The 144,179-nt window shown below is 38.7% G+C and overlaps 3 protein-coding genes and 3 pseudogenes across 8 annotated transcripts in view; 3 read left to right on the top strand and 3 right to left on the bottom strand.

Annotated features, from left to right (window-relative positions):
* The window catches only part of SLC38A9 (solute carrier family 38 member 9), a 79,139-nt gene extending 70,862 nt beyond the window's left edge, over positions 1 to 8,277 (bottom strand). Inside the window, exons 1-2 of one of the 6 annotated variants that reach the window (XR_004269698.1) lie at positions 8,092 to 8,277; positions 7,353 to 7,399 (exon numbers count right to left, since the gene is read on the bottom strand). The gene's annotated coding sequence lies outside the window, so the exon portion shown is untranslated. The remainder of the gene's footprint in view (positions 1 to 7,352; positions 7,400 to 8,091) is intronic. The other 5 variants (XM_032280667.1, XM_032280677.1, XM_032280697.1 and 2 more) reach the window with 5 other exon arrangements.
* Positions 8,278 to 26,656: 18,379 nt separating this feature from the next.
* LOC116563884 lies at positions 26,657 to 26,993 on the bottom strand (annotated as a pseudogene).
* A 24,590-nt stretch (positions 26,994 to 51,583) lies between these two features.
* DDX4 (DEAD-box helicase 4) lies at positions 51,584 to 120,807 on the top strand. Its single transcript, XM_032280654.1, has 21 exons — positions 51,584 to 51,662; positions 58,944 to 59,001; positions 70,667 to 70,741; positions 73,622 to 73,699; positions 77,728 to 77,778; positions 81,517 to 81,576; positions 93,039 to 93,140; positions 94,077 to 94,157; positions 94,947 to 94,994; positions 97,971 to 98,018; positions 98,135 to 98,182; positions 98,419 to 98,561; positions 99,180 to 99,332; positions 100,505 to 100,659; positions 103,223 to 103,352; positions 105,047 to 105,213; positions 107,648 to 107,793; positions 117,291 to 117,390; positions 118,540 to 118,810; positions 118,964 to 119,074; positions 120,110 to 120,807. The coding sequence occupies exons 1-21, from the start codon at positions 51,594 to 51,596 to the stop codon at positions 120,194 to 120,196; spliced, it is 2,181 nt and encodes a 726-aa protein (XP_032136545.1). The 5' UTR covers positions 51,584 to 51,593; the 3' UTR covers positions 120,197 to 120,807.
* Positions 62,639 to 66,418, bottom strand: LOC116553984 (annotated as a pseudogene).
* Positions 74,035 to 77,251, top strand: LOC116553281 (phosphatidylinositol N-acetylglucosaminyltransferase subunit A-like). The gene is made up of 2 exons (XM_032280641.1): positions 74,035 to 74,126; positions 74,449 to 77,251. Exons 1-2 carry the CDS (start codon positions 74,108 to 74,110, stop codon positions 75,186 to 75,188), a joined length of 759 nt encoding a protein of 252 aa, XP_032136532.1. The 5' UTR covers positions 74,035 to 74,107; the 3' UTR covers positions 75,189 to 77,251.
* On the top strand, positions 90,553 to 90,671 carry LOC116554676 (annotated as a pseudogene).
* Positions 120,808 to 144,179: the final 23,372 nt, after the last annotated feature.

The raw sequence follows: 144,179 nt of genomic DNA, 5'->3' as shown, positions 1-144,179 counted from the left end.
AGTGCAGTATTTATTCTTTTAAGGTAAAAAGAATAAATATGCTGACTCTTTGAGACATAGATTCCTATAATGTATCATACTATATTCAAAAATCTATAGCATAAAAATGTTCTTGAATATAAAGTATATTATTCAATAATTGTTACGAAAATCCAAGATGGGACCAACTGAGATAAAGTTACTCATTACTGTTAATTTCATTAAAATAATTGAGAAGCAAAAAAGAAAAGCCTACTCTTTCTCTTCCTTCCTTTACATAATAAAACTGATTAACAATTCAGTTGACTTGTTGTTCTTAAGTTTCAAAACTAAAGGGAGAATTTTCATAATTAACCTACTAATTGATGAAAATAAGATGGAATGAAGTTAGAATTGATGGAGTCTGTTAAATTTTCTTAGTTTAAAACTGTCAAATTGACTAATTAACTTGAAAAGATGATCTCCCAAATGTAATAAATGACAATATTTTATATAAATGGGCCTGGGATGGGGGCTCATGCCTGTAATCCCAGCACTTTGGGAGATGCTGAGGCAGGAGGATCTTTTAAGGCCAGGAGATCCAGAGTCAAGACCAACTTTGGCAACATAGAAAGACCCTGTCTCTACAAAAGATATATGTATATTAGCCAGGCATGGTGGTGCACACCTATAGCCCCAGCTACTCAGGAGGCTGAGATGGCAGGACAGTTGGAGCAAGAGGGTTTGAGGTCTCAGTGAGCTATGATCACAGCACTGGACTCCAACCTGGGCAAAAGAATGAAACCCTATCTAAAAAAATACAATACAATACAATACTAACAAAAAAATACATTTTAAATTAAACTGGGTGTAGCACAAGAATTAAAAGCTTTGGAAAGAAACATATTATAGAGAAGTTCTATTTAGAATTGTATTATAGCTTTATAGATTTTTAAAGTATTTTCTCAATTTAAAAAATTAAATGTTTTAGAAGTTAAAAAGATGACTGTAGGGAAGCCAATATCCTTTCATCAAAAAGAATGACACAGAACTTAGGAAAAACTTATTCAGGAAACTCTAAAACACATGAAATTTTTTAAAACCAATAAATTAGTAAGTACAAAAGAACAATGTCAAACACTTACCAAACTCTGTATAAGAGTTTGCTATTATTATTTCTGAACTTAATGAAAGTTAATAGAACTTTTATATTATACAGAAGAACAGCAATCTATAGCATTGTTAAGAAATGCTAGATAAAAATTTTAATATTGATAAGTAGCCAGAATCTTATCAGTCCTAAATCTCCGACAATAGATAAAAACACCTTCAGAAAGAACTGCAAGGCATTACTTTGTTTGAGTTATACACATTGGGTAATTTGAGATTTGGGCTATTCTGGTGCTATCAAGTAGTGTGTGGTGGTTGATAGTTCACATGTAAGATTGCCTGGATGTGAATCTTGGCTCTGCCATTTATTAACTGTGCAACTTCGGGCAACTTACTTAAATTCTCTAAGATTCACTGGTTTTGGTGATAATAAAAATACTAGTCTTATAGGGTTTTGGATTAAAATGAGTTAATACATATAATATACCTGGCACACAGTGAATATTCAATAAATATAGCTATCACTTTTATTATGAATTTGGCTGTTCAAAACTAGAAAAATTATTCATTGGAAGGACATACAAGAAAAAAGTTTTTTAAAGAAAAAGAAAAAATATGGATTGGCTTAACTTAGCAGCCTGAATAAAATCAGCTGGTATATCTACATGCCTTTGGCATAAAGTGAGCAAACTCAGTGAGGTAAGAAAAGTGAATAGGTTAGCGGGGCATGGTGACTCACACCTGTAATCCCAGCACTTTGTGAGGCCAAGGCGGGCAGATCACCTGAGGTCAGGAGTTCAAGACCAGCCTGGCAAACATGGTGAAATCCCATCTCTACTAAAAATACAAAAATTAGCCGGACATGGTGGTGCATGCCTGTAGTCCGAGCTATTCTGGAGGCTGAGGCAGGAAAATTGCTTGAACCTGGGAGGCGGAGGTGGCAGTGAGCTGAGATCCCGCCACTGCACTCCAGCCTAGGCAACAGAGCAAGACTCTCAAAAAAGAAAAATAAAAAGGTTGACCTTCATATATAGAATTATTGAACTGCCACAAACAGAATAGCACTAAAGGGTGTCTAGCTGGGCACAGTGGCCCACGCCTGTAATCCCACACTTTGAGAAGCCAAGGTGGGCGGATCACAAGGTAAAGAGATAGAGACCATCCTGGCCAACATGACGAAACCCCATCTCTACTAAAAATACAAAAATTAGCAGGGTGTAGTGGTACGCGCCTGTAGTCCCAGCTACTTGGGAGTCTGAGGCGGGAGAAGTGCTTGAACCCAGGAGGCAAGGTTGCAGTGAGCCAAGATGGTGCCACTGCACTCCAGCCTGGGAGACAGAGCAAGACTCCATGTTAAAAAAGAAAAGAAAAGAAAAAGGATATCTAAAGGACAAAACTAGATGTCATTTTTGAAGGAAAATTGAGACAAAAAGACAAGTTAATAGAAGATAGTGGGAGATGGAGTTAACATTTATTTATTGAATGCCTACTACTGGCCTAATGCTTTTCATGTTATTGTTTAAATCCAATTCTTAGAATTTGGGAAATGGGTATTACCTGCATATTGCTAAAAAAAAAAAAAAAAAAAAAAAAAAAGAGAGAGAGAGAAAGAGAGAGAAAGAAAGAAAGAAAATTGAAGCTCAGAGAAGTAATGTACTAAATCACTAAGCTAATAAAGTCACATTTGGGATTGAAACCAGGACACTTTGATTCTAAATCTTATTTCAGTATATACTCTGATGTCTGCCTTAAAGAAGTAGTTAGGCTGGAAGACAAAAGAAGCTTTTAAAAAACAGGTCTTCTTTGTTTAGGTTTGCAAATATAAAATAATAGCTGTAATAGCAAATGGCCTTAAACTCTTTAAAACATAATTGGACGAGAATGAGTGAAACTTCATGCTGGGTATCCAGGTTACAAATTAAACACCATGAATCTGTTTTTCTTGAAGCAAGCTAGTTTAGGTAAATTTCTTTTGTTGCAAACTTTTTTGTCTCAAGGTTCAATATTTCCTTAGCCAGCAACAAACCTTCCAGTGGCAGTGAAACAAGGAAAGGGCAGTAGTCAAGTCAGAGTAGCAAAAACATATCTGCTTAAACAACGGCAGAAATATATAACTATACTTTCGAATTTACTTTGTAAATCAATATACTCTGTATTATTGGTTCCTAAACTAAACTGAGAATGTGGGTGAATTTACAGAGAGAAGATCCTTTCACTTTCTGGAAATTAATACTTTACTTAAAGATTGAAAGTGAAGAAATTGGGCCGGGTATGGTGGCTTACACCTGTAATTCCAGCACTTTGGGAGGCCAAGGAGGTTGGATCACAAGGTCAGGAGTTTGAGACCAGCCTGACCAATATGGTGAAACCCCATCTCTACTAAAAATACACAAAATGGGCTGGGCGTGGTGGCATGCACCCAGCTGCCGGGGAGGCTGGGGCAGGGAATCACTTGAACCTAGGAGGCGAAGGTTGCAGTGAGTCAAGATTGCGCCACTGCACTCTAGCCAGGGCAACAGAGCAAGACTCTGTCTAAAAAAAAAAAAAAGAGAAAGTTAAAAAACCAGGAAAGAGGAGAAATCTAGAAAGATCCTTGGATTTCAGTGAACCTGAACAAAAAGTGAAATCAAGGTTGGGAAAAAATGTGAGGGACAGTGAGGAATTAAAATAAAATTTCCAGTTTAGTCACATATATGTATTTGTTCTGAACAAATCCAAAGTTCTACGGCATAGTAAAATTAGCTATTTTATTCTAAATAAGCAGAAAACTGATGAATTCAAATAACAAATAATAAATGAGGAGTTCAAAGTCCCTGGTGCCTTTCAGTCAAAGATTTACAATATTCAAGCAAAGAAGAAGAACTGTAAGGAAATTGGTAATTTGCAGTTGTCTCAATTAGTCAATTAGCATGATCTCAAATTTTCAACAGAAATTTAATGCCCCCCTTTTTCCCCCACACAGAGCCATGATGAAATTTTTTTATTTCAATATTTAAATTTTTTTGTATGTGGTACAAGTTTTGTCACAACAGAAACAACTATACTTGTTGCTCCTGAGAATTTTAGGTGATAACAGATAGGCTTTGTTTCTTTTTTTTTTTTTTTTTTTTGAGACAGGGTCTCACTCTGTCACCCAGGCTGGAGTGCAGTGGTGCGATCTGGGCTTGCTGCGACCTCCTCCCCGCAGGCTCAAGCTATCCTCCCACCTCAGTCTCCCAAGTAGCTGGGACCCCAGGTGTGTACCACTGTGTTGCCCAACCTGGCCCCAAGTAATCTTCTTGCCTCAGCCTCCCAAAGTCCTAAGTGCTGGGATTATAGGCATGACCACCATGCCCAGCCTTAAAGCTTTTCTGAATGTCTCAATAAGTAGAAGTATAAAAGTTTGATGAATGAGGTTGAGAGGTGAATTAGAGTTCCATCCCTTCCCCCATGTGAGGACAGAGCAACAAGGCACCATCTTGGAAGCAGAGGCCAGGTCCTTACCAAATATCAAATCTGCGAGTGGCTTGATCTTGGACTTCCCAGCCTCCACAACTGCTAGAAATTAATTTATATTGTTTATAAATTACCTAGCCTCAAGTATTTCATTAGAGCAGCACCAAGAGACTAAGATAGGTCCCAACAGGGAATCAACAGCTTAGATGATTGCTTGGTACTTTCAACTTTTATTTAAAATGTTGATGACTGAGCCAGGCATGGTAGCTCGTGCCTGTAATCTCAGCTGCTGGAGAGGCTGAGGGGAGAGAGCTGCACGAGCCCAGGGCAGCAAGCTACAATGGCACCACTGCATTCCAGCCTGGGTGACACAGTAAGACTCTGTCTCTAAAAGAACAAAAAATGTTAGTGCCTGTACTGAAGCACTTCTCTCCATAAAAAAGGACACAGAGAACAACCAAAGAAAACTGGTATGACATTATTATAAAAAGGTATTGACTGTGATTATTGGTGTATCTCAAAGAATATCAGCCCTTTCTATACTAGGCTTAGAAATGTCTTTTCGCAATTCTTTGCAAAAGCAAATCTATAGTATCTATGCCAAGATGCTAGCATCAAACTGCAATAGAATACACTAGCTTGTACCCAAATAAATGTGACTATGGACCCATATAAAACCATATATATGCTCTCAGAGACTAAAAATGAGTATTACTGAATACTTCTGTGTATGTTATAGAGTTTCAGATACTACATTTATACTCAGTGTACTAGGCTAGGGATTGACATATAGTTTCTGTGGCTACTCAACTCTACTTGTTAGCATGAAAGGCAAAATATAAATGAGTGTGCATGGCTGTGTTCCAATAGAAGTTTATGAAAAAAGAATCTGTCAGCAGGCCAAATTTGGTCATAGTTTACCCAACTCTGTAGTATACCAATATAAAAGCAAATGGAACCACACCATAAAAAAGGCACCCTGGTGGAAGCAGTTATGCTATGTATCTATGTTTTCTTCTATGTTAGTCTGTAACAGCTATAAACTCCAATAGCAAATTTATCTAAATCACTTCCTGATGAATCATTTACTGGTTAGCCAATAGGGGCTACAATGCTCCAATTCTGATGTGACAGTTGGAACGTGCTTCCAATCTGATCAATAAATGCTTCAAACGGCGCTACATTTGACAGTGCTGGAGGATAGTGTGGTCTCACAAAGAAATTACCAGTCAAAGCAATGCTATGGTACCAAAGAATCTCTCCTTCTATACTGGGAACACTAAATGCTCTCAAGTTATATTTAAGTAAGAAAGAATCCTAGCAAAGAACAGAAATTTAACTATGTTATAAAATGCTGGCCTGGTGGACATTTTTAACCTCTCATTGATTTTTTTTTTTTTTTTGGTGTTTTACTCTTATGACCATATATACTTTTTAAAAAACACCATACAGGCCCAGTGTGGTGGCTCATGCCTGTAATCCCAATGCTTTGGGAGGCTGAAGCAGGACTGCTTGAACCCAGGAGTTCAAGGTTAAAGTGAGCTATCATAGTGTCACTGCACTCCAGCCTGAGTGTCAGAGCAAAACTCTACCCCCAACCCCAAAAAGAAAAAACAATACTAAGCAGTGCTATTTTAATTTGTAGTTAAGGTTGGTATTTCATCCTCCTATGCTGAGTTTACCCTTTATTGTAAATATTTAGGGTATTATAAAATCACAATTAAAAGCATATTATTTTATGTATGTAACTGAAATATATAGTATTTAAGATTGTGATTAAAAAGTTAAGCCTAACTGTTTTCAGAGGTCTAGAGGGCATAAGTTAGGGAAAGAAAGGTAAATTTTATTTTCTTAGAGACAAAAAACCTATAGGTGACAACTTTTTTTTTTTTTTTTTTTTTTTTTTTTTTTTTTGAGATAGGGTGTGGCTCTGTGGCTCAGGCTGGAGTACAGTGAGTGGTGCGATCTCGGCTCACTGCAGTTTCCGCCTCCCGAGCTCAAGTGATTCTCCTGCTTCAGCCTCCCAAGTAGCTGGGATTACAGACGAGAGGCAGCTACCACGCCCGGCTGATTTTTGTATTTTTAGTAAAGACGGAGTTTCACTGTGTTAACCAGGCTGGTCGCGAACTCCTGACCCCAAATGACCCACCCACTTCGGCTTCCCAAAGTGTTGGGATTACAGGCGTTAGCCACCGCAACCGGCCAACCTTCTATCTTAACACCAAGTTTGTAGTTGTTTATGAGGCAGAGAGATTTTTAAGTTAGGACATGGGTTATTTTGATCTATTGAAACGTTTCTAAAAAGCCTTTCTCCTCAGCAGCTGCAGGCTATTCTACATATGTCCGATCTTTGTCATGTGTTAAGGTATTAAAAAGAAAACAAGGAGCTGGGCGCCGTGGCTCACGCCTGTAATTCCAGCACTTTAGGAGGCCAAAGCGAGCGGATCACTTGAGGTTAGGAATTCAAGACCAGCCTGGCCAACATAGTGAAACCCCATCTCTCCTAAAAATGCAAAAATTAGCGGGGTGTGGTGGCAGGCACCTGTAATCCCAGCTACTTTGGAGGCTGAGGCACGAGAATCGCTTGAACCCGGGAGGCGGAGGTTGCAGTGAGCCAAGATCGCGCCACTGCCCTCCAGCCTGGGCGATGGAGACTCCGAAGAAAAGAAAGAAATAAAGAAAAGAAAAGAAAAGAAAAGAAAAGAAAAGAAAAGAAAAGAAAAGAAAAAAGAAAACCAGGTGGAGGTACAATTTACGGTGTGCTGATCTACAGGGCTAGGCAATGGATAAGACACTGCCTGGGAATCATGACAATCAGGTTTTAGTCAAGTTTGCCATTAAATGGTTACCTGGTGTTGAGCGGGGTTTCTCCAACTCGATGGACCTGTTTCCTTCTCTGTAAAACGAGGAGAATGCGCTTGACTAGCTGCTCTTAAACCCCTCTTCCAGGTCTACTATTCTAAGGGGAAAAGACGTCAAGCTACCCACTTATCAACACACTCACTCTCACAATTGAGTCATGTAGAAAGCGTGGCGAGGGCTTACCAGTCATGGCCCTCAACCCATCTGTGGTCCTAGCTCAGGACCCAAAGGGGGTTCCTCCCTATGTTCCCCCTTTAGATCTCCCCAACTCGGGATGGAGAAGGTTGCCCAGCCGCGATCGCGCCACCTCACTCCAGCCCAAGCGATGGAGTGAGACAGAAGGGTGCTCCCATTCCTGCAAGTCCCCCAGTTCTCCTGCTCCCTCCTTTCTCTCACCGAGGGTCAGGGTGTTCATCTACACTTAACCGTACCTTTTCTCTAAGGCTCTAGCTGACACCGACTCCCATAGACACTCGGATTTCCTCAGATCTCGAGGGACTCCTGACTTCTTCGCACAGAGCCCCTGAGGAGCGCGCGCCGTCCCCCCCGAAGCGGCCTCCCCAGCTCCCGGCTTTGGCCTCCCGGATCACCACAAGAAACTACGGTTCCGACGCGCTGCACTGAAGAACTATAGCAGGTGACAACCAGCTTCGCCGTAAGCTCAACCCTTCCAGCAGCCTTCCCTCGGATACCTTACCACCTCCCCGAAGGGTAAGTTTGCTAGACCTGGGAGCGTGATCTACCTGAGCAGGCCGAGCTTTCAATCTCGGAGAACTAGGCGAGAAGACAAGGACTCCCTTCCCAAATCCTCGCAATTTGCGACCGCGGGGTTCCCAGTCCAAACAGGAAGCGGCAACGGCCTGGGCCGCGGGGACTGGCGGGGGTTGGAGTTCTGAGAGCGCCAAGCTGGCGGTCGCTGTAAAACCTTTCGGCGCCGCAGACTACAACTCCCAGAGGGCTCTGCGACGGCCAGCACGCCCATCACCGTAGGGCCCAGCCCCAAGGCTTCAGGAGACTGGGCAGCCGGCGCGCCCAGGTGGGCAAGAGTAGTCGGAACTGCAGCCGGGGGTTTGCTCCAGTCCCTTGTCCCCCTGGAGGCCGTGAGGGATATTAGAAGGAATGCGATCTCTTGCCATTCTTAGAGCCCCGGAGGCCACGTGAGAAAACGCTGATGCGGCATCTCCATCAAGGGATCACCCCTTTTTTGGGCTTTCCTGGCGGGTGTTCTATGATCTGGTTACGTGCTTGGACCCTTACCAAGGGAAGCTGGTTTGAAAAAATTGTTGAGTTGGCATGCTCCCTCCGTCGTCTAGATAGTTCGGTGTGTTTTTAAAAAATGTGTTTGCAAATTACTTTCTAGGCTAAAGAGGGGCTTTAGAAGGATTTTAGAGGCCCACCCCCCATACTCAGCAATTTTCCCCAAAGCCTCCCCAAGTAGACATACAATCTAAGTAAAATTAATGTGTTTGTTATCAGTTCAAGGTCAGTTCCTGAAAACCATATGGCAACCCTAAGCTCTTTTTACTAAGGAAGCCAGTGGCTCTTTTTGTTTCTTTTTCTTTTTTCTTTTTAATTAAACCAGAAAAAACCGTGTCTGTAATGCCACAAAAAACTCAAATTTAGGCCGACTCTGTGGCTTATGCCTGTAATCTCAGCATTCTGGGAGGCTGAGGTGGGAGACTCTCTTGAGGCCAGGAGTTGGAGACCAACCTGGGCAACATAGGGAGACCCCATCTCTACAAAAGAATTTAAAAAATTAGTTGGGCAGGTTGGCACCTGCCTGTAGTCAAGCTTACTTGAGAGGCGGAGGCAGGAGGATCATTTGAGCCAAGTGAGCTATGATGGTGCCACTGCACCACAGCCTGAGTGACAGAGCGAGACCCTGCCTCAAAAACAAATGAAACAAAACAAAAAACCTAAACTGAAAAATTCAAATTTAGGCCAGGCACAGTGACTCATGCCTATAATCACAACACTTTGGGAGGCTGAGGTGGGTGGATCACAAGGTCAGGAGTTCAAGACCAGCATGACCAACATGGTGAAACCCTGTCTCTACTAAAAATACAAAAATTAGCTGGGCATGGTGGCACAGGCCTGTAATCCCAGCTACTCAGGAGGCTGAGGCAGGAGAATCACTTGAACCCGGGAGGTGGAGGTTGCAGTGAGCCGAGATTGTGCCACTGCATTCCAGCCTGGGCGACAGAGCAAGACTTAGTCTCAAAAATAAAATAAAATAAAAAAAAATTTAAATTTAACAAAGAGCTAACATTGAATGCCAAGAATTTTACGTGTATATCTATTTAAATCTTTATCACAGTTCTGGAAATGATAATATCTCTTTAAATCTTTATCAAAGCTCTAGAAATGTTTATTTTTCCTGTCTTACAGATAAGGAAATAGTCCCAGAGAACTTGTACAAGGCCAAAAAACTACAAAGTGGCAGAAGATCTGGAATTCAAACTAAGATCTTATCCCAAAGCCTGAGTGCTCTCAAATACTGCATCTATTATGAAGAACTTGACAAATGCAAGGCAAACAATTTAATGAATGTTGTATTTAAGGGAGATGAAAGTTATTTTGCTGATGGTATCCTTCTTCAAAAACTTTTGGAACTGCTCATTGGCCCTGCCGTCATATCAGGGCCAGTCAAATGACACAAGTCAGTAATACATTCTTTTGATAGCTTCAGTGATAGTAACCTTTCTTTTTTCTCTGCATTCCAGGCTGAGAAAATTTCAAGCAAGGCTGGGAAACACAAAAGTAAATAGTATGAAATGATGTAACCCAAACATGTCGAAGTAGGGAACTCAAAAACCATTCCTTCACAAAAGCAATGAATAAGCTGGCAAAACTGTCAGGAGCACCTTTTTTGGAAACTCTGAAACTAATTAAAAAAAAAAAACAAAAGCCAGGGGAACATGTAATGAAGAAAAAACTGCTGCATTTTGGTAAGAGAGTTCTGTGGTCATTTTCTAATCTCCAAGTTGGCAGCGGCCTTGAAGATGGCAGCCACATTCCTGGTGTGGGTTGCTGGCACGAGAGGGAACACTACAGACCTTATTCTAAAGGAATTATAGGTGTGTTTTGGCCTCTCTGATGGTTACCGGAAGGTTCAACTCAAGGGCTTGCCTTTGTTTCACCTGCCTCAGAGCTTCCTCAGGGCTCAGGAAGCTTCCCAGGCAGTGTTTGTCAAAAGTATTAAAGGCAAACAGCCACTTCCATAGAAAGCAAGGTATGAAAGCCAGGGAAAGCAATAAACAGACCAAAACTCCTGGGAAGGAAGAGTCTGAAGAAAGAGATAAGTGGAGGAATAAAGACTTTGGAAAGCCTCATTTTATTCTGAGGAATCTAGAAGGCCATGGGCATGCCCTGGTCTGGATGTATACTCAGAAAAGACCTAAAAGTACCCTAAATGCAAACCTCTGACTGACCTTCAGGCTCCATGCAAGCAGGAAGTGAAGGCTAAGGCGGTGTTGTAAACTACCTAGTTAAGCATTGAAGGGGTGCCGCAACACATAGCTAATTGGCAAAGACTGGGAGTGTTTTCTAGAATTTTGGCCTTTTATCTTTTTATTGGTTGGTTCCAGACATTTAATAAAAGAAATCAACAACAACAACAAACTCTGGTGGGGTGTGGGAGAAGCAGATATCCAGAATTACCATATTATATACAAAATGTCCAGTTTTCAACAACAAAAATTATGAGGCATGCAAAGAAACAAGACAGTATGGTTTATTTACAAGGAAAAAAAATTTAGAGAACATTCCTTTGGGAAGACCAGACATTGTCAATTGTCTTTAATATGCTCAAAGGGCAAAGAAAATAATAGACAATAACTGGAGGAAACCAGGAAAGCCGAATTGTTCAATAAATAGAGGATATTATTTAAGAGGTAGAAATTATAAAAAGCAATCAATACAGTTGCTGGAGTTGAAAAGCACAATAATTGAAATATAATGTTCACTGGAGGGGTTCAACAGCAGATTTGAGCAGGCAGTAAAAAGATTGGGGAATTTGAAGATATATCAATTAAGAGTATACAGTCTGAGGAACAAAAAGAAAAAATAATGAGGAAAAATGAACAAGACCTATAAGGATTGTGGAACATCATCAAGCAAATATGTGCATAGTGGGAATTACAAAAGGAAAGGAAAAAAGAAAGGAGTGTAAAGAATATTAGAAGAAATAATAGCTGAAAAGTTTACAAATTTAGTGAAAGACAGGAATCTACACATCTAAGAAGCTCAATTAACTTCATGAAGGATTAACCGAAAGGGATCTACACCAAGACAAATTGTAATTAAATTGTTAAAAGACAAAAACAGAGAGAATTTCGACAATAGCAAGAGAGAAATGACTGGTTGTGTATAAGGAATCTTCAGTAAGAATAACAGGAGACTTATCAGAAACCATGGATCTCAGACAGCAGTAGAATGACATAAGTGCTGTGAAAAAAAAGCCAAAAAAGGATCCTGAATCTGGCAAAAGTATCCTTAAAAAATGAAGGAGAAATAAATAAGTTCCTAGAACAACAAAAATGGAGGGAGTTCATAACTATGAGGAATACTAAAGGAAATCCTTCAGCCTGAAAAGAGGCTAAGATACAGTAACTCAAAGCCATATGAAGAAATAAAGAACATCAGTAAAGGTAACTACACAGGTGAAATTAAAAGTGAGTCATTTTCTATTTTTGGGTTTGTAACACCTCTTTTTTAAAGAAAAAGGATTAAAAAATAAATGCATAAAAGAAGAATTATAAATCTATGTTAACGAGCACACAATGTATAAAGATGTACTTTTAGACATTGCTACTCTAATGGTTGGAGAATTCAACACCTTGCTTTCTATAAAGGCCCAAATAGAAGATCAACAAAAAAGTTGAAGACTTGAACAACACATAAACCAACTAGATCTAACAGACATTTATAGGATACCACCCCCTCCCAGGAACAGCAAAGTGTATGATAAAGTTTGGCTGTGTCCCCACCCATATCTCATCTTGAATTTTACTCCTATAATTCCCACATGTTGTGGGAGGGGCTGGTAGGAGATAATTGAATCATGGGGATGGTTTTCCCCATACTGTTCTTGTAGTATCACAAGATCTGATGGTTTTATAAGGGGTTTCTGCTGTCACTTCTCTCTCATTCTCTCTGCCTGCCACCATCCACATAAGATGTGACTTGCTCCTCCTTGCCTTCTGCCATGATTATGAGGCCTCCCCAGCGATGTGGAACCATAAGTTCAGTTAAACCTCTTTATTTTGTAAATTGCCCAGTCACAGGTATGTCTTTATCAGCAGCGTGAAAATGAACTAATACAGTAAATTGGTACCAGTAAAGCTGGGCACTGCTGAAAAGATACCTGAAAATGTCAAAGCGACTTTAGAACTAAGTAACAGGCAGAGGTTGGAACAGTTTGGAGGGCTCAGAAGACAGGAAAATGTGGGAAAGTTTGGAATGTCCTAGAGACTTGTTGAATGGCTTTGACCAAAAGCCTGATAGCAATATGGACAATAAGGCCCCCCTGAGGTGGTCTCAGTTGGAGATGAGGAACTTGTTGGGAACTGGAGCAAAGGTGACTCTTGTTATGTTTTAGCAAATAGACTGGTGGCATTTTGACCCTGCTCTAGAGATTTGTGGAACTTTGAATTTGAGAGAGATGATTTAGGGTATCTGGCACAAGAAATTTCTAAGCAGCAAAGCCTTCAAGATGTGACTTGGGTGCTGTTAAAAGCATTCAGTTTTATAAAGGAAGCAAAGCATAAAATTTGTAGCCTGACAATGTAATGGAAAAGGAAATTCCATTTCTGAGGAGAAACTCAAGCCAGCTGCAGAAATTTGCATAAGGAACAAGGAGCAGAATGTTAATCCCCAAGACGATGGGGAAAATGTGTCCAGGGCATGTCAGAGGTCTTCATGGCAGTCCCTCCCATCACGGGCTTAAGGCCTAGGAGAAAATGGTTTTGTGGGCCTGGCCAGGGTCCCCATGTTGTGTGCAGTCTAGTGACTTGGTACCCTGCATCACAGCTGCTCTTACTAGAGCCATGACTAAAAGGGGCCAAGGTACAACTCAGGGTGTGACTTCAAAGGGTGGAAGCCCCAAGCGTTGGCAGCTTCCATGTAGTATTGAGCCTGTGGGTGCACAGTAGTCAAGAACTGAGGTTTGGGAACCTCTGCCTATGTTTCAGAGGATGTATAGAAATGCCTGGATGCCCAGGCAAAAGTTTGCTGCAGGGGTAGGGTGCTCATGGAGAACCTCTGCTAGGGCAATGTGGAAGGGAAATGTTGGCTGAGAGCGCCCACACAGAGTCCCTAATGGGTCACTGCCTAGTGGAGCTGTGAGAAGAGGGCCACCATCTTCCAGATCCCAGAATGGTAGATCCACCGACAGCTTGCACCTTGCACCTGGAAAAGCCACAGACACTCAACACCAGCCCATGAAAGCAGCCAGGAGGAAGTCTGTACCCTGCAAAGCCACAGGGTGGAGCTGCCCAAGAGTATGGAAACCTACCTCTTGCATCAGCATGACCTAAATGTGGAGACATGGAGTCAAAGGAGATCATTTTAGAGGTTTAAGATTTGACTGCTCCACTGGCTTTTGGATTTGCATGCGGCCTGTAGCCCCTTTGTTTTGGCCAATTTCTTCCATTTGGAATGGTTGTATTTACCCAATGCTTGTACTCCCATTGTATGTGGAAGTAACAAACTTGCTTTTGATTTTACAGGCTCATAGGTTGAAGGGTTTAAAGGACTTGCCTTATCTCAGATGAGACTTTTTTTTTTTTTTTTTTAAGGCAGAGTCTCACTCTGTCACCCAGGCTGGAGTGTGATAGCACGATCTCAGCTCACTGCTGCAACCTCCACCTCTGTGTCCAAGTGATTCTCCTGCCTCAGCCTCCAAGTAGCTGGGAATATAGGCACCCACCACCACATCTGGTTAATTTTTTTATTTTTAGTAAAGACAGGGTTTAACCATGTTATTCAGGCTGGTCTTGAACTCCTGACCTCAGGTGATCTTCCCACCTTGGCCTCCCAAATGTCTGGGATTACACTGTGCCTAGCCTCAGATGAGACTTTGGACTATGGAGTTTTGAGTTAATGCTAAAATGAGTTAAGACTTTGGGGGACTGTTGGGAAGGCATTATTGGTTTTGAAATGTGAGGACATGAGATTTGGCAAGGGCCAGAGGCAGGGGCTAAATCTCATCTTGAGTTGTAGTCTCATAATTACCGGGTGTAGTGAGAGGGACCTAGCTAGAGATAATTGAATCATGGGGGCGGTTTTCCCCATACTATTTTGTGGTAGTAAGTCTCATGAGATCTGATGGCTTTATAAGGGGTTTCTGCTTTCACTTCTCTCTCATTATCTCTTTGCCTGCTGTCATCCGTGTAAGATGTGACTTGCTCCTCCTTGCCTTCTGCTGTGATCATGAGGCCTCCCCAGCCATGTGGAACTGTAAGTCCAATTAAACCTCTTTCTTTTATATATTGCCCAGTCATGGGTGTGTGTGGGTAATACCCCCCATGGGCACCGAGGAAGGAGAACTGACCAGACCCCAGGCACAACTAGTGCCTGAACAATATCTAGTTTATAATGTTATTGCTCAGCTGTTTCCTTTATATAATCCTTCATATATAATCATATATTAGTTTATAGAATTAGTGCTTGAAGTGTAACTTACTGCTTACATATATCTAGCATACTTAGTTCTATATAATCTTTCTATATAATCATATAGGTATTGTAGTTGGAGCTGTACTGGCACATTTAGTGCTGATTTATATAATCCTTCTAGATAACCATATAGTAGTTTGTAGTAGGAGGAATGCCTAGAGCAGTCACAGAACAGAAGTGGGAAAACAGCCAGACATGACAAGAACCAAAGATCCAGGCGGTGTCGTCCCTGCCTGAAAGGGCATACACTGTATGGCAGGCTTGGAGCAAGTGTCTCTCCACCTGATAAAGGAGTTATAGTTCCTTGCATCCAGTTCCTGTGGAAAGTAGACCTCAGGCCTGAGATCCTGGAAGTAACCGAAGGAGAACTCCTCTGGTGTGACCAGTCATGGTGGGTGTACACCCTGTCAGTCTTTTCTCGCTTCTGTGCTAGCTCAAAGAATCCTCCCATAAATATCTTAAGAGAAGAGCACAAGTCTGTCAGCTCCCACTACATTAAGCTTACAGTATCCTTCTATCAGAAATCCTTTGAAGTCTCTAGCTCCCAGATAAGAAGTGTTGCACATGACACCTGCTGCACATAGCCCACCTCCTTGCCTTGGTGACCTAATGGGGGTGGACCTCTTTTCTGTACACAACCCTCTACTACTGCATACCGCACAGCCCCCTGCTGTGCATGGCCCACCTCTCTGCCCAGGCGACATAATGGGGTGGTCCCCTCACTTTTAACTCACATGATTATGTATGCCCTATTACTAAGCCTATAGATGATGACCTCACTCATGACCCTGCCCCTGCTTGTACCTAATAAGTACGGATGCTCTTGGGCATTTGGGGGCCACTGCTTATCTCCACTCATAGGTGGTGTAGCCCCCTGAGTCCAGATGCTCTTCACTGGTTCTTCAGTGTCCTGTCTCTTTACCTCTTGGATCCTGCACCTCAACACGGCAAAAGGGATACCCCACGACTCTGTGGGGCCTCCACAGCCCTACAAGTATGTCTTTATCAGCAGCGTGAAAAAGGACTAATAGAGTGTATGTTTTTCTCAAGTGAATATGGAACATTTACCAAGATAGACTATATATTAGGCTACAAAACAAGGTTTAACAAGTTGTTTTTTGTTTGTTTGTTTTTTCTTGTTTTTCTTGAGATAGGGTCTCACAGTGTCACTCAGGGTGGAGTGTAGTGGCATGCTCATGGCTTACTGCAGCCTCAAAGTCTCAGGCTCAAGTGATACCCCACTTCAGCTTCTACAGTAACTGGGACCACAGGTTTATACCACCATGCCCAGCTAGTTTTTGTATTTTTTCTTTTTTTAGAGATGGAAAATACAGAAATATTTTGTATGATTTTAGTCTTTTAAAACTTACTGAACAGGGGCACAGTGGTTCATGCCTATAATCCCAACACTTTGGGAGGCTGAGGTGGGAGGACTGTTTGAGCCCTGGAGTTCAAGATCAGCCTGGGCAACATGGTGAAACCCCATCTCTACTAAAAATACAAAAATTAGCCAGGCATGGTGGTGCCTGCCTGCAATCTCCACTACTTGGAGAGGGGGGCTGAGGCAGGAGAATTGCTTGAGCCTGGGAGGCAGAGGTTGCAGGGAGCCAAGATTGTACCACTGCACTCCAGCTTGGTGACAGAGTGAGAGCCTGTCTCAAAGAAAAGAAAAGAAAGATCTGAAATCAACAATCAAACTTTCCATTGTAAGGAACTTGGAAAATAAGGGCAAAGTAAACCCAAAGCTAGCAGAAGAAAGGAAATAATTAGGATTTTAGATGAGATTAATGAATTTTTTTAAATGAGCCTGTCGAACATGGTGAGATCCTGTCTCTACAAAAGAATAGAGAAACAGCTGGGTATGGTGGCATGTGCCTGTAGTCTGTCACTTGGGCAGCTGAGGTGGGAGGATTGCTTGAACCCAGGAGTTCAAGGATGCAGTGAGCTGTGTGATTGTGCCGCCACACTCCAGCCTGGGTGACAGAGCAAGACCTTGTCTCTCTTTAAAGAAAAAAGGAATAGCGGATAGAAACCAAGGAGAGAATCTACAAAACCAATAGTTGGTTCTTCCAAAAGATCAACAACATCATCAAACCTTTAGCTAGACTGGTAAGAAAAAAAAGAAGAAAATTACTAAAAGAAGAAATAGAAGTGTGCTTATTACTGTCAAACTTACAGAAATAAAAAGGATTATGAGAGAATAATATTGTTGGAAACAAGAGCTTGGGATTGCAAAGAAAATGAGCACTTAAAGGATTTCTCAGCAAGGCAAATTTACTTCTGTAGAAGGGTGCTGCTCATAAGCCTGGCTGCCATGAGAGCACACCAAATAAAGGAGGAAAGAGGTTTTTATTTTTAACTGAGTTTGTCCCTGCTACTGTATCCTGCCTCTATTGGCTGGAGTTGGGCCACACAATCTAAGCTGAGCCTGATTGGCTAACTTGAAGAGTGCAGGGTTGTCCGTAATGAGGAAGGATGGGCAGTTTTGGCAGGAAGAGCCACTGCAGTGGGAGAGGTAATTTACAGAGTGAGTAGCAGATGTTGCTTTGCAGATTAGGACCAGTGGGAAAATTGTTTACTGAAACCAGGGCAGGGAGTCACAAAGGATAAGGAAGTCTGGCCTTGAAACCCTTAGAAGAGGAACTTCTTGTATTAGACAAATCCCCTCTTTTAATTTTTATAAATTTTCTCTTTAAATTTTTTAACATGTTTTCACTTTGTTGCTTTGCTTGTTTTTTTTTTTTTTTTTTTGTTTTTGTTTTTTTTCCAAAAGAAAAAGCCCGTTTGAATAAGGAAGGGGAGAATTGAGGAGGTTTTTGGTGAGGGACATTTTTTTTTTTTTTTGAGACAGAATCTCATTCTGTCGCCCAGGCTAGAGTGCAGTGGTGCAATCTCGACTTACTACAATCTCTGCCACCTGGGTTCAAGTGATTCTCCTGCCTCAGCCTCCCGAGTAGCTGGGGATTACAGGCACCCATCACCACATCCAGCTAATTTTTTTGTATTTTTAATAGAGATGGTGTTTCACCATCTTGGCCAGGCTGATCTTGAACTCCTGACCTCATGATCCACCCACCTCGGCCTCCCAAAGTGCTGAGATTACAAGCATGAGTCGCTGTACCCGGCCTGGTGAAGGCCATTTTTATAAGTCTCTGCACTAATTCATGAATATAGGGTATGATGCAGCATCCTACAATAATGAGTACACCTATAACAATTGCAAGAGAAGTAAATATTGAAGTTATAAGTCCTTTCCACTTACCAAACTACTTTTTATGAGACCTGCAAAGGGGTCATCTATTTTAGAATTTTTTGGCTAGTTCATTTGATAATGAGGTGAGACCTTGTAAGGCTCTGGTGATTGTTCCACCGGGGGCTGTGCTGTTGGGGATAAATGTATAACATTGGATTCCAATTATAACACAGACTCCATTTTATTTCTGCTAGCATCATGTCCAATGCTGTTCTATTTTCCCAAGCCATTTGACTGGTGAGTCCTAATTGGTTAGCTATTCCCTTAATAGCATTCCTAATATAATTAACAAATCATTGTTGGTTATAGTAGATGTAACTTATTTAATTTACATTTGTATTTATTGTTGATCACCAGAACCACATGGACTCAAACCCTGCAGCTGTTTGATTTCAAGCTTTAAATTTATTTGGTACCCCCCGTGGGACTCCAATAGCATTTATATAAATGTGAGTGTGAAAAGATCTGGGTGGGACACTTCTTTTTACCTGATTTTGATTTTCCTGCTTACTGTGTTGACGAAATGCCAGGGTGAAGGGGATGGCCAATTGGACTAGAGCACAAGTGCCGCTCCAATTACTTGGCAAAGAACTAAATAGTGGCTTTCCACAGTATCGCCATGTGTTTGCTCAAGAGTGAGCAAGGGCAGCTTGACTGGTATGTTTTTGGAAAGACTTGGTTTTACTATACCATTTTAGATCTCCGTGAGGCGTCAGTTTCTCCCCGTCCCGAGAGACACTAGGTAAAATTAACATGTGAGGCTGGAGGCCAGATGGCTCTTGGGGGCTGACTGCAGAGCCTTTGACTTCAGGAAATTGCAGTGAGAGAGTCTTATAAGCCTTACTGCCCCAGGGTGTAGGGTTTTGCCGGAGACTTACAATGTGTTTATGCTCAATCAGAAGAACATTTTCATGGGAAGGGGACTATTTGAGCCTCTGGCCTGCCTGCTACACAAGCATAACAGTTGCTTTTATTTAATGTGCGAACAGAATATTTAATCTATATCAACCAGGCATTTGTATTTTGGTATCCTATCTCAACTGCTCAAGTTTGTTCCAAATCTGTAATTTCTACAATGTTGACTATTGCTTTATTACCGGAAAGAATAACAGTTGAGTTGAAAGAAAGTTCAGGAGAATGAGAAAGGGAAGGAGGTGGAGGATTAATTAAGGGCATTAAAACCCTATTGAGTTTGTCCCAGAATGAAACTGAGCTCCTATGCCATAGAAGTGACAGAGTGGGGTTAGTGTCAGTGGAGGTGGAGACAGTGATGGAAATTTGCATAGGGTGACACTGTTGAAGTTAGCAATTAGAGGGAGTTCCTTCTTTGGTAAAGTAGATGTAGGGTATTAGATCAATAGAGCCTCCTCCTGGGGAGGCCCTGTCTTGATACTTGGTGGTCCAAATTAATTTCCTCAATCATAATAGAATTTCCACCTAGCACTTTGTGCACTGTAGGTACAAGTGTTACTATTATAGGCAGCTTTATTTATTCTAGAGGGACAGAGATACTTGTTGGTAGAGGCTGTCCTCCTCTGGTTTTGGAGATCCTCACAGAGTATAGCGAGACAAGCATTAAAAGTGACAACTTGGGGTAGGCTTGATTTAGTTACATTAATAATAATGTGGCTAGCTACAAAGTGAGGAAAGGTGACAGAATAATATAGCAGATATAAAAGGGTTAGGTCTTTTTTAGCTTTAGTTTGGTAGGGCTTTCCCCCAGAACAATGGCCCATGACTCTGGAGGTGGTGGTGCTTTTTTTGACTTGGGTATTGTTGAGTAACATTAAGTTTACCCTGCCCCCATGGCTCCTTTGTGGAAGATACTTTTAGTTTGTAATTAGTGGTAGGCGGGTAACAGCTGCCTACCTGGTATAGTCCTGAATTATGTGTATATGTAGAACATCTGTGTATTAATAAGAATCACCTGTCAAAGAGCAAATAAATGCATGGATGAATCTCTGCTTGGGGCCTTCGGTCCCGGAGAGCTTTAAGCCCTGCAGGATCTCAGGCTGTTGTTTCCCCAGGATAAATCTACTGTGTTGGCCATCTGGGTGTGCACCTGGATGGGAGTCTCCTGACCAAACTGGTTTTCAGTAAGTGGTTCCCAAGTGTGGGGACTCAAACCCAGGACGAAGAGTTGCCGAAGCAACAAAGGAGAGGCTAAACTGAAGGTATCCTGAGTACATTTGGAAAGAATCCCCAGGGCAAACTGGGGAACTCGGAAGGTATCCCAGGAATGTTTGACAAAATCCCCCAGGTGAGTTGGGGGAGCCCGGAGGACCTGGGGAAGATTCCCAGGTGAGTTAGGGAATATTCAGGGTTAAGCCAAGAATGTTAGAGAAAAATCTCCCAGGATGAGCTGGGGGAGCTCAGGATTAGCCCAAGAACATTTGAAAAAATCTCCCAGGATGGCAGCTGGGGGAGCTGGGTCATATTGGGGCAACATGGGACAAAAATCAAGCAAACACCAGGCTTATTTGGTGTGGTCTGTTTGGGTTTTGGTGTGTTTTGCTCTGGAGCTGTTTCAGACCAACTAGGCGGAAGATGATTCAGGAGAAGTTTCAGGAGGAGTATGATAAAGTATGTAAAGAAATTATAGAGCAAAAAGATGAAAAGTCAAATGAGGAAAAGGTGTGCCTGTCAGCACCCGCCCCCCCACCCCGCCTCAGTGTCTTGTCCAGGGATGGCCAGGTCCTCCCGATATTTCTACCTCTGCTTCTGTTCTGTTGGTGTTTGTATTCCTAGAGCTACGGTAACCACTTCAGGAGTTTGCATTCCTAGAATTAAGGTAACTGGTTTTACCCAAGCCAGAATTCAACAAGTGAGAAAAGAGGGAGATTTGGAGGCATGGCAATTTCCAGTTGTTGTACACCCTCAAGATCAAGGACAAGTACGGGTTGCTTTTGAACCCCTTCCCTTCAATCTCCTGAAGTTCAGACAGGCCATCAGCCAGTAAGGGCCTAATAATCCTCTGCCTGTGCTAGGATTATTAAAGAACGTAGTATTTCTTACCGGCTGATTCCAATAGATCTGATTTCAGGAAATGGTTTGAGGGTCCCTTCTCAGGCCCCTATCCAAACCAGGGCCTATCCAGTATGAACTGTTCCCTCATCCCTATACAACATTTGCTTCCTGCCACAGCTGGGAGCGCAGCAGTAGATTTGTGCAGCTCCCAGAGGGTAAGCATTTTACTGGGAGAGCCACCTCAAAAAATATCTACAGGAGTTTGTGGCCCTTTATCCCCCAGGAACCATAGTTTTACTTCTAGAAAGATCTAGCCTTAATGCTCAAGGAGTTGGAATTCATACCAGAGTTATTGATGCTGACTTTATAGGGGAATTAAAATTGTAATGTATTCTTCTGTTACCTCGAGTGCTGAGCCTGGGGAATGCATAGCACAGCTTTTAGTTATGCCACATGAAAAAACAGAACAAGAGGATTTGGAGGTACAAACAAGACAGAGCAGAAATAAAGGATAAAATTCTTGCCAGGACTTGGGATACTCTTTGATGGCAGCCATTAATAAGCCTCCAGAGCCTATTGCCTTAAAATGGATAAGAAACAAACCTATATGGATAGAGCAATGGCCACTAACAAAAGAAAAACTGGAGACCTTAGAAAATTTAGTTACTGAACAACACCTGAATAAACAAATCAAGGAAGAAACTGTAAGGCAATTAACCTGGTGAGACCCACTCACAAAGAATTGGAAAAAGGCAATATAATAACCTGGGGGTGAGTATGTGCTTGTATTTCTGCAGGTCCAAATCAACAACCGGCATGGGTACTATCCAGATATTTAAAGCTGTATTATGACCTAGATACCAAAAAAGAGACTTCCAGAGGACCCCCCAGTCGCAGAGATAGCGAGACTAACATCAAGGCAGAGTCCTGTTCTCAGAAAGGGAAGACAACAAACATCACCACCGACTTGGGGTCAAATTAAAGAAGCTTTCACAAATAGCAGAGGAAAACCTGAAAAAAGGAGGACAGCTTATTATGGTAATCATGATGATGGTTATCACAACTAAAGTGAGTATTTCTGGACTTAGGATAGAAGTAAAAAAAGTTTTACACATTGGGCATATATTCTTTAATGATCTCTGGTCTTAGTATTTTCTGTAGTAATTTAGGAAATAACAATGTTTTGGCCATCAAAACCTAAATGCAAATAAAGTAAAGAATGGTCCCCTAAGTCAAGAACGTTAATCTGGAGAGATTGTGTTGTGATAGAGGCTGAGATGCTGTGCAACAATTCCTACGGAATTGTTGATTATTGGTCCCTCTGGATACTTAGCATTGATTGCGTCGGTCAGTCCTCTTATAACATGGAATTCAGGTGGCAGATAAAGAATTACAATTACTTAGAATTTATACATACTGAGATCAACAACTCTATTATCTGGAGAAATGGGGAGCTAGTAGGACCATGAGCAAAAACAGTATGGCCAATGATAAGAGTTGAATAAAAAGAATTATGAAAAATACCTATACCCCTAAAACCAGTAAAAGTCTGGGAAGGAAAATATAATAGCAAATCAGGCCCTAATTCTTACTTATTAGAAGTTTACAAGAAATAAAAACTTTTTAGATTCAGAGCTGTATTAAACCCTCATATCTTTTGGTGGTGGGAGAGTTAAAGATTAACTTTAACTCTAAAAAATGAGACAAAACATAATTGGGAGAGAATAAAACAGCACCTGGAAAGGCCTTTGGACAACAAGCAAGGAGGAGGGACCCAGAGGGCTCTCAACACCCCTTTTCAGCAGGAAGTAGTTACAGAAGAATGACTTCCGCCCTATTTCCCAAAAGATTTCTGGGTCCCAGCTCCTTAAGAAGTGCAAGCGTAAGCTGTTAGTCAGGTTCCTTGGTGTTAAGGAGACTGCTGATGGATTGGCAGCCCTAAAATTTGGATGAAAATAATTGGAGGATCTATGATTGCTGTTATGATTATGTTATTAATCTGTTTTGTTTCTCTTTGTGTAGTTAGCAAGTACGGATCCAGAAGCCTCCAAGAAATAGCTCACCATGATGGAGCTGTACTTGCTTACCTAGCTTTGTGAAACAAAAGGGGGAAGATGTTGAGTAACATTAAGTTTACCCTGACCCCATGGCTCCTTTGTGGAAGATATTTTTAGTTTGTAATTAGCGGTAGGCGGGTAACAGCTGCCTACCTGGTATATTCCTGAGTTATGTGTATATGTAGAACACCTGTGTATTAATAAGAATCACCTGTCAAAGGGCAACTAAATGCGTGGATGAATCTCTGCTTGGGGCATTCAGTCCTGTAGAGCTGTCAGCCCTGCAGGCTCTCAGGCTATATTGATCCCCAGGATAAACCCATTCTGTTGGCTATCTGGGTATTTGCCTCTCAAATTCACACCTTCAGGAGATTCTTCACAACTTCAGCCCGCCTGAAGGGGTGAAGAATCTCCCGACCAAGCTGGTTCTCGGTATGATGAGTTCATCCTCTTTCTATTTGAACTGTGGTCCCTGTAGTTAAGAGTACCAGGTAGGGTTTTTCACAAGGTGGTTTAAGTCTTGCTTCCTCCTACCCTTTCAGGACATGATCTCCAGGCTGATGTTGACGTTCTGGGAACTCCAGGGACAGCACCTGTGCTAGGAGACCTTTGATTTTAAGGGAAGAGAAAGTGGAAGATAGACTAAATATATAATTTTTGAGGAACTGATCTTTTGTTTTAAATGTAGGAACTTCAGTAGTGGAATGTAAATAAAGCAGCCCATATAGCGTCTCATAAAGGGATAAGGCGACATCTTTCCAAGGGGCTGTTCTGATTCTTAACAAGGTGATGGGAAGACATTTAGTTTAGGGTAATCAGGTCTCCAAAACTAATTTGGTGAGGTCACTTCTTAGTGTTCTTAGAGTTTGGTTCCGTTTTTTTCTACTCTTCCTGAGGAAGGGGGATGCCAAGTGATATGATATTCCTATTTTGTATCTAGCACCTGGGCTAACTTTTTAATGACATGTGCAGTGAAATGGTTTCCATTGTCTGATTTGATATTTTCTGCCTTAGTCCAAACTTGGGTATGTTTTTCTCAAATAATGCCTTAACTACATTACTGGTGGTTGTTCTTGAGAAGGGGATACCCTCTACCCATTGAGTAAAGTGATTTATTATTACAAACAAGTACTTCAGGTAACTGATTGGGGGACATTTTAGTGTAGTCAATTTGAACACTTTGGTATGGTCTTAGCCTTGGATCCCTTCTTCGAGGGGTAATTTTTTTTAGAGTTTGCTCATTAGTTTTTTGTGGTTTTTTGTTTGTTTGTTTGTTTTATATATTAAGTAATTATCTGTAACCTTTCTGGCTAGGGCATAAATATCTATATACCCATAAACTCTGAGAACTGCATCACACATAGCTTGGGGTCCCCAGTGAATTCCTTGATGCAGCTGAGACAAGACCTCCTCCTGAGGGGCTTGGATAACATTTCTCTTTGGTCTGGTAATAACCATTTTCCTTCTGAGTTTTCTTTGGCTCCTACTTTTTTCCTTTTCAGCAGAAGAGAAAGTGGGGATTGCAGTAGAGGGAAGAAGACAAGGAGTTAAGTGAAAGATGGGTGTCTTGGAGGCAATGACAGCTTGTTTGGCTATTTGATCTGCAAGGTTATTTCCTCAGCTTTTAAAAGAAAGATATTGTAATAAAAGATTTACCAGTTTTTTTAATCTTATGAATAAATTCACTAAATTGATATAGTCAATTTTTCGAGATATTTCATTGTTTTTTTCAAAAAATGGTATTGCAAACCAAGACAAATAAGCCCACATCCTCTTGAACTTTTTATAACTTACTACACACCCTCAAGCTGAGCTTCTGTTATCTCCTTTCACACTTGTAAAATGTCTGGCACAACCAGACATTTTACTTGAATTTTTTTTCCCTCTTTTTCTCAACTTTTTACTAATAATTGGCTGAAAACATTATGGCTTGGTTTTACTTGGTAAAGTTAAAATACGTGTATGTACACACACACACACACACACACACACACTCACAAATTAGGAAGAAATACTTTACAGACCTAATTTGAAAAGCCATCATAGAAAGAAAAAAACTACAATAAAAAATTAATCAGCAGGTTAAATTAATATAAAATGAGGAATTTACAGTGAAAAACTAAAGCATTCCAGTTGCTAAAATTAAAAACCTACTCAGGCTTATAGTTTGTTTTCTAAGGAAGTTATATTTTAGAGTAAATTTTGAAATATTCCAAACATATATTCTATGTAGATTTTGAGTGCTAAAGTTAAAATTATAAATTTTGCATGCAAGGTTTATTAAAAACACTGGTAGAATTATAGTATTTGCAAAATTTTAAGTTTTGGTGAATATTGTAAATATTGTAATTGATATTAGAAAGCCATGATGAATTTAAAATTAAGAGAAAACCCATCTTATATTTTGTTTGATTAAAAATATTAGGCTTGCATGTTTTAAATCAAAATATTTTTTTAAAAAAGGACTGCAATTTAATAGTAATTTGTATAGTTTTAGCTGCTAGTAAAAAAGAACAACTGAAAATAATGAAAATATTACAACTGGTGTAAAGTAACTCTATGATGCTTCTATTACAAGAAAACAAAACTGTACACTTTTATGAACAAATAGTCTTTTTACCAGTTAACGCACAGCTTTTTTTCTTTTTTTACACCAAAGTGTTTTTTGTTTGCTACCAGACTGGGCTTTGTTCCTTGCTCTCTGCTTGTCGGGCTGTGTCTGGTATGTTTTTAAACCCTTGCTGTCTTTTGCCATCTGTATGCCAGAGCCACATTTGTAAGCCTTATTAACTTACCTGAGTAATACTTGGCTGGATGCCCTCCTCTGGGCTGGGAGTTTTCTAGCAGAGGGGCGGTTTCCTTTATACTTTTTGTACAGCTCTGGCAGGTTCTGCAGCTTGGGCTTGAGAAGGAGGGAGGTTAGGGTCAGGGGTGACTACCTTGGCTTTAGAGGGAGGGAGGTTAGGGTCAGGGGTGTTAGGCGGGGGAAGATGGTTTAGGGGGTCCCATATGTTGGTAGACTGTTTGGGGGTAGGGACCTTTTTTTTAAATGAGGAAACATCAATTTTAATTTAAAGAAAAATCAGAAAAGTATCTGTGAGAATAATGGAACAAAACAAGTCCTGAAAAAGAATTTTGCATCTTGGTGGTTGTATTTATTGGAAGAGCTTGAGAAAAATGAAAATACCATTTAGCTTAAGAAGTTGTGAGTTATCTGCAAATGAGCTCATTTCAGGAGTGGAATAACCCCCGGAATTATTTCTTAATATCAAAATATATGCAGGTTTCTCTTTTGAATATCTCGTACATTTAGAGAGGCCAGTGTACAAAGTCTCCTGTTTTCATACAGGAAAAATAATTCTTTGTTTCAGCCAGTTCTCAGGGGAGGGGCAACCAGGACAACACCATCTTCCCAGACAAAGAGCACTGGAATATTCCTTTTCATTGATTTATATATCTCTTCATATATTTCTTCATCAATTTCTATAGTAGTCAGTTTCTTCCACATCTCTCGAGATCATATTTAAATGTGGATCATAAGCATGTAATCTGCCTCAAAGCTCTTGGTCATTTCTCATTTTCACATAAATTTGCTCATTTAGACTGAGCCTGATAAGATCCAGGGAGTCCTCTACAGTGTTGGTAATTTGTTACTGGTCTATGTTGTCTGCCATGTTTCAACACTTGGGACTTTATTTTTCTTAAAGGAGTTGGCTTTTGGCTTATTTACTACAGTCTTTAGGTGGTTCATTATCTGTCCAATATTTTAACATGAGACCTGAGGGAATATTATTGCTATTAGCTTTATCCTTCCCATTTTTTGCTTTACGTGGAGTATTTTCCATTTTGAGTGTTGGTCAGGCATAATCCCTCATAGTAGGGATTTCTTGTTCTCCCTTCTCTAGGGGCTTGCTGAGGCTAATCCCTTGTATTAGGGATTTTTTTGCCTTCCCCTTTCCTAGAGGCTCAACCCCTCTTACTGGAGATTTCTTTCTTTTTATTTTAGAGGTTTGGTATGAGGCTCACTCCCTCATATTAGAGATTTCTTTCCTTTAATTGCACGTCTCACTCACACACTGTTAACCTTCAACATATCTCGACCACTAAGGAAATATTTGTTGTCCCTGCAATGTTTTTTACCTTGGTCTGTGCACAGAGTTACCTGGTTGCTGTGATATGTAAGGATCCTTTCTGCCTGCATTACTGAGAGTCTGGGTTTATTTACCACATGACGTGGGTTTCACCCTAATCCTGAGGGCACCACAATGAGGCAGCAGGATGCATTCCCCATGAGAGATGATTGATTGGAAACCCCTCCCTGGAGGATAATTGGATCCCAGATGAGCCCCCAAATTTGTTGGAAACAACAACTTGGGACCACAAAGAAAATGAGCACTTAAACGATTTCTCAGCAAGACAAATTTACTTCTGCAAAAGAGTGCTGCTTATAAACTTGGCCTCCAGGAGAGCACACCAAACAAAAGAGGGAAGAGGTTTTTATTTTTAATGCAGTTTGTCCCTGCTACTGTGTCCTGCCTCTATTGGCTGGAGTTGGACCACACAATTTAAGCAGAACCCAATTGGCTAACTTGAAGAGCACAGGGGTGTGCCTAATGAGAAGAGAAGGGAAGTTTTGGTGGGAAGAGCCTTTGAGGTGGGAGGGGTAATTTACAGAGTGAGTAGCAGATGTGGCTTTGTAGATTAGGACTGGTGGGAAAGCTGTTTACTGAAACCAGGGCAGGGAGGCACAAAGGATAAGGAAGTCTGGCCTTGAAAGCTGGAAATAAAGAACAATGGAACCAACTAAACCCTTTAAAAAGAAACTTCTTGTGTTTAACACTATGAACAATTGTATGTTAACAAATTCAATAAGCTGGAAGAAGTGGACAGATTCTTAGAAAAGAGGCTGATATGTGATGAAAAAAGTGAGAGTTGATTGGGAAGAGTCTGGATAAACCACCAAAAGTGTGTGGTTAATTGAAAATAGATTGACACTGTAAGTTGGAAAGAAGTAGGATTGATCTAAATTCTTCTAAATTCTCTAATACAGAATCTATAGCTCCTGCACACTACAATCCTCAATTCTCATTCAATTCTTATACAAACATTTAAACCTCATCCCAAGTGTTTGAGTGCAGTTTTTTCTTGTAAGAGCTGCATAAGCTCCAAGCACACTAAACCTTCTATTGTATTTGACCTTTGCACAAAATACAATAAATACCGCCTGTGGCACTAAAAAGTAAGCAAAAGCAGGAGGGGAGTTAAGATTTGAAAGAAGGGAACATCCCTGGGTGAGTTTCACTTGTTTTTGCAGATTCTTGTGTGAGAGTAGGCTCCAGTCTGCACCATGAGAAGTGGCTGGAATTCTGGTAGATCACAGCTTTTCTGGTCTAAAAAACTAGAGGACAGAAGTTGAGACAATCAGCTGCTGGAAAGCAAAGAGGAATACCATAAGTAAAAGAGAGGTAGAACCCCAGATTTTATGTATAAACTCTACCCAATCTTTCACTGGCCACTAAATCATGCATATAGAATAAATTCTAAGTAGTCCAATTAAAAATGAAAGACCCAAACTGCTTTTTGAGTTGCTTCCCATAAGTCAGATTTTGCAGTTTGAGTCCAAATAAGTGACTCCTAAAACAAAGAAAATTAATGATTTTTGAGGGAACATAAAATAATCCAGTTTCTACCAAATATCACAGTTAAAAAATTACATTAAAGGATCAGTCATATTCTAAGCTCTTAATAAATTAGAAAATGCTGGGATTGTGTTTTATGCATGGCTACAGACAGTTGATCATATAGTACACATGAATCATATGCATCATGTAGCAGTTAATCATATTCAATATGAATATTCATTTGAATCCTACTTTCATTTTTTTGTGTGCCATTTTTAGTAGCAATAAAAATTTAAAGATTTTTAAAAATCACGTCTAGGATACAATGCAAAGTGACTCAACACATGAGAAAAAAAACAGGAAAACACACCCAATTTTCAAGAAAAAAGACAACTAACGGAGAGACCAGTTCTAAGATCCCCAGATGCTTGAGTTAGTAGACAGAGGTTTTAAAGCAGCTATTAAACTGTTGTATCCGAGCGAGTCATTAGGAAAGCGCCACCCTCTGACATCTGATTGTGAGTCCTTTATTGCCGGCAACCGAGAGTCAGCTCATGCTCAAAATCTCTTGGCCCCGAGGAAGGGATGTGATTTCCTTTTATATGTTGCTCAGGATAAGGGGGCAAAGCGGAATTTTACAGAAGCAGAATGAGCAAATTAGGGGAGGAGGCTGGTAACTAGGAAGCAGGAGTCTCTCATGATTGTTGATTAACTAAGGAGGGTATACAAGCGGTTTCCATGATTGCTGGTTACCAAGGGGGGCATTTCGGTACTTTCCATATGATCAATCAAGGGGATAGTCACAATAGCAAGCGGGCTTGTCAAACAGGGTGTGGTTACAACAGTTATATGTTTCTATGGTTCTAACCACAACATGACCCAGCACTGTGTAACCCAGGTATGCACTCAAGGGAGGAATGGCAGGGGGAGGGGAGCAAGCCAAGATGGAGTCAGTCAGGCTCACTTCTAAGATGGAGGTAGTTTGGTTCACCTCATTCTCAACTTGTGTTTTTGGGGAGTCAAAGTGTTGACTCTAGTTATAACAAGAGGGTTATACTGGGTCCTGAGATACCAAAGTTTGACAGACACTATGCACTGTCTTATGAAATTTAGGAACCAATTAAGGATGCAGGGCCCAAAGATTAAGCTTAACAGGAGGAGGAGAAGGTGTCCTGCTACCCCAGTTATTAGGGTAGTTAGCCATGAACTCTAGGTGAACATATTTTGATACCATGGGGTGTTATTTTCTCGCTTCTGTTGGCATCTAAGTTTTCTCACACTCTTTGAAAAGTGTCTTTAATGATTCCAGACTGATTAGCATAAAAACAACAGCTTTCTCCTAAAGCAGCACATAAGCCTCCTTGGGAAAGAAACAGCAAATCTAAGCCTTGGCTAGGGATTCTACCTGGGTATGCAACCTATTTATGGCGGACTGGAGATTTCCTATTTCAGCATTGACTTGTTGGAGCAAAGATACTAGTCCAGTCTCTCCTCAGACTAGGGCTGCAGTGCCGATAGCAGCCTACCCACAAGTAGGTAAGGTCACAAGGGGTGGGGGCACCTCGGCAAACTCTGGAGTATACTTCAGGAGACGTGATGAGATGTTGTCCTTCTGGTCCACTGTACGCGTAAACCTGGGGGAGCATGTGAACTAACATGCACAGTCTGAGTTCAGTCCCATTGATGCAGCAGGTGAGACCTGTGGTGCAGGCCAACCATGTGTTGTTGGGTGCTCTATAAGAAACTGAAGGTTTTAGGGAAATTAATAAGGACTGGTTACAAGTAACCTGGAAAGGAGAGGCAGATAGATTATATCCGTTGCTAATTAGGCAGGTGGCACTTCCAGTAACATCCCCTAGTGTAAGGGAGCAAGGGAGTACCTGACAGGAGAGAGGATCAGTCTTAAGAGTGACTTCAACTCCTAGACCAATGTAGCAGAGGGGTTTTGCCCTTAGGCATAGCCAGCAATCTTGGGCTATTTTGGGTTGTGTAGTATTAAGAAGGTAATGTACCCATCCAATATGGACATTAGGCTAGGCTGGTGGAGGTAGTGTTGAAGCCGAGATGGAGGGGCAGGGACTGGTGAAGGGACAGTTGAGCTAACTTTCTCTGGGTGTGGGCATGGGGTCACCCAAGTCAGTTAAAGCCCCAATCCGTTTAGGGGGACTCCATGGAACTGAAATTTTCTTTTGAATGGTAAACATAGTTCCAAAGTCATATCCTGTAATATAGTCTAAATCCCCATGTCATGCCATAGCACCAATGAGCTGCGTTAGGATCATAAACAATTATGGTAAGGGGATTGCAAACTTTTATAGTACACGTATTAGGATGGGATGTGTGAGCTATGGAAAGAGTTGAGGACCGAGTTGGTCCTTCGGAATAAGTGGCCAGAGTTACGCAAGTCCAGTAGGGGCAGAAGAACTTAGAGGTATCCTGGCAGTTAGTGTCAGCGTGAATTTCGGAACAGAGGTAAAAATCAATAGCCTGGAGTTTCTTCTCTGCATGCGTGGATTCTCCACATCCGGTTTGGCCAGGTCCGGAGGCAGCAGCGAAGTTGAGGGCACCTACTCCGGCAACAACTTTCCTAGTAGCGACGTTCCATTGTGAGGAACGGTGTTCAGAGCTGGTTCCTAGGAACCATGCATATAAATCAACTGCAAGAGAGACCTGATTGGAAGAGTCCTGCTACCAAGTGGTGTTAGCAAGCACACGTCCTGTTTTGAAGGAAGTGAGGAGAAAAGAGTAGGTAGGAGTGGAGGGCATGGCAAGTGGAAACAGGTGGAAAAGATGAATTAGAAGAGTGAGTTTGATGACTTCACCCTGCTTAAGTGCAGTTTCAAGGGACCTGATCCAGGCTGTGAGACTCATGTCTCTTCTTGGGGTTTATTGGCTCTCTTGATGCGGGAGTGATGAATCCAAGCAGGAATGCCGACCACTTTTAGGGCCATTGGTGTGGTGAGGATGACGATGTGGGGTCCTTTCCAGGCAGGAATAAGTCCATCTTTTTGGAACTTTATAACATACACCAGGTCACCAGGATGGAAAGAATGGCAGGGCTTGGTCTGGTCAGGAGCTGGATTAGGGTGTGTTTTCCAGATGAGTGGCTGGATGATGTCTTGAATCTGTTGGAAAGACTGCAGATACTGTAACAGATTTCCTTGGGAAATTTCTGCTAAATGAGTATCTTTTAACTTAGGCAGAATAGGCGGAAATTTTTCATATATAATTTCAAAGGAAGAGAACCCCGCCTTGTAAGGAGTGTACCTAACTCCACAGAGGGCTAAAGGAAGGAGGTCTGTTCAATTTACACCAGTTTCCAAGATCAGTTTTGTAAGAATATTTTTTAAGCTACGATTTATGCCTTCTACCTGTCCAGAGCTCTGAGGCCAATAGGCACAATGAAGTTTCTATTGAATGTTTAATGCCTTACCGACTGACTGAGCTATGGACGAGGTGAAGGCTGGTTCATTATCAGATCCTATGGCAAATGGCAGTTTAGTTCAAGGGATGATTTCATTGAGTCAAATTTAACTACTGTGGATGCAGTTTCATTTCTAGTGGCAAATGCCTCAGTCCATCTAGAGAAAGTGTCTGCCATCACCAGGAGATACTTATCCCGCCTGGTGTGGCTTTACTTCTGTAAAGTCTATTTTTCATCTTGGTTTTTACTGGCCTGAAGATCTGATACTTGCTTTTCTTCTTCTGGAGAGTAGGCTGGGTGATCGGGTAAATCAAGCTGTGGGAAAGATACAGCAGATAATCGGGTTAAAGGTGTGACCAGGAGCCGGGCTGCCTCTTGGGCAGTGGGGTCTGCCCTTTGATCTTCCTCGGGCAACAGCTGTGTTTTCTTTTTAATGTACAGTAGCAAAAGCATACTGGCTGTCGGTGTAGATGTTGATGCATCTGTTCTTACCCCACCAGAGGGCTTGAGTAAGGGCAATTAATTCAGCCTTTCATGCTGAAGTTCCAACTGGCTGTGCCTGGGCCCACAGAATGTCTGTTTTTGTGGTGACAGCCACACCAGTCTTTTGCACTCCTTGCTTAAGGAGGCTGTTACCGTTGTGAATACGGTAGCATTCACCCTTTCCAATGGAACATTCTGGAGATCAGGTCAGCCAGTTTCTGCAGCCTCTAGCAGTTCTTGGCAGTCATGGACTGGTATGGTGTAGTCTGGATCAGGAAGTAGAGTAGCTGGATTTAAACACCTTGTGGCAGAGAAACTTAAACGAGGCTGATCTAACAGCACTCTGGTACTGTAATATGTGGGCATTTGACATCCTTTTACCAGAAGCACTGCGCAGTAATGTTTCAACAGTGTGGGGAGCCATGAGGGTTAAGTTTTGGCCCAGGGTTGGTTTATCAGTCTCCTGGACCAGACTTGCGGTTGCTGTCACGGCTTGTAGACAACTTAGAATGCTCGTGTTTAACTTCTTGGAGTATGGCCACTAAGATTTTTGCCTGCCTTTCTGAAGCCTTTTCAGCGGCCAGAGCAGCCTGTTTCTGTTTCTCATGGTCTCGATTGTCAAAAACCTTCTGAGCTATTTCTAGGAGATGGGTGATATTTATTCTGGCAAATCCTTCAAGTTTTTATAACTTTCTCCAAATATCCGGAGCTGCCTGGGCCACAAATGCCAAATTAATCGTGTAGTTATTTTTGGGAGCCACAGGATCAGATGGGGTGCAAATGCAATAGGCCTCCTGGAGGGGTTCCAGAAACACTCCAGGTGACTCATCAGGCCCCTGGACAACTTCAGTTGTCTTAGACAGATTTATGGGTTTTTGAGTGGCTCCTTTAATACCCGCAAGGAGATACTGGTGGAAATTGTTCAAAGCTCTCCTCTCCCCACCCTCTGAGGTCTCTGGGCCCCAGTCAGGCGTAGAAGGAAAAAAAACTTCCTCTAGGAGGTTTCAGGATCCCTTCTCCTGCATACTGGCTGAACTAAGGAAAAAACTTCCTGGCCTCTCTTCAAACACGGTCTCTTTTCTCAGATGTAAAAAGGGTCAGGAGAAGCTGCTGACAGTCATCTGAGGTGGGCCGGTGAGTCTGGAGTTGGACTCAACCAGTGAGGTTAGGACTTGAGGTTTCTTAGAGAAAAGTGGGTTTTTCAGCCTTCCAGTTGTACAGGTTAGAAGTAGAAAAAGGGACATAGAACAAAAACAGGGCAGAAAGCTGCCTGGTGGAGGTGGTACCTCCCTTAAGGGGAGGAGTGGGGAGCCTCCTCCAGCTGAAGCCACAGTGTGGAGGTGATAGGTGGAGACACCACAGGAGATGAGGATGAGGAGACCAAGGGGAATCCCAGGGGAGCAGGAGGCTGAGGGTCAGAGCAAAGGAGAAGTCCGGCTCAGCCAAGGAGGGGTTAGACCAGTCGTTGGGGTGTGGGGTATGATAGTCTAGGTGCCAACAACCTCTATGGTGCCAGAAATTCCAGACTGGTGGATGTTTAGCACAATTTTCCCCGTAACAACACCTGATCTGTTTTTGACAGAAAAGACACACGACTGAGATGGCCAGCCCAAACTGCTAATGAGAAATTTGACTTCCTGAGATAGGAAGACTGCACTAAGGACCTTGAAAAAGTGTTTTACCCAATCGTCTTCGGCAATAAGGATGATGGGACATACAAATTCAAATGCTAAAGACAAGCAGGACAACAGACACAAGACATACAAACTCAAATGTTGGGGACAAAACAGAACAACTGACATTGAGGTAGGTAAGACACTGAGGGAGATAAATGATTATGGCAGTTTTTCAGGGACAAACAAGGGAAAGGGGGTCCCTTATTGGGATCACTCAGATGCCTGCCTGGATGCTCCCCTTACAGGGACTTAGGTGCCTCTTGACATAGATAGACCAGTATAAACCCCTGACTCGGATTGGAACTAGTCCGATGCTGTGGAACTAGTCTGATACTGTCGTTAAGCTGTATGAGGTCACCACAGAACCACAGGTTAGGGCCCACTCGGACTCCATAGCTTTTGCCGGGGAGCCACAAACTGGGTCCTTAGACACAAGCATCTAAGGTCCCCACGCACTCACACATACATGCACATAGGCACTCAGAGATTATCACAGTTTTGCACTTTTTTGTAAACCAGTCAGGATCCTGGAGAAATTTTCTTTCCCACTCACTCACACATGTGTGTACACAAGGATTCAGGCAAATCCAAGGCTCGAGTCACTCAGTAAACTAGTGACAGCCCAAAGAGCCCAACAAGACTGGGACTCAGAAAACCGGTGACAGCTCTAGGAGCCAAATAAGACCGGGACTCTGAAGAGTCTGCAATCCCAAGTCTCTGTCCTCCAGCATCCTGGAGTTATGACAGAGTCTTGGGTGAAGGCCCTTGTCAGGGTTAATTCCCTTCCAGACACACAAAATCAGATCTGACTCACCTTCCCTGGGGCTGAAGCTGAGGACTCAGGATTTGAATTTGGAGAGCACTCTGGCAGTCAATACATTCTCCTGCGGAAGACAGTGGCCTGTGGGTCCCTGGAACGTCTCAGGGGGTGCCTCCCCTATAGTCTGCCATTCGTCCAGGGGAGCTCGGAACGAGTCTGGTTCATGCCCAGTGGCGAAATCTCGCTGGGGCCTCCAACTATTGTATCCAAGCGAGTTGTTAGGAAAGTGCCACTCTCTGAGATCTGATTGTTAGTCCTTTATTGCCAGCAACCGAGAGTCAGCTCATGCTCAAAATCTCTCCTCTCCGTGGAAGCAGTGTGATTTCCTTTTATATGTTGCTCAGGATAAGGGGGCAAAGTGGAATTTTACAGAAGCAGAATGAGCAAGTTAGGGGAAAAGGCTGGTAACTAGAGGGCAGGAATCTCTCATGATTGTTGATTAACTAAGGAGGGTATACAAGCGGTTTCCATGATTGCTGGTTACCAAGGGGGGCATTTCGGTACTTTCCATATGATCAATCAAAGGGATATTCACAGTAGCAAGTGGGCTTGTCAAACAGGGTATGGTTACAACAGCTATGTGTTTCTATGGTTCTAAGCACAACATGACCCAGCACTGTGTGACCCAGGTATGTACTCAAGGGAGGAATGGTGGTGAGTAGGGGCAAACCAAGATGGAGTCAGTCAGGCTCACTTCTAAGATGGAGGTAGTTTGGTTCACCTCAAAATTAAGTCAAGGATATGAAGGTGAATAAGATCACAATGACAAAAAAGTAGGAAATATTAGCAGATAATTAAAAACCACAGACAAATATACACATACAAAAAAATCCCTGAAAATTTCAATATCTGAAATTTAAAATTCACCTTTTTAGTGAATAGGCTTAACAGCAGAATGGACGTGACAGAAAAGGGACAATAAACTTGCAGATAGAATCAACAAAAATTGTATAAACTGAACAACAGAGAAGTAAATGGTTGAAAAAATAGTCTCAGGGACCCTTTTGATATGGGACAATTCAAAAGTTCTAACATAAATGAAACTGTTTTCTGAGAAAATGAGGAGAGGGAATGTTTGAAGAAACAAAAGCTGGAAAATTGTGAAAAATTAAACATCAGATTCAAGAAAGTTCATGAAACACAGTAAGATTAATTGAGGGAACAGCTGGGTCCTGTGGCTCATGCCTGTAATCTCAGCACTTTGGGAGGCCCAGGTGGGTGGATCACCTGAAGTCAGGAGTTCAAAACCAGCCTGGCCAACATGGCAAAACCCTGTCTTTACTAAAAATATAAAAAATTAGCCAGGTATGGTGGCACATTGCCAGTAATCCTAGCTACTTGGGAGGCTGAGACAGGAGACTTGCTGAACCTGGGAGGCAAAGGTTGCAGTGAGCCAAGATCGTGCCATTGCACTACAGCCTGGGTGCCTGGGTGACAGAGTAAGACTCTGTCTCAAAAAGTAAAAATAAAAGCTGGAAAATTCCCCTAATGTTGTGAAAAATAAAACTTCAGATTCAAGAAGGTTAATGAAACACAGTAAGATTAACTGGGGGGACAGGTGGGCCCTGTGTCTCTCACCTGTAATCCAGCACATTGGGAGGCCAAGGTAGGTGGATCACTTGAGGCCAGCAGTTTGAGACCAGCTGGCCAACAGAGTGAAACCCCATATCTACTAAAAATACAAAAATTAGCCAGGCATGGTGGCACACACCTGTAGTCTCAGCTACTTGGGAGGCTGAGGCAGGAGAATCTCTTGAACCCAGGAGGCAGAGGTTGCAGTGAGCCAAGATTGCACCATTGCATTCCAGCCTAGGTGACAGAGCAAGACTCTGTCTCAAAAAATAAAATAAAATGAAAAAGGTTAATAGTGGGAAAAAATTGAGTGCCACACTTTTTCTCCACTCATTTCCTTCCTCTAACAAAATCTACCTGTTTAATGGTAATTTTTGTCTAACTAAGAAGGCATAGAGTTTTTTTTATAACTTATATTTATTTAGCAATATAAGTTGTAAAAATATAAAAGTATAAAATATAAGTTGTAAAAAACTATGTCTGCTTGTTAGGACAAAAATTCATATTTAGCAATAAATGAAAGTCATAAAAAACTCCGTGTGTTGTAAAACACCCTGTGCCTGCTAAGTTGGACAAAACTCAGTGCCCAAGTTTGCACCTCACCTCACCACACCAGTTTGAGTTAATTTAGACACCCTAATCTTCTAGAAGTGAACAGGAATGACATGGTCTCTGCCAAGGGGGAACTTATATTCAAGTCAAGGAGAAAAGCAATAATAATAACAATTAAAAGTAAGCGTTTTATTTGATAAATATATGCTATAGCAAGTTTTATTACATAAATAAACTTGGTGCCATTGTACAGTATAATGCTTTAAGGGTATTACTTTAAATTGAAAAGTCAGAAAAGGATACTAGTTTAGATGAGAGATGATAACCACTAAACTACATTAGTGACAGTGGGGAATGGATAAGTGAGCATATTCAACATATAAGATATGAGCATATTCAAGATAGGGAAAAAAGAGGTAGAATTGACAGAGTTTACTACCTGAATGTGGGGAGTGATGAATATTGAAGAGTAAAGAATAGGGTTCCCAGGTTTGAGACTTGCACAAATCTATGAATGGTAGTGTCATTCCTTGAGATTGAGAATAGAGGGAAAACAGAATGGGAGGAGAGGTTGGGAGGATGAATTCCGCATTGGAAATGCTGAGTAAAGAGTAGCTGTAAAACATCTGATTGAAGGTATCAAGTGGGCTGCTGGATGGAAAGATGTGGAACTCTACATTTGAGAGTTATCAACATGCAAGTGATTGTAGCTTTCTTTAGGGAACTGAGGTAGCTACTTTTATTTGCCCAGTAAGATTTCCCTTTCTTCTGATAGTAGACCCTACTCCCTTGGTCTTACCTAGGCCTTGTCATTCTACATCATCCCCCCATATGGGGAAGATGACTTAATAGGCAAATCGGAGTCTTTCCCTAGAGTTGGTCTGTAGACAGGAGGAGAAAGAAACTCTCTTCCTGGAGTTACTTATTTGTTCACTGGACGGCTAAACTAGATGAATGTGATTCTGGGGCTGACAGTAGTCATCATTTTCCATGCAAGCATAAAGAGAACCTATCTTTAGAACAAAGATGTCTCTGTTTGATGCATGGAGATGGAGAGCCTAGACTAGTGGCACTAAGTCTAGAACTGAGATCTTGGTTCCTATAGCGGAGATCTTCATTCTGTATTCTTTCCAGATACACGAATCAATAAATCTCTCCTTCACTGTTCTTTTTTTTGAAAGTGAGTTGAATAAGATTTGTCACTGTTTGGAAAAAAATCTCAAAGCATGTTTTTCCTCTGCCCTCATGCTACCACAACAACAATCATCAACACAGAAAAAGTCTTCTGTGACCAAGTGTGTGTGGGTTTCTCCCCACCACCAAGCAAGCAATGAATTCTGTAGCAGACACCAACTGGGAGTCCTCCAATCAATTCTGATACTAGAGAGAGAAACGGATTCCACAGGTTGAGGACTCAGTGCCCAAAATTGCCACCAACCTCACCACACTAGTTGTAAGTCCAGGCCTCTGGAACTTCTGGTGGACTAGCTTCAAGTTGGGATTCCCATGACCCCATCTCTGCGTTCAATTAATTTGCTGGAGTGGCTCACAGAACTCAAAGAAACACCTACTTATATGTACTGTTTCATCATGAAGGATATTACAAAGGATACAAATGAAGACATGTATAGGACAAGATATGGGGGAAGGGGCACAGAGATTCAATGTGCCCCCTGGGTGCACTACCCTGCAGGAACCTCCACATGTACAAGCATCCAGGAGCTTTTTGATCCCTGTCATTTTGAGCTTTTATGGAGGCTTCATTGCATAGGCATGATTGACAACTGTGCAGAAAGTGGTTGGACAAAAAAACATGATTTAAACCCAGCAAGGTTTGTCTTTTCAGACTTTTCTTGCCCTCTCTGTGTCGTATTCCTTCCTCTAAGGTATGGGGTAGGGTGCTTTCTGGAATAAGGGTCTTTTGACCCACAATCAGATTACAGTCGTGCCTTGGGCAGGTAAAAGGAGGACAGGAGAAAGAAAGAGATTCTGTTTCCTAAGGCCTTAAGTGCCCCAACGTTATAACAAGAACTATGAGAGATAGGAGTCAGGAACCATGGACAAAAAAACAATATATATCATAACATCATAGCCACTAAAACATTTTTATTTGTTTGATTGAAACAGGTTCTCACTCTATTGCCCAGGCTGGAGTGCAGTGGCACAATTATGGCTCACTGCAGCCTCTACCTTCCAAGCTCAAAAGATCCTCCCTACTCAGCTTCCTAAGTAGCTGGGACTACAGATGTGTACCACCACACCTGGCTAATTTTTAAATTTTTTGTGGAGCTGAAGTTTCCCTATGTTGCTAAGGCTGGTCTCCAACTCCTAGCCTCAAGTGACCCTCTCATCTTAGCCTATGAAAGTGCTGGGATTACTGGCACATGCCATTGTAGCCAGAAGGCCTAAAACATTTTTTGATTAATACACGTGTGCTATGAGAGAAGATAAAATCACTCAAGACAAAGAAAGGATGGGGCCAGGAATTGAGAACAAATACCAAGAAACCCCAACATTTAAGGACTAATCTTGTTTCATCTTTATGCACATCCCAGTATGTTTTCCTCCCTCTTTCCCTCCCTCTCTCCCTTCCTCCCTTCCTTCCTTCCTTCTCCTTTCCTCCCTTCCCTCCTTCCCTTCTTTCTCTTTCTTTCCTTCCTCCTTGTCTCCTTGTTTTCCCTCTTTCTTCCTTCCTTCCTGTAGTAGGGTATCATAAAAGGGCTTGAGAGAGTAGGCTTGCTCTCTTTACTCTTCTGCTATGTGAGGACACAGTGTTTTTCCCCTCCAGAGGATGTAGCAATGAGGTGCCATCTTGGAACTGGAGACTGGGCCCTCACCAGACACGGATCCTGCTGGCACCTTGATCTTGGACTCCCAGCCTCTAGAATTGTGAGAAATAAGCTTGTAGAGTTATTTATAAATTGCCCACTCTTAGGTACTTTTGTTATAACAAGCACAAACGGACCAAGACAACTGTATTTCACAGGTGTTGGGCTGGGTTTGTCGTGAGGGCCTTAATTTCCTGATTCTTGGCCTAGAAAATAGAGAAGAAATTTTCGTTTATTAGCTTGAATTCTTCTAAGGAGAAGACTTTTCCCTCAACAATTTGGTTACCCCAAGATAAAGCGTGCTTAAGAAATGTGTTATAAACATTTGTTGCCTTTTTTTTTTTTTTTTTTACTAGTTTTCAAAGTTAGTTGGTTCCATAGCATCCAGCAAAGGTGGCCTATAAGGTTTTTGAGTTTTGACATTTTTTTTTTTGCATTATTATGATGAAGTCATGAAATTTAAAAATATATTTGATGTGTTTCAGTCTTTTGAAGACATTTTCTTTAATTTGAAATAATTTCAAACTTGTAAAAATGTTGTAAAGATAGCACAAAAAATTCCCATATACTTTTCACCCAGGGTTACCAATTGTTAACATTTTGCCATATTTGCTTTATTATTTTCTCCCTTCTTGCCCCCTCTTGGCTTTCTCTCCCTCTCTCATGTGATTTTTCCTAAACCACTTGGGGTTAAGTTGCAGACAATATGCCTCTGTCCTTGAATTTTTCAGAGTATATTTCCTAAAAACAAGGATGTTCACAGTATAGTTATTACAATTAGATTATTCTTTATTGATACAGTGCTCTTATTTAATCTATAAACCTTACTCAAATTTTGCCAATTGTTCCAATAGTGGCCTTTATAGCATTTTTTTCTCATCCAGCATCCAATCCAGGATTAATCATGCATTTAGTCTTCATGTCTCTTTAAGCTCCTTTAATCTGAATTAATTCCCTGGCCTTTCTTTGTCTTTTATGACATTGACATTTTTGAAGAGTATAGGCTATTTAGTAGAATGTCCCTTAATTTGAATCTATCCCAAGTTTCCTCATGACGAGGTTCAAATTAAACATTTTTGGCAGAAATGGCACATGAGTATTATAGTGTCTTTCTTACTGCATTACATCTGGAGGCACATGATGCATATTGATCATCATTGATAGCTAATTTCCAAGTTCTTCAGTGGACTATATCTCTAGTTTTCATGGCCTTATGTTGTTCCCTCTCCTTGAATCTGGACTGGTGCTATGACTTTCTTTTAACCAGCAGAATGTAGCAGATGCAATTAATTTCTTCTTCTACTAGATCCGAAGGAGCCTTGCAGCTTCTGCCTTGATCTCTTGGAATTTTGTCCTTAGAATGTTTGCTTGGTTGGAAAATGCTCACTCTGCGGGTAACCAACCAACATACAAAGTCTGAGACCACCAACTGTGAAAAAGCCCAAGCTAGCCACTTGGAAAGAGAGATGCCTGGCCATCACCCAAGTGTTCCAGGTATCCCAGCTACCAGATGTCTGAATAAATAAGCCATCTTGAATGTTAAACAAATTGATATTGAACCTTAAGGTGAATCAAGTCCCAGACAACATCTGAACATAACTGCATGAGAGATCCCAACTGAGCCTCTTCAGTCAACAGAACTATGAAAGATAATAATAAATTGTTTTAAGCTACCAAATTTTGGAGTAGTTTGTTATGCAGTAATAGAACAGTACTGTTAACTTTGATCACTTGGTTAAGATAGTGTCTTCCAGGTTTCTCCATTCTACATTATTATTTTTCTTTATAATTGATAAATAATTCATGCATGGGGAGACACTATAAGACCTTATTAATGTCCTTTTTTCATCAAACTTTCAGCTGCTAGTTTTAGTAAGCCAGAATCAAATATTAGTATGATAGCTGCAAAGTGACAACTAAAAAACTCCTCTATTAGTTCTTCTACACTTATTAGCTAGCATTCTGCTGTAAGAAAGAGATTTGCCTTCTTTCTTATTTACTTATTTATTATCAGTATATATCATGAGTCTGTCCAGGTGCAGTGGCTCATGCCTGTAATCCCAGCACTTTGGGAGGCTGAGGTGGGTGGATCATTTGAGGTCAGGAATTCGTGACCAGCCTGGCCAACATGGTGAAACTCCATCTCTACTAAAAATACAAAAATTAGCCAGGTGTGGCGGCGAGGGCCTGTAATACCATCTACTTGGGAGGCTGAGGCAGAAGAATCGCTTGAACCTGGGAGGCGGAGGTTGCAGTAAGCCAAGATCATGCCACTGCACTCCAGCCTGGGTGAAGGAGCAAAGCTCTGTCCACCCTCCCCCGCCAAATATATTTACATAAAATATATATATGTATGTATATAAAATGAGTTCTTATTTTATTCAGTGAGTTTTAATTTGTTACTACACTGTTTACTTTGATGATCAAATTTTCCCAGATTTGGCTTGTGGAAGCCCATTTCAGTTGACTCCTTGTGCTCTGGTAGGTTTTGAAAGATTACTTGTCTTTTGCCAGGAGTTTAATTTCTTATTGTGGGAAATGATATTTAGCGACCACAATCTGTGTGCTAGCATGATTACTGCTAATGAGTTGGTCATTGTTTCTAGGCTTTTTCCATGGATAATTAGGAAATCTTTTGCTTTTTTTTTAAAGAAGATAATTATTATGAGTTCAGACTGATATTTCCAATTCAAATTTAGGAGTACAGGGTTATTAACTATTTGATTTTATATTTGAATCTCTTATCTCTCATATTGCAAATCTTAGTTCTTAACATTAATTTAATTACATTGTATCTTATTACCAACAATATAATTATAGAAATAGGTTTTTATGGCTGGACCCGGTGGCTCACGCCTGTAATCCCAGCACTTTGGGAGGCCTAGGCGGGCGGATCACAAAGTCAGAAGATCAAGACCATCCTGGCCAACATGGTGAAACCCTGTCTCTACTAAAATACAAAAAATAAGCTGGGTGTGTTGGCACACCCCTGTAGTCCCAGCTACTCAGAAGGCTGAGGCAGGGGAATTGCTTGAACCTGGGAGGTGGAGGTTTCAGTGAGTTGAGATAGCACTACTTCACTCCAGCCTGGTGACACAGCAGGACATCGTCTCAAAAAACAAAAACAAAACAAAAGAAAAAGGCTGGGCACGATGGCTCATGCCTGTAATCCCAGCACTTTGGGAGGCACAGGCAGGCGGATCACCTGAGGTTGGGAGATCATAGACCAGCCTGACCAACATGGAGAAACCCCATCTCTACTAAAAATACAAAATTCAGCTGGGCATGGTGGTATATGCCTGTAATCTTAGTTACTTGGGAGGCTGAGGCAGGGGAATCACTTGAACCTGGGAGGCGGAGGTTGCAGTGAGCCAAGATCACACCATTGTACTCCAGCCTGGGCAAAAAGAGCGAAACTCCATCTCAAAAAAAAAAAAAAGAAAAGAAAAGAAATAGGCTTTGTTTGTTTGCTTTTTAGTTCTTTTTGCCTTAGTATATATCACTAGGGACATATGGTCAAATTAGTGTGTATTTAATCACCTGAAATAATTTCTGTGTGGTTAAGCTACGTATTTACTGAAGCCACATATTAAGTGTATTTGTTTCCTTTTGCTTTAAATTTTAGGTTGCTTTTAAAATTTTGATTTAATTTTGTTTTATAATTCTGTGTAACAGTGATATGGCTTTCTAAACACATTAACTCAGAGAAATCTGGCACACATTTTTTTTGAGATGGAGTCTCACCCTTGTTGCCCAGGCTGGAGTGCAGTGGTACCATCTCAGCTCATTGCATCCTCTGCCTCCCAGACTCAAGCGATTCTCCTGCCTCAGCCTTCTGACTAGCTGGGATTACAGGCATGTGCCACCACACCTGGCTATTTTTTGTATTTTTAGTAGAGATGGGGTTTCACTATATTGGCCAGGCTGATCTCACACTCCTGACCTCAGGTGTTCTGCCCACCTCGGCCTCCCAAAGTGCTGGGATAATAGGCATGAGCCACTGCGCCCAGCCTAGCACATATTTTTATCCTTTGCTGGTTCCCTCTTTTCTTTCTCAGTCATTTTATTATTTTTAATTTATCCTTCCATTAAAAATGAGCAAATATATCTTTTTAGATATAAGCTAGCATACTGGACACACTATTCTGGCTTTTTTCCAATAATACATCCTGGTGATCGCTCCATGGCAGTGTATAGAGATAATTGCCTTTTCTTTTCATGGCTGCAGAGTACTCCATTGGTAGATGTTTTGGTCTGCTATTGAGGAAGTTTTCAGTCTTTAGCTTTTGGTTCTGCAGTGAATAACTTTGTGTAAAACCGTTTTGTATTTTTTGCCAGTGTCTCTGAGATAACTTCCAGAAGGAAGGTTGCTGGATCAAAGGGTAAATGCATGGGTAATTTTGCTGTATATTGTAAATTCCCTTCCCTCAGGATTATGCCATGGTACATCCCCAAAAGCAATATATGAATGCCTATTACTTTACAGCTTTCTAACAGAGTACATCGTTCTAACAGAGTACATTATCAAATATTTCCCATTCTAATAGGTGAAAAATTATTTCTCATTGTAGTTTTCATTTGCATTGCGCTTAAAACAAAGTTGAGATTCTCTTCATTTATTTAAGGACTATTTGCTTTTCTTTTTCTGTGAACTCTTTGTTTGTATCTCTTGCCCATTTTTCTTGAGATTTGTTAATCTTTTTCTTTTTTACTTTTAGATGCTCTCTTCATATTACAGATCTTAATATTTTTACTGGATGTATGTTGGAAATATATTTCTCCAGTTTATCATTTTTCTTTTGGCTTTATTATCGTTATTTTTTGCTATGAAGTTTTATTTTTTAATCTTTACTTAGTCACATTACATAAAATTATTCTTTCTGGATTTTAAATCATAGGTAGAAAAGTTTTTGCAAATACAGAAGAATTCATCAGTGTTTTCTTCTAGTACTTGCATAGTATTATTGTTTTTATATTTGAATTTCTTATTCTGTATAGTGTGAGAAACAGGTCAGATTTTGTCTTTTTCCATATGGCAATCTAGCTACATATATTTTCTTAAAGAAGTGGTCAACAGTGTCACTGATTGCTAAGATGTCCCCTAGGTTAAAAACTGAAAACTGCCAGTAGGGTTTAGCACTAAGGAAGTCAATGTGATCTTGCCAGTAGCAATTTCAATGAAGCAATGAGGCAGAAGTCAGATTGCAGTGGGTTGAGGATTTAAAGGTGAGGACGTAGAAGGAACAAGTGTAGATAATTCCTTGTGAGATCCTAAATTGGTAGCCTTTTTATTAGGCACCATATAAAAGTTTCAGAATTCTAAAAGACAGATTTCAGGCAAAGAAGTTTTCCAGTGAAACCCCTGTATCAGTCAGGGACCACTCAGGCAAATAGAAACAATTCTAAGTATTAAAATAGAGAGAATTTTAACCTTTGTGAGAATGAGAATGGTGCCTCATATGGGTAGATGCAGCTGTGCAGGTGCCTGGCTTATTCAGTAGAGAGCAGGCAGGGAGGGTTCAGCTATCTCTTGCCTTTTGGTTTGGTGCCTTTGTGCAGGGCACAGCCTCCATATCTGTATCTGATGGTCCTGGTTATCCCCATTTTACAGAGAGAGATTAAATAACTTGAACAATAGGTATGCAGTATAAGAGGAAAAAAGAAAAAAATAACTTGAACAATCAGAGATTACCAATGTTGAATTCACAGCCAGTTGCTGGTGCTTTCCCCCGATTTGAAAGCTGTAATCCTCCAGACTTGGGAGAGGTAGACAAAAAGAGATTCATTCCTGGCCATGGTTCATGGATAGGTTCTGGTCACTACTTCTCCTCAGGTGAAATGCTTCCTTTTTTTTTCTTTCTGTCCTCAGTGATCCTGACTGATAGTGATGACATTCACAAATTGCTTATCCCTTGCCATTTGGGACACAGAGGAGTTAGCTTACTTTGTTCTTAGATGTTGGTAACATCTAAGGGGAATAGTACCCTACCGTACTATGCTTTCCTAGTGACTCTTCACCAAATTCTATAGTTCAGTAGTAAACCATTGTTCTGTGACAAAGGCCAAGAAGACCCCTTAATCTAAGGAAGTACTGTCCAAGGTACCCTACCACAGTGTTTGACTTTTATCCTTCACTTACTTTAAGCTCTTGTTAAACACACTTATAACAGAGTTTAGGGGCCACTGAATGTGTTATGTCATATAGGAAGGCTGGTTGATTGCAAACAGGACCTCTCAGGAACACTAGTTAAGTTCAATCAAAACTGAATTCTAAACCAGAATTTCAATGTATTAATTCATGGTAAGGAGCAAGTAAAGCTTTTATGTCTTATTTATGGCACCTCCTTTCCCAGTATCCAAGTACTTGGGAAGTTGAATGATTAATCAAGAAGTTGCTAAGTAAGCATGGAATCAGAACAGGTGTTGATGAAATATCTTTACTCATAATAGAGAGAATACTTCTCTAGTGGCCAGCCCCCAGACTCAGAGTCTTTTACGCTTGCACCAGTGTTTCCCAAACTTCAGTTATTTGAATACCACCTTCATGATTTTGCCATTCCTGCATAACAATACACATATGCTTAGTTTTTTAAATTAAATAAATTTTTAAAACAAAACAAAACATTTACTTTAGCTTCATTCTAAGCAGTTATATTTCTGAAATCGTGTTTGGTGTGCTAGTTTTCTAACACATATTAAAATAAATATAAACATTAACTATCAAAATGAAAATGTCCATGAACAGCCTTTTTAAAAAATTAAATTCAATTTCTCTTTTTCCCTTATCTCAAAGGTATCAAGAACTGCTTAAACTCAGTAGTGTAGTGTGTATACCATATCTTAGTAAATATTGCCCTAGCCATTACTGGAAAAATAAAATACAGAAGTTTCTCTGAATCCTGCTTGGTATGCTGAACACCTCTCTCTATTGAATTTCTTCCTCAGGTGTGTACTAGCATCATGGTATCTTGTACCATCATTGTACCCAACCCCTCCATTTTGTGTTGATTTTTATACGGCTCCAACCTACAGTATTTTATTCTATTTTATTTGTTTTGAGATGGGGTCTTGCCCTGTCACCCAGGCTGGAGGACAGTGGCATGATCTCAGCTCACTGGAACCCATGCCTCCCGGGTTCAAATGATTCTCATGCCTCAGCCTCCTGAGTAGCTGGGATTACAGGTGCCCGCCAGCATGCCCAGCTAATTTTTGTATTTTTAGTAGAGGCAGCGTTTCACCATGTTGGCCAGGCTGGTCTCAATCTCCTGACTTCAAGTGATCCACCCACCTTAGCCTCCCAAAGTGCTGGGATTACTGGTGTGAGCCACCATGCCGGCCTCCAACTTATAGTATTTCATATTTTATCTTTAGTATTTATGATTTTGTGCAGAGTAGGAGACTCTCAAATATTTGTGTACCTAATATTCTTGAATATTTTCTAAATATTCTCAAATATAGTACCTAAGAATGAACATATACTCTACCATTTGAGGTGATTAATTTTGGCCTACTGGTAGATTGAAAGAATTTTCAATAGTGTTGACATGGTGCCAGGCCCAGTCTACATCAATAAAAAAATAATTATTCAAATAAGATGAAGATAATGCTGAAAAGATAAAAAGACTAAAATATCAGTTCTCTTTATTTGTATTAACTTTTAGAATTTAGTGTCTCTAAAGTGTGAAGGGTCTTAACTACAAACTTTGATTTAAAACTGAGACTTCTTAGAGAAAATTGTCTTGCTTTAATCAATCCCTCTAAATATGGGATTTAGAGAATTTGGAGGAACTGTAGACAATAAAGGTCTTTTTTAACCTAAGCTTTTTAGTGAATCTTTTGACACAGGAGTCTTAAGATTTTAAATTCCAGTTGCCACTGCCATTCTTTCCACTAGAATGTTCCTTGAAATATGGGCTAAGTTTACTTAGCGCCTAGCCTGGTATCTGGTATATAGTAGGTGCTCATGTGAGGCTTATTTTATAATTAAGTGAATTCCTACCTTTTCTCTATGTTACAGAACATCACTAACACTGTTAAGATCTGTAAGAGGGAATCAGAAAATAGAATATTAGCTTCACTTTCTTGGAACACATGTTATGGAGCAAATCTTTACAAAACTTTTTTTTTTGTTATTCATGTTCAATTTTTGAATTATATTATTTTCATCCACTGCTTGATTATCCTTTCCTCAATATTGAACTTCAGTTCTCATCAGAATTCACTTTTTCTTTACCAAAGATTCCTCTCATACATTATACATACAGACTATTTCATTAAGAGTCATTTTATTGCAATACCTGAAAGAAACAAGAATCTGTATTCTCCAAGTGAGTGAATAGCAGAGAATGTTTGCTAAGTGTTTTTAAAAAATTTGCCCAAGTTTTCCATACTTGAAAAAAAACCTAGTTATCATTCTCTCTACATGATTTTATATCTTGCTTTTTCTGCTTAGAAAATGTTTTCCCATAGAATTAAAAATTTTGCAAGAACAATCTCTAATTTGAATTAAATTAAAATATCTCAGAGGACCTGAATACAAATTCAGAATCTTGAAGATTGATTGCTTCACTCTACCATGCCATGAAGGTATGATGTGAAAATTTGGTTTAAAAATGGCAATTATTTAAAATGAATTATATAGAAATTTGTTTTGGTTTAGCCTTTGTTAAGTATAGTCTTTTAAGGTTGGGTGTGGTGGCTCATGGCAGTAATCCCAGCACTTTCAGAGGCTGAGGCAGGAGGATCACTTGAGGCCACAAATTGGAGACCAGCCTAGGCAACACAGGGAGAGTCTCTGAAAAAAAAAAAAATTACTTTTTAAAAATTAACTGGGCATGGTGGCTCCTGCCTGTAGTCCCAGCTATTCAGGAGGCTGACATGGGAGGATCACTTGAGCACAGGAGGTTGAGGCTGCAGTAAGCTATAATCATGCCAGTGCTCTCCCCTCTGGGTGACAGAATGGGACCTTGTCTCAAAATAAATAAATTCATTTTGATCGCCTTCAGAATAGTCTAACAAAGTTTACTGCTAACTAGATAAATCCTGACATTCTTGTGATGATGGTTCTAGAGATATAAAGTGTGAAGCAAGCCTGAGCCTATTAAGTGCTTCATCCTTTATGTCCCAGTATCCAATTGTGTTGCTATTTACGTTCCTGAATGAGATAGGAATTCCTTCAAAGATTCAGAGAAGGAAAAATGACAGCAATATAACAATAGGAACAAAAATAAGAACTACACTTATTAACCAGCCCCTGGTCATGCTTTTTGAAGGGCTGGGGAAAATACTGAGGGACTTTACCTGCTTTGGGGGTGGGGGCAGAACAAGAAAATCTGTTGGAAGTTAGCATGAAGTATCAAAATAACCCTTGGCCAATTTGGCTAGTGCCGGTAGAAATGTAAACAGGTGGACCACAAATCCAAGCCTTGATGAATGACCTATGCCAGCACCAATTTCCTCCTTCCTTCTGGATCAGAGCCTGTTTCCTTCCCAAAGTGACGGACGCCCCCCCACCCCGCCCCCGGCACCCAACTCTTCTTACAAGCTTGCTTTCTTTTTCTTTTTTCATGGAGTCTGGCTCTGTGCTCTGTCGCCCAGGCAGAGATTGTGTAATGGCACGATCTCGGTTCACTGCAACCTCTTGCCTGTCGGTTCAAGCGATTCTCCTGCCTCAGCCTCCTGAGTAGCTGGAATTACAGGCACTGCCACCGCACCTGGCTAATTTTTGTAGTTTTAGTAGAGACGGTGTTTTGCCATGTCGGCCAGTCTGGTCTCGAACCCCTAATCTCATGTGATCGTCCGCTTCGGCCTCCCAAAGTGCTAGGATTACAGGCGTGAGGCACCACACCCAGCCGAGGCTAACTTTCTTTACAACTTTCCGGGGTACCAGCTGGACAGAGTCTTATACCTGCCCCTCTTACTGGGAGGAAAATGGAATGCACCTCCTCCATGGGCCTCAGCTGCACGTTGAGGCGCCTGCAATCCCCGGATGTGAAGCGAGCCTCCGAAATGCAGAACCGGAAGGGCCAACCACCAGGGACTGCGTTGAGTAAAAGGGGAGTGAGCGCTAAGGAGGCAGAGTAGGGAGGGCATTATCCCTTTTCCCTTTTATTATTATTTTTTGTTAAAGGCAGTTGGACATCTTTGGCTTGCAGAGCTTGCACAGGGAAAATCCAGAAAGTCTTTAGAATAAGGATCCCACCAGAGAATGTGACCGCGAGTGGGCCCTCAGCCAGCCTTTTACCCGCAGGTCCAACGGACCACTTGATGAGAAGGCCAAAGCGTTGCCATGGAAGCCCGAACGCGAGCGCTTAGGGAATGCGTAGTCTAGAGGTGGAGGCGGGATGCCACTGGCCATCTAAGTGCTGATTGGCTGCTGGCGCCAGTCACCAGCCAATCGTCAACAAATGGCCTGACCAGGCCATTTGTTGTTGGAGTCACGTACCTGACGCAGAGGGCGTCTTGCACGTGCAGCCGTTTAAGCCGCGTGGGCGCCTCCTAGGACTGGGGAGAGCAAGCAGCGGAGAGGTGAGTGGGCCGATTTTGTATGGAAACTGGCCTGAACTCGGCCCGGACTCCCGGGTAATCTGCCTTTGGCCGAAAAGTGGATGGGGTAGGCAGCGTTTTGAAGTCGTCCTTTGGAGCCTTTCTGCCTCGGAGTCGCAAAGTCCCATTGGTGCCCAAAATCTGGGCTTGAGGCCTGCAGAGGAGGCGAAGGCCCGGCCTCTACACCGTCTTTTCTGTGAACAGAGATGGTCATAGTACCATTTGTGTACAAACGCTTCTTCATAACGCTGGTCATCCTTTGTTGGAGGGATTTGGGCAACCCAACCCTTCTTCCCTTCCCCGCTAAAATCCAGGGACTCCCTCTTCACCCATCGCTGCCCCCGCCCCGGCGCACGTCAGAAACACCCCAAAGCAAGCATCCTATCCATCTTAGACGTTAATCATGCCGAGGGAGAAATCTTAAGTAGTTTCTGAAAAAATTTTCTTCCAATTTGATATTCAGCAAGTCGTCTGGGGACCCTTTGAGGGAGGAGATAAATTCTATAAACAGATTTTGGGGAAAAGCCTAAACCTCACTGGGGACGTGGCGATTTCTACAATGATTAGGTAAGAGGTTCAACTAGTTTTTAAAGATAAAAAGGATGGAGATAAATGCCACCTTTAGATAGGAAGAGACCTAATTCTTTCTTTGGAAAAAACTTATGGGTAGTTTACTTTTAAAGCAATGATTCTGATGACATTGAGTCCAAATGTGCATTTTTTTTTTTTTTCTGACTAGAACTTGAAGCCACCATGGGAGATGAAGATTGGGAAGCAGAGATCAACCCTCATATGTCTTCCTATGTTCCCATATTTGAGAAGGTAATAGCGCTTAAAGTTTAGTTATTAAATGCTACGGATTTTATCAAAATTGAAAATCACTGTGGTGAGAGTTCTAAATTATACAGCCTGTGTCAGTGTTTATCTCCATGTGATTGTTATTAACTTTTATGAGGAGTAAGAGGCAAGCTAAGCCTCAAATAGAATACAATAGCTTGAGGCAATTTGATAATTAAAAGCTAAAATAGATGTAAAATATTAATGACCTAATTTAAATCTCAGTGATTTAGGACTTCTACAGGTGAAAGCAAACTTGTATGGAAAATCAAAAACAACTATTACGTTTTGGGTATATTTTGAATTCTGAAAATTGATTTTGTGCAAGGAGGGTTCTCAAGATAAATTATACTAGGCTGATTGAGTTGGTAATGTCAGTTTGTATGAATCCTCAGATCTTTTTTCTTAATGGCATTTGGGGAATTACATTGTCATTTAGGAAGATGGTTAGTGGGGTAAGTGTTTTGGATTTCAATTCTGACTTGGAAATTGGCTTTAAAAAGATTAATAGAAGGTACTTTAAAAGATAATATATTTTAAGAGATTATTTTTGCGTGTTATTTACTTGATAGTGTCTCTACAAGTTGATTTTTTCCCCCTTCAGAATTTCCAATTTGAGTGTATGTCAGTTCCGACGCTTTCTGATTTCAAGTTTTGCCTTAGTGGAAGTTCTTATTTTAGACAAAAATATAAAATATGCAATATTTGATCCTAGTTGAATTTGATCAATATGTGAAGTTTACATTGAAATACCCCAAATACAAATCTAAATTTATTATGTTTCTTCTCTTGGAACATTTTTTAAAGAAATAACATGTTACCTTTAAAAAAATTTTTTTTTAGTTTTTGTAGAGATGAAGTCTCACTCTGTTGCCCAGCCTGGCCTCAAACTCCTGAGTTCAGGAGACATTCTCAAAGTGTTGAGATTACGGTTGCGAGCCATTGCACCTGGCCTGTTATCTTTTTTTTTTGAGGCGGAGTTTCACTCTTGTTACCCAGGCTGGAGTGCAATGGCGTGATCTCGGCTCACCGAGATCCTCCTGGGTTCAGGCAATTCTTCTGCCTCAGCCTCCTGAGTAGCTGGGATTACAGGCACGCACCACCATGCCCAGCTAATTTTTTGTATTTTTAGTAGAGACGGGGTTTCACCATGTTGACCAGGATGGTCTCGATCTCTTGACCTTGTGATCCACCCGCCTCGGCCTCCCAAAGTGCTGGGATTACAGGCTTGAGCCACCGCGCCCGGCCCCTGTTATCTTTTTATAGTTCTCTTATCATAAAAAATATTATAGCTTTTTTGGTAAAAGAGGAGAAAGTCACCTACAAATCTTGCCCAATAGACAAGCTCTCCTGTTAAATTTATTTAGTAAATTTTCTTGTTTTTTTCCAGACATTTCTGTTGTTGTTTTTTGAGACAGAGTCTTGCTCTGTCACCTAGGCTGGAGTGCAGTCTTACCATCTGGGCTCACTGCAGCCTCTGCCTTCTGGGATCAAGCGATTCTCTTGCCTCAGCCTCCTGAGTAGCTGGGACTAGGGGGCGTGCCAGCACGCACAGCTAATTTTGGCCAGGCTGGCCTTGAACTCCTGCCCTTAGGTGATCCAGTCACCTCGGCCTTCCAAAGTATAGGGATTACAGATGTGAGCCACTGTGCCTGGCCCAAACATATTTTATGTAGTTTTAATGATAGTATATAACAGTAATTTTTTTTTGAGATGGAGTCTCACTCTTGCCCAGGCTGGAGTGCAGTGGTGTAGTCTCGGCTCACCGTGACCTCTGTCTCCCAGGTTCATGCAATTCTCCTGCCTCAGCCTCCCAAGTAGCTGGGACTATAGGCCACCACACCCAAGTAATTTTTTTTTTTTTTTTTTTTTTTTTTTTAGTGGAGACAGGGTTTCACTCTGTTGGCCAGGCTGGTCTTGAACTCCTGACCTCAGATGATCCTCCCACTTTGGCCTCCCAAGTGCTGGGATTATAGGCATGGGCCACCATGCCCGGCCATATAACAGTAACTTTTGAATCCATCTTTTTTCCACGCTTCATCACTATCTATTCCATGTTACAACTTTTGTAGGAATTTTAGTGGTGTTAGTAACTTACTCTGTTATTGTCATTAATGTTTATGTCTTGTTTTAATTTGGGAATATTTTTTCAGAAATGGAATTACTTGTTCCCAGGGCATTTTTTATAGTTCTTTTTCCCCCTTGTTCTCAATAGATTTGTTATAATACAAAGTTTAATTCACAGATACATACTTTATTCCCTCTGGTCTTAATAGCCATCTGTCCAATTTATTTTTTTAGTCTGAGATTTTTGTCTTCATGAAGTGTTTAAACAGCATACTGTGCTGTAGGGTGTTGTGAAAATTTATTGCATTGGGTTTCTGAGGATGACTGTCAGATCTTTCAGATTTACCTTTTTGGAATTTTTATGCTGTTCAATAACGTAGCTTCTTGAAACTGGGAATACTAAATTGAGTATGTTGACAAGTCTACCTTATGATGCTTAGTACATTTATTTATGTTTGGTGAATTTGTAGTATGCCTTTTGCATTTGTCTGCAGACTTAACACCTGGTGCTGTGCTGATTGTGCCATTATTCTTTGGCTTAGTTGACGTGAAGGAACATGGTGCAATCAGGATCTTTGCCTTCCTAGGCTGAATAAAAAGTGCAGAGATGGCCAGTGCAGTGGCTCACACTTGACATCCCAGCATTTTGGGAGGCCAAGGCAGCCAGATCATTTGAGGCCAGGAGTTCCAGACCAGCCTGGTCAACATAGCAAAACCCCTTCTCTACTAAAAATACAAAAAATTAGCTGGGCACAGTGGCACACACCAGTAGCCTCAGCTGCCCGGGTGGCTGAGGCAGGAGACTTGCTTGAAATCTGGAGGTGGAGATTGCAGTGAGCTGAGACCCAGCAACTGCACCCCAGCCTAGGCAACGGAGCAAGACTCTGTCTCAGAAAATAAAGTACAGAAACTAGAGATGAATACATTACAATTTTATATAGAAGAAATCTGAAGTCTTTTATTCCATTTCTTTTAAAGACACCATTTTGATTTGTTCTGAGTTTGCTTTTCAAGAGAAAGCTGGGCTTTTGAATTTATAGCAGCTCTCTCTGTGATCATCCTTTTCTGAGTGCATCTCAGGAGCTTTATTTGGAGACTAAATGTTGACCTATGCTTATATAATTTTGAAATAATAGGCCATTGTTCTAGTAGAACTGGTAGAATTTTGGGTAGAACTTCTCAATTCTAGATTTTGAAGTGAGTATACCACCTGGGGATGGAACAGTGAAAGATGTGAAGTTAAGAAAGAGTTGATAATCTAGCAATTATATAGTCCAGAAATCTTGATAATTAGGCATTTGCACATTTCTTGGAGGCTTATTGGGATGAGTATTAGAACGGATGGGTATGGTGAGTGTATTAGATAACTCCATTGCTTACTTACTAGCTGTAAGGCTTCTTGTTAACTGACCATGAAAGTAAGCCTGGTCACTTCTGTCTGATCACTTCTGTCTGATCTACTTCCAGTTTTTGTGGCACATTTCAAAAGCCAAAATCTCTTGTGGTTAAAGTGGAAACAGTAACTGAATAATTAGACCATCCACAATTACAGTTTTATTAAGCAGCAGTAGCAATGTTAGTAGTAATCGTTGAGATAAGAAAATAAATGTATATGTGATATTCCAACATTGAAAATAATAAGAATACAGGTGAAAAAAAAGTGTTCATCAGAATGCAAAAGGATTATTTGTAGCTGCATATGAGAACCCTTAAGTGTTAAATATTTGAAATTTCTGAATTGGTTCATTTGGGTGGTTTGAGAGATTATAAATGGTTTACAGCTAAGTATGTTAAATGGTAAGCTAATGACAAGACCTGTGATTCATTCAACATATCTTTGAGTCCTAGTAGGTGCTGGAGATAGTGGTGAACATAAGGTGCTTGCTGTTACAGATGTTGTATTTTACTGGAGAAGACAGAATAAATGCATTTGAGAACCAAATAATTATAGTGAAAAGTACTATAAAAAATTAGGGAAATGTGTGTGTGAAACTGATGTGGGATGCATTTAGTTGGAGAGGGAAGGCTTCTCTGAGACAGTGACTCATGAGCCTGAAACTTAAGAGAGTCCCAACAGGACATCATGTGCAGAGGTTCTCAAGGAACCTTTGAGAAGGAGGAGGGGTATTAGGGCAACAGGAAGAAGGCTAATGTATTAATTTTCTGTGGCTGCTATAACAGATTACCACAAACTGGGTAACTTAAAGCAACATTACTTATTCTCATAGTTCTGGAAGCCGGAAGTAAAAAATCAAGATGTCAGCTGGGCTGCCCTTCCTCTGGAGGTTCTAGGACAGAATCTTTGCTCCATCTAGCTTCTAGTGGCTGTAGGCATTCCTCAGCTTGTGGCTACATATCTCTTGGCTCCCACATTGCCACCTCCTTTGTCGGTCTTTGTGTTATCTCCCTCTCTCTCTATTATAAGGACATTTGTGATGGCAATTAGGACTCATGCAGATAATCCAGGGTAATCCCATCTCAAAATCTTTAACTGAATTTCATTTGCTCTGACCCTTTTATTTTTTTGCGACAGTGTCTTGCTCTGTCACCCAGACTGGAGTGCAGTGGCGAGTTCTCAGCTCACTGCCACCTCCACCTCCCAGGTTCAAGCGATTCCTTGCCTCAGCCTCCCAAGTAGCTGGGATTACAAGTGCCTGCTACCAGGCCTAGCTAATTTTTGTATTTTTAGTAGAAATGGGGTTACACCATATTGGACAGGCTGGTCTTGAACTTCAGATCTCAGGTGATCTGCCTGTCTCAGCCTCCCAAAGTGTTGGAATTACAGGCATGAGCTACCACACCTGGCCGTTTGAGCTTTTTTATGATAAAATTCTGTTGCAAATTATTTTTGATGTCTTGTTCAGAATTCACGCTTGGAATTTGTAAGTTGGATATATGTGGGATATTAAGTTCCATAGCTTGAAGATGATCTAATAAGTTTTTCGGTTCTTCAGTGCAGCAGTGTTTTATAACACTTGTAAAACCATCCTTTTTTTTCTTTTTTGGCTCTATTTACTCTATACTACTTTGAGCATTATAAACAAGAAAAATGTCTTCAGATTTTAAATAGAAAAGATTGGATAATTGTTCTTGTTTGTTTTAATGTCTGTGATAGTAATAAACTGAAACTTTTTTTTTTTTTAAGCTGTAGCATTACCGAAACCCCAAGGCATTTCAAGTATGCTGTTGTTTTTGTGCTCTTAATGATAACTCAGAAAAATGTTTGGATGACTCCTAAGCTTTATAAAAGTAGTTTTAAAAGTCAGTGGCTTTGTGAAAGAAGTTTTAGCAAATAGATGTTACCTAAAGATGCCTTCTTTGGTGCACTCTCTATAGGGTTGGGACTTAGTTAAATGAACTTCTTTGAAGGAACACTGTGACTATTCTAATGTAGTCAGTTGATTAAGATATCATCTGTGGATTTCCTTTCATTCTTAAATTATTAAATTCTGATTGTCATGTGCAAGATTTCTCTATTCTGAACTTTAGCTGTAATTAAAGAAAGCTTATGTGAGAAATAAAGGTGTAGATTAATGATAATAAGGACACCCTTAGAGTTAGAAGTAAGAAAAAAATTACTCAAATTGTCGTTAATCTAGAGCTGTCCGTAGAAAATGTTGGAAGGTTCCAAATATTAACTTGGCATTCAGCTTTTGATTTTATAACAAGATGAATTTTCTAAATCCAACAGTCATTCTACCATTGCTTATGTAATGCATGTGTGCTAATAGTAAATAATTTTCTTTAGCCTAAAGTAGGGAGAGTGGAATAATTCGTATTTGAGAGCAAAGACAGTCTTCAGCTACTGCTGTGACAAATTTGATTAAAATTAACTGTGAATATTCTAATGCTATAGCTGAGGATACACATTTTCATTGTAATTGTAATGCAGTGGCAGGTTGCATATATAGATAAATTGTTTTCAGTGCATAAGTGAATTTACAATGAATTCCTTTTTTTTTTTTTTTCTTTGAGACGAAATTTAGCTCTTGCCCAGGCTGGAATGCAATGGCGGGAACTTGGCTCACCGCAACCTTTGCCTCCTGGGTGCAAGCTATTCTCCTGCCTCAGCCTCCCAAGTAGCAGGGATTATAGGCATGCGCCACCACACCCAGCTAATTTTGTATTTTTAGTATAGATGGTCTTTCTCCATATTGGTCAGGCTGGTCTCGAACTTGCAACCTCAGGTGATCTGCCCGCCTCGGCCTCCCAAAGTGCTGGGATTACAGGCATAAGCCACCATGCCCAGCCAGTGAATTCCTTTTTAAAATATGAGAGTACCATTAATTGGTTTCATTATGAACATAGTAGAGGTTTTAAAATTTTCTGTAGTACTTTTCTAGAGCAAAGATAAGTGTTAAATCACTAATACTCTACTATTGTAGTATATGGAACTCTGCAAACAATAATGTATATTGACCAGCATTGATTTATTCATGTATTATTTTGTCTGATTTTATAATATTATATTTTCTATTTTTATATTTTGAGACAGGGTCTCATTCTGTTACCCAGGTGGGAGTGAAATGGTTTGATCTTCGCCCCCTTCAACCCCTGCCTCCCATGCACAAGTCAGCCTCCTGAGTAGCTGGGACTACAGGCTCATGCCACCACACCTGGATAACTTTTTGTATTTTTAGTAGAGTCAGGGTTTTGCCATGTTGCCCAGGCTGGTCTTGAATTCCTGGGCTCAAGTGATCCTCCTGCCCCAGCCTCCCACAGTGCTGGGATTACATGTGTGAGCTACCACACCAAGCCTGATTGTACTTTTCAGGAGTATGGGTGATTTAAATGACTGAACTTTTATTTTAAGTCAGGTGTCAGGAAACCCTTTCTATAAAGGGCCAGTTAGTAAATAATTTAGACTTTAAAGGCCTTACCTGTCTGTCACAACTTTGCTGTCGTAGTGCACCAATACAACTGTTTACAAAATCAGGTGGCCTACCAGATTTGGCCTGTGGCTGTAGCTTTCTGACTACTGTTCTAGTGATATATATTAGTGTTATATATACAATGTTAAAGTGAAGATGCCTTAGAATAATTAGTAAAGGAACATCCAGTGATCCAGAAAACCTTACAGTCTATCATTATTTTGTTCTGCACAAAGCTCAATTGTTGTAATTTTCTAGTATTTGTGAAATAAATGACAAATTTTTATTCAAAGTAGGAAACTAGTCTTTTCTTTCTTCCTTCTCACAGGATAGGTATTCTGGAGAAAATGGAGACAATTTTAACAGGGCTGCCGCTTCATCCTCAGGTATGTGTGGGGGGAAAAGGTAAAGCCCTTTTTAGTTTAAGGGTTTCAACTAGTGAATGAAGAACAAACTAGTAGGCATATTACAGAGGGTATTTAAAATAAATTTCTTAGTGAAAGTTCCTTCTGATTTGGATATTGTGGAATGGGGGTACTTCTAGTTAGAGGAAGAGAGAGAGGCGAGAGTATAGACTGTTACAGACTGTACTATTTGATTTAATGGGTTACTGTAAAACCTTTGCCCAACTCAGCTTCCAGGCTGCTAGGACATCATCAGGGTTCCTGACATAAGGGAGTGGGACGTAGGACTATAAGGTTGAAGCAGGTTACAATGCTGGTGACCTGACAGGATACTAACTGTTTAAGCCAAATCTGCCATACCCTCAGGATATTGTGAGTTTCTTTAGGATTAGAAAACTGATTTGGGAAGGGTCACAAGTGAACAATAGAAACAAGTGTCAAGGTAAAGGAACCCATATCCGTCCTGCTGCACTCTCCTTCCAACCTCACTCTGAACTTGTTTTCACTTGGGTTGCCCCTCCCACCATCATTTTTGTCCCTGGGTTGTCCAACTCAGGGTGGTTGTAGATTGGAAGACAGGTGGAAGTGGTAGAACTAGGCTGGGAAATTGAATTCATGGCAGTAGTTTTTCACATTGTTGAAGTCTAAAGCAGGATGGAATGCATTTGTTACTACATTAAAATTATTTTGGCCAGGCTCAGCGACTCTTGCCTGTAATCCCAGCACTTTGGGAGGCTGAAGTAGGAAGACCATTTGACGTCAGGAGATCAAATGTTCATTTGAGATCAGCCTGGGCAACATAGTTAGAGTCTATATCTATAAAAAATTTAAAAATTAGCTGGTCATGGTGGCCTGTGCCTGTAGTCCTAATACTTGGCATGTTGAGCATCACTTGAGCCCAGGAGTTCAAGGCTACAGTGAACTAAGATCATGCCACTGCACTCCTGCCTAAGCAATGGAGTGAGACACTGTCTCTTTTTTAAAAAAATTAAACTATGATGTATACATAACATAAAATTTACCATTTTAATGTGTACATTTCAACAGCATTAGGTTGTTAGGTACAGCCACATTACTCTGTAACCATCATCCACCATCAACTCCCAGAACTTTCTTGTCCCCAAACTGGAACTCTGTACCCATTCAACAATAACTCCCCATTTCCTCCTCTCCCCTGATCCTGGCAACCATCATCTACTTTCAGTGAATTCAAGTTACTAAGGCTTTACTGTGAGTCTCTGAATTGAGTTACTACTACTTTTAAGGCTGACTGGCATAAGGAAGAGGGCCTGGTGGCATCAGGTAGTAGTATTATCATTTCTCTTATCAAAAATTAGTAGATGAGGTAAAGCATTTTATAGTCAAAGGAGCTGCAGCATCAATGAAACCTGGCCCACGGTGGAAAATGCCCGTGGTGAGGTAGTTTCCAAAATGTGAGGGTAGTTTGAGAATAAATTTATCAGGTTAAAGCAAATCTATTTTCATGAACATCTTTCTTAAGGTCAAGGTAAATCTCTTGACAAAAGTTAAGCTTAAAAGCGGTGCCTTTACTATTTTCAAGATACGTTTATCTTTTATAAACATTTAAAATCAGTGGTTTAATATAGAAATATTCAGATTCTCAAAAGTTCTTGTAATCCTCCCTGCTGAAACCCCAGCAGAGGGCTAATTTTGCTTCTACCATATAAACTCTGTATGTACTTACGGTATTCCGGAAAGACAAATGAATAAATGTAACAGATACCTCTTAATATGTCTATATGCATAGAAGATTGTGTAATCAGAAACATGGTTTTTTTGAGGTTTAAACAGAAGCCAATTTTTGTAAAGGAGTGAAAGTTTAGGTCTGTAGTATATTAAAGCATAACACTGTTTTGTGTTGGAATTTTCAAGAAACTAGACTGAAATAACCACCAACTAAAAGCTAAGTTTTTTTTAGCATTAGACCTATGAATGTTTAGGCTGATGAAATGAAATATTAATGAAAATCACTAATAAAAATTTTGATTGCCTGCTTACCTTCTTCTAGATAGCACGTACTTTTGTAGTTCTTCATAATTTTTTATTTTTTTTCATGAAAATTTTCTTATTACGGAAATATAAACCAGGCCAGTGAATGTATGCCAAGCCAATACCTAAATATGCTTACTGTTTTAAAACAATGTAAAAAGGGAGAAATAAAATCTGAAACTTTAGCCCCTAAATTTAGCCACCATTGATGTTTGTTGACTCTGATTTTTTAGATTTCTGTGTATATTCTCACATACATGATTGTATACCACTGGTAAAATACATTAATACGTATATTCCTTTTATTATAAATACCTTTCTTGCTTTTCTTTTGCTTACTATGCTTACCTTCTATACCTTTTTCGTGCTCTTAAAATTGTATGTAGACATGCTTTTCTTTTCATTCTTTATTTTACAGAAATGGGATTCCATTATATCACATCTTGCTTTTACGTAATAGTCATGAAGCCCTTCTAAACAACTGGTATTATCTGATTATTTTCAAAATTAAGTGAAAAAAATTTCACATTACTTGGCTTTAAAATTTCAAATAGGAGCTGGGTGTGGTGGCTTATGCCTATAATCCCTCTGCTTTGGGAGGCTGAGGTGGGAGAATTTTTTGAAGCCGGGAGTTTAGGACCAGCCTGGGAAGCAAAGTGAGACACTGGCTGTACAAATAATTTTTTAAAATTAATTGGGCATGGTGACTTGCACCTGTAATCCCAGCTACTCACGAGGCCGAAGTAAGAGGATTGCTGGAGCCTCGAATTTTGAGGTTACAGTGAGCATTGATCGTACCACTGCCCTCCAGCCAGGCCTATGGAGTGAGACACTGTCTCTTAAAAAAAAATTTCTGCTGAGCCTTGCCTGCCTTGTATCTGGGGGTGGATCATTAAAATGACGACTCGAAACTCAGCCCTATGTGGAGGCACACTGATGGGCTCTACTGTCAAGTGATTGGGTCAGGGCCAGCCTATTTTGTTTGGGAGAGCAGGATCCTCTAGTCTCTGAGATTTAAGTTTTTATAGCTGTATATGCTAGTTTCAGCCTTCCCTTCCTCCCTCTCTGTCCTCACTGTATTGTGCAGCTCCTATGTTGCTTTTGCTGATTTGTTATTACTCATTTTTTATTTGAATTTTTTTTCTAGACAAACTGTGAGAGGAAGTTTTAGGGATTTCTTGCCCTCCACTTCCCCAAAGGAGCAATTCTTTTGTATGTATGTATCTTCTTCCTTTTTTTTTTTTTTTTTAAGAAAACTTTTTGCAAGTTGTTTTATTTGCAATGTTAACTTTTAAAAGGCCAATAAAGTTAACTGGATAACAAACTAGGCAGAAATTGCTTTACAAAAGGAGGGAAATGCCAAAATGCCAGTTTCTGTAGAGAACCCACAGTTCAGTTTTTTTCAGAGTAAAGAAAAAAAACTTCAGTCACACTGAAAGAAACTCAGCAATAGGTTTGGAATCTGTACTCAGACTACACATGCAATGACAGTATTCTGCTAATACAGTCGATTTGCTGTTGGATTTGTCTACTATTTAATATTAATAATTAGAAACTCTAGAGCACTGCAACTAGTATTTGGAAGAATCTTTACAATGTCAGGCACATTTCACTTTTCTTCATACCACTGGTTCTGTGTACCTGGGCTTACGCCCATTCAGTAAAGTCATTTTGATATTGAAGGGCTTGGGAATGTCCACAGGTGTTTTATCCTTGATCATATTATCAGCAGTCTTTCATGTAACAAACTTTTGATAGTAGCTTGCAGCCAGAGTAAGTTCAAAGAGTTCCTTGGTAAATTTTCAGGAATTCTTGGTCCCAAACAGGATTTTTATCTGTTCACTTTTCTTCTCATTATTCTCAGGAAGAGGAGGGTCGTCTTTATGGTGGGTGTACCACTGAATGATCTTTTAAAATACTGCATCATTAACATTTCATAAAGGAACTGGGTCATCATCTCCTTCAGTCACTTATTCCCAAATCTTTCAACATGATCTTGATAGTACAGATTGTTTGGTAATTTCCACATCAACCGCAAATATTTCTCCATTGGAACTCCATAACTAATTTAGGGCAGGCTAGAGGCTGACATGAGCCAGGCAGCATCAGCTCAGAAGGGAAAGGTGGAGGACATGGCTGCTCTGTGTATGTTTTTAAATGTGTGTTTTCTGAGCATATTTTGGTGTGTATTTTTAATTTAGAATTATTGTGCCTAAGATCTGTTTTTTTACTTTCCCCCATCACTGTTTAAAATATATTCCTAATTGATAATTGATTTTCTTATTTCTAATGATTGCATGGTATTTCATATACTTTCATCACCAAGTTTTATCTACCCCCGTTCTCTCTCCATGATAGGCACTGAGATTACCTCCTGTTCCCCTCTGCTACCATAGGATGGGCATTCTTATATATGTTCATTTATGGGTCCAAGTGAGAATTACTATGGATAGTGGACTCAAGTAGAATTACAGGATTACGGATGGGGTAATGTACTTAATTTGTCTAAATATTTCAAAAATTGCTCTCCAGAATAGCTATACCAGTCTATACACCTGTCATTAGGTTGTGAGGGTTCTCATAGCCCCACCAGCATTTGACATGATACAGTCTTTTAATTTTAACCAGACTATTTGAGTATAAAGTCAAATCTTTTTTTTTTTTTGGAGACAGGACCTTGCTCTGGTGTCCAGGCTGGAGTGCAATGCTGTGACCATAGCTCACTGCAGCTTCAATCACCCAGGCTCAAGCAATCCTCCTGCCTTAGCCTCCTGAGTAATTGGGACTACAGACTTATGCCATCGTGCCTGGCTGATTTTTAAAATTTTTAGCAGAGATGACGTCTTGCTGTGTTGCCCAGGCTGGTCTTGAACTACTGAACTCAAGTAATCCTCCTGCCTTGGCCTCCCAAAGTGCAGGGGTTATAGGCGTGAGCCACCATGCCCAGGCTCATTGTTTTAATGTGCATGTATCTGACTGTCCCTTCATATGCATGTTATTCTGTAAGTTGCTACTTTTGTAAGTTGCCTATTCATATTTTTAGTCTTACTTTTCTATTGGGCTAGCTCTTCCTATTGTTGATTGGCAGGCATTGTTAATATTCTAGATTTTAGGCTCTCTTCTGATTTAGACACTGAATATCTTCTTCTAATCTGTTGCCTATAAACTTTGTTCATGATATGCCTTACTAATCAAAAATTTAATTCTGGGCTGGGTGCCTTGGCTCATGCCTGTAATCCCAGCACTTTGGGAGGCTGAGGCAGGCAGATCACAAGGTCAAGAGATCGAGACCATCCTGACCAACATGGTGAAACCCCATCTGTACTAAAAATACAGAAATTAGCTGAACATGGTGGTGTGTACCTGTAGTCCCAGCTACTCAGGAGGCTGAGGCAGGAGAATTGCTTGAACGCAGGAGGAAGAGGTTGCAGTGAGCCGAGATCATGCCATTGTACTCCAGCCTGGCGCCTGGTGACAGAGCAAGACTCTGTCTCAAAAAAAAGAAAAAAAGAAAAATTTAATTCTGAAGTCATTCAACAATTTTTTTTGCTCCTTGATTTGATTTTGTAGTTTAAGAAACTCTTCCCTATCTCTGTCAAAAAGTAGCCTCCTACCCCATCCTCCTTAGACTTTTTGCCTTTCACATTTAGCTTTTAATCATCTGAACTCATCCTTTTTTTTTTTTTTTTAATCATGGTGGCCATATTTGAGTGGCAAATTAAGACATAGTGTATGCAGTATGAGTATACCTAAATGGCTCACAAAAAAGGAATCTTTGACATTAAAGTTTTTCTGGTCCTGGTTATGGGTTTTTAGTTATTGTGGAGTTTTGTTTGTGAACTGTGGTAAACTACACGTAATATAAAATTTACCATCCTAACGATGTTTAAATATACCATTGAACCCCTTTTATCAATATGGTGAGAAATAGGGATCCAATTTTATTTCTTTCCATATAGCAACCTAGTTTTTCCAGCACCGTCTAAGCATTCTATCTTTTCCCTATTAATGTGTGATGCAAATTTATCTCTTAACACGATTTTGTTCTTTGTTGTCTTAAAGCATTGGATAAAATCTACAGTTAATTGATGAGTAATAGAAATAACAAGCATCTAGGTTTTTCCTCACTTCAATGGGAATGCTCCCAAATTTTTATAATTTGATGTTTGCATTAGGCTACTGATATTTTTTTTTAATCATGCCAAGAGAGTTTCTTTTCATTTCTATTGAATATTTGTTTTGTTCAGGAATGGCAGTTGAATGTTATCAAATAGTTTTTTAGAATTACTGATTTCTGTTATTTCTCCCTTACATCTATTAATGTAGTAAATGAATTTTTAAATCAGCTTTGTATTCCTGGGATAAGCCTTACGTGACCCTTTTATTGTAGTATTCGATGAAATTAGATATTTTATTTAGCACTTCTGAATTAATGTCAGATTGGCGTATAGCTTTCTTCTCTCATGTCGTCCTCATTTGACTTTGGTTTCAAGCTTTTCATGTTTTCCTATAAGCTCTGGAATATGAAAATTACTTGTTTTTTACAAGTCATACAGAATTTGTCCATGAAACTTTCTAGGCCAGAACAGGTTCTTTAAAAAAAAAAAAAAAAAAAAAACTTTATTGAAACATAGTGTACACACAGATTCAATATGTATTTTAGTAAGATACACAGCATAAATGTACAGCTCACTAAATTATCACAAACTGAACACCCCCTCAAAGCCAGCACTCAGATCAAGAAATACAGCATGATTAAAAGCACCCTTGAAGCCTTCCTTTTTCTTCCAGGCACTGTCCCTCTGTCCAGAGGTGACTACTATTGTGATTTCTAACAGCATAGATCAGTTTTCCCTATAAATGGCAGTCATATAAAATGGCATCATACTCAGCTCTTCTTGTGTTGAGGTTTTCTCCAAGTTGTTAGAAGTAGTTATAGGTTATTTGTGGATGTATGATATTCCACTATGTAAATATACTGTAAATTAAAATATTGATGGTCATTTGGGTTGTTTCCAGTATTTGCCTATTACAAATGGTTCTTTTAAGAATGTTTTCTAGTTAATGTCTTTTGGTGGACGTAAGAATCTTCTCTTAATGTGATTGGCAGAACGGTAGCACTGGCGTTACCTAGAAACTTCTTGGAAATTAAGAATCTCATGCCCAACCAGTACTACTGCATCAGAATGTATGTTTTAATGCGATCACCAGGTAATTTGTATGCACATTACTGTTATACTCTGAAGTCTCTACTTGAATGACTTGACACTGAATTCTAAGTGTTTAGTGTTTCAGCTACTTGGGATAATGAAAAGGATTAGAAGTCAGGACAGCTGGCAGCCCTTAGTACCACTTTAGTTAAACTCTTTACCACCAAGTCTTTTCTCATCTTCCTTTAATTTTTCTCACTCTGGTTTAGGCAGATCTCTGTGGAGAAAGGTTGGAAGATTATTGAGTCCTTAGAGCTCATACTGAAGTCTCATACATAATTGAGTTCTTTTACTTAGTGGTTTTTTAGTATATGGATTTTTTTTTTTTAAGTTCTTGTTCAATATTCGGGCCTCTTCTCTGGATTTGGTCCAAGTATAACGATATTGGGAGATATTCTTTGTGGCTAGTTGTTGGTGATTGTGTACACTAACACACTAAATCCATTTTAAATGGACTTTATTTCTTTTGTTTTATTTTGGTGGGTTTCATAGTATTCAAGAAGAGCATCTATACCTCATCATTTATTAGTATTAGGGGCTTCTTTATTTTTATTGCTGTGACTTCTTTATTTTTATTGCTGTGCTTTTATTCTATCCTGTGACTTCATTGTAGAATCTTTATGTATAATATGTATTATGGGGATTGCCATGATATATATCAGTGACAGTATTTCATTACATTCATGAAAGTGAGAGCACTAATCCCTGAAACTACTGTGAGATTTAAAACTGCTAAGAATTGGAAAGGAAATGATTATATATTTTCCTCAGGATTACATGCTAATAACAATGTAAACTGGGTTAATTTTTAGAACCTGCTACTTTTGTACCATCATTTTAATTTTTATTTATTTTTTATTTACGTAGGTTTTTGGAGAACAGGTGGTATTTTGTTAGATGAGTAAGTTCTTTAGTGGTAATTTGTGAGATTGTGGTGCACCCATTACTGGAGCAGTAGACACGGTACCCAATTTGTAGTCTTTTATCCCTCACACCCCCCACGCCGTCCCTCAAGTCCCCAAAGTCCATTCATTGTATCATTCTTATGCCTTTGCTTCTTCATAGCTTAGCTCCTGCTTGTGAGTGAGAATATATGCTATTTCCATTCCTGAGTTACTTCACTAAGAATAATGGTCTGCAGTTCCATCCAGGTTGCTGCAAATACCATTATTTCTTTTTATGGCTGAATAGTATTCGTGTGTGTGTGTGTGTGTGTGTGTGTGTGTGTGTGTATACACTCATTGATTGATGGGCATTTGGGCTGTTTCCATATTTTTAAAACTGTGAATTGTGCTGCTGTAAACGTGTGTGCAAGTATTTTTTCATATAATGACTTCTTTTCCAACTAGTGAGAGGTAGGATTCCCAAGAATAATTGTTTCCCTGTGACTTCATTATAGAATTTTTATTAAAGAACTTTCTATTTAAAAAAATCTATTGTATTAAAAATGTCATATGTAAGCCATAAAGCTTAATGTTTTGAACCACCACCCATTTTAAGAACATTACTGGCAAGGCATGGTGGCTCAACGCCTGTATTCCCAGCACTATGGGAGGCCGAGGTGGGTGGATTACTTGAGGCCAGGAAAGAGTTTGAGACCAGCCTGGCCAATGTGGTGAAACCATGTCTCTACAGAAAAATACAAAAATTACCTGGATGTGGTGGTACACGCCTGTAGTCCCAGCTACTTGGGAGGCTGAGGAGGCAGAATAATTGCTTGAACCCAGGAGGCGGAGGTCGCAGTGAGGGGAAATCGCACCACTGCTCTCCAGCCTGGGTAACAGAGCAAGACACTGTCTCAGAAAACAAAACAAAGAATTCTCATGGACATTTGGGTTGTTTCCCATTTTGCTGTTATGAACAAATTCTCACCTTTCCTTAGTTTGCTAAATATATGTTAAGTCATGAATGGTGTTAAATTATGTCATACTTTTATCTGGAGAGATCAGTTTATTTTTTTATTAATGTAGGTTGCCTTTTTTAGATGTTCTAATGTTCAATACCCTTGCATACTGGGATAAACCCAATTAGTCATAATATATTTTATCCACTCAGTTTACTGTTGGGTTTGGTTTGCTAATATTTGTTTTTGAGATTTTGTATATACTTATGAGTAAGAGGTTTATAATTTTCTTTTGAACTTTCATATCAAGGTTATGTTGGTCTGTAGAATGAGTTGGTGAGTAGTTTCTCTGTTTCCTGGAAAAGTTGTATGACATTTGAATGATTTGTCCTTTGAGAGTTTGGTAGAACTCACCTGTAAAACCCAATCTCCCTGCATCTTTCTGATGCAGATATTTAAGTAGTTTCTGTAGGGCACTTGGGTTTTTTTTATTGATTCTTGAGTCATTTTTGGTGAGTTAATTTTCTAGGAACTTTTTTATTTATTTTCATTTGGTAACAAAGTTGTTGAGAAGTTCTCTAGATGTCTTTATCTTCCATCTTTGAGATTCTTTTTAAACACATTCCTAATACTGTTCATTTGTGTCTTTATATCTCTGTTTTCCCCTTAACCTCCTTATTAGTCTTCTAGTAATTTGTTACCTTGGCAAATTTTATAGGTCTTTTCAAAGAACCAGGTTTTGGCTTTTTGAGCTACTATATTATTTTGTTTCCTTAAAAGAGAGAGAGAGAGAGAGAGAGAGAGAGAGAGAGACAAGATCTCTTACTGTTGCCCAGGCTTGAGTGCAGTGATTTAATCACAGCTCACTGCAGCCCCGAATTCCTGGGCTCAGGTGATCCTCCTACCTTAACCTCCTGACTAGCTGGGTCTACAGGTGCGCACTACCACACTCAGCTACTTTAAAAATTTTTTTTTTTTTTTTTTTTAGTGTAGGGTCTTGCTCTGTTGCCCAGGCTGGTCTCAAATTCCTGGCTTCAAGCAACTCTTCCCACTTTGGTCTCCCAAAGCTGTTTCTTATTTTGTTAATTTTTGTTCCTTATTTCCTCTACTTTTTTTTTTTTTTTTTTTTTTTTTTTTTTTTTTTTTATAAAGACAGGGTTTTACCATGTTGGTCAGGCTGGTCTTGAACTCCTGACCTCAGGTGATCCACCCGCCTTGGCCTCCAAAGTGCTTGGATTACAGGCGTGAGCCACCACGCCCAGCCTCCTTATTTCCTCTACTTTTGTGTGATTTACTTTGTTTTTCTAATATTCTTGTTGAGATGGTTATTAAGCTTATTAAGTTCTCATTTTCTAGTATAAATAAATACTGATAAGTCACATTTTTATAATATAATTTATTTTTAAACTTTCATTGTGATTTTTTTTGCGCTCGGAGTTATATAGAAGTGTTTTTAAAAATAAATCACTGAATGGGATTTTAAATATTTTTTTTCATATTTAAAAGCTTTTGATTTGATTGCATCGTGATAAGATAATCTTGTGTATGTGAATTGATTTTTGACCTCTTTTGGTGAATTTGCATTATGGCTTTCTACATGGCCAGTTTATAAACATTCTTTCCATTGTTGAAGAATGTCAGCGCTTTAATGTTGAATGCTGTATATTTCTATGAAATCCATGTGCATAGTATTTTATGGATGACCATAATTTCTATATTTTGCTTTGATCATTTATTTGGTATTACAGACAGCGCTTATAAAAACTTTTTTATAGCCAGGTGCAGTGGCTCATGCCTGTAATCCCAACACTTTGGGAGGCTGAGGTGGGTGGATCACGAGGTCAGGGGTTGGAGACCAGCCTGTCCAACATGGTGAAACCCTGTCTCTGGTTAAAAATACAAAAATTAGCTGAGTGTGGTGGCATGCACCTGTAATCCGAGCTACTTGGGAGGCTGAGGCAGGAGAATTGCTTGAACCCAGGAGGCATTGCAGTGAGCTAAGAGTGAGCCATTGCACTCCGGCCTGGGCGACAGAGTGAGACTCCATCTCAATAAAACAAAACAAAAGAAAACAAAACTTTTTATGTCTGTCAGGGTAACCATGTGATTATATCCAGAGGAGAAATTCATTTTACTCTACTTTCAGAGTGTATGCCTTTTAAATTAGGATCAAGATTGATATAGTTTATAATCTAAATACAGTGTGTGTTTTGTGCTTGCTGCCCTGTGTCCTTGTTCTGAGTATTAGCAAACTTAAGACTATTTTCCATTTTTTAAAAATTTAATTATTTTGTTGTTTTCTTTCAGGGAATGGAAAGGATTGTTTTCCATTCAATTATTAGGTTAAAAATTGCTGTTTTTTGCTGCCTAATTCGTTAATTATGAATGAGATTTACTCACCATTTATTTTTCTTTTGGAGTGCTGTCTATTCACAGTCACAGCCAATTTTTTTAAACTGAGCTGTTTGTCATATTTTTTACTGCTATATAAAACTCCTCCTTTGCCACGTGTGGCACATTGACAAGGCTTAATTTGCAAGTACTAGATAATTTTTATTTGACTTCAAAATGTTGTTTGCTTTAGAAATGGATGATAGACCTCGAAGAGATCATTTCATGAAAAGTGGATTTGCCTCTGGGCGGAATTTTGGAAACAGAGGTAAGCATCTTTGTCTTTCCTTAATCTGCTGAGCTGTTGAATAATAGGATGTATAGAGGTTTTCATGGCCGTTTGGTACAAAACTAAGTCTGTTGTACAGTGTATATTAGACTTTGTGTTGAGATAATGAGTTCATCATTTTTCCAAGTTCAATTTTCTTTTTGCTGTTTTACCTCCTTTTTGGGACAGAGAGTAGTGTTAAGTTGTTCAGACAGATTGGTTGGATGGATAGATAGGTTGGATGGACAGAAGCTTCACATAGCTGCTGCTTTCTTTTTTTTTTTTTGAGATGGAGTCTCACTCTGTCTCCAGGCTGGAGTGCAGTGGTGTGATCTCGGCTGACTGCGACCTCTGACTCCCTGGTTCAGGTGATTCTTCTGCCTCAGCCTACCAAGTAACTGGGACTACTGGAACATACCACCATGCCCAGCTAATTTTTGTATTTTTAGTAGAGATGGGGTTTCACCATGTTGGCCAGGATGGTCTCTGTCTCTTGACCTCGTGATCTGCCTGCCTTGGCCTCCCAAAGTGCTGGGATTGCAGGTGTGAGCCACCATGCCTGGCCTAGAGCTGCTGCTTAACATGTTTATGATATTGATTTCCAACAATTGAGATGGAAGAATGTTTGTAAAAGCTTCAGGGATTAGAGATGAGAAGGACTCTTTCTTGAATTTTATATTTTTCAAGAAAAGGCAGTATAGGAAATATTTGTTAGCACATTAGTACTAATTTTTTAATAGTTTATTTTGCCATGATTGGAGTTTTAAATTTTACTTTTAGAACAACCACCTGAAATGACAGATAATGACACAGCCAAAAACCTTTCTACAGTCCATTTTTAGACTTAATATTAACATACTAGAAATATTCTGCACTATATATATCTTATTATAGTGCAATAACAGAACTTCAAGTTAAATTTATTTGAAAATTCATATGGTCATTTTTTTTCTCATAGGAGATGCTAGGGCTATTTGGTAACCATACTTGACACTTATTCTTGAATTTATGAGATGTTATTTTTTGAAACATTTATTGATATTTGCAGATATTTTTGTTATGGAAACTAAAATTTGATGCATGATGTTTTATTTGACATTTGAAAAATTTACTCATTTAAATACAATGAACACAAATTTGAGTTTTATATTTTGACATGTTTCTGCCACTAATGGAAATAATTTATTCAAATATATACTTATGTTTTGGTTTTTAAGCCTGCATATTATGTAAGATGCATTGCTTATTTGGACCATGTAATTGTGCTAAGAGATTCAAATGAAGTTTTGTTAGCTACTACTTAACATTATATTTTATTATTACATTTAGGAACATATTTAGTATTTAGATATATTTTAAAATTATATTTAGAAGAGGTTATATGATATTTTGATACAGGCTTCTAAATATTGAATAAAACCTTTTTGAATGAGAAAATCATCACTGACGCATATTTTTACCACAAATTATTTTCATGTTTTATGTTAAAATACACATAAAATTTCTGACTGAACTCTCAGTTGTTAATACTTAAAAAAATTAGCTTTATATTGTATATAACTTGGGACATTTGTAGACCCATGAGTATAACATTTTTCTTATGATTCTTCTAACATATAGTTCCAATCTGATTTTCTTTTCAGTAAAACTTGCTTAACTAAAAATGTGGGTTTTGAAGTTGACTCTTAATTGCTTAAAATATAATATTGACTAGCTGGTTATATCCTGTGAAGTATATCTAAGTAGCTTTGACTTCTTGAATCACACATCTTTGAAATCTGATGAAAACACTTTTATAGTTGGGCATACACAATTTTACATGTGGTCTTAGGAGATACCCAGACCCCTTTTAACTCCTCTCTATGAGGGTATTACAGAGATGAGTAAGACAGTTCATAGGGATCACAGGGAATGCTTTAATTTCGTTCCCAGTGATAGTTTAAAACATCATTTTATGCTGTTTTGGATGCCTCTCCTGTTATTTTTGTAATTTTTTATTTCAAATAATTGTGCTTTTTGCTATCACATCTCTGCCATAGAGATTTTTAATTTAGTGGTAGAGAAACATATGGAAAGAAATACTGCTTTTAAAAGGTACAGATAGTATGCTGTGGGAATATGGAAGAAGGATAAATTATGACTGGAGTGCTAAAGGAAGACTTCACAAAATTGGTTTTTTAAAGAATGAAATGAAGTTTGGTAAGACAAGTAGGAAAGCAGGGAATACCATGCCGAAGGAACAGCATGTACAAAGATACAGAATATTAGGAGTTGACAATGTGGAGTATTGGAGTTGTTTGTTGTGAATTAAAATGTTGAGTGTTTAGAATTATGTAGTGAGAAACAAAGCTAAGAAGGTTAGTATGGGGAAATAGTATGGCCAAATGGGGAGGCCAGGAGGGGATTAGTAGTCAGTCTTAGGTTTTTTTCCCCTATGTAGCCCCTTGTTTTAATTTTAAAAGTGGAAAGGTTATGAGAAATATAAGAAATAGGAAAATAAAAAATAGAGTTTAACAGGACATGAGTATAAAATTTTCAATAGCAATGACTCACACAGAGCAGAGTGTAATAGCTGGCTCTATCAGGGTAAGGATTCAACATATAGAAAACTATGGAGCAGAATTTTTCTGATAGAAGGTCTCCAATATAATACTGACTAGTAGAAAACTATATTTCACCAGTAGTAGATTTGTTTTTATCTTGATATCATAATTTAAGAGTTTTTTTTTTAAGTCGCAGGTATATTAATTAAGTTTCTATGCTACTCTGTTTCCATAATTGGGAGTCCCTTTACGCCAAAAATTCATTTAATTCTTAGTTTTTGATGATGACACACTTAATTTTATATGTTAAGAATTTTAACTATCTGACCTTTTTTAGATGCTGGCGAATCTAATAAAAGAGGAAATACGTCTGCAATGGGTGGTTTTGGAGCTGGAAAGAGTTTTGGAAACAGAGGTGATTACTTACGATATCTTACAATCAAAACTTGAGTTTTTTTTAATAATTGAGTTTAAATACTGATTGACAGACATTCCATATTGACATTTGATTTTAAGGTATATATTCCCTAAGTGCCTTTACACCAAAGACTATTTTATTAAAATTTATTAAAAACATTTTTAAATTTTATGAAAGATTACTGATGAATGCTTTTAAAATTAATTCTGGAGACATGTCTGTATGCTCCAGAGATGCATAACTCTTAGACATAGGTTTTTAAGAAATAAATTTGAGGACAGAGGGGAGGGACTCCGGCTGCAGCCGCGGGAGGTCCGGACACTGATGGCCATGGAACTTGCCGGTAATAGAGGACACATCTCTTAACTAGGTTGCTTTAAGAACTGATGCCTAAACTATCTCAGCATGGCCTATAGAGGAGTAGGTGGGGATGGCCATCCTGACTCAGCTACACTCTCTTGGGTTAGCCCTGGAAGTCTTTACACATGTAGAACCCGTACCCATAATATATGCATGGTATCTGACTTTTTCTACCCAAATATGGAAGGTGTCGAAAGCCACATTTACCAGCTCTCTCAGTGCCTGATTGAAAGAGGGCATAAGGTTATAATTGTCACCCATGCTTATGGAAATCAAAAAGGCATCCGTTACCTCACTAATGGCCTCAAAGTCTATTACTTGCCTCTGAAAGTCATGTACAACCAGTCTACAGCCACGACCCTCTTTCACAGTCTGCCATTGCTCAGGGACTGATTTGCTTAGTGGTGTAATACCTGAACTGTGTCAGAAATATCCAGATTTAAATTTCATAATTGGAGGAGAGGGACCAAAGAGAATCATCTTGGAAGAAGCTCGGGAAAGATACCAGCTACATGACAGGGTGCGTCTTTTGGGAGCTTTAGAACACAAGGATGTTAGAGATGTCTTAGTTCAAGGACATATTTTTCTTAATACCTCCCTTACTGAAGCGTTCTGCATGGCGATCGTGGAAGCAGCCAGATGTGGTTTACAGGTTGTAAGTACCAAGGTTGGTGGTATTCCTGAGGTGCTTCCAGAAAACCTTATTATTTTGTGTGAACCTTCAGTAAAATCTTTGTGTGAAGGACTGGAAAAAGCGATTTTCCAACTGAAGTCAGGGACATTGTCAGCTCCAGAAAATATCCATAACATAGTAAAGACTTTCTACACCTGGAGGAATGTTGCGGAAGGAACTGAAAAGGTATATGACCGGGTGTCAGTGGAAGCTGTGTTGCCAATGGACAAACGACTGGACAGACTTATCTCTCACTGCGGCCCAGTAACAGGCTACATCTTTGCATTGCTGGCTGTTTTCAACTTCCTCTTCCTCATTTTCTTGAGTTGGATGACTCCAGATTCTGTCATTGATGTTGCAGTAGATGCCACTGGGCCACGGGGTGCCTGGACTCATAAATATTCTCACAGTAAAAGAAGGGGTCGGAATAGTGAGATATCTAAAACTAGGTAGAAGAAAGCCTCGATTGTGAGATTTTAAACATTTGTAATAGCTCTATTAAGACTATGGAAAATAACCTTGGTTTTGGGGGGGTTTTGTTTTTTTAAAGTTAATTCAGTAAGTTACGCTACCTCTATATCATTCAATGTTTTCTGTTGAGGAAAGATAAAAACTTATGCAATTCCTGAGTGTAAAACTTCTTGCACTTATTTGTAATTTAGGAGACAACATTTAAGCCACTCAGGTATGAAATTTTTCAGACTACTGAAATCCCTGTAGCAGAGATGTTTAACATTATATTTTGAGAGCTTTGGGTGCTGAAGGGCCAAATGTTTTCTGGGCATTTTTTGGCCAGTTTTTAATGCTGTACCATTAGACACTCACCAGATGTTTACAAGTTTTCTTTAGGGAAGTACAACAATTATATGAACTGTTTTAAGTCATGTTCATATACATTTATTAGACATGTAAGTCATGTCTTTAAGCATTTATTGGGTTCACTCAGTAGGTGTTACATATAATTAACAGGCTCCTTGAGTAAGATAGTCCATCAGTTACCAGCACATTTTGAACACCTGCTCTGTGTAGAATGTTGAACTAGATGCTTCCTGCTGTTAAGGACCGGGGGTGTATTCACTCTTTGTTTACCATTCAGATGGCTTACTTAATCGTAGTCATGGTTGACATGAGATAGTTAAATATCTAACATGCCAAAAATGCTCATGCCAGTTAATGCCAGGAAAAAAATCACCGACACACTACTAGTACTTCTTTGATCCTGTTGTATGCATTCTCCTGGATAGAGCCTTCATCTTCAGTTGTGTTTATGAAGATATTTTTTGCTTTTTAAATACTGGGGACGAAGATCACTGTTGATAGTGCAGAGAAGCCCTCCATATTTGTCAGTGCATAATCGAGTTTTCTGTAAATGCCTTCGTGTTTTCTGAGCAGAATGTATGAGGTATGCCATCCCAAAACCAGCTGCTACCCTGTCCTTTTAATGTAAGTCACTCCCCTTCACTGTGGCCTCGCTGATGTCTGATAAGTATTGTCAGTGTGCAGAAGACTTTACTTCAGAATGTTTTATTTATAGCAAACCAAGTTGAAAATTTTAGGAACAGTCTTTGTGGGTGTATGTTATTAACTGTAATTATTGTTGCCCAGAGCCACGGGTTTTTTAACCCCAAATTATCCACATGGTGTGTATTATTAATTCTTTGAACTCTTGAGGTTTTTGTGAGAAAAGAACTGTGAATTCAAAATAATGAGGCACTTATGCGTGCACTACATAGATTCTGACAGTGTTGTGATTCTGTATAGGATTTTTTAAAATAACATTCACAAAATTTATTACTTTTTAAAAAATAACATGCCTATTAACTGGTTGCACTGATATAAAAGAAATATATTTGTGTTCTGTTTGTACTAAAACGCAAAAGCAAGAGTGCAATTTTTAAAATCTAGAAGTTAGGGATTCTTTTGTTGGAGAAAAATGGACAGATCTAAACCATTCAGTCTTACTGGGATTTTTATGCATAGAAACTCACATATAAACATGAAATAAACAGTGCCAATATTCATGGTAAAGTGAGAAACTGTAATATTTGGCACTTATTTATTCTACTCAACAGGTTTTAAAGGCATGCCATTTTTTCCTTTTTGCTTAATTTTTTTAAATTGTCATTTAATTCTTAAATTGTCATTTATTTGAGATGGAAAGAAAAGCTAAAGTTAGTTGCCTTTGCATGTAAAATATGTAATTTGCAAATGAAAATTATGTTTTTTTTTTTTTTTTTTTAACAAATGGAAGTAAATTTGTTTTATGTAAATCTTAATTTTCAACCTTCCTGGATACCTTGTCACTGTCAGTGTTGAACTGGTCAGTATGTGGAAACACATTGCTCTACCTTGCTACTTACGTTGATTTTAAAGTGAATTTACAATGATGAGAAATTTGTGAAAAATACATGGTATTTCTTTTGATGTTTCAAAAGGTTACCCATGAAAAACTGATTTGTTAAAACATGCTACATGTCCAAAAATAAAACCAGAATGACATTTTGATAAAAAAAAAATTTGAAAACAAAATTTAATGACTTTTTGAAAAAGAGTAAACAAAAAATTTCATGTTATTAAGCAGAAAATCACTCAGTATTGGATTATAATTTAGTTGTATTGTCTTTAACAGACGAAGAGATTGAGTTTGTAAAATGTTAGGAATTTTGATAGTTTGAAATAGATAGCATATAGTGGTTATACTGACATATTCCTCTATTTTGCCCATGTGCGTATAGAGGAGCATATAACAATTGAGGTAATATAGAATTGGGTGAAAAGAAAGTTGTTTTTAATCTTAAGAGAAGGGAGTCGATAAATTGACACAAAGTAGAAATTGTTGAGTGAATTTATACGTGATAACTATATATACAATTGTATATGGCTTATCATAGAGGGCATTGTATATGGCTTATCGTAGTAGTCCCTGTGTGGTGGTGATTATTTTTTTAACCACAGAGGTACAGGAAATTATTTCATTTTATATTTTGTATAGGTTTTTCAAACAGCAGGTTTGAAGATGGTGATAGCTCTGGTTTCTGGAGAGGTAAGGTCAATATTTTTGTGTTTTAAGATTTAACATCAAAAGTACATGCTAAAAAAGAGAAATTAAGAGCAAGTATTTTAGTCTGCTCTAATTCTAACTTATTTAAACCAGATTTTATGAAGCAGCTATATCCAAAGCCTTAACCAAGGATATTACTGGTTTGTACATAAAGAATTCAGGCATCCTAATTTGGCCTGTTGCCATCTGCCTTAATCTATGAGGTACAACTTTTGAATGCTCTGAAACTTAAGAAAATGTGGACAAATAGTAAAAAGAAGTAGTCACGAATTGAAACTTCGCTGTATATAAATACAGTTTGTGATGTGTTAGGGTCATATTTCAATTCAAATAAATCTAAGAAAAAGTTTCATGAGAATGTAAATCAATGCTGAAATTAAAGACATTTCCATTGAAGGTACTGACACTCTGCAGGAATATAGAGAATGATGAAAATAATGTTACCAGAAGATGGACTACCATAACAGTGCATTCCCAAATCTGATTGAGTAGATTTGGGTGAGGCTTTGAAGCCTGTATTTAAAATCATCTGTGGTGATTCTGATACCTCCTTTGGTGTAACCGTTGATGTATGAAATCTTTATAACAGAACATTTTAGGGTGCCAAAATTGGCTTCATGTCTCTGCCTGGCTACCTGCTAGTTGAAGTAGAACAAGTTAATTTTTTTAAGCCAATTTTCTATTCCACAGAATGGAAGGTATTCATTTTATAGGTGGTTAGGCAGACTGAGAATGCATGTAAAAGCATATAGCTCAATACCAGATACATTCATGATAAACACTCAAATGCCATCTATCTTTCTTCATTAAATATTTGAAGCTTGATCTTTTTATACACTTTGATTCCCAAAGTCAAGATCAAGCCTAGACCTGATCACCTTAAAACTCTTTTGATATAAGGTGGGATTTTAATTATCAAACGAGATTGTTTCTCCATACTACCCCCAGTCTCTCTCCTTGCTTCTCTTCTTTTTCTCCTAATTCAAATGAAAACATATGTGACATAGAAATAGTATTTGTGAGAGGAGAAAAATACCATCAGTTTTACTCTTTTCCATTTCTATTTGTTTCTATTCTGATCTCTCAACTTTTAACTCATTTAATATTCAAGATTATTTCTACTTATACAAAGACCTTTCTACCCACTTGACTCCTTTCTAGAGATGGTGGACCAGAGAGCTTTTGAATACAAATTCTCACAACATTTGAGAGAACTTCTCTCCAAAGTGACCTGCTTGCTTTGTTTTGGTCTACTTTCTTCTTTTTTCGTTCTTAGTTCCCCTAAAATAAAAATTAAAAAAAAAAAAAGATATTTGGATTGAATTCTTTCATTCTTTCAAATTGCTAATAAGCCCAGGTTCTGAGCTCATAGTAGAAGCTTTTTACTCTGCACACAAATGAGTAGAGTGTTTTTAAGTTTTTTCTCCTGTAATCTGTTTTCCTTAAGCTGGTATATTGTAGTGAGAAGTAACTCAGATATTGGATTTGAACACCCTAGGTGTGAAACTTAGATCCTCCTCCTTAATTATTTTGAAAAAGCATGTAACTTGCTGTTTTTCATTTTTCCTACTTATAAAATGATTATTATATCAACTTCACAAGGTTTTTGTGAAAATTTAAAAAGTTAATACATGTGATACAATTAAAACAGTGCCAGGCACATACTTACTTTATGTGTTGTTATTTTTATATCATTAATAGATTGTAACTGATCTTGGGATCATTATCTCATTTTTGTTTGCTTAGGTTTATTTCCTAACTCTTAGAGATCACTTCTTTTTTAAAATTTTTTTTTATTTTGACATAGTTTGATTTATAAGAAGTTGCAAAAATAGTACAGAGGTTTTTCATGCACCCATCACCCAACTTCTCTTAATGTTTTCTATGTCTATTCCCAACGTGATCAAAATAACTATAGGTTTATTTTAGGGAAATAATTGGCCAAAGATACTGTGAGACTCTTCCTTGCCGGGTTCTAGATTAATAATTTTTTTTCTCTAAGGCAGTAAATATTAGTGATCATCATCATTACTCTAGGGCCAACTTTTGTAAAATTCTTTCTTTCCTGCCCTTCTCCACTGTATTAAGTCCTACTTTCCAGAAAGTTATCTTGTTAATGGCTCTTCAGTATTGTTTGCCAGTTGTCAGCTACAGCTCAAATAGAAGCTTGCAACAAGAGCTTTGGGTCACTGTTTATTGTAGGACAATATTAGTTGTTAAATGGATTGGGACTTTTACACAGGAACTTAGCTAATAGCCTGCAAGCTGTTTAGTGACTTGCTCTCATTATTATGACTTAATGTTCCCAGATATTAAATATTAGTGACATGTACAAAGCTTCCTTGAAACCATCTTTGTATTTCCCAAATGTGACTTTTTTGGAATCTTCTGGAAAGCTTGATGTTATAGTAATAACATAGAACTTTTAAATTGTGAAAAATTATTCCTTTTAGAATAAACATTTCTGGGAATGGGGCCTAGGAATGAATGAATGAATGAATGAATGTCACCCAGGCTGGAGTGCAGTGGCATGATCTCAGCTCACTGCAACCTTCACCTCCCGGGGTCAAGCGATTCTCCTGCCCCAGCCTCCTGAGTAGCTAGTATTACAGGAGCATGCCACCACACCTGGCTAATTTTTGTATTTTTCGTAGAGACAGGGTTTCACCATGTTGGTCAGGCTGGTCTCGAACTCCTGACTTCATCATCTGCCCACCTCTACCTCCCAAAGTGCTGGGGTTACAGGTGTGAGCTGCTGCAGCCAGCCTAAATTTATTTTTAGCCAACTCTCCAGGTAGTTTTCAGGCAGCCTTCAGTATAGTAATCACTCATACCACTATTTTAAAACTCTGGGAATGTTACATACTAATATCATTAAAAATGGAGAAGCTAGGATATCCTCAGATTATTTCATTATGATGAATGAGGGAAAGTTTGCATATATTTAAGAAGGCACAAATGTCTCAAGTTTATTAAGAACAGTAAATTGGCCAGGTGTGGTGGTTCATGCCTGTAATCCAAGCACTTTGGGAGGCCAGGATAGGCAGATCACATGAGACCAGGAGTTCAGGACCAGCCTGGCCATCATGGCAAAAGCACATCTCTACTAAAAATACAAAAATTTGTCTGGCATGGTGGCGGGTGCCTGTAATCCCAGCTACTCAGGAGGCTAAGGTGGGAGAATTGCTTAAACCCAGGAGGCAGAGGTTGCAGTGAGCCGAGATCACACCAGTGCACTCTAGGCTGCGCAGCAGAGCAGACTACATCTCTGGAGTCAAAAAAAAAAAAAAAAAAAATTAAATTACACAAAATATATGACATTATAAATAGAACAGTCTAGTGGTCTGTGGACCATATTTGAGAACCACTTGATTACTTGATAGTTCAGCTATTCCTGAAATCATTTTTGGTCAAACTGAAATTTTTAATTTTTTTTGATGTTTTTTGCGTAGTATAATGCTTGGCAAATAGTAGGTTCTCAATTTAATATAATAAACATTTAATGTCTAGATACATGAGATGATTTGTATAGGGAATTGACTCTGAGTAACGTCTTTATATATCTGTTGTTAAAGTTATTTGAAGAAATAAAATGTTTACATTTTAACTTATGAAAATATTTTATTTTCTTACTAATTTACCTTGTGACAGTGCTATTCTTTATATATGGCATCAAGTTAATTATTTAAATGCTATTTACATGTTAAATTTTTATTTAAGAATCTAGTAATGACTGTGAAGACAATCAAACACGGAACAGAGGGTTTTCCAAGAGAGGCGGTAAGGACCACATTTTGGAACAATTTGTATTTAAGACAGAGATACTAAACTGATAAAACTGATTTTGAAAGAGCTGGATGAAAAATTCTGATGGCAAAAACCTTTGAAGAAAAATACTTTGGTATATGTTTTCTGCTTTTAACATTTGAGTGAATATTCAGTAGGTGCCCCTCCTTTCACTTTTTTTTTTTAAACTTTTAGGTTCAGCGGTACATGTGTAGGTTTGTTATCTAGGTAAATCGCATGTCATGGGGTTTTGGTGTACACATTATTTCATTACCCAGATAATAAGCGTAGTACCTGATAGGTAGTTTTTTAACCCTGTACCTCCTCCCACTTTCCACCCTAAAGTAAGTCCCAGTGTTTGTTGTTCCCTTCTTTGTGTCCATGTGTTCCCAATGTTTAGCTGCAACTTATAAGTGAGAACATTCGGTATTTGGCTTTCTGTTTCTGTGTTAGTTTGCTTAGAATAATGGAGCCCCGTTTAAGTTCCTGCAAAGGACAGTGTGTCATTCTTTTTTATGGCTGCATAACATTCCATGGTGCATGTGTTCCATACTTCCTTTGTCCAGTCTACTGTTGGTGGGCATTTAGGTTGATTCTGTCTTTGCTGTTGTGAATAGTGCTGTGATGAACATACATGTACATATGTCTTAATGGTAGAATCATTTATATTCCTTTGGGTATATACCCAATATTGGGATTGCTGGATGGAATGGTAGTTCTGTTTTAGTTCTTTGAGAAATCGCCACACTGCTTTCCATAATGGCTGAACTAATTTGCACTCCCACTAGCAGTGTACTGTATAGGCATTCCCTTTTCTCTGCAACCTCGTCAGCATCTGTTATTTTTCGATTTTTTAATAACCATTCTGACTGGTGTAAGATGATATCTCGTTGTGGTTTTGGTTTACATTTCTCTAATGGTTAGTGATGTTGAGCACTTTTTCATCTGCCTGTTGGCTGTATGTTGTCTTTTGAAATGTGTCCATGTCCGTTGCCCACTTTTGATGGAGTTGTTTTTCTGCTTTTACATTTAATTTCCTTATAGATCCTAGATACTTGACCTTTGTTGGATGCATACTTCGCAAATATTTTCTCCCATTCTATAGGTTGTCTGTTTACTCTGTTGATAGTTTCTTTTGTTGTGCAGGAGTTTGTTCATTTAATTAGGTCCCATTTGTCAATTTTTATTTCTGTTGTGGTGGCTTTTGGCATCTTCGTCGCAGAACCTTTGCAAGGGTCTTTTGTCTAGAATGGTATTTCTTAGGTTATCTCCAGGGTTTTTATAGTTTTAGGTTTTACATGTTATTCTTTAATCCATCTGGAATTGATTTTTGTATACAATCTAAGGAAGGGGTCCAGTTACAGTCTTCTGCATGTGGCTAGCCAGTTATCCCAGCACCATTTATTGAATAAGGAATCCTTTCCTCATGGCTTCTTGTTGTCAACCCTGTCAAAATCAGATGGTTGTAGGTATGTGGTATTCCCGTTTGCAGATGGTATGATTTTATACTTGGAAAACCCTATGTAGTCTCTGCCCCAAAGCTCCTTAATCTGATAAATTATTTCAGCAGAATTTCAGAATACAAAATCAATGTATGAAAATCAGTAGCATTCCTATCCACCGTAGTGTTAAAATGGCCATACTGCTCAAAGCAAGTCACAGATTCAATCAAACTACCAATGACATTCTTTACAGAATGAGAAGAAAAGATTTTAAAATTCATATGGAACCAAAAAAGAGCATGAATAGCCAAGGCAATTCCAAGCACAAAGAACAAAGCTGGAAAGCATCACATTACCTGAGTTCAAACTATACTACAAGGCAGTGGTAACCAAAACAGCATGGTACTGGTCCAAAATCAGATACCTACACCTGTAGAACAGAATAGAGAGCCCAAAAATAATGCCTTCTTTTACTTTTTTTTTTGAAGTTGGAGTCTCACTCTGTCACCCAGGCTGGAGTGCAGTGGTATGATCTTGGCTCACTGCAACCTCCACCTCCTGAGTTCAAGTGATTCTTGTGCCTTCACCCCCCCAATAGCTGGGACTACAGGCATGTACAAGCATGCCTGGCTAAGTTTTGTATTTTTAGTAGAGACAGGGTTTCACTATATTGGCTGGGCTGGTCTTGAACTCCTGACTTCAGGTAAGCTGCCCACCTCGACCTCCCAAAGTGCTGGGATTACAGGTATGAGCCACTGTGCCTGGGCTTGTTTTACTTTCTAATGGATCTTTCTTTTTTTTTTTTTTTCCCCCCTCGCATTCAGGTCATGAAATACAAATTGCTAGCACCACAGAATCCCCTTTTCATGTTCATTTGTTATTCACTAATGACCCATTACCCCCAAACCTCTGTTATGACTTCTGACAGCATACAATAATTTAGTGTATTTTTATACTTGATATAAATGGAATCATATTGTATGTACTGTTTTATGTTTACCTTCTTTGTGTGTTTAGTATTCTTTTGTTTTACTGTTGTTTCAATAAAAGTAGGTATTTGAATTACCTCCAGTGTGGGGCTATTATGAAGGTGCTTCTGTAAACATTCTAGTATTCTTTTGGATGTCATTAGTACATACTCAGAAGAAGAATTGCTAGGTTATAGGTAATGTGTATTTTTGGCTTTAATAGTATTGTCAAATGTTTTCAGCATTTATACTAAGATACACTTTCACATTCTGACCAATGCTTGATATTTTTTCTTTTTCTCTCATTTTAACCATTCTGCTGGTTGTCTGGTGGTGTACTCATTATGTATTAAATTTCTATATTTTGGACTGATGAAATGCGGAGCACTTCTTATGATTATTGGCCATTTGGACAACATCTTGCATCAAGTCATTTGCCTGTGTCTTTGATATCTATTGGGTATCTTAAGTTGCAAGAATAGTGCAGATAGGCTGGGCATGGTGGCTCACATCTGTAATCCCAGCACTTCGGGAGGCCGAGGTGGGCAGATCACTTGAGGTCAGGAATTCAAGACCAGCCTGGCCAACATGATGAAACCCCATCTCTACTAAAAAAAAAAAAAAAAACAAAAATTAGGCCAGGCACAGTCGCTCATGCCTGTAATTCCAGCACTTTGGGAGACTGAGGCAGGCAGATCACGAGATCAGGAGTTTGAGCCCAGCCAGGCCAATATGGTGAAACCCCATCTCTACTAAAAAAACAAAAATTAGCCAGGTGTAGTCCCAGCTGCTCGGGAGGCTGAGGCAGAAGAATTGCCTGAATCTGGGAGGCAGAGGTTGCAGTGAGCTGAGATCGCGCTGCTGCACTCCAGCGTGGGTGACAGGGCGAGACTTCATCTAAAAAAAGAAAAACTAATTGTAATCAATCTGGAGTTTATTTTTGTATATAACATAGGACTCAAGATACTTTTTTTTCCATATGGATGTTCATTTGACCTAGTGTCACTTATCGAAAAGACTGTCTCTTCCACTCTGCACTACAGGGTTGCCCTTGCCCTAAATTAGGTGGCTTATATATGTATATCTGTTTCTCTTGATTTTATTACATTGGTCATTTTTTTTCTATTTTTGTACTATTGTCCCACAATCTAATTATTGTAATTTTATAATAGGTCCTGATATATGGCATTGCTTGTTTTTCAAGTGCTATGGTTTGGGTATTTGTCCTTCTCATGTTGAAATTTGATTCCTAGATTTGGAGGTAGGGTCTAATGGGAGGTGTTTGGGTCATGGGGGCTCATATCCCTCATGAATAGACCTATATTCTCCTTGCGGGGGTGTTGAGTGAGTTCCCTGTTAGTTCCCTTGCGAGCTAGTTGTTAAAAAGAGCCTGGTGCCCCCTACTTCCTCTACATCATATGATCCTGCACACATCAGCTCCCCTTCACCTTCAGCCATGGGTGGAAGCAGCCTGAGGCTCTTACTGGATGCCCAATCTTGAACGTTTTCAGTTATCAAATCATGAGCCAAATAAACCTTTTTTTTTTTTCCATAAATTTCCCAGTCTCAGGTATTCCTTTATAGCAACGCAAAACAAATGACAATCTCAAGATTGCCTGTTATTTTTAGTCCTTTGCATTCCTGTGTGATTTTTAGAATCAGCTTAATCAATTTCCAGAAGGAAAAACTATTTTAATTTGGGTTACTGTAACAAAATGCTATAAACTAGGTAGCTCGTAAACAACAGAAATTTATTTCTCACAGTTCTAGAGAGTCTGAAGTCCGAGAGCAAGGTACCAGCAGATTCAGTGTCTGGTGAGGACCCATTTCCTGGTTCATAGATGGTGTCTTCTCTCTCTGTCCTCACATGGTAGATAGGGCAGTGCGGCTCTCTGGAGCTTCTTTTATAAGAACACCAATTCCATTCATGAAGGCTCTGCCGTTGTATGGTTGCATCATATTCGTTGATTCTTCAGCTGATTAACGTTTTGAGTTGTTGTCACTTTTGTGTTATCATGGCTAATGCTGCTATATTCATTTAAGTTTTTGTGTGAACCTATGTTTTCATTTTTCTGGGGTATACATAGGAGTGGAATTGCTGTGTCATATGCTAATTCTTAATGTTTAACGTTTTGAGGAACTACCAAATTGTATTCTGTAGCAGCTGCACCATTTTATATTCCCACCCTCAGTGTTATGAGTGTTCTGATTTCTCCACATCCACCAATACTAGTCGTTACTGTGTTTTTTTTTTTTTTTTTTTTTAAATGAATGTGAAGTCTCTCGTGGGGTTTTTTGTTTTGTTTTGTTTTTTGTTTTTTGTTTTTTTGAGACAGGGTCTCATTCTGTCATGCAGGCTGGAGGGCAGTGGCACAATCTTGGCTCACTGCAACCTCAACCTCCTAGGCTCAAATAATCCTTCCACCTCAGCCCCCTGTCTAGCTGGGACTACAGATGTGAACTACCATATCTGGCTAATTTTTGTATTTTTTTGTAGAGATGGGGTTCCACCATATTGCCGGGGCTGATCTTTAACTCCTAAGCTCACGCAGTCTGCCTGCCTCAGCCTCCCAAAGTGCTGGGATTATAGGCCTGTGCCACAGCGCCCAGCCCTTATTGTGGTTTTGATTGCGTTTTTTGATTACCGTGATGTTGAATAGCTTTTCATGTGCTTATTGGCCATTTGTGTATCTTTGGAGAAATGTCTGTTCAGATCCTTCATTCATTTTAACAATTGAGCTGTCTTTTTATTTTTTTGTGATTTATTTTTATATTCGCAATATGAGTATTATCAGATACATGATTTGGAAGTGTGTATTTTTTTTTAATTTATCTAAAAATTTTTTTTTTTTGAGACAGGCTCTTGCTCTGTTGCCCAGATTCTGGGGTGCAGTGGCATAATCATGGTTCACTGTAGCCTCAACCTCCTGGTCTCAAGCAGTCCTCCCACCTCAGCCTCCTGAGTAGCTGGGACTATAGGTGTGTGCCACCACGCCCAGCTAATTTTTTTATTTTTTGTGGGGATGGCATCTCGCTATGTTGTCCCGGCTTGTCTCAAACTCCTGGGCTCAAGCAGTTCTCCTGTCTTGGCCTTCCAAAGTGTAGGGATTACAGGTGTGAGCCACTGCATCTGGCCTGCAAATGTTTAATAACCTCCTATGGATTGTCTTTTCACTTTCTTGATGGTACCCTTTGAAACACTAAAATTTAAAATTTTTAGCCAACCCAGTTTATCTTTTTTTGTTCTTTTGATATTATGACTAGAAAAGTGTTGCCTAATGCAGAGCCATGCAGACATTTTCCTTTGTTTCCTTCTAAGAATTTTATAGTTTTAGTTCTTACATTTAAGCCTTTTATAGTTTTAGTTCTTATATTTAAGTTTTTTATAGTTTCAGTTCTTACATTTAAGTCTTTGACGCATTTTGAGGTCATTTTTATAGATGGTATGAGGTAGGGTCCAAATTCTTTTCATATAGATAACCAATTGTTCTAGCACCATTTATTGATGTTTTATATTGATGTATCTAGGTGTGGATCTTTCTGGGTTTATCTTCCTTGGAGTTGAGATTCTTGGATGTATAGGTTAATAGTTTTCATGAAATTTGGGATATTTTCAGCTTTTTGTGGTAAGATCTCTATAACAGAAAATTTCCCATATCAACTATTCTTAAGTGTATAATTGCTGGCATTAAGTGCACAATATTCTATCTTCACTATCACTGCCCAGACAGAAACTTTGTATTCCATTAGACAAAAATTCCCCATATACTCCCTTAACCCTGGTCTTTGGTAATCTCTATTCCATGTTCTCTATGAAATTAGTCTATTTTAGGTATTTCATACAAGTGGAATTATGCGATATTTGTCCTGTTGTAATTGGCTTATTTTACTTAGCGTCTTGTTGTCAGCGTTCATTCAAGTTGTAGCATATATCAAAACTATGTTTCTTTTAATGGTTGAATAATATACTATTGTATGTATTTACCACATTTTATCCATTCACCTGTTGACGGACATTTGGATTGTTTCTTCTTTCTGACTATTGTGAGTAAGTCTGCTATGAACATTTCACCTACAGTTATGTTTGAGTTCCTGTTTTCAAATCTTTTGATTATATACTATATACTTACAAGTGGACTTGCCAGGAGATCGAACTTGGTAAGTTAAAATGCAGCAAACTTTGCTGTTCTTACCAATAGTCAGCCTTTTTTTTTTTTTTTTTTTTAAATTAAATAAATACTCCCTTGGTTGCTTCAAGCCTTTGATTCATTTCTAGAGTTTAGAAAAAGTTAATTCTGGCAGTTCTTGCCCATTTTTTTCCTTCCCTTTTTGGAATAGTGAAATTGGGATTTTGGCCATTTTTGCTGATGTCAGTGATAGATATCATTTTAACATTTTCATTTTATTTGCTAGTATATAGAAATATAGTAACTACCTGGTAAGTACTTTTTAAAAAATGAATAAAAGATTTTCACTTATACAAAGGTTAGATGATTTATAAGCTAATTTTTTTCTAAAGATGTTGTCACCAAACGTCTTAAAGATTTATAAGAGATTGTCAGCTGTCCCTTATGAAATGCAAAGTATACCTTCTGGAAGGACTTATGTTACTTTTAAAAATATGTTAATGTTGGCTGAGCATGGTGGCTCATACCTGTAATTCTAGCACTTTGGGAGGTGGAAGCGGGAGGATCACTTGAGGTCAGGAATTTGAGACCAGCCTAGCCAACATGGTGAAACCCCAATCTCTACTAAAAATGCAGAAATTAGCTGGGTGTAGTGGTACAGACCTGTAGTCCCAGCTACTCAGGAGGCTGAGGCAGGAGAATTGCTTGAACCCAGGAGGCGGAGGTTTCAGTGAACTGAGATTGCAGCACTCCACTCTAGCCTGGGCAAAAGAATGAGAATCTGTCTCAAAAAAAAAAAAAAAAAAAAAAAGGAAAATAAAAGGACTCCATTTGTTTCAGAAGCTTACAGAAAAGGCCAGGTGTGTTGGCTCACGCATGTAATCCCAGCACTTTGGGAGGCTGAGGTGGGTGGATCACGAGGTCAGGAGGTCAAGACCAGCCTGGCCAACTGGTGAAACCCAGTCTCTACTAAAAATACAAAAATTAGCCGGGCATGGTGGTGCATGCCTATAATCCCAACTACTCAGGAGGCTGAGGCAGGAGAATAGCTTGAACCTGGGAGGTGGAGGTTGCAGTGAGCCGAGATCACGCCACTGCACTCCAGCCTGGGTGACACAGTGAGATTCCATCTCAAAAAAAAAAAAAATACAGAAAAGAACAGAGTGATTAAAGGTAAAGATTAAACACAGTGAAGAGAATAAATTAATCCAAAGATAGATCTGAGGAAATTCTCTAAACTTGGAAATGGAAAACACAAGAGCAGTTAATAAATAAAATACGGAAGATAGAATAAGACCTGTTAATCCAACATATGACTGTCTCCTGAGCAGAAAGCAGAAAATGGGAGGAGAGGAAAGAAGAATATTCAAAGAGAATAGATGAGACTTTTCCAGAGTTAGAGAGGCACAAGAGTCCTCAGCAAATTAAACAAAAATTCATACCCTTATGCATGTATTGGAATTATAGTATTACAAAGATTTTTAAAAAACTGATAAAACTACTGGAGAAAAAAGGTAGATTTGCTTTTAGAAGAACATTATATTTACAACAGAATTTTCTTCAGTAAAGGCAGATGTCAAAATATAATAGCATAGTATATTCAGAATGCTGAAGAAAAATAGCTCTGAATCCAAATAACTATATTCAGATAACTAGGTACCAGGGAGAAATAAAGCCATTCAGATAAAAATGGTGTTAATATTCTCAGACTGTTGAGTAAGAACTGTTAAGTTGTATACCGTAGTAAGACGACTGACTGCAGGAGGAAAGGGATAGGAAACAAACAATCATGAGCCAAAAAAAAAAAAAAAAAGATAAAACCGGTAAACATGTTGGTAAACTTAAGTAAGTATTGACTGTATAAACTAGCAATACTGACTATTAATTTAGGGATTTTAGAACGAAAATCCTAGCAAATGAAAAGAAATTCTTTGCCTGATCAATTGGAAGGAAAAATATTTTTTTAAATAGGTAAAAATTGAAGGGTAGTCAGAGAACAGTTAAAATCTATAACTTGCTAATGGAGGAAATCCAACAGAAGGACAGAGCTTTGTAGGAAGGAGATTGAAAATAGTTTAAATAATTCTTAAATATTCATGGTGAAAATTGGTAAAAAATAAAATACATAGCTTACTGTTTGGGGAAAACAGGACAGAAAGGAGAACAAAAAGTATTGAAAAAGCTCTGTAAAGAGAAAACACAAAGTAAGATGGTGGAAATAAAATCCCTGTATTAGTAATCATAATATAGGTAAGTATATTTTAGTACGGAGTTGAAAGTAAAGAGGTCAGACATGGTGGCTCATGCCTATAATCCTAGCACTTTGGCAGGCCAACATGGGAGGATCTCTTGAGGCCAGAAGTTCAAGGCCAGCCTGGGCAACATAGCAACATCTTGTCTCTACCAAAAAATTTCTTTTTTAATTAGAAAATAGTCTATGGCCATATCACTCTGAACACGCTCAATCTTGTTTGATCTTGGAAGCTAAGCAGGGTTGGGCCTGGTTAATACTTGGATGGGAGATTGCCTGGGACTACCGGGTGCTGTAGATGTCAGGGGGAGGGCAGGTGGGCAGAGAGGGCATTAGGGAAAAGAGCTAATACATACTAGGCTAATACCTAGGTAATGGGTTGATAGGTGCCGCAAACTACCATGGCACTCATTTACCTATGTAACAAACCTGCACATCCTGCACATGTACCCCACAACTTAATAATAAAAGTGAAGAGAAAAAAGTGTTCAGTAATAACTTAAAGTTGGTATAGAAGTAGACAAAGTATACTCTATGGTAGAATTATTAAAGATAAAAAAAATTCATCAGGAAGACATAACAGTTCTGAACAAGGTTCAAATCTAACAATATACTAAGATGCATAAAGAAAAATGGACATTAGGAAAAATTTGTAAATCCTGGTAAGTTGAGACTGAGCAGAATAGAAATTAGTAAGGATGTGGATCTGAATGTCACTCAGCTTGATTTAATATTTGTCTGGAATCATATACTCTAAAATTATAAATCACACATTTTTCTAGCATATATGGAAAATATGTACAATTTAATCATCTTTTAAGGCCAAAAATAGACCATAGATATAGGCTATGTTCATTTATTGAAATAAAAGTAGAAATAAGCCTAACCTTCATGATTTGGAAACTGAATTTCTCAGTTTATAAATAACAGTTCATATGGAAATCCTAAAATATTTAGAATTTAATGACAGTAAGAGCAGAACATAGGAAAACTTTGAGGATATAGCTAAAGCAGCTGCCTCTTAGAGGAAATTTTATAGCCTTAAATGCATCAGAGAAAGCATAAAATGTAAAACTTGCTAAGGGAGGAAATTGAGTAGGAGGGCAGAACTTTGTAGGAAGAAGACTAGATTGAAAATAGTTTAAAGATTTTTTTTTTCCAGAAAAAATAAGTGTTCAAGTTAAGTAGAGGAAGAAAACTCAGAAATAAAGGTAATAGACATAAATGAAATAGAAACAGACACAATGGAGCATTCAGCAGTAAAAGTGAATGAAGTAGTTTCACGCATCAACAAAGTTGAATAAAAGAAAAAAGATGGTGGCTCATGCCTGTAATCCCAGCATTTTTGGAGACTGAGGTGGGCGGATCACCTGAGGTCAGGAATTCGAGATCATCCTGGCCAACATGGCAAAACCCCATCTCTACTAAAAATACAAAAATTAGCCAGTCATGGTGGTGCACACCTTTAATCCCAGCTACTTTGGAGGCTGAGACAGGAGAATCACTTGAACCCAGGAGATGAAGGTTGCCGTGAGCTGAGATTGCACTACTACACTCCAGCCTGGGTGACAGAGCAAGACTCCATCTCAGGGGAAAAAAAAAAAAAAGATGTGGAAAAAGAAGATGTTTTAGTTCCATTACGTACAACACTAATTATACTAATATGTTGCTTAAGGCTATGTACGTAGTTGGTAAAATTAAGAGCAAGGAATTGAAAAACTATTCAGGATATTGGCTGGTTGAATGTTAATTGGAAGAAGTGCTCAGGGAGAAGAGAAGCATAGGACAAAAAAAAAAAAAAAAAAAAAAAAACAGGCTGCAAATATATTGGAAATATTTTAGTCTTAAACTGGGCAGTGGAGATAAGCTTTAAATTATATTTTAAACTTATGTATGTGTTATATATTATTTTACTTTCATGAAAATAACTTGGACCTTTACAGAAAAGGTTCCAGAAGATACATTTTTTTGAAGAGTTTTGTTTTCATTTTTAAATAGGCTTTAAAATACATATACTCTAATATTCAGAAATAGCATAGATAGAATTTCTATCTTTATCCACCTTCTGTTTAGGTATAAATAGTTGCAAGTTTACAAACTGAACAGCCTCTCTATTTCCCGCCCAGTTGGCACTTGAGTTTTACATTGATCTGGTTCTGCCCTTTGAGTCTGCCCTATGTGGAATTAAATTTTACTTGAACTGTTTCTACTAATCTTTTGGTATTCAGTTCAATTAAAAATTGTTTGTACCTGGAAATCAGACCTTATATGTACCTGCATGTCTCTGTTTTGAGTAAGATGTTTACTATATTCTATATGGAGCAGATATAAGTCTAGGATTTATTTATTTTGTGCATTGTGGAAATCCAGTTAATGGTGCAGTTTTGGTGACTTTTACTGTTTTACTTCAAGTGTCACTTTTTTCTTTAGTGATTTTTAGACTCAATTCTCAAAGCAAGCAATGAGGTTTTAAAAAATTGTAGCCGTATGTATTTGTATTAGTAAAGTTGAACACTTACGGGTCAAATATGTCATTTCTTTTTGGTAACAGTGCCTTAAAATACTTGTTTAAAGTTACCGAGTATTCAAGGCTTAAATTAAATTTGACTGTGTCCCCAAGATTTCTTTGTTGTTTTGTGTTGTTCTTTTGTGTGTTTTATTATTATAGGCTATCGAGATGGAAGTAATTCAGACACTTCAGGGCCATCCAGAAGAGGTGGAAGAGGTAGTTTCCGAGGTTGCCGTGGAGGATTTGGTCTAGGAAGTCCAAGTTAGTAGTGGATTTGTGAATGGTGTGCTTCATCTGTTAAAAAGAAAATGATAAAAAAAAAAAAAAAAGCTATCAAAGAAGGTTGTTGGGAGGATTATATGAGAATAGCATAGCTCAGTGACTAATACACATTAATCACCCACATTGTATATAACATTATTTTTAGACAGATGTAATTGCATATTGTTTAAGATGAAATATATGAATTGAAAAAATAAGTTTGTGTGACTCAGTTCTTTAACATATTATTCAGTGTTTTAGAGCTTTGGTAATATGGCTGACCTTATAAACAGGTGGCCTTCTATGTGGCTCTACCTCCCAACATACCGTCTTTCACCAATGTGGCTTTCTACTTTAAATTTTTCCAGCCATCATTCCTTAGAGATAAGGTACTGACTTCAGAGGTCACTGTTGGAATGTATGTGCCTCTTAACAGAGGAGGATAGATTGATGGTTTTGGAAGCTAAAAACATAAATTTGTAATAATGAATAGATGTGTAGCAGATTAGTGAATTATCACTTTCACAGAAGTTTAGGGAATTTGAAGGGTTACTGTGCAGGACTGGTAAGGTTTGATTTGGCAACAGTGGGAGCAAGGGATGCTATTCTGAAGAACAATGAAGTGAAGCAATAGGAAGTTTCTCAGGCAGTTTCTAGAGATTTAACTTGCTTGTATTTTGGCATAGCACTGGCCCTAATTTATTTTATGAAGTATTTTTTTAAAAATACATTTTGAGGAAATAATTTGTCATTGAAGGATGTCATTTGTAGAGAATTCCTTTGCACAATATTTAGTTTAACCAGAATAGTATTTTTCTGTTTTACCCCACATCTTTTAACTTCTGGTACCCTAACTTGATTTTTTACTGTTTACTGAATGATTAAAAAACTTCTTAAGGATAATATGTAATCTAATTTTACTTTCTGCAAATCAAGGTAATGAATTAGATCAAGATGAATGTATGCAACGCACTGGTGGCCTTTTTGGTTCTAGAAGGCCAGCATTAAGTGGCACAGGTGAGAAATAAAACTTATTACTGAATATTAATTATTGATACATGTTTTAGCACTAGGATTTGTAAACGTAATATATATGTTTTAAGTATACTAGTTTGGCTTATGATTTGCTCCGCTTTTAGATCTGTAGGTAAAAATATGTGAACAGTTTGTCTCCCTTATAAAATTTATGTAATGTGAATTATTTCCTATGTTATCTACCAGTTAATTTGAGATCTGAATTATTAACTGGAGGGATAAAGGATTCCGAGTTAGGGGAAAATTATTTGTGTGATTTGAAGTGAAAATGAAAAGACAATTGATGAAAACTGTTCAAATGAGGTTAAGGTTAAAGTTAAACCTAGAGACTGGGTGTGGTGGCTCACGCCTGTAATCCCAGCACTTTGGGAGGCCAAGGCAGGTGGATCACTTGAGGCCAAGAGTGTGAGACCAGCCTGGGCAACATGACGAAACTCCATCTCTACTAAAAATAGAAAAATTAGCTTGGCATGGTGGTGTGCTCCTGTAGTTCCAGCTACTCAGGCGCCTGAGGCACAAGAATTGCTTGAACCCAGAAGGTGGAGGTTGCAGCGAGCCAAGATCACACCACTGCTCTCCAGCCTGGGTGACGGAGTAAGACTCTGTGTCAAAAAAAAAAAAAAGCTTAATCTAGAATTAGGAGATGGATGGGTAAAGGGACTAGGATTCTGAAGTATTAACTCTTTGTTGAATAGAAATAACCATGCAGTTTGTGTGTTTGAGGAGCAGCTGTGTTTGATCTAAATAATTTGTAAAACAACACCTTACCAGGTAATGGTGATACTTCTCAAAGCAGACGTGGCAGTGGAAGTGGACGAGGTAAGTTCTTATTTTGTTTATCTGAAAGAAGTTAAAATCATTGTAATCCAAATTTATTTTTTTCTGTACGTCAGTGGTTGGCAACAAATTTAATTTTTAAAGTTAAAGGTAACTTACCTTTTTTATGCACTGAGGACTATAAATTTACACAGCCTGTTTTAGAGCTTTCCTTAATACTCTCCAGGTTATTGCCTCTCTAATCTAGCAGTTCTGTTATAGGAATTATATACTATAGATGTATTTGCAAATGCATGTACAAGGATGTTCACTGAGACATCATTTATCATAAATAAAAACTGAAAATCACCTGAAATTCATCAATAAGAAACTGTTTAAGGCCAGACGTGGTGGCTCATGCCTGTAATCCCAGCACTTTGGGAGGCTGAGGTGGGCAGATCATGAGGTCAAGAGATGGAGACCATCCTAGCCAACATGGGGAAATCCCATCTCTACTAAAAATACAAAAACTAGTTGGGCGTCACCTGTAGTCCCAGCTACACAAGAGGCTGAGGCAGGAGAATCGCTTGAACCCAGGAGGTAGAGGTTGCAGTGAGCCGAGATCGAGCCATTGCACTCCAGCTGGGCGACAGAGCGAGACTTCGTCTCAAAAAATAAACTAAAAACAACTGTTTAATCATAATCACAAAATGGGATGCTGTGTAGAAGTTAAAGACTGAGATATATGTATAAATCCTTATTAAAACAATATGCTTTTTCTTAGGAATAGTAATTTGATTTGGTCTAAAGGATAAAGATAGCTCAATATGTATAATTTTTTACTCTTATAAGTTTTTTCTTTTTATTTTGTTGGTTTTTTTTGAGGCAGAGTCTTGCTCTGTTGTCCAGGCTGGAGCGCAGTGGCATGATCTTGGCTCATTGCAACCTCCACCTCCCATGTTCAAGCCATTATCCTGCCTCAGCCTCCCTAGTATATGGAATTACAGGCGCTGGCCACGACACCCGGTTAATTTTTGTATTTTTAGTAGAGACAGGGTTTCACCACGTTGGCCAGGCTGGTCTCAAACTCCTGACCTCAGGTGATCTGCCCACCTTGGCCTCCCAAAGTGCTACAATTACAGGCATGAGCCACTGCCCCGACCGTAAAGTTTTTTTGAAGTGTAAATACTTCAGTGTCATATAAAAGTTAAAATGCTTTCCAGACTAGTAAACCAATGAAGCTTGGGTGATGTATTTGGAAGATTCTCAATAATCATTATTAGTCCAAGATAATTCAAAGCAACAGTCCTCCTACCCCTGCTGATTCCTGGATTCTTCTATGTAGAAAAAGTTTATTAAAGACTAGCTAAACCAAATCTTCCACAAATATTCACAGCCTATGTGAAGGAGGATTTTAAGACCTGTGGATATACAGGATAAGGAAATTAGAGACTTGATATGGAAAAAGTGTTATATTTAATTAGCTTTTGAATCTAATGCAGTCATAGTACCTAAAAGTAGCACAATAGATGACTCATTATCTAAAAATCAGAAAGGTAGTATATAGAAAGCAGTTAACAGGCCTGATTGTTCATCGAAAATTCATCAGTAAATGAAATTGAAAATCTTACTTAAAAGGCTATTCCTTGGCTAGTGTATATTAGTTAGGGTTCTTCATAGAGACAGATCAAAAGGAGGGAGGGAGGAGATAGATGGATGGATGGGTAGGTGGATGATGGATGGATGAGAGGGGACTAATTAGGGGAATTGGCTCATGAGATTATGAAAACTGAGAGAGAAAGTCCTATGATAGGCTGTCTGCAAGCTAAGAACCAGGGAAACCAGTAGTGTGCTTCAGTCCAAGTCCAAAGGAACCAGGGAAGTTGATAGTGTAACTCTCAGTTCAAAGCCAAAGACCTGAGAACCTCTTGGTGCGGCGGAGTCAGGGGGGCGGGAGCTTGCCTAGTACAAGTCCTGAGTCCAAAGGCCAGAGAACCTGGAGTTCTGATGTTCAAGAACAAGAGAAGAAGAATGTCCCAGCTCCAGAAGAGAGAGAAAATTTGCCTTTCTTCTGCCTTTTTGTGTTATCTGGCCTTCAGCCTATTGGATGATGCCTGTCCACTCTGGATGAGGGTGGATCTTCTTATTCTGTCCACGGATACAAATGCCAGTCTCTTTTAAAACACCCTCCCAGACATACCCGGAAATAATGCTTTATCAGCTACCTGGCTGTCCTTTAATCAAGTCAAATTGACACCACAAATTAATCATCACAGCTAGCAACTGAAAACTTGGATTTGGGACGGGTTCCCACCACCCTAACTGGTTAAAGTAACTCATTGTGCCTAAACCATTTGTGCATTGTTTTTTTGCTGAATATTTGCTTTGCTTCTGGGAGTCTGGAATTTGGTATGTGCCAGGCAGAAGGTGAGTACAATATTAGCCCCTACTAAAAACCCTGGGTATTGAGTCTCTAATGAGCTTCTGAGTCTCTAATAATCTCTCTGGTAGATTTTACATGTGTTGTCACAGCTCATTGCTGGCAGAACTAAGCACATCCTGTGTGACTGCAGTAGAAGACATGGAAACTTGTGCCTGGTTTTCTCTGAGTTTTGCCCATGCACCTTTTTTTCTGTTGATTGTACTCCCTATTTTTTCTCTAATAAATCATAATCATGAGTATGACTATAATTCTGAATCTGGTGACTCCCAGCAGTTACTGAACTGGGGATGGTCTTGGGGCACCCCCCAACACAGGTTCTTTAGAAAATACATTCCTTTGCTGATTAGGGAAGAAATATAATGGCTTAAACAAAATGTAATAATATATAATAGTCTCATCTACATAAAATTATTTTGAATATTACAGAAACCAAAAATGTACAAGATTCTATTTGTCTTAATTGTCTCAAGTATTTGTAAGAAGGGAATTTAAAGGTTTTTTTTTAGAACTTGTTCTCTTTGAAGGCAAGCAGTGAAAATAAAGACGTGCATAGCCTTGCATCTTGACCAATTGTCATTTATGAATTTCTTTAATAGGTGGTTACAAAGGTTTAAATGAAGAAGTAATAACAGGCTCTGGAAAGAGTAAGTTTTCCTTAAACAAGGTATTTGATTTTTGTAGTGAGGGTTCTTTTACTCTTCAATTAAAAAAAAAAAAAAAAAAAAAACATACATCTCTTTCTTATTTGATCCTCTTTAAGATTCTTGGAAATCAGAAGCAGAAGGAGGAGAAGGTGGTGATACTCAAGGTATATGAACATTTGTGTGACTCACGTGGAAGTATATTGTGTTTTAATAACAATGCTTAAGTATTTTACTTAAAAACAAAGTTATCTTTTAAAAATTTGAACAGTGAATACTTTAAAAGGTAAGCAATGAAAAGTTGTATAGTATTTAAGATTTGATCTTGTCAATTTTTGTCTATTTTCCCTTATTTTTTCTTAGTCTCTGTAACGTGCATTATGTTTTTAATTTAAATTTCAAGGACCAAAAGTGACCTACATACCCCCTCCTCCACCTGAGGATGAGGACTCCATCTTTGCACATTATCAGACAGGCATAAACTTTGACAAATACGACACTATTCTTGTGGAAGTGTCTGGACATGATGCACCGCCAGCAATTCTGGTCAGTGTATTAATTATTTCTGTATTAGCTGTGTAGCAAACTTTGCTTTTAAAATACATGATACAGTTTTTAAAGCTGATACCAATACACAGATTTCACCTTTCATACCTAAGGTCTTAGGTTGAAAATTTAGAATGATGTCTTACTGTCTACAAATTGCTATGTTCAAAGAGATTAATAGATTTCATCCCCACTCCCCATACCAGGATGAGAATTTTATTAAAAAAAAAATTTTTCCTAGAGAGTCAAGATGTTTTCCCAAGATTGTGAGAAAGTGTGTCTTAGGGCAGTGATTTTTCCGAGGGGGAGCCCTCTGTCTCCTGTTGATAATTATACTTAGAACAACCCATTACTGAGCAGACTTCTTCATATCTCATAGGTTTCAAGGGGGCAGGAAAAATGTTTTTAAAACCACTGTTTATGGGAGATATTTCCTGATTCTGTCAAATCGTATTATTATATACAGGCTTTGAGTATTTACTTTTGAATGGGGGCATGTTAGTAAAGTAGTATATAAAGTAGAATTAACAGAACTTGAAACTGGCTTGAATGAAATATGCTTATAAATGATCTGCATATGATATATAGAATGTAATCACTGCTTTTTTTTTTTTCCAGACTTTTGAAGAAGCTAATCTCTGTCAGACACTGAGTAACAACATTGCTAAAGCTGGTTATACTAAGCTTACTCCTGTGCAAAAATACAGTATTCCTATCATACTTGCAGGACGAGATTTGATGGCTTGTGCTCAGACAGGGTCTGGGAAGACTGTAAGTCTTTTCCCACATGTCCAAACTGTTAAGTTTTTTGAGCTTTGATTCTTCCTAAGTAACTTGAGTTTCTTCTTTTGAGTAGAAGGTTTGTAGATGATTTCAGTGACCTGTAATAATTATTGATGGTTTTGCTTCTGATTTTTACTAGGATTTGTGTACTTCTGAAGAAAGAATTCTGAACTATTTCTAGGGTAGTGTTGCAGTCCATAGATGTTTAAGTATGCAGCTGTTTCTGAAACACGGTGGTATCTAAAACAAAGTGACTGAAAGTCAAAGCAGAGATTATAAAACAGTAAAAGAGGGAGAAAGTAATTTCTGTAATATAGCTGGTATGCTCTTGGAGTCAAAAGATAAAGAATGAGAAAGTTACATGCATTGTACATGATTCCTTAGTATTAAGTGACATCATGTTATGCTAATTATAAAAGAAGTCTGATGAGACCAGGTTGGTTTTAGGACTAATCTGGGAGATTTGTGTGTTAATTAGGACTCTGAGATGAGACTATTATTTCTAAGGTGATAGAGTCCATGAGGTCATACTATTTTAATCTTAATCACCTTTTGTAATAGAATTTTAGGGAAAAATAGGTATTGTATAGCAGCTGATGAGAGTGTTAAACATGGTTTTGGAGGTGGATTTTAGCAAGTGTCTCATTTGCTTAAATGAGAAAACTATAGCACAGAATTTCGGTTGCCAGCTGTAACTTCAGTAGGGGTAATGTGTTCAGTAACACAAATGATGATTTCCAAGATTTTACTCTGTGGACCACTTTTGTCGTCCATTCTGAGTGATAATTTTATTATGACCTCAAAAGGACTAACTTAGAGTAATTGCTCACTGTAATGATTTGCAGCAATTATATCTATTACTTTCCTCCACAAATAGACCAATGATATTGATCTACGTAGAATTCATGGGTATGCTTTTAAAAATACACTAAAAATTTGATAGGATAGATTAATTTTATCAAATTTTATATTATATAATATGAGCATAAAGACCTAAATGTTAAGAACACATTAACATGAAAGTTGTTTTTGTTTCTCATCTTAAATTTACCAGTAAGATGGAAGTAGAGTCTAAAGGCCCTAAGGACATGATGATTAGCTTTCCATAGGGATAAAAGTGATGCACTATAAATTTGTAACCTAGGCAACTTAACTTCTAGGCAGCTTTTCTCCTACCAATTTTGGCTCATATGATGCGTGATGGAGTAACTGCCAGTCGTTTTAAAGAGTTGCAGGAACCAGAGTGTATTATTGTAGCACCAACTCGAGAATTGGTCAACCAGATTTATTTGGAAGCCAGAAAATTTTCTTTTGGGTAAGTACATCAGAATGCTACTCACAAAATAGCTTTTTCTTTAGAGACTTTCTTCCCTTCACTTTTGGGAAGTACTTAGTAATAATGCACTCTTGTAATTTTTAGCATTACTTAAAATTATTTTTTCATTATCCTGTTTATGGAATTCTTTTTATCTTTAAAAAGAAATAGGCTTATTAAAAATTAGGTTAATAGGTTGGACTTGGTGGCTCATGTCTATAATTACCCAGTGCTTTGTGAGGCCCAGGCAGGAGAACTGCTTGAGGCCAGGAGTTTGAGACCAGCCAGGGTAACATGGTGATACCACGTCTCTACAAAAAATAAAGTAACTGTTTAGCACGTGGTGGTGCACACCTGTTGTCCTAGGAGGTTGAGGCAGGATTGCTTGAGTCCAGGAGTTTGAGGCTGCAGTAAGCTGTGATTGCAACACCACACTCAGGGAGAGACCCTGTCTCTAAAAAAGTAAAATTTTAATTTAAAAAACAGTAATACTGGAAGTGGAAAATAGTGAACACACTGGTGTTATTTCTTGGTAGTTTTTAGTGTATATTTAAAAAGGAACTTGGGGTATTCTAATAATTTTATATTCTTTTACATATAACTTTATAATACAGAAAATGCTTATTGCATAATAAGACCTGATTTGTAATGGCTTTAAAATTGCCCATGTGGATACATTTTATTTCTCTATTCTGAGGCATTTAGATTCTTTCTAACATGGGGCTATTGTAAACAAAATTGCAGCATACATCTTGCTACATAGTTTTTCTGTTTTGGCTGGATATGGTGGCTCACACCTGTAATCCTAGCATTTTGGGTGGCCAAGATAGAGAGTTTGAGACCAGCCTGGGAAACATGGCAAAAACCCATCTCTACAAAAAAAAAAAAAAAAAAAAAAAAAAAACAAAAATTAGCCAGGTGTGGTGGTGCACCCCTGTAGTCCCAGCTACTCAGGAGCCTGAGAGATGGGAGGATTACCTGAGCCTGGTAGGTCAAGGCTGCAGTGAGCTGTGATTGTGCCACTGCACTCCAGCCTAGGTGAGAGTGAGACCCTGACTCAAAAAAAATCTTGTTTTAAGTATTTTTTTTAGATTAGGGTTTTACAAATTTTAATGTTAAAGAGCAGGAACTTATTTTGAAGTTTGCAATTAATGTATATTTGTGCCTGCAGTGTATCAGAAGTCCAATTTCAATATACCCTTTGCCAACATTTAGTTATTGCTGATTAACAAATTGCCATAAAAGATAGTTGCTTACAATAATAAACATTTACTGTCTCACCATTTTGGGGGCTTAGGAATTGGGGAACAGCTTTGCTTAGTTGGGTCCTTCTGAGTTAAGAGTCTTTTATGAGATTGTAGACAAGACGTCAGCCAGGATTGCAGTCATCTGAAGGCTTCACTGTGTCTTCCCATAGGGATGCATAATTATCCATTAAATGGCACTGCCTACCCTAGATTGAGTGATCAGTAAGAACAAAGAGGAGGCTGTAATAGCTTTTATGAAATAATCCCAAAAGTCACACATTGTCATTCTGCCGCATTCTCTTTGTAAGAAGCAAGTCATTAATTTTGACCCCACTCAGGAGTGGCTATTATAATTTATTGGAACTAGTGCAAAATTGGAACAAGTACAGGGTCCTTGTTGTACAATTATTACCAATTTCAAGGCAGCAACAGCAGAGCATTAAATGAAGCACAGGGTTCTTCTGAACTTGGGATCCTGTGTGACTGGGAAGGTTGAACAATCATGTGGCCAGCCTTGCCCACACTGAAGGGGGAAGGTAGAATTCATATTTGAAGGAAGGAATATGTCGAAGAATTTGTATATGTATGTTAAAACCGCCACAAGTGATTTCAACTTTTTCCATGCTTGTTAAAATCACTTTAATATCAAACCTGATTTTTTGGTAAAACGTGGATTGTGTATTTCAGTGTTTATATCTTGCTGATCCTTATGTACTGTATTGCTTTCAGTCTTTTAAATAAAGTAAAAGATCTCAGAACTTATCTGTATAACCAGACACCACCTGTTCCCCCAAAACTAATGAAATTTTTTTAGAAAATCAAGTAAAAGATCACTTTTTTTTTTTTTAAATTTAAGATGGAGACTCGCTGTGTTGCCCAGGCAAGAGTACAGTGGTAGGATCTCGGTCACTGCAACCTCTGCCTCTTGGGTTCAAGTGATTCTCCTGCCTCAGCCACCAAAGTAGCTGATATTACAGGCACATGCTACCACGCCTGGCCAATTTTTTATATTTTTAGTAGAGACAGGATTTCACCATGTTGACCAGGATGGTCTAACTCCTGACCTCAGGTGATCCACCTGCCTTGGCCGCCCCAAAGTACTGGTGGTATTACAGGCATGAGCCACCATGCCTGGCCAGAATTTAATATTTTTTAGATAGCTGAATGTGTTTTCTTTCTTTTTGGGTTTTGTTTTATATCTTGTTAGAAACAGATGCCTAGTTTTTTAAGTTTGAGTTTTGTTTTATATCTTGTTAGAAACAGATGCCTAGTTTTTTAAGTAACTAGAAAATGACATTTAGTTTTCTTCTTAATAGGACTTGTGTAAGAGCTGTTGTTATATATGGGGGAACCCAGCTGGGGCATTCAATTCGACAAATAGTACAAGGCTGTAATATATTATGTGCTACTCCTGGAAGACTGATGGATATCATAGGCAAAGAAAAGGTATGCCTTATAGGAATAACAAAGTTGTGAGATTGATAATTTTTTTTGATACGGGAAAAGGAAAGAATGAGGTAAAGACAGATGTATTTATTAGAACACCATTTATGTGTTAGCCTCCATCACATTCTTTGAATTCGTTCTTATATAATTCTCAAGATAATCTCCACAGGAATAGTGTTTTCTATTTTATACTTGGGAAAACAAACTCAATTAGATTATGTAATTTATTTTAAAAATCTCTCAGTTAGCTCTAGTAAGTATAGAGCTAATGTTAGAATCTGGGTCTGATTCCAGAATTACATATTCTGTATCCCACTACGCTGGGGTAAAAATGCAGTTAATAACTTTTTATCTGATTTCATACATGTCTTGGGGAAATAGTTTTCTCCTGTAAGAAACCCATTGTGACATCAATAATTCTATCTCCTGTGTCAGCATGGGAGTGATATCAACCAGGATTGTTAATTTTCTAAATCTAAAAAGATTTTAGGGCCATGTACTTATTTAAAAATTCATATACTATATTTTTACATCTCAAAATCAGTACTTTCAGTTCACCTTAATCAACCAGATTTGCTTTTTATTTTATTTTTGAGATGGAGTTTTGCTCTTGTCACCCAGGGTGGAGTGCAATGGCGTGATCTCGGCTCACTGCAATCTCTGCCTCCTGGGTTCAAGCAATTCTTCTGCCTCAGCTTCCTGAGTAGCTGGGATTACAGGCATACGCTCCCGGCTACTTTTTAAAAATATTTTTAGTAGAGATGGGGTTTCTCCATGTTGGCCAGGCTGATCTCAAACTCCTGACCCTCAGGTGATCCGTCTGCCTCAACCTCCCAAAGTGCTGGGATTACAGGTGTGAGCCACCTTGCCCAGCCCAGATTTGCTTCTTAAAAACTTTTCAAAGGGTCCTTCTGAGTTGAGCCTCTTTCATCTCTCTGGACTACTAAAAAAAAAAAAGTTATTTCTGCATAAATGCACCTTTCTTAGTATACTTTAAAAAATGACCCAGAGATACATACCTTACTTTCTTGCTAAACATCTTCATAGTGATACCAAATCCACTTTGCAAGTGTGTTCTTCTATTTATAGTAATAGATGTTCATGCAAAGGTAAGAGAAGGTTCCTGATTATTCTGAGTGATTAGAGAATGGAGAATTTACTAAGGATTTGAAAAGGTTAGAAAAAATTTTACCAGTTAGAAAATATTAGAATCTGTCATGCCATTAGGATATTTTCTTACATTAGAGTCTAACTTGATCAAATAATATAATCTAGATCTGTACTGTCCAACACAGTAACCACTAGTTATGTGTAGCAATTTTAAAGAATGATAAAATTAAAAATTCAGTTCCACAGTCACAGTAGCCACATTTCAAATGTGTAATAGCTAGCTACCTTTGGCTAGTGACTGACATGTTAAACAGTGCAGATAATAGAACTTTTAAGTAATTGCAGAAAGTTTTATTGCACAGTGTTGATCTAGATTTTTGGTTTATTTTAGACTTAATTTTAAAAATGCTTTATAACAAAATTGAACTGAAATATACAGTAATATCTAAGCATAACAATTCTCATTTTATACACTGATTTCTAGTCTTTGTTCTTAACAGTATTTTAACAGTTGGAATTGTGGAGAGTAGTTTAATATAAACTAATATGAATTTTCTGTTTTATCTTTGAAAATATCCTTCAAGATTGGTCTCAAACAGATCAAATATTTGGTTTTGGATGAAGCTGATCGCATGTTGGATATGGGGTTTGGACCAGAAATGAAGAAGTTAATTTCTTGCCCAGGAATGCCATCAAAGGAACAGCGCCAAACCCTTATGTTCAGTGCAACTTTTCCAGAGGAAATTCAGAGGTTAAGTTTTTTTCTTAAAAATAATTTGGTTATATACATACTTTTATCAAAGTGGAAGCAATGTGAATATTCTATTTTTAGAGATTTGTCTTTAATATTTTCATATAGGTAGTTTAAAAAAAAGATGTATTTCTAAAATGTTTACCACATTTTCCATTGTTTCCTACCTTTATTCCTGGCTTTGAATTAACATCACATCTTTTTTAAAAAGAGAGTGAGAGAGAGAGAGAGAGAGAGAGAGAGAGAGAGAGTGTGTGTGTGTGTGTGTGTGTGTGTGTGTGTGTGGTAGCATAGAACCCAGCTGGGGTTTAATAAGTGCTTACTAAATGAAGTTGTTTTTATTGTTGTGCCATCTTTTCGAACCTAAATGTATAGAATTTGGGAAAACTGGGCCTTTGGTAGAAAATTCATATACCAATTATTGGCAGATATTTGAGGATCGTGTTATATACCATGTGGTCTAGTGAATTCAGAGATTAAGGTAACACATCCCTAGTGGAATGGTGACTCTTTCCTGCCAGCCCCTTGTCTCAAGGATCCAGAAGTACCCAGGCAACAGCAGAAGCTTATACAGATGGTCCAGTGGTTCAACGTAGAATTTTAAGGTTTTTCAACTTTATGATGGTTTATCATAGGTATTAATTGCGTTTTTGACTTAAGATATTTTGGACTTATAATAGGTTTATTGGGATGTAACCCTGTTGTAAGTTGGGGACCATCTGTAATTCAGCAGGACTCTTGCTGTTTTCTCTAGTAGAACTGTTTTCTTTTTTGGAAACCAAGACCTCAAAACCTGTAGAACATAAAGTTGGAAGACAGGAAGGGCTGGGAAGTGTAGATTTCCCAAGTGGGTCATTGGAAGTGATGCTAGGTGGGCCAGTATTGTTTGCTCTCCTGGATTTACAGAGTCATGTACCATATATAGATCTTTGATTTGAAAAATTACTGTGTCGTGTTAGATTGATGCCCATCTTGTTTTTTTTTTTTTTTTTGAGATGGAGTTTTGCTCTTGTTACCCAGGCTGGAGTGCAATGGCGCAATCTCAGCTCACCGCAACCTCTGCCTCCTGGGTTCAGGCAATTCTCCTGCCTTCAGCCTCCTGAGTAGCTGGGATTACAGACATGTGCCACCATGCCCAGCTAATTTTTTGTATTTTTAGTAGAGACGGGGTTTCACCATGTTGACCAGGATGGTCTCGATCTCTTGACCTTCTGATCCACCTGCCTCGGCCTCCCAAAGTGCTGGGATTACAGGCGTGAGCCACCGTGCCTGGCGATGCCCTATCTTCTTAAAGAGTTGCCTCAAAACTGGCCCTTGAACTGTTCTTTCTGCAGACTGTTCCAAAGTTCTCTCAGGTTGGCAGCTTCTGAGTGGTACAGTATATATTACTTGTGAATTCTATGGTAATGGGCCTATCCCAACACCTCTTTTGCCTTAAAGTTGGTCTCCTGGTTTGATAGAACGTTATATGGGATCTTGTGCTAGTATATCAAATGTTCCACAAGCCCTTGAATAGTGGTGCTGGCTATTGATTTAATTTTATATGATAAATCTTTGTGTAAAGTTAGCAAGAGTTCTTTATTGGGGAAAAATATAACTCATAAGACAGCACTAGGTCAATTTGCAGGATAATTTTCTTTCTTAGTGGTACATAAAACAATTATTTCTCAACAATTGAATAGTATCTTCACTTGGAGATGCAGTATTGGCATTCCCACCATCTGCTTTGGTAACTGTCTAATTAGCAGCCATGTTTGTATGTGATCTAAAGCAAGACTTCTCAGTTGCATGCTGATAGTGAGTTAACTGTGTGTCAAGATATTGATAACCTTTGGGACAGGCAAACCCATCTTGATTCCACTATGTCACTGGGCGTTTTGTCTCATCTCACTTGTTTTGCCCAATTGTGCTATACAAATACTACTTTCTGTGTATGTCATGACGGAGCACTGACCTAAGATCTGGTTTATTTGAAGTAGAGTAATTTAACAGGTAATATTTTCAGAAAACAACTAATAATAGTATTCATAAAAGCAATGAGTGAAGAATAGAATTTGTGCCTGAGGCTTACATTTCAGTTTTTACTAAAAAATAATTCCTGCTTATTGCAATTTATTTCTTTTAGTTCATGCTTTTTATTAGGGTTATACACATATTTTATATAGGTTTACATGGATAGCAAATCCACTTGAAATTACAGTATCCATACTTTGACAAACTTTTCACTAGTAGTTACATATATTGTGAAAGTGTTATCTTTTATGCTGGTCTTTCAAAATATTACTGGGGTGATACAAGTAACCAACCATCTTATTATAGCTGTTATTATCTGCTGTCTGGTTAATATTGAGATAACACCTGCGTGAATTCAGTGGATATTACAAATACTAATGAAGAGGAGGATAAGTTAAAGAATAATCTTTCGTTTTTCAAGGTTGGCTGCAGAGTTTTTAAAGTCGAATTATTTGTTTGTTGCTGTTGGACAAGTGGGTGGAGCATGTAGAGATGTTCAGCAGACCGTTCTCCAAGTCGGCCAGTTCTCAAAAAGAGAAAAACTTGTTGAAATTCTACGAAACATAGGTATCTTACATTGATACTCTTTTTCGTCATGATTTCAACTTTTTTTTAATGAATAAATTTTTTAAATTACTAAAGAATTATAATGTTTGTTTTAATTGTTCTCTTTTAATGTTTAATAAGTTTAATTGTTCTTTCTCTGAAGCTGTTTTATAAGAAATTTTATGATTCAGTTTTCTGTGTAAATTATATAAAAATATGGTCCTTTCTCCTCCATGAAGTTTGAAAATAGTAAGGATTTGAGACTTTATTCCAGCAGAAGTATATCTGTTTTTTTGTTTTAGAAAACTAGAAAGGCTTTGTAGTAACACATATTTATATCACATTATTACTCCATCAAAAGCAGATTGTTTTTGTTTGTGGTTCCTAGTTCTTGCTTCCTAAGGCTTCCCAAGTTCATAGATTCAAATAATTTTAGAGCTAAAAGGGACTTAATATCTAGTTCTGTTCCTTCACAATATCTGTGGGAAATCTTTTTCTTCTCTACCCCGCCCCAATCAATTTTTATTTTTATTTTATTATTTTTTTAAAGGCAAAGTCTCACTTTGTTGCCTGGCTTGAAATATAATTGTGTAGTTATAGCTCACTGCAGCCTCAAACTCCTGGCCTCAAGCAATCCTCCTAACTCAGCTTTCCAAGTAGCTAGGACTATAGGAATGCGCCACCATGCCTGGCTGGCTGGCTGGCTTGCTCATATATGTATGTATGTACGTATGTATGTAGAGATAGGTTTCTCACTACTAACCATGCTGGTCTTGAACTGTTGGCCTCAGTCCTCCATCTTGTCCTCCCAAAGTGCTGAGGTTACAGCCATGAGCCACCATACTCACCCCAATTTTTATTTTTTTTATTTTTAATTTTTTTTTTTTTGAGACAGGGCCTTGCTTTATCACTAAGGCCGAAGTGCAGTAGCATGACCACGGATCACTCAGCCTCAACCTCCCAGGTCCAAGCAATCCTCCCATGTAAGTCTCTTGAGTAGCTGGCACCATAGGTGTACCACTATGCCCAGCTAATTTTTTAGGTTTTATAGAGACGGGGTTTTCACCATGTTGCCCAGGCTGGTCTTGAACTCCTGGGCTCAAGTAATCTACCACCTTGGCCTCCCAAAGTGCTGGGATTACAGGTGTAAGCTGCCATGCCTGGCCCAATTTTTATTTTTGAAGTCATGTTTTTGTTAATTTGGTTGTTTAAGATAGCCTTATTTTGAGACTGGAAACAAAAATTTTAAATACCTTCATTTTAATACCTTCTTATTACCTCATAGTCTAGGTCTACTTATATGTTACACTTTCCCCATCTACACCCTCCATTTTAGTGCTTCTGTTTCAGCTTGAATGTCAGTGTTGAGACGGAGGAATGTGAAGACGGTACATCAGCTAATTTCCAATAATAAGCAAAAAGGAAAAAATGGAAAGGTGACTTAAAAAGTACTTACAGGCTTCTGGTCTTTAGTTTGTGCTGAGTTTTATGAGAATGTTTAAAACCAAATACTTATCTTGAGTTTGAGAAATTTTATTAGTTGGCTTCATCAAATGTTTCTTAATGTACACTGTCAGCATATAAAGATAAAATAGCTATGGGCCACATACTGTTCTGATTATCGTACATGTGTTAGCTCATTTAATTCCCAAAACAACCTTATGAAGTAGATTTTGTCATGATCCCCGTTTTAGGGATATAGAAACAAATATAGGGAGGTCAGATAACTTGCCCACTATAAATTGAAGCTGCTAATGCAGAAGAAAGGAGCACTATATGGTTTTGCTGAAGTTAGAACATATTTCTAATATAGTCACCTTTAGATTTTATTTTTATTTTTATTTTTTTGAGATTGAATCTCACTCTGTCTCCAGGACTAGAGTGCAGTGCTGTCATGGCAGCTCACTGCAACCTTCGCCTCCCGGGTTCAAGCAATTCTCCTGCCTCAGCGTCCCGAGTAGCTGGTATTACAAGTGCCTGCCACTATGCCCAGCTAATTTTTTGTATGTTTAGTAGAGACGGGGTCTTACCATGTTGGCCAGGCTGGTCTTGATCTCCTGACCTCGTGATTTGCCCACCTCAGCTTCCCGAAGTGCCAGGATTATAGGCATGAGATACCACGCCTGGCCAAGATTTTTTTCATATATGAGCTTATGGGATAAAGTTTATTTTGCAAATAATCCAAAAGGAGAGAGTTTTTCAGAAGTGCTGGTTTGCCCTTGGGAAAAGGCCAGTGTATTATATGTGATCACTATTGATATAATTTTGTATTATTTAAGCTGCCAAATATTTTTTTTTTGGTTTAGGGTTCATAGTTGGTATCTTTTTAACTTTTCATGTAATATCCATCCAGTATATCCTCAAATTATACAAATTTTTGTTCATATAATTTATCTCCTTTTCTACTCTTTCACTTAATAATGCTATTTTTTTCCTTTTCCTATATACATTATTTGGCTATAGTAATGTATTTCCTTTAAATACATTACTATAGCCAAACTGCCTTTTTTCATAATTTTAAGTCAACAGGGATTAAAAAATTTATTGACCTTTAATTACCAAAAGAACCAGTAAGATGTTACAGCTAGTCAAAAAGATAATTCAAAGAATATACGTATGTTTAGGCTAAGCTTGTCCAACCCACAGGCCACATGGAGGCCAGGATAGCTTTGAATGTGGTGCAATGTAAATTTGTAACCTTTCTTAAAACATGATGAGATTTTTTTTTTTTGCGATTAGAAAATTTTTTTTTTTAGCTCATCAACTGTTGGGAGTGTTAGTGTATTTTATGTGTGGCCCAAGACAATTCTCCTTCTAATGTGGCCTAGGGAAGCCAAAGATTTGACACTTCTGGTTTAGGCGATTAGGAATGCTAAAATTAATTTACAGATCTAAAACTGGTCATTATTCAAATGCAATAATCAATTACATTTCAGGGGAAAACTATTTGCATTTTTGTTGAGAATCATTGGCACTGCTATCAGTTGCAACAGTTATGAAAAAGACTATACAAGGCACAAAGAGTGTGCTTAGACAGTAATCTTTTTTGCTTACTTCAAATTCTTCTATAATTTTTTCTGATAGCCTATATCTACCTCATGACCATAATAATCTCAGGGATTAGTCCTGATCACAAGAAGTTTGGTCTTAAGTTTGCCTTGCTTATTTGTATGGGTACAGCAAGATTGTTCATTAGCAATATAGGCCTCCTTCAGTTTGTTTTGCAAATCTAGAGCTGTACAGTATTGACAGTTACTGAAGTCACAAAAATAACTTTTGTCTAGAAGTTTTCACAAGGAATGTCAGATTGAACTTTAAGAATACTTTATTATTTTCTATCTAAGGGATAGGAAACTAAGTCTCAGAAATTGTCTCTACTAGATTTCACCTGCAATGCCTATAAATTGGAATGAATCTCACTCTACTAAAGGTCCCCTAGATTTCCTGTGGTTCCTGTCCTGTCAGGAAGTGGGTGGCCAGCCTTAAAATCTCCCAGACTGGGCCATGTAAGCCAAGCACCAGACCTCCTTATAAGCTGGCCTTCATAGGCATTGGTTCCATAAAGAAAGCCAACCATTGTTCCTTAAAAACAGTATCTGGTCCTACCTATCATGCCATTTGCAAATATGAAATCCAGGTGAGATCTTAGTTGCACAGTTAACTTGTCCACTTACATCTTGGTAAAAGGAGGCAGACAGATTCTTATTTAACTGCTGAAGATAACTACACTACCATGAAAAGTAAGGAAACTTAGGTAAGAAATCTGAATTTGGGTTGGGATGGGGTGTCAGTGAGATGTGAGATTAAATATGATTTTAGACTATTTCATTTTAGTTTACAAAGGCAGAGTCAACAAAATGTGTAGATTACAGCTAGCTTAAGAGGAAAAAATGCCTCTTCATGTATCCAGAAAATAGAATATTAAAATAACAATATTGCAAACAACCACAGAGATTTTCTCCATCAGCTCATTCAGCCCTTATGTAATTCTTATTTCATTGTATGTTAGGGATCTGCTTGCATGACTCTGTTGCTAAAAGGACTAGTCCTAGAAATCTCCCTCAGTCCAGTGATACAGTCTAAAAGTTGTCAGAGCAGTTAACTTTAGAACCTTCTACCCAAGACTCTATTCTCTGAAGTATTAATATTTCTTCACAAGGCTTGGAGTCTGACCTTAAGGACACAGACTCTGATCTATAGTTTACAGCACAGCCTTTGGCAAGCATCTAAATAAAACAAAAGCTGTCTGAAGATGACATATTTAATGACCATGGTAAATTAGTTACTGGTAATTGGTAAATACTGAGGGTCTGAGGAGGGTTCATAAGAAGAATAATGCTACTGGTAATTTTTTTTCTGTGACATGCAAAATAAAGATAATAAAGCCATTCAAAAAATATTAGGCAAAAAATCTGAGTAAGCCTATTTTCAAAGAAGTAACCTGATTTATGAAAATGGGCAGACATAATTTTCCGTATCAAGAGTATAAAGTAAATAGATTTAGCAGTATAATTATGAAAATTATTTTTACCTTGGAGATCTCTTTGGAGGATCTTGGAGACTCTGGGAAGGATTTACTTTGTCATAAAGTGTCAGTTTGTTCCAGAGCGTCGAAAAAGCCCAATGAAAGACAAAACAGGAACTGAGTTCAACTGTAGATGTAGAATAGGATCCAGACATTTATATTTTTAGAAAATGCCTTACATAAGTCTGGCATACATCCCTAGTGAAGAACCACAGGAGAAGATGCTAGATTCTAGTTAGGAAAGAAGTAAGGTTGTAGATGTTTTAAAAAGTGGATTTATGACTGGCAGCACTATACTGTTGCATCAGGCAGCGTACCTTGAGGACTTTGATAAATATAGGGCAACTCTAAAGAATTACTTTATAGAGTTTTGAACAATGTTTCTCCTGAGGGTAAAAACATACTATGGAAGGTGAGGGAATTTACAAATCATCAGGGACTCCCAAAAAATATACATTAAAAAAAAATACAGGTCAAGTATCCCTTATCCAAAATGCTTGAGAGGAGAAGTATTTCAAATTTTTATTAACTTTTGAAATATCTGCAGTATGTTTATCAGTTGATCATCTCTAATCCAAAATGCTGAAATACTCCAGTGAGCATTTCCTTTGAGCATCATGTCACTACCCAAAAAGTTTGGGATTTTGGATTTTCGAATTAGGAATACTTAACCTCTATTAACATTTTACCTGTTCTCTTTAATCCTGGAAAAGTGTAGTCTTTTCTGTTTTGATAACTCTTGTTGTACAGCTCTTAAGTAGTAATACATAAAAAAAGCATAATCATTTCTAGACTCTTTTATAAGGTGAAATAATAAACATTTGTACTTTTCTGGGCCTCTCTGACAAATCTCAGAAGTTTTCTACATAGATATCTTCTTCTAAATTTACGATTTGAGCTTAAAAAGACAATAGGAGTTGTCAGAGGAGAGTTGAATATTTGATTAGTGTAGGCTTCATGGGTATCAGATAAACTATTTGGTTATCAGTTTAATTGAAGTGACAATAAAACATTTAGAGGTAAAGATAGAAATTAACATGGTTGTAAAGAACCACAGCTCTTTCATAAATAGGGAACCTTTTCTCTTTAGTCATTTTTTTTTCCTCCTTTAGTCTTTTTTCAAAAAATCAGACAAGATAAAGCCAACAGAATCTCAGCTACTTAGGCTGGTTACAAGGAAGGCAAAGAATAACTTTTCATCCAGTGTAATGGCTCTGAGGAAAAAAAAAAACCTCTTCATATTGTAAGTGAAAGCATTAAACAGCAAATTGAGAAAGTAATTCCATCCAAATTGAGTGACCTTTGCTAAAAATTAACACCTTTTATAGCTTATTTTGACCCAAGTGTTATAAATCAAAGATAAAATTCAGTTTCCAAGTTTTATCTTTCATTGTACTTTTTCAACGTTCTGGAACAAACTGACATTTTAGGACAAAATGTGTCTCTCCCAGTTTCTCTAAGACTGTCTAATGGGATCTGTGAGGTAAAAACAATTTCCATAATTATACTAAGAATTATTTATTTTAATATGCAAATATTGTTCAGATAAGTAAAGATTATCTTGGTGTTAATTTTTGATATGGTAAATATCACAACACACAAGAATAACTCTAGGATTGTTAATGTTTTATGAGTTTAAAGGTGGTACAGACCAAAATGTTTGAAAGCCACCAAACTACTTTCTTTCCTTGAAAAACAAAAGCAATTACACTTTGTATTTCTGTCACTATTATTCCTAGCATAGTTGTTTAACATATGATTAACCACTTATGTTAATTTTATCTTTTTATCATAGTAACTTCTATTTCATAAAGGAAACTGGGAGTGGGGAGATGGGAAACTGAGAGATGTCATACATAAGCATTGTTTGCTGTTTTAAGTTGCCTGAAGATTTTGGAAATTATCTTCAAGATGATATTTTTAAAAACATTAATACTATTGAATAAATGACCAAATTTAGTTGACCACAGGTTTTCATTTTCATACTCCTAAATATCATGGAGGAATAATACTAGCTTGTTTGGCTGGTAAACTGTACATTAGGAAAAACAAACCCAAGTAGAATAAGTGTTTATGTTAAATTTAACACTGATATTAAGGAAAAAAAGGTTTTTGTAAACCAAAGGTATGAGTCTCATTTACCAAAGATTTCACTTAATTAGGTCAACTTGGATTCTTAAAATGTTTCTGATTAAGTCTTGTAAGTTTTTTCAAAAGTTTAATACAGTTTAAAGTATATTTTTTAAAAGTTTAACATAGCCTAAAGTATTACAAGTTCAATTTCTTTATTTTCTGAGATTTTAGGAATATTTACCTCTATAACATTTCTTTCATTCATCTCTATAAGCAAATTTGAATAGAGCTCCTTTAAGAGACTTTGTAATTTAATGTGTTAATGCTTCTTTTAGGATGTTAACATACTGATTACACATAATAAAGCCCTTTCTGAATTGCAGACACACAGATAACTTATAGCCTCAGTACTGCCACTTCAGCCACAGGTCAAGAGTGAACACAGAAATACAAAAAATTATGATCAAGTAACTAAAGCTAGAATTCTTTAGATTCTTAGTTGATTTTGGCTCACAGGGGGCAAATAGAGAATTAGACTAACAAAATTGATTTCCCCATCATTTCTCACCCAACAGATCATTAGTCTTACCATAAAACTAAATTTGCAGTCATTGCCACCACCAGTAGGAAACAGCTTGTCTGACCTAGAACAAATACAAAATTAGTACAGAAAAAACTGAGAAATAGAGTCAGCAGAGTTAAATTTTTATTGCTGCTTGCAGTTCACACTGGGAAGCAAAGACAAGACAAGACCAGGGCTTGAGGTGCTCAGCAGTGCTAGGTACCTAGGCTCTGTCAGATCAATCAATTTTAGCCTTGGGCATCTTGTTGGATGGCTTCTGGAACTGCTGAAACATAATTTTTATTAAACATAAAATCATCACTCTGAAATAAATATAAAATGACCATGATTCAAAGATTTAACTCATTATGGGAACCAGTTACCATTTTGATTTTGCTACTTGGTCATCTAATAGATATCTGAGACTTAAATATCATCTCTAAATGATTTTTTTCTTGTAGTCTTCCTATATCAGTTAATGTTAGTTCCATTCTTCCAGTTGCTCCAAGTCTTGGAGTCATTCTTAATTTCTTTCTCAAACTGTACATCTCGTCTGTTAGTAAAATCGTCTTGGTTCTACCATCAAAATATATGTAGAATCCTTTAAATGCTCGGTTAAAGTTTAGATCATGTCACTTCTCTGCTGAAAACCTCATGTTTTCCCTTCTCAGAGTAAAAGTGTTCTTTCAGTAGCATTCAAGGCCCTATATGATACTGCTTCTATTACCTCTCTGACTTTATCTCCTACTGCTCTCCCTACTCCAGGCATACTTGGCTCATTACTGTTCCTCATATGTATCAGGTAGACTTCTGCCTCATGGCCTTTTGTGTTGCCTCTGCTCAAGATGTAGAGGCCACACTGGGATCTCTTTTCTGTTTGATGAGCATAAGAACACTCATTTCTCAGAGCCTTACACTTACCTTTTCCTCTCCCTTATAAGGTTCTTTTCCTAGATACCTGCACAGTTCACTATATTCATATCTTTACTAAGATACTATCTAATTGTAGTATCTGAAGTAGGCCTGTCTAATAAGCCTATTTAAAGTAATCATCTCTGGACCCTTTATCTTGCTGATTTTTTCCTTTTTAGGACAGATGCATAATATTTGTTTGCCTCCCCATAGTGAGAGCAGGGCTTTTATTTCTATGTTTCCAGCAGAAAGAGTGAGAAGCATCTAGTAGGCACTAAATATAAGCTGACAGAGAAATGGGGAGAGCAATTATGATTTTTATATCCTTTAAAGTTATAAATGATCTTTCTTCTCTTAACATTTTATAGGAAAATTCCCTGTGGGAAAATCTCCTGCCCATGGTTGAATTTCTACCAGATAAATATTTTAAGGAGTAAATATTCCTTAACACCCTGGGATAAGATTGTCACTTAATTTTTTAATATGTAAAATATTTTGGGAATGTAAGGATTTGAATTAGAGATAATGTTTGGAACACTGATTATATAGAGTTAAGCAGCCCTGGGTCAGGTGCCACTATTATAAACCTCAGAAAATCAAGCATGAATGAAAGATTGGATTATCTTGAGAGGTAGACAGCAAAAGACATTTATAGAGAGAGGGAAATGGAGGGAAGGAAAGTACTGAGACAATTTTATACTACTAAGGGTTGGCAGGCAGATATGATTTACCTTTCCCTAAGGTTCTACTTCTTGTGTTGGCCTGGGAGGAAGAAGGGCAAACTAATTTTTTAAATCCCTAAACTAGGGAAACAGTCCTTGTATCTTTGGCATCCATTCAGTAATTAGAGTCTCTTTCGTAAACCCGGCCTGACTGTGGGTGCTGGTAATAAATACAGTGGATGGCTGGGCACGGTGGCTCACTCCTATGATCCTAGCACTTTCGGAGGCCGAAGTGGGTGGATCACTTGAGGTCAGGAGTTCAAGACCAGCCTGGCCAATATGGTGAAACTCCATCTCTATTAAATATACAAAAAATTAGTCTGGGTGCAGTGGCTCACACCTCTAATCCCAGAACTTTGGGAGGCCTAGGTGAGTGGATCACCTGAGCTCAGGAGTTCAAGACCAACCTGACCAACATGGAGAAACCCCGTTTCTACTAAAAATACAAAATTAGCCAGGCATGGTGGTGCATGCCTATAATCCCAGCTTCTTGGGAGGCTGAGGCAGGAGAACCACTTGAACCTGGGAGGCAGAAGTTATGGTCAGCCGAGATCACGCCATTGCACTCCAGCCTGGGCAACAACAGCGAAACTCCATCTAAAATAATAATAATAAATAAATAAATACAATGGTGGACAAAGTTTCCTGTTCAAGCACTGCCTCCTACCCCTGCTTTATTTTTCATTTTTGAAGTTTGAATATTAATAGTTTTGTTATCTTGCAGGTGATGAAAGAACTATGGTCTTTGTTGAAACTAAGAAAAAAGCAGATTTTATTGCAACTTTTCTTTGTCAAGAAAAAATATCAACTACAAGTATTCATGGGTGAGTAGATAAATATGATTTCCTATTAGGGGAATAACTTCTAATTGGTATTTAAGAAATATCAGTTTATATAACTAATATGATATAATCCTGGAATTGGGATTCAGAATTCTCTCAGATATAAATTATTATTCTCCTTTATGTGAGATAAAGGGTAATACCCAGGAGTACTAAACTATTATTTTTCATCTTCATTCTTAGTTTTTATAACTAAGTAGTTGTGGTGGGTAAGATAAATGTCTGCCTTAGATAGCCTCAACATAAGGAGTAGAAACTTCTCAAGAGATCTCACTTAAGGATCTCTGGCCCCTGATCAAATTTTCCCTTTGCTAAATATAATCTTTCTTATGCCTTTTAAAAATTGGAGTGCTTTAAAATGTCATTAATACAGTTTTATTGACACTTTATTAGTGGGTCCTAAAATATTAATCATGTATATAGTGTTCTGAAATTATACTTTAAAAAATATTTTTTAAGCAAGCATTCTAATCAAGTAGTTGTATATTTTATGTGAATACTATAAAGCATAGAGAATATAATAGGATTTATTTTTGTCAGAGTTGAGTTTGTATTCTGGCTCAACATATTAGCTGTTACTTTACCTCATCTGCAAATGGGGATAATTTTTGCAACTCAAAGTATTACTGTAAGAATTAAATAAAATGGTAACTTGGAAGGAATTAGTATAGTACCTGTTATGTAAGAAGTCGTGGACATTAATGTTAAATGCTATTTTTTTTCTTTTTCTTTTTTTTTTTGAGACTGAGTCTTGCCCTGTCTCCCAGGCTGGAGTGCAATGGCGTGATCTCAGCTCACTGCAACCTCCGCCTCCTGGGTTCAAACGATTCTCCTGCCTCAGCCTCCCGAGTTGCTGGGATTACAGGCACGCGTCACCACGCCTGGCTGAATTTTTGTCTCTTTAGTAGTGACTGGGTTTCACCATGTTGGCCAGTCTGGTCTGAAAACTCCTGACTTCAGGTGATCCGCCCACCTCAGCCTCCCAAAGTGATGGGATTACAGGCATGAGTCACCGCACCCAGCCAAATGCTATTCTTACAATTATTAAAAAGAAATTTGTATGTTGAACTTTAACGATTTACTTTAATGATTTTAAGAGTTGTCTTAATACATAGTTTCTTTTCTTTCAAGTGATCGGGAACAGAGAGAGCGGGAGCAAGCTCTTGGAGATTTTCGCAGCGGAAAGTGCCCAGTTCTTGTTGCTACTTCAGTAGCTGCCAGAGGGCTAGATATTGAAAATGTACAGCATGTTATCAATTTTGATCTTCCTTCTACCATTGATGAGTACGTTCATCGAATTGGGCGTACTGGTCGTTGTGGGAATACTGGCAGAGCAATTTCCTTTTTTGATCCTGAATCGGATAACCATTTAGCACAGCCTCTAGTAAAAGTATTATCAGATGTAAGTTAAACTTTTAAAACGGAACGGATAGTTTTCTTACTTTGTTGTTGAAAGTAGACATTTTATGCATATGTATATAACAAGTAAACTTTTCCAATCTTTAAGACTTTACATTGCATATGAAGCCTTTTTTTGTTTTTTTTTTTTTTTAAGGCTCAACAGGATGTTCCTGCATGGCTGGAAGAAATTGCCTTTAGTACATACATTCCTGGCTTCAGTGGTAGTACAAGAGGAAGCGTGTTTGCATCAGTTGATACTAGAAAGGTGAGTAGAAAGGAAAAATTCAGAACTTGGATTTCAGTTACTCTTTGTAAATGTTGTGCTTAGTATTATTAAGTAACTATAACAATCAGGCCGTTGTTTTCATGCCTAGAAGGCAGCTACTTTATTATTTCATTAACATTTTATGTATATACATATTTTTGGTTTTAAAGGTCAGGAATTAACTTTGAGATTTATACACAAACAGTCTCCTTTCCCAGATTTTAAATTTTAATTTGGAATCTTCTAAACTTCTAATGAAATTATTTAATTTCTGAATTCTGACAACATTAATATAAAATACAGAACCTATTAGAATTACAAGTCTTTTATTTTCTTTTTTTTTTTTTTTTTTTTTTTTTGGAGATAGTTTGTGGCTCTGTTGTCCAGGCTTGAGTGCAGTGGCATGATCTCAGCTCACTGCAACCTCTGCCTCCCAGGTTCAAGCAATTCTTGTGCCTCAGCCTCCAGTATATTTGGGATTACAGGCATGCACCACCATGCTCAGCTGTTTTTTTTGTACTTTTAATGGAGATGGGGTTTCACCATGTTGGCTAGGCTGGTCTTGAATTCCTGGCCTCAAGTGATCCACCTGCCTCAGCCTCCCAAATTGTTGGGATTACAGGCATGAGCCACTGTGCCCAGCCATAAGGCTACAAGTCTTTTTTGGTATGTCAGGTTTTTATAGGCAGCACCACTTTTACACAGAAACAATAAGCATGATAATTAAATATTTATGCTTATTCATTGAGTGTTGTACATTAAGTTTTCCCCACTTGCCAAAACCATTGGCTTAAAAAATATTTTTCTTGAAACATTTTTTGCAATTTAGACTTCCTGGTTTGACATGAGCCTTTTTTTCAAGTGAATCAGATTTAGTGAGAATGAAGTTCTTTGTATATTTGGGGAAGACATAGTAGATACCTTGAGTCCTTGCTCTCAGTCTGAGTGACATAACTTTAAAGTTGTCATAAAATTAAATGTTTGTTTTTTTTCTTTTCTCTCTCTCTCTCTCTCTCTTTTTTTTTTTTTTTAAAGAACTACCAGGGCAAGAGCACTTTGAACACAGCTGGATTTTCTTCTTCACAAGCATCCAATCCAGTAGATGATGAGTCATGGGATTAAAACTGAAACATCCTTCAAGTCTGTAGTTTTGATGCAGAGAAGAAAATAGTTTTCATTTTTGAGTTTTTAACAGAAGTATAAAACCTGACATTCTCATAGCTCCTGACCTTGTATTCTGTCTCCTACACTTAAAATTTGTACTGACTAGTTATGTGAGATGCTAAAAGTTACAACATTGCAGTTACTGATACAAATGGTGTTAACTAGAAATATTAAAGCATTCTAAATGTCTTTCTTATTTCTGGTATATTCTTCAGGAGGTTTAGATATGTTTAATGTTTAAATGCCAAGTCTTACTATAGTGTTTATTGATCTTATAAAACAAATATCTAGGTTATGATACACTTTTGGTTAAAAATTACTGGGTCTCATTTTTCACTTGAGCCTTGAAGACAGTAGGGTGTCACTCTAATGTGATAGCACGATCTTTAAGAAACAGTAGAAGATTTAAGCCTTTCAAAGTGATTTTGATTTTTAGATCATCAGATGTATGATGAAAATGGTTAAATGTTTGTGACATGAGTGCTGTACTCAATGGCATAACAATGTTTGTTTTTATAATATACACTCTTTCCTTGAAATAAAGGAACAAACACTTTTCCCTTAAGTTTTCCATCAGCACTTTAAATTTTTCTTTGTTCCATATCCTAGCCCCAACTCCTGTATTTTTGAAACTTTCCGTTTTTTTGTGTGTCTTGTGTAACCAACGTAGTGATCAAAGTTTCACATAAATTATTTATGTATAATATACATTACTGCACAGATGTGGCAATGAAAATCAGTCTTAGGACTCAAACCCATTTATCAACAAAAAACAGTGCTGCTTACTCTTGCCATAAGTTTTGATTCGTATCTTAAGATCGATGAAGAGCCCTGTGTTTCTTCATTTTCCATTATATATCTTAAACTTACTATGCCACTATGCCTAGACTATATGAAGTTCTAGAATATGCGAAGTTCTTTTCTTTTTTTTTTTTTTTTGAGATGGAGTCTTGCTCTTATCACCCAGGCTGGAGTACAATGGTGCAATCTTGGCTCACTGCAACCTCCGCCTCCTGTGTTCAAGCAGTTCTTCTGTCTTAGCCTCCCAAGTAGCTGGGACTACAGACGTGCACCACCATGCCCAGCTAAGTTTTATATTTTTAATAGAGATGGGCTTTCACCATGTTGGCCAGGCTGGTTGAACTCCTGACCTCATGATCCGCCTGCCTTGGCCTCTCAAAGTGCTGAGATTACAGGCATGAGCCACTGCGCCTGGCCTGAAGTTCTTAATAAATTGTTAAATGAACGAACCCAAATGTTTAACACCTAATGAGTTGTAAATAATGGGGAGACAAAAATTATTGGTATTGTTACTGTTCACCTAAACAATCCAGAATGACACACCCCTGATGTATATCTTGTTACAGGAATTAAGTTAATAAATGAGGCATCACATATGAAAAAGGAGGGCATATCAACAGATAGTGTTAGGATAACTGGATAGATTCCACCTCGTGCCATACTCAAAATTAACTTCATGTGAATTATGAAATATTAAAACTGAAATCTATTAACCCTTTGAAAGGCTGCTTTAAGCTAAGGAACAGAAATCACAAAGGAAACGACAGATTTGGTCACTAAAGGAAGGATTAGTTGCCTATATAAAAAAGTAAAAAGTAGAAAGGAAAAAATTACTGTGACCACAGTGGTTATCAATGTTCTTTATATGTGGATATACCAGTAGAAGAACACAACAAGAAACTCAAAAAGGGGAGCTCAATTAATAAAAATACAGGGAACATTTCACCTTTATTCTGTTATCTCACTTCTGGGAAAGGCTAAATGAATGAAGGTGTTTGCATTGTTATTTGTAATATTTGGTATGTCTCTTCACTTTCTAGTTTTGTTTAGGAAGAGTATAGGCCAGCCTTATTTTTTTCATTGCCATTTTTTTTTTAACAGATTGCCCCTTCTGAACTGATTCTTTTTAAGTTTTTGCTTGATTTGTCGGATTACCATAATAGCGTTACTGAATCAAATATAAAAAGAGAAAGGGAATGTATCATACATCTGTCCACCGCCATTACAGATGAACTGCAAATGTCCGTATGTTCAATTACTTTCCTCATTTCAAGGTTTAGGTTTGAACAATTTCTTTAAAAATTATCAAAGTAACACACATAAATTAGAAAATAAAACGCTATAGAAGCATTTATAATGGAAAACAATATTCTTCGGTTCCTCCCCTTCCAAATTGCCATTCCACATCCAACAGTCATTTCTGTTCAGTGCCATCATAAACAGGTTGAGTATCCCTTTCCTGAAATGGTTGGGTCCAGAAATGTTTCAGATGTCAGATTTTTTTTTTTTGGATTTTGTAATATTTGCATGACATATAATGAGAGATCTTGGAGATGGGACCCAAGTCTAAACATGAAATTCATTTGTTTCATATATGCCTCATATACAACTTGAAGATAATTTTTGATATTTTAAATAATTTTGTACATGAAACAAAGTTTGTGTACCTTGAGCCATCCCAAAACTAAGGTGTCGCCATCTCGATCACCCATGTGGACAATCTGTGCATCACATTGGTGCTCAAGGTTTCAGGTTTAGGAACATTTGGGATTTTGAATTTTTGGATTAGGGATGCTCAATCTGTATCTTTATCTCACCAACTTGAGACGTCTATTGACTTTAGATATGTAAAGATTTAACTCACATCTCTGACTTACCTTAGAAATATACTTTGTGAGATGATTTTAAAGGCAACTTTTCCTTTCCTCGGTTTGTCATCTGTAAACTGCACATTTACATTTCCCAAGTTAACATTTGCATTTTCTTCTATAACTGTAAAGTCTCCCTTGTTATATCCACAGGTTAATATTTAAATTTTAGTTTTAATATTTCATAATTCACATGAAGTTAATTTCATAATTCACAAAGTCTCCCTTGTTATAGCCACAGGTTCTAAAATTGAAAATAGCCAGTGTGTATATAAATATTGTACGCTGGATGGGCCAATTAACACTGTCTTGATTGCCTAATTTTATGACTTACGTGTCTGCAGGGAGAATAAGTGTCAAGGTTAAATGAAAACTGCGCAAAGCCATTCCACATACCAGTTTGCTTTAAATTTGGATCACACTCTTTTTGAGCAATTTGTTTACCCTGTTTGTAGTGGTTTTGTTGTGTTGTTTTGCCAGGAGAAGAAACATGCCTTTCTTATATTACCTTTCCAGGTTCAATGTTAATTTTCTTAAAAGATCCTAAAAGATATTGGTCGTCTTCAATTTCAGAATGATGAATGGGCCTTTTAATTTTGTGTAGTAGAGTGCTTTGGAGATTATCTTTTTTTTTTTTCCCTTGGTCCCTAAGAGTGTTTTTTATATTTAATAATTTTTTCCCGAGTTTTCTCTGTTCTCTATTTTTGGAACTTCTATTAGATTCTAGAACTGCTGAATTCTCTATTGTATCTTTCCTGTCTTTTTCATCTTTTATATTGTTTTTTTTTTACTTTTAACCCTTTTATTAGCAATTGTTCTTAATTCTCCAGAGCTCATTCACTTGCTCTGTATATGTTTAAATGTCGCTTAATAATAGTGAGTTTTGTGCTTCATTAGTACTTCTTAAATTCCTGGAATTTAACCTAAGAAATTATATATTATGTTGATCATTTGTTTTTCTGCTGCTTGGTGTCAGAAATCATAAGCCTTGAACATTTTATAAGTTGTATGCATCTCAGTTTACAATGGTGTTACATCCCAATAAACTCACTGTAAGTTGAAAATAGCCAAAAATCCATTAAATACACCTAAACCTGCTGAACATCATAGCCTTAGCCTAACCTACCTTAAACGTGCTGACAATGCTTGTATTAGCCTAAAGTTGGACAAAATCATCTATACAAAGCCTATTTCATAATGTGTTGACTAGCTCATTTAATTTATTGAAAACTGTACTGAAAGTGAAAAACTGGTTGTATATGGGCATTCACCATTAACGTACACAGCTGAAAGGACACTGGGCTGAAGAATGTTTGAAACGTCTAAAATTGCTGGATGACAGGGATGCCACAGTGACAGGGCAATCAATTTCTCTTCTGGTGAGGCTCGAGAATAAGCACTTGGGCATCCACACAGAACGCTGTGGAATTTGGGTGGTTTACCTTTGTGATCTCGTGGCTGGCTGAAAGCTGTGTCTGGCTGCTGCTTGCTGCCCCACATCGTGGTCTCTACCACATATTGCTAGCGTGAGAAAAGAGCAAAATTCACAGCACAATTTCTGCTGAATGCATATGGCTTTTACACCATCGTAAAGGCAAATCCTGTAAGTCTAACCGTTGTAACGGTCCGTTTGGTATAGTTAATGCAACTCAAGGTCAGCTTTCCTCAGATTCTGCGAGCTCTTCCATTTTTGTACCTTTCTGCTCAGCCCTTAGAATCTAATGCCCTTTTCTAACTCTTTCAAGGCCTGCTCTCAAGAGAAAAGTTGAGATGTGACTGATAAGTCTTAACTTTTCTTCTTGAATTATTTGCATTTTAGGAGTGAAAGGCTGTGACCTCGGCTAAAAGGAAGCTCAAAACGTGGAATCGCAAACACCAGCTACATATGTGAGAGTTTGGGAATGGTGGTGATGTAGTGGAGAAGAAAAGTCAGGGGGGTCCTGATTTAACACAGGATGGATAACTTACCTATTCCACCAGTCCCCTGGGATCTTGGGGGTGGAGTAGAGAAGTCTTTTCCGATTTCATTTTTCGCATTTACAACATTTCCCCCTATTTATTTAATAGAGACGGGGTCTTGTGTTGGCCAGGCTGATCTCGAACTCCTGGCCTCAAGCAAAGCTCCCACCTCGGCCTCTGAAAGTGCTGGATTACAGGTACGTGCTACAGTGTCTGGCCATGATAATATTCCTATTACATAGGACAGCAGCAGTGGTCAAAAGTTTTCCCCTTGCACCTTCCCCATAGCTTCACACTTGAGCTGGTTTGCGCAGTTCTCTCATTAGTGCCCTAACTTGGGAACAGGTATTTTTTCATTTTGTTTGATGTGGCCTTCATCGATTTATTAGTATATTGAAAATAGGGTGGTATTTCGTTTTCTACAGCATTTTCTAAAACCTTCACCGACTTGCCAGTTACCTGCTTGTGCTCACTGTTGGCTTTAGATTCTTTGTCCCACGCCCAAGCGCGAACCTAGTACCTCCTGCATGAAACTATCCAGAAGTCGCCTAGGTCCCCGGGCCCTGCAGGAGAACGCCACGTGGGGCCGGCCGGCTGGCTGTGTGTGGAGAGCCGCGGCGAAGCTGCTTCCGCCTGCGTCCGGAGCTCGCGGAGGCGGCTCGCAAGGGCGGTCCTGACCCGGTAGTCCTGCCGCTGTCCAAACGAGCAGCGGGAGCCTTCTGGGGGCGGAGCGAGAAGTTGGTCCGGCAGGCCTGGGGGACTGAGCTGAGAGTCGTGTCGTGGAGCGGCTCCTGCCCCGGGAGCCTGGGCTGGCCACACCCCGGTGAGTGGCGCTGTGGGGCAAGGCGCGGCTGGGCTGGCCCCGCGGGGTTTCCTCAGGCTCTCGCCTTAGAATTGCAGTTCTCGATCTTTGGATCACATACATTATAGAACCAAAGTTTTACATAAAATTGAAGGAGCTTTAACCTTTAATCTCTTTGAAATCCATTCACAGACCCAAAGGGGCCGAGAACCGCATATTGACCACTGCTCTAGAGACAGATGGTGCCATGAGGGATTCCATGTCAGGAGGGGACGGGACCACTGCGTTGGCGTGTGAGGACGCTGATGCTGGACATTGAAGTGAGCAATGAGATTCGTCCCAGTTCTTAGATCTTTACCTAAGTGATTCATTAATTGTTTTGTTGTAATTTCGGGGATGTTTATCAAATCATCAAAGTAGGGCATTGGGAATATACTTTTCTGTGGGATATTTCCTGAAAGATTTTTTTTTTTTGTCTCCATCAGAATTTTCTGGATTTAGAGTCTTCTATTTCTGTGGGATTCTTTTTCAGAAACAAAATCTTCTCTCTGTGCTTCTGAACATAGGAACTTACTATCCTATTGTCTTGGATATTTTAACTTGATTTTAGTTTGTTTGTTTTTTTTAAATTGTATTTGGGCTCTGGGGTACATGTGCATGTCCTGCATCCTGCAGGATTGTTGCAGAGGTACACACATGCCACGGTGGTTTGCTGTCTCTGTCGTCCCCCCACCCTACCCCCGTCACTTACGTCAGGTATTTTTCCTGGTGTTATCCCTCCCCATCCTCCCCGGCTCCCCTACCGTCCCTCCCCTCTCTTCCCCTCCCATTCATTCCCCCCACCTAGCCCTGTGAGTGTTGTTCCCTTTTCTGTGCCTAAGTGTTCTCATTGTTCATCACCCGCCTATGAGTGAAAACATGTGGTGTTTGGTTTTCTGTTGTGTCAGTTTGCTGAGAATGATGGTTTCTAGGTTCATCCATGTCTCTACAAAGGACACGAACTCATCCTTTTTTATGGCTGCATAGTATTCCATGGTGTATATGTGCCACATTTTTTTTGGCCAGTCTATCATCGATGGGCATTTGGGTTGGTTCCAGGTCGTTGCTATCGTAAACAGCGCTGCAGTGAACATATGTGTGCATGTGTCTTTATGATAGAACGATTTATAATCCTTTGGGTATATACCCAGTAATGGGATTGCTGGGTCAAATGGAATTTCTATTTCTAGATCCTTGAGAAATCACCACATTGTCTTCCACAATGGTTGAACTGATTTACACTCCCACCAACAGTGTAAAAGTGTACCTTTTTCTCCACATCCTCTCCAGCATCTGTTGTCTCCAGATTTTTTGATGATCCCCATTCTAACTGGCATGAGATAGTATCTCAACGTGGTTTTGATTTGCATTTCTCTAATGACCAATGATGAGCATTTTTTCATATGTTTGTTGGCCGCATATTTGTCTTCTTTTGAAAAGTGTTCATATCCTTTGCCCTCTTTTGAATGGGTTTGTTTTTTTCTTGTGTATCTGTTTTAGTTCTTTGTAGATTCTGGATATTAGCCCTTTGTCTGATGGGTAGATTATGAAAATTTTTTCCCATTCTGTTGGTTGCCGGTTTACTCTAATCATTGTTTCTTTTGCTGTGCAGAAGCTCTTAAGTTTAATTAGATCCCATTTGTCTATTTTGGCTTTTGTTGCCAATGCTTTTGGTGTTTTGGTCATGAAGTCCTTGTCTATGCCTATGTCCTGAATGGTTTTGCCTACGTTTTCTTCTAGGGTTTTTATGGTGTTAGTTCTTATGTTTAAATCTTTAATCCATCTGGAGTTAATTTTTGTATAAAGTGTAAGGAAGGGGTCCAGTTTCAGCTTTGTGCATATGGCTAGCCAGTTTTCCCAACACCATTCATTAAACAGGGACTCCTTTCCCCGTTGCTTGTTTTTGTCAGGTTTGTCAAAGATCATGTGGTTGTAGATGTGTGGTGTTGCCTCCGAGGCCTCTGTTCTGTTCCATTGGTCTATATCTCTGTTTTGGTACCAATACCATGCTGTTTTGATTACTGTAGCCTTGTAGTATAGTTTGAAGTCAGGTAGCGTGATGCCTCCAGCTTTGTTCTTTTTGCTTAGGATTGTCTTGGCTATGTGGGCTCTCTTTTGGTTCCATAAGAAGTTTAAGGTGGTTTTTTCCAGTTCTTTGAAGAAGGTCAGTGGTAGCTTGATGCGGATAGCATTATAAATTACTTTGGGCAGTACGGCCATTTTCACAATATTGATTCTTCCTAACCATGACCATGGAATGTTTTCACATCTGTTTGTGTCCTCTCTTATTTCCTTGATCAGTGGTTTGTAGTTCTCCTTGAAGAGATCTTTTACCTTCTTTGTTAGTTGTATTCCTAGGTATTTTATTCTCTTTGTAGCAATTGTGAATGGAAGTTTGTTCATGATTTGGCTCCCTGTTTGTCTGTTATTGGTGTATAGGAATTCTTATGATTTCTGCATATTGATGTTGTATCCTGAGACTTTGCCAAAGTTGCTTATCAGCTTAAGGAGGTTTTTGGCTGAAACAATGAGGTCTTCTAAATATACAATCATGTTGTCTGCAAATAGGGACAATTTGACTTCTTTTCCTAATTGAATTCCCTTTATTTCTTTTTCTTGCCTAATTGCTCTGGCTAGAACTTCCAAATACTATATTGAATAGCAGTGGTGAGAGAGGGCATCCTTGTCTAGTGCCAGTTTTTAAAGGGAATGCTTCTAATTTTTGCCCATTCAGCATGATATTGGCTGTGGGTTTGTCATGAATAGCTTTTTTTGTTTTGAGATATGTTTTACGGACAAGCAATTGCCGAGAGACTTTAGCATAAAAGTTTTTAGCATAAAAGGCTGTTGAATTTTGTCGAAGGCCTTCTCTGCATCTATTGAGATAATCGTGGTTTTTGTCTTTGGTTCTGTTTATGTGGTGAATTACGTTTATAGATTTGCATATGTTGAACCAGCCTTGCATCTCCAGGATGAAGCCTACTTGATCGTGGTGGATAAGCTTTTTGATGTGCTGTTGGATTCGGTTTGCCAGTATTTTATTGAAGATTTTTGCATCAATGTTCATCATGGATATTAGCCTGTAGTCTTCTTTTTCAGTTGTGTCTCTGCCAGATTTTGGTATCAGGATGATGTTGGTCTCACAGAGTTAGGGAGGATTCCCTCTTTTTGTATTGTCTGGAGTAGTTTCAACAGGAGTGGTACCAGCGCCTCTTTGTATGTCTGGTAGAATTTGGCTGTGAACCTGTCTGGACCTGGACTGTGTTTGATTGGTAGGCTATTAATTGCTGCCTCCACTTCAGACCTTGTTGTTGGTCTATTCAGGGTTTCAACTTATTCTCGGCTTAGTCTTGGGAGTGTGCAAGTGTCCAAGAATTTATCCCTTTCTTCCAGATTTACTGGTTTATGTACATAGAATTGTTTGTAGTAATCTCTGATGGTAGTTTATATTTCTGAGGAATTGGTGGTGATCTCCCCTTTATCATTTTTTATTGCATCTATTTGATTCTTCTCTCCTTTCTTTTTTATTAGTCTAGCTAGCAGTCTGTTTTGTTGATCTTTTCAAAAACCAGCTCCTGGATTTACTGATTTTTTGAAGGGTTTTTTATGTCTCTGTCTTCTTCAGTTCTGCTCTGATCTTAGTTATTTCTTGTCTTCTGCTTGCTTTTGAGTTTTTTGATCTTGCTCCTCTAGCTCTTTCAATTTTGACAATAGGGTGGCGATTTTAGATCTTTCCTTGTTTCTCATGTGGGCATTTATTGCTATAAATTTCCTTCTAGATACTGCTTTAAATGTGTCCCATAGGATCTGGTATGTTGTGTCTTCATTCTCGTTGGTTTCAAAGAACATCGTTATTTCTGCCTTCATTTCATTGTTTATCCATTCGTCATTCAGGAGCAAGTTGTTCAGCTTCCATGTGACTGTGCATCTTTGAGTGCTTTTCTTAATCCTGAGTTCTAATCTGATTGCACTGTGGTCTGAGAGACTGTTATGATTTCCGTTCTTTTGCATTTGCCAAGGAGTGATTCACTTCCAATTATGTGGTCAGTTTTGGAGTAAGTGCAATGCAGTGCTGAGAAGAATGTGTATTCTGTGGATTTGGGGTGGAGTGTCCTGTAAATGTCTATTAGGTCGACTTAGTCCAAATCTGCATTCAAGTCCTGGGCATCCTTGTTGACTTTCTGTCTTGATCTGTCCAATACTGTCAGTGGAGTGTTAAAGCCTCCCACAATTATTGTGCAGGAGTCTAAGTCTCTTTGTAGGTCTTTAAGAACTTGCTTTATGTATTTTTGGTGCTCCTGCCTTGGGTGCATATATATATAGGATAGTTAGCTCTTCTTGTTGCATTGATCCTTTTACCATTATGTAATGCCCTTCTTTGTCTCTTTTGATCTATGTTGGTTTAAAGCCCGTTTTATCAGAGACTAGGATTGCTACTCCTGCTGTTTTTTTGTTCTCCATTTGCTTGGTAAATCTTCCTTTATCCCTTTATTTTGAGTCTGTGTGAGTCTTTGCATGTGAGGTGGGTCTCCTGAACACAGCACACCAATGGGTCTTGACTTTTTATCCAGTTTGTCAGTCTGTGTCTTTTGACTGGGGTGTTTAGGCCATTGACATTCAACATTAATATTGTTATGTTTGAATTTGATCCTGCCATTTTGTTCCTGGATGGTTGTTTTGCCCGTTAATTGATGTGGCTCCTTCATTGTGTCATTATTCTTTACCTTTTGGTACATTTTTGCAGTGGCTGGTACTGGTTGTTCCTTTCCCTGTTTAGTACTTCCTTCAGTAGCTCTTGTAAGGCAGGTCTTGTAGCGACGAAGTCTCTCAGCAATTGCTTGTCCATAAAGGATTTTATTTCTCCTTCACTTATGAAGCTTAGTTTGGCCAGATTTGAAATTCTGGTTTGAAAGTTCTTTTCTTTAAGGATGTTGAATATTGGCCCCTACTCCCTTCTAGCTTGCAGGGTTTCTGCCAAGAGATCTGCTGTGAGTCTGATGGTCTTTCCTTTGTGGGTGACTCAACCTTTCTCTCTGGCTGCCCTTAGGATTTTTTCCTTCATTTCAACCCTGGTGAATCTGACAACTATGTGCCTTAGGGTTGCTCTTCTTAAGGAATATCTTTGTGGTGTTCTCTGAATTTTCCTGGATTTGAATGTTGGCCTGCCTTGTTAGGTTGAGAAAGTTCTCTTGGATAATATCTTGAGGAGTGTTTTCCAACTTGGATTCATTCGCCCGGTCACATTCAGATACACCGATCAAGTGTAGATGAGGTCTTTTCACATAATCCCATAGTTCTTGGAGGCTTTGTTCATTTTTACTTACTCTTTTTTCTCTAATCTTGACTTCTCATTTTATTTCATTGATTTGATCTTCTATCTCTGATATCCTTTCTTCTGCTTGATCGATTCAGCTGTTGAAACTGTGTATGCCTCACGAAGTTCTCGTGCTGTGTTTTTCAGCTCCGTCAAGTCGTTTATGTTCTTCTCTAAGCTGGTTATTCTAGTTAGCATTTTGTCTAACCTTTTTTCAAGGTTCTTAGTTTCTTTGCATTGGGTTAGAACATTTCGACATTCTTAGTTTCTTTGCATTGGGTTTAACTCAGAGAAGTTTGTTATTACCCACCTTCTGAAGCCTGCTTCTGTCAATTCGTCAGATTCATTCTCTTTTTTTGTTCCCTTCATGGTGAGGAGTTGTGATCCCTGGGAGCAGAAGAGGTGTTCTGTTCTCTGATGGTTTCATCCATTTTGCACTGTTTTTTTTCCCATCTTTGTGGATTTATTTCCCTTTAATCTTTGAAGTTGGTGATTTCAGGAGTCTGTTTTTTCTGTTGAGGTTGGAGCTGTAGCTTTTTTGGCCTGTAGAGGGCATTGCTGGGTTCTCTCGGGTTCAGTCAGGTTGTTGGGTGGGTGGTCCTTCCCTGGAGTTTGTTTTCAGGTGAGATTGGCCCCACCTTCCCAGTGGCGTCTATCCTTCCCCAGCTGGATCTTCCTGGTTGGGGTCAAGCTGGTGTATTTGCTGCCCAGCTCTCTAGTGAGGGCTTCAGTTTGAGTTCGGTGGAGGTGGGGCCTACCAGGCCTTATGGTCTGTTTCCCTGCTTTCACCTCTACCTCCCTTGTGGGATGGTCCCTCTCGCTGGTGTTAGTCCAAACTCCCTCCCAGGTCCCTGCGGGACAACTTGCCACTGCTCAGATTTGCATAGACTACCCACTGCGCCCCACCATCTGGCAGGGCTCTTGTGAACCGTGGGTTGCAGGAAGGATGAGGTAGGCACAGAATCTGAATCGGAGGACCAAGGGGGCCCCAGACTCTCCCGACCCAGACATTTCAGTTGGGGATGTGCCTACACCCCACCCCATCCCCTCCATCTTGATTTGCCCCCCTGGGTGGCTCTCGCCCTATCAGTCCCACAGAAATGAACCTGGCACCTCCTTTGGAATCGTGAAGTCCTCCAGCCCTCTGTGTCTCATTCGCTGGGAGCTGCATTCTGGTGCTGGCTTCTCCTGGCCGTCTTGGTGCCCCACCCTAGTTTTAGTTTTGGGGTGGGGCTTACCATGTGGGAGATTAAAGAATTTTCAACAGAAATAAAGGACTTTTAAAATAATTTTAAAATTTATGGATAGGAGGAGAAACTGCCACTGTTTAATAAGGTAAGCCTGGTACTAGTTGGAGTAGCCTTAACATTGTATTTGCTGACTTGTGTGGTACTTAGCCTGTCAAGCACCTGCTTTAGGCCTTGATTTTCTTGTGTGTAAAGGAAGATGATAACTAGATTTTTCCCCCCACATCTCCATCTGATGAAGTCATACAGCCTGTACAGTTACATAAAGTATTTTTAAGAGGCAGCCCTGTGAAAGAAAGCTTGGTATCATAGCTGATTGCTGGTGCACTTGGTTTTAATGCTCAGGTCTTAATTCTGGTATTGCATTAACTGCTTTGTTGATTTTAGAGAGTTGATTCTTGAGAAGTCAGCGACCATTTTGCCAACTCTAGTGGTTGAATCTCTATTATGATACAGTTTGCCCTTGGGATATCATACAGCGAGAGCGATTGATGCTTCTTATTTGACCATCTTGGCATCTTATCATATACCTCCTCTAGCAATTGTTTCATTAATCTTAGTGTTCCATCACTGGAGATTTATTCGTGATAATCCACTGATGCCAATCAGCTAAGAATACCTCCCAATGTGCTCATTCCAGTTAAATATTTCAATGCAAGTTCTGGCAGTTTCATCTTAACATGTTTGTTCTTCAGCTGAGGTATTTTATTGGGCTAGCAGTCATCAGGGTAGGTGGAAAGTTTGGTTCCAATAATTTATTTCACTTTTGTAGACAGAATTACTGTTGCTATGGTGCCACAAAGAAAACACTATCATTTGGAGTATAATTTAGAATGTGTATGTGGCAAAATAAGTACAGTCTATTATAGTGTGGTTACTATGAATAAAATATGTACTGAGAGTGATGCTAATCACTTAAGTAGTAACCTATAGTTTTCTCATCTGTGTATGTAATTCACTAGGAAAATGAACCCTGCTCTGGTGAAATGACTCAGATTAACCAAAGTTTGAGTCCCATTACTAATTGTGTGATCTTAGGCCAGTTAATTTTTTTAATTTAAAATAAAATTTACCATGAATCTTAAGTATACAACTTAAATGTTTACCTGTGTGTACTCCTTGTAACCATCACCTACATCAGGATGTGAAACATTTCTATGACCCTAGACAGTTTCCTCTTGCCCCTTTACAGTCAATTCCCTGGCCCAGACAACTATTATGATTTTTATTACCATAAATCAATTTGCCTGTTCTTAACATCGTATAACGGGAATCATAGAGTATGCTCTTTTTTGTATATGACTTCTTTTGTTCAACATAGTAGCCCTGAGATTCATCCATGTTGCTTTGTGTGATAGTTTCTTTTTATTGTGTCATTTGAACATACTACAGATTGTTTTTGTAGTCTCCTATTGACAGGCATTTGAATTGTTTCTAGATCTTGAACAAAGCTCCTATGAATATTCTACTACAAGTCTTTCGGTCAACAGAGAACTCCTTTTTCTGGGCATGTAGTTAGGAGTGGAATTGCTGGAACATAGGGCATAACTTTTTATTAGAAACAGCCAAAGAGTTTTCCAGAATAGTTGTATCATTTACTATAGCCACCAGTATTACAAGAGTTTTCTGTTCGCTCCACATCTTCACCAATATTGTATGTTACTGTTGTTTTTAATTCTAGCCATTGATTGTGGTTTTAATTTTTTTTCCCTGATGATTAGTGATGTTGGGCACCTTTTCATAAGCTCATTGGCAGTTTTTTTCTTTCTTCACCTGTTTACATGTCTGTCCAGTCACATAAAAGTGGGTGGAGAAAAGAAGGTGAAGCGGTGTTGTTTGTCTGGGGTAATGCCTGAGATTCATTGTCTCATGCCAAGGAAATCGAAGATGTGGCCATACAGGGAGTGGACTTAAGAGCAGAAAGTTTAACAGGCAAAAGAGAATAACTCTTTCTCCTGCAGAGAGGGGCGCCAGAGTGGGTCTTCTGGTCCCATGGTGACGTGCACAAGGTTTTACAGTCTGGCTTGAGGAGGCAGTGTCTGATTTACATAGGACCCAAAGATTGATTGAACCAGGTGTGACATTTATATAGTGAGCAAAGAAGCTGGCCACCCCACTCTAATCTTTTATTATGCAAACAGATTTTCTGCATGACTGGTGCCATGTTGTCTGCTCCTTACTGTACATGTGGCTGACAAAGGAAAGGGAAGATGGAGCCGCCTTGTTGAACATGCCTAGCCCCTAAGTAGCCTTCTCCTATTGTCACAGCTGCCAGCTTTCACCCGTGCAAGCTTCTAGCTTGTGTCTCTGTGTCTGCAGTTCATTACAGGCTGCTTTTAGAAAATAAATGATTTGGGGGCTGCTTTTTATTAAAAGGGAAATCTTACCGAGGACTTCCTTACCCTCACTGTCTAAATAATTTCTTTTTAACTCCTGTATCTTTGGGATCAACAGATGGGGTGCTGTCTTGCTACTCAGTAGTGATACCAAGATTGTGAAAATAGTTTATCCTTAGGCTAAATTACTGTCCTTCGGGTTGCTCATTATATCTTTAGGGTGACACTTGCTGCTGTTACAACCCCCAAACTTAAGTGCCTTAACAAAATAGAAGTATGGTTTTTGCTCACCTAACTGTCCAAAAAGGGTATTCCTGGTAGGTAGGTGTCCTTCCCAGTAGGTACTTAAGAACCCAGGTTCCTTCCATCCTTCGGCTCTGCAGTCTTTGGCGTATGGCTTCCAAGATCTTTATGCTTCTCTTCATCAAGCCAGAGAAAGGGAAAGAACCAGGGAGGAGAGAGACAAGATGGACTTGTGGAACATTTTTATGGGTCAGGCAAAGAAATAACCCTATACATCTCAGATTCCACTGTTCCAAACTTAGTCACATGTCACTGTAAGAGAGACTGGGAAATGTAGCCTTATCTGTATGCTCAGAAAGCTGGGAATCAGCTAGCAGTTTTTGCCAGTAGTGATGAAATGGGTTGTTCATTCACTTACATCTCAATTTGGATGCTAAGTTATCATTGGAAATACTTGATCCGTATTTAGATTGTATGAAATGTATGGTTATAGAGTAGATTCACATACCCAGGTTGTTCCAAATATACTTGAAAGTTTTCCAACAGCTAAATCAACTTTCAGCTTTTAAATTTAGATTAAGAAACATTAAATAAAATTAAAATTCAGTTTCTTATTGCTCTAGCCATGTTTCAAGTGCTCAGTAGCCACATGTGGCTAGTGCCTACCACATTGACAGTACAGCTCTAGAGTCTAGACTGAGTTTAGACTGTAAGCTCTGGGAAGGCAGGGACTTCTACCTGACATTGAGAAAGTGCTCAAAAAATGTTTGTGGATTGAAAATATTAACATAGTTTAAAAATGACTAAAACAGGCAGAATTGAAAGTGGCCCTTAATTAGCTAATTTAATTGAATAGCTGGAGGGAAGCCAGACTTCCAAAACTAAATCTTTATTTCAAAAACTTACTTATTCCTAATAAACATTCAGAGTACAGATATTTAGATCAGAATAGCTATATCTTCTTTTGGAGAATGCCTCTTTCCAGTCCAGTGGCTGGCAATTCTGGTCAAATTGAGTGTTAATTGCCATATAATAGTTAGCTAAACAATCATGAAGGAAAATTTTTAAGCTGTTGTTTTCTGTAATCCATTGGTTTGGACTTCGGGATTAGAAACTAACAAATGAATGGAGTCAAAACAATAAAGGTTGAAATTCTGAAAAATAATTATGTCCCATTCCATATTTCATGTCACTCTGCAGAGGAAACAATTTTATTGTTAAAAGGGCATGCACATCTAATTTAAAAAATCTAACCTGCAAAATATTCTAAGTGTGAAGAAGGCACTCTCTTCATTGAGAATGGGACTCTTTTACCCTAATGCCCATATATATGTCTTTTGTACTACCCAAATTGTACTCGTTCAGTGCTTTACTCAAGTCGACCTTCTTTCACAAAGCTTTCGTTGATTACTGTAGCTCACAGTGATCCCTCCTTCCCTGAATTTCTTTCTCTCTCAAGGTAAGAATCAAATATTTTGTCATCCAAATACTATAAATCTACCATGTTGTGAATTGTTTCCTATTTGATTACTGAATTTCATCACATCTAGCACATCCATCTCAGTGAATGGTAAGTAGCAGATGCTCAACATTTGCTTGAGTACACAGAAAACAAGAACACTGTGGAAATCCTGGGTAATAAACATAAGAACCTCTGACTATCCATGCTTTGTGCTCAGATTTCTTTACTGCGTTCTCTTGTCTTGAGTAGTGTCAAGAGCTCAGATTAAAGGACAATAAAAATGAAAGTGACAGTCAAGCTTTTCATCACTTACTGCAATAGTATAAACAAGAGTCTAAACCAGAGAAAGCACCTGCTCAGGTCCATTCCTCTCGCAGCCCCAGGTAATGGCCCTCTAGTTGGAAGTCAAGTAGACCAATGCAGAGAGGAGTCATCTCACTGTCAAAGAGCTCCAAACAAAAGGCTTGGGCAGTTTTATGGGCCCAGGGCCTAGCAGGAGGTAGAGGCAAGGGCTAGGAGTGTGCAAGTGCTAAGCACTGAGTCAAGGCGGAGCAAACGGCCTTTGAGTTTTTCTTTTTTTTTCTTTTTTTTAAATTGCATTTTAGGTTTTGGGGTACATGTAAAGAACATGCAAGATTGTTGCATAGGTACACACATGGCAGTGTGATGTGCTGCCTTCCTCCCCATCACCTATATCTGGCATTTCTCCCCATGCTATCTCTCCCCAACTCCCCAACCTCTGCTGTCCCTCCCCTATTTCCCCCCTACAGACCCCAGTGTGTGATGCTCCCCTCCCTGTGTCCATGTGTTCTCATTGTTCAACACCCACCTATGAGTGAGAACATGTGGTGTTTGATTTTCTGTTCTTGTGCCATTTTTCTGAGAATGATGGTTTCCAGGTTCATACATGTCCCTACAGAGGACACGAACTCATCGTTTTTGATAGCTGCATAGTATTCCATTGTGTATATGTGCCACATTTTCCCTGTCCAGTCTATCATCAATGGGCATTTGGGTTGGTTCCAGGTCTTTGCTATTGTAAACAGTGCTGCAATGAACATTCATGTGCATGTGTCCTTATAATAGAACGATTTGTAATCCTTTGGATATATACCCAGTAATGGGATTGCTGGGTCAAATGGAATTTCTATGTCTAGGTCCTTGAAGAATCGCCACACTGTCTTCCACAATGGTTGAACTAATTGACACTCCCATCAACAGTGTAAAAGTGTTCCTATTTCTCCACATCCTCTCCAGCATCTGTTGTCTCCAGATTTTTTTAATGATCGCCATTCTAACTGGCGGGAGGTGGTATCTCAATGTAGTTTTGATTTGCATTTCTCTAATGACTAGTGATGATGAGCATTTTTTATGTTTGTTGGCCTCATGTATGTCTTTTGTAAAGTGTCTGTTCATGTCCTTTGCCCACTTTTGAATGGGCTTGTTTGTTTTTTTCTTGTAAATCTGTTTTAGTTCTTTGTAGATTCTAGATATCAGCCCTTTGTCAGATGAGTAGACTGCAAAAATTTTTTCCCATTCTGTTGGTTGCCGATTCTCTAATGACTGTTTCTTTTGCTGTGCAGAAGCTGTGGAGTTTGATTAGGTCCCATTTGTCTATTTTGGCTTTTGTTGCCAATGCTTTTGGTGTTTTGGTCATGAAGTCCTTGCCTGCACCTATCTCCTGAATGGTTTTGCCTAGGTTTTCTGCTGGGGTTTTTACGGTGTTAGGTCTTATGTTTAAGTCTTTAATCCACCTGGAGTTAATTTTAGTGTAAGGTGTCAGGAAGGGGTCCAGTTTCTGCTTTCTGCACGTGGCAAGCCAGTTTTCCCAACACCATTTATTAAACAGGGACTCCTTTCCCCATTGCTTGTTTTTGTCTGGTTTGTCAAAGATCAGATGGTTGTAGATGTGTGGTGTTGCCCCCAAGGCCTCTGTTCTGTTCCATTGGTCTATATCTCTGTTTTGGTACCAGTACCATGCTGTTTTGATTACTGTAGCCTTGTAGTATAGTTTGAAGTCCGGTAGTGTGATGCCTCCTGCTTTGTTTTTTTTTGCTTAGAATTGACTTGGCTATGCCAGCTCTCTTTTGGTTCCATATGAAGTTTAAGGTGTTTTTTTTTTTCCAGTTCTGTGAAGAAGGTCATTGGTAGCTTGATGGGGATAGCATTGAATCTGTAAATTACTTTGGGCAGTATGGCCATTTTCACAATATTGATTCTTCCTAAACATGAACATGGAATGTTTCTCCATCTGTTTGTATCCTCTCTTATTTCATTGAGCAGTGGTTTGTAGTTGTCCTTGAAGAGGTCCTTTACATCCTTTGTTAATTGTATTCCCAGGTATTTTTTCCTCTTTGTAGCAATTGTGAATGGCAGTTTGTTCTTGATGTGGCTTTCTTTAAGTCTGTTATTGGTGTATAGGAATGCATGTGATTTTTGCACATTGATTTTGTATCCTGAGACTTTGCTGAAGTTGCTTATCAGTTTTAGGAGATTTTGGGCTGAGATGATGGGGTCTTCTAGATATACGATCATGTCATCTGCAAATAGAAACAATTTGACTTCTTCCTTTCCTATTTGAATACCCTTTATTTCTTCTTCTTGCCTGATTGCTCTGGCTAGAACTTTCAGTACTATGTTGAATAGGAGTGGTGAGAGAGGGCATCCTTGTCTAGTGCCAGATTTCAAAGGGAATGCTTCCAGTTTTTGCCCATTCAGTATGATTTTGGCTGTTGGTTTGTCATAAATAGCTTTTATTATTTTGAGATACGTTCCGTCAATACCTAGTTTATTGAGGGTTTTTAGCATAAAACGCTGTTGAATTTTGTCAAAGGCCTTCTCTGCATCATTTGAGATAATCATGTGGTTTTTGTCTTTGGTTCTGTTTATGTGGTGAATTATGTTTATAGACTTGTGTGTGTTGAATCAGCCTTGCATCCCCGGGAAGAAGCCTACTTGATCATGATGGATAAGCTTTTTGATGTGCTGTTGCAATCAGTTTTCTAGTACTTTATTGAAGATTTTTGCATCTATGTTCATCATGGATATTGGCCGGAAGTTTTCTTTTCTTGTTGAGTCTCTGCCGGGTTTTGGAATCAGGATGATGTTGGTCTCATAAAATGATTTGGGAAGGATTCCCTCTTTTTGTATTGTTTGGAATAGTTTCAGAAGGAATGGTACCAGCTCCTCTTTGTATGTCTGATAGAATTCGGCTGTGAACCCGTCTGGACCTGGGCTTTTTTGGGCTGGTAGGCTCTTAATTGATGCCTCAACTTCAGACCGTGTTATTGGTCTATTCAGGGTTTTGGCTTCTTCCTGGTTTAGGCTTGGGAGGATGCAGGTGTCCAGGAATTTATCCATTTCTTCCAGGTTTACTAGTTTATGTGTATAGAGATGTTTGTAATAATCTCTGATGATGGTTTGTATTTCTGTGGAATTTGCGGTGTTATCCCATTTATCATTTTTTATTGCATCTATTGGATTATTCTCTCTTTTCTTTTTTATTAATCTGGCTAGTGGTCTATTTTGTTGATCTTTTCAAAAAACCAGCTCCTGGATTTATTGATTTTTTGAAGGGTTTTCTGTGTCTCTATCTCCTTCAGTTCTGCTCTGATCTTAGCTATTTCTTGTCTTCTGCTAGGTTTTGAGTGTTTTTGGTCTTGCTTCTCTAGCTCTTTCAATTTTGACGATAGGGTGTCAATTTTAGATCTTTCCTTGCTTCTCATGCGGGCATTTATTGCTATATATTTTCCTCTAGACACTGCTTTAAATGTGTCCCAGAGATTCTGGTATGTTGTGTCTTCATTTTTGTTGGTTTTGAAGAACATCTTTATTTCTGCCTTCATTTCATTGTTTATCCAGTCAACATTCAAGAGCCGGTTGTTCAGTTTCCATGAAGCTATGCAGTTCTGAGTTAGTTTCTGAATTCTAACTTGATTGCACTGTGGTCTGAGAGACTGTTATGATTTCCATTCTTTTGCATTTGCTGAGGAGTGATTTACTCCCAATTATGCGGTCAATTTTAGAGTAGGTGTGATGTGGTGCTGAGAAGAATGTATATTCTGTGGATTTGGGGTGGAGAGTTCTGTAAATGTCTATTAGGTTTGCTTGGTCAAGGTCTGAGTTCAAGTCCTGGATATCCTTGTTAATTTTCTGTCTGGTTGATCTGTCTAATATTGACAATGAGGTGTTGAAGTCTCCCACTATTATTGTGTGGGAGTCTAAGTCTCTTTGTAAGTCATTAAGAACTTGCTTTATGTATCTGGGTGCTCCTGTATTGGGTGTGTATATATTTAGGATCATTAGCTCTTCTTGTTGCATTGATCCTTTTACCATTATGTAATGTTCTTCTTTGTCTCTTTTGATCTTTGTTGGTTTAAAGTCTATTTTATCTGAGATGAGAATTGCAACTGCTGCTTTTTTTTTTTTCTCTCCATTTGCTTGGTAAATCTTCCTCCATCCGTTTATTTTGAGCCTTTGTGTATCCTTGCATGTGAGATGGGTTTCCTGGATACAGCACACCGATGGGTTTTGGCTTTTCATCCAGTTTGCCTGTCTGTGTCTTTTGATTGGGGCATTTAGTCCATTTACATTTAGGGTTAATATTGTTATGTGTGAATTCGATCCTGACAATTTGATGCTAGCTGGCTGTTTTGACCATTAGTTGATGCTGTTTCTTCATTGTGTTGACGCTCTTTACCATTTGGTATATTTTTGGAGTGGCTGGTACTGGCTGTTCCTTTCTGTGTTTAGTGCTTCTTTCAGGAGCTCTTGTAAAGCAGACCTGGTGGTGATGAAATCTCTGAGTACTTGCTTGTTCATAAAGGATTTTATTTTTCCTTCACTTATGAAGTTTAGTTTGGCTGGATATGAAATTCTGGGTTGAAAGTTCTTTTCTTTAAGGATGTTGAATATTGGCCCCCACTCTCTTCTGGCTTATAGGGTTTCTGCTGAGAGATCTGCTGTGAGTCTGATGGGCTTCCCTTTGTGGATAACCTGACCTTTCTCTCTGGCTGCCCTTAGCATTTTCTCCTTCATTTCAACCCTGGTGAATCTGACAATTATGTGCCTTGGGGTTACTCTTCTTGAGGAATATCTTTGTGGTGTTCTCTGTATTTCCTGGACTTGAATATTGGCCTGCCTTGCTAAGTTGGGGAAGTTTTCCTGGATAATATCCTGAAGAGTATTTTCCAGCTTGGATTCATTCTCTCTGTCACGTTCAGACACACCTATCAAATGTAGATTAGGTCTTTTCACATAGTCCCATATTTCTTGGAGACTTTGTTCATTCCTTTTTACCCTTTTTTCTCTAATCTTTCTCTTTTTATTTCATTGAATTGATCTTTGACCTCTGATATCCTTTCTTCTGGTTGGTCAATTCAGCTGTTGAAACTTGCATATGCTTCATGAAGTTCTCGTGTTATGTTTTTCAGCTCCATCAATTCACTTATATTCCTTTCTAAGTTGTTTATTCTCATTAGCATTTAGTCAGTCTTTTTTCAAGATTCTTAGTTTCTTTGCATTGGGTTAGAACATGTTCTTTTAGCTCACAGAAGTTTCTTATTACCCGCCTTCTGAAGCCTGATTCTGTCAATTCATCACACTCATTCTCCATCCAGCCTTGTTCCCTTGCTGGTGAGGAGTTGTGATCCCTTGTAGGAGGAGAGGTGTTCTGATTATGGGTGTTTTCATCGTTTTTGCACTGGTTTCTTCCAATCTTTGTGTATTTATCCACCTGTCATCTTTGTAGTTGTTGACTTTCAGATTGGATGTCTGAGTGGATGTCCAGTTTGTTGATGATGAAGTAATTTCTTTCTGTTTCTTAGTTTTCCTTCTACCAATTAGGCCCCTCTGCTGTAGGACTGCTGAGGTCCACTCCAGGCCCTGCTTGCCTGGGGATCACCTGCAGTGGCTGCAGAACAGTAAGGATTGCTGCCAGCTTCTTCTGCTATCTTTGTCCCAGAAGGATACCTACCTGATGTCAGTCTGAGCTCTCCTTTATGAGGTGACTCTTTGGATATACAGGGGTCAGGGAGCTGCTTGAGGAGACAGTCTGTCCTTCATAGGAGCTCAAGTGCTGAGCTGTGAGCTCCATTGTTTATTCAGAGTTGCTGGGCAGGTACATTTAAGTCTGCTGCAGCTGAACTCATAACCCCCCTTTTCTTTTTCCCCAGGTGCTCTGTCCTGGGGAATTAGGGCTTTATGAGTTTCTGTTGTGCTGCTGGCTTTTTTTAGGGCTGCCCTGCCCAGCGAGGAGGGAGCCTAGTCACTGTATGCCTGCAGAGGCTTTGCTGAGCTGCTGTGGGCTCCCACCACCTGCCGTGTGAACTTCCCTGCAGTCCTGTTTATATAGGTGTAGTTAGAACTGCCTGGCAATGGCAGCCCACCTCTGTAATAGCGGACTCTCTCTGTAATGGTGGGCTGCCTTGGCAAAGGCGGGCTGCCTCAGCAATGGCAGACTACCTCTGTAGTGGTGGGCTGCCTCGGTAATGATGGATGCCCCTCTCCCACAGAGGGGAGAACCTGGACTGTCCTGGGTTCAGCTGTGCTTGCTGTGAAACTCTCAATCCAGAGCATTTCTGATTGCTCTTTTTTTGTGGGAGTGGGACCAGCCGAGCCTGATTACCTGGCTCCCTGCCTCAGAGCCTTTTTTTTTTTTGTCTCCCAGGTGTTCCAGTCACCTGTTGAAAGGGCGCCAGGATCTGTGTGATTTTCCGTGCAGCGATCCACTGCACCAGCTGAAACAGCCGCGCTGAGATTTGTGGCACTTTTTTGGCCAGGAATCTCCTGGCCTGGCTCCCTGTTTCAGTCCCCTTTTCTATCAGTTGAATGGGCGACTCTTTTCCCCGAGCTCCAATTGCCAGCTAAAACAGCACCCAGACCCGTGTATTTTGTATGGAGAAGCACCGCACCGGGGCACCAGCCAAAACAGCTGCACTGGCGGAAACAGCCACACTGGCGACCCATGGAGCTCCTCTGCCTGCGAATCTCCTGGTCTGTGGGCAATAAAAATCTGTCTGGAGCTGGGAGCTGCAATCCTGAGCTGCTCCTAATCAGCCATCTTGGATTCGTCCTCGGCCTTTGAGTTTTTCTGTTGAGGATACCTCTAAATGGAGGCAGCTGGGTCAGCAATGTAGCTATGTGTAAGGTCATGGCGGGCCAGGGGACTGTAACGGCTTCCAGAGACTGCAATGCATCAGCAGTGCCACTAAGTCCGACGTGGAGAGAGCAGCTTTCACCAGTGGGGCCTTCCAGAGAAAGTGTTTGAAATTGCCTATGATCGGGCCTGAAAAATCACACAGGTTTTTTAGCTAGGAACCAGACTCCTCAAGTAGGAAATCACTTCTTTTGTCAAGGGCCAAAACTACTGTCATCTATTCTAGGATGCACATTTTCTCTCATTTTAACATCTCTGAAAGCAGGATGCATTTTACAATTCATGTCCTACAATTGTAGTGTCAGGTAACAGTTTGTGATCTAGTTCTATAAAAGCTTCTTTTGATACTTGTGTAAAGTCAAGAAAGTACCAGCATCAAAAAGTCTTAGGTTTGATGAGATTCAGTATTCTTTTACATCATAAACAGTGTCTACATCACATCTAGAGTTTAGCAGTTTGTGTCTTTGGCATCTCCATTGTAGGCCTTCTGAGCATGTTCCAGTGAGCTTCCCAAGACTGTGTAAATTCTTTTTCTGCCAGCTGAGAAGAATATAGTTTATTTCCTGTTTTTTTTTTTTGACCAAAGGCCCTTGTTCTGTAAAGGTCAACATAGTCTAAAAAAACCTATCAGATCATATATCCTTTTTTTCCCCTCACTGATGTTTACCTTTTCCAGAGATTATTGGAATCTTAAATCAAGCTAAGCCTTTCTGG

This window comes from Sapajus apella, unplaced genomic scaffold (assembly GCF_009761245.1).
Source record: "Sapajus apella isolate SASKATOON/1434 unplaced genomic scaffold, GSC_monkey_1.0 scaffold1, whole genome shotgun sequence".
NCBI classification, from domain to species: domain Eukaryota; kingdom Metazoa; phylum Chordata; class Mammalia; order Primates; family Cebidae; genus Sapajus; species Sapajus apella.
The sequence above is the reverse complement of the archived record's forward strand: the minus strand, read 5'-3'. Positions and strand labels throughout refer to the sequence as shown.

Bases quoted from the DNA above. Each gene is read 5' to 3' on its own strand.
- DDX4 (XM_032280654.1), top strand. From the start codon at position 51,594: ATGGGAGATGAAGATTGGGAAGCAGAGATCAACCCTCATATGTCTTCC. The intron at 94,995-97,970 runs GTAAGTTCTTAT...TTTCTTTAATAG, and splicing joins TGGCAGTGGAAGTGGACGAG to GTGGTTACAAAGGTTTAAAT. The intron at 119,075-120,109 runs GTGAGTAGAAAG...TTTTTTTTAAAG, and splicing joins CATCAGTTGATACTAGAAAG to AACTACCAGGGCAAGAGCAC.